Source organism: Lucilia sericata, unplaced genomic scaffold, assembly GCF_015586225.1.
Source record: "Lucilia sericata isolate MDLA Ls3-8-SP2 unplaced genomic scaffold, ASM1558622v1 Contig000565F_arrow, whole genome shotgun sequence".
Lineage (NCBI taxonomy): Eukaryota > Metazoa > Arthropoda > Insecta > Diptera > Calliphoridae > Lucilia > Lucilia sericata.
This window is the reverse complement of record NW_023994575.1, coordinates 46,371-190,549: the sequence shown is the minus strand read 5'-3', so window position 1 is coordinate 190,549 and position 144,179 is coordinate 46,371. Positions and strand designations below refer to the sequence as shown.

The following is a 144,179-nucleotide window of genomic DNA, read 5'->3' as shown; positions in this document are numbered from 1 at the left end:
TGACTTTTCAATTTTTAATCGTTTATATTGTTTTAAAGTAATTTATTTTCTTATTGTGTTATCTCATGTCTAAGATTATAATCATTATTTATATCCTAAGGGATTTTTAAAATAATAAAAAAAAATATATATATTACTATTTAGATGATGATATGCTTTAAGCTTTGCATAAATTTTATGCTAAATGCTTTTTGATTTTTTTCCCCTTAAAACTCCCAAATACTATCACTTTCTTACACCAGTATAAACATTTTATAGTATAAACATGATATTGTATTCTAATTTATTTTCTTGTAAAAAGATGTTTAACATTTCTATTCTAAACTTTTATTTTAAACATTTGGCAAATTTTTACCCTAATCACATAGCAAAATTTTTCCTTTTTAAACTGCTTTAAAAAGTAGCAACCATATAATGGTTTTATTCCTTTTAAAAGCTTAGTCAATAACATTTTCTCTTCTACTTTTGGTTTTTGGAGTAAAATTTTATGTAATTTTAATCACCGTTTTGTTAAGTCACTTGTGGTTTGGAATTTTTTCTCCTTCCCTCTATTGTTTTGTTCATTTTCCAAATTACTATGCGTCCATAGTTACTTTTGACTTTAGCTAACTCTACTGTTGAGTGCTGCCCGAGCCACTAGGGATGTATAAATTTCAAAACTTACTAAAGGCTAAGCCCTTTTTACACATGAACACATAGACATTTACATTACAAAATATACATTTACACCTACAAACATACCTACATATACATATTTTAGTTTATGTTGGAGCCATTTGTATGTAATTTTTTTTGTAGGCAATTTTCCATTGTTTTAAAATAATTTTGCAAAAATGTTTTTAATTACCTTAACTGACATCATCAACAGCATTACCTACACAGCTGACTAATGATTTTGAAATTGTAAAATTTTAGCAACAATGTGGGTAATTAAATATTTAATAATGATTTTAAGAGGAGTAAAATAATTGGAAATAAATGCACAATAGAATGAACGCAGGAAATTGGCTCAGACAGTTGGTTAATAGAATTGAAAAGTAAAAATATTTTATTTTTTGTTATTAAGGTGGACACGTGGAAGTTTATTGTGTTATTAAAAGGGTAAGGGTGTGTAGTTTTTAATCAAAAGAAATAAACTTATCAGAATCTGTATATACTAAAACTGGAATGGTTTTCTTCTTTTTATTAAAAAATCTAAGAGTGCAATATAAAAAAGTCCTCTTTATAAATATTCATACAGTTTTCTATGTTTAATATTGAAAATCTATGAAAGTCCCCTTTCAATATGGACTCTATAAGTTTGATTTTATGATTCTAGTCTCAACATAGCAGAACATTAGAAAAAAAGTAGTTGAAGTACGAAAAAGTACCAAACGGTGTCTTTTTATAGATTTTCATTAAATCAGAATGATGCATGTTTAATTTTCAACCAGAAATTCCTTTCATTAAGATTTTTATACAATCAGAAAACTGCTTGTCCAATTTTATGCTTTTTTTAGGTTTTATATTATAGAAAATTCGAAAAATATTAGTAAAAGAAGAAAAAAGTATCAGAGAGTCTTCTCTTTTTACAAAATTTCTGGTCAATCAGAACTTTGCGTATTTAATTTTATGTTTATATATTCATTATTATAGAAAATTCACAAAGTATCTGCTAAAGAACGAAAAAATACTAAAAGACCTCTTTTATTTAAATTCATGTTCCTAAGTTCAATACTACCGACAAATTCAAAAAGTACCAGAAAACAGTACATTTTTAATGTTCATTTACTCAAGTCCTTGATTGATGTTTCTAGGTTCAATATTATAGAAAACTCAAAAAGTACATTTTAAAGAACGAAAAAAGTACCGAAAATTCCCCTTGAGTGTTTCTAAGATCAATATTATAAAAGTACCAGCTAAAAACCGAAAAAGTACCAAGAAATAGTACTTTGTGCCGGAGTACCTCCCTATTAGCATATTAAACGTTTTGTATATTTTCTAGTTTAGGAGATATGAGGTTACTGTATTTTCCCGTGTTTACCCCTTTTTACCCCTGAAACATCCGGTCTGAGTGGATCTACTTGGTGGGAGAACAATCTCCTGTCCAAATTTTAGCTCTTTAGCTTTAACCGTTTAGGCAGTGTGATGATGAATATGGAATTGACCATTTGCGAAGTAAGTTTACAAGACTTTAATATGGATTTAAAGGAACTATTTGAAAAACATTTTCTATAAAAATTCAAAATTGCCTCAAATTAAGTATTAGTCTTATTTTACCAATTAAATGTAATAATTTTATTAAATCCCTTTTCCCAAAATTAAAACATACATAAGTATGTACATACATACATTATAAATAAACAAAAACCAAAAGCAATTATTCCTAACAAAAAACAATAACAACACTCAAACAATGACGTCATAACAAGATTGAAGCTTCTATAGAAATAAATTTCCTATTAGTACAAACAACAATCAGAAACAACAAAAACAACATCAAACATCAAATGTAGCAACAGATGGACAAATACAAAAAACGATAATGAAGTTCGCTGAAAAAAAAACTTAAAAACAACAACAAACTAGAACTAAAAAACTCATCACACGATGACATGACGATGACAACAAAAGATGCACTTGCCAACAAAAACAACAATAATATAAAGTTTAGAAAAATTACTCTCCAGAAACTAACAACAACATTATATGATGACGTAAAAACCAAAGAGACACATTTGATCATAACAAACATACATACACACAAACATACATGTTTGCACAAGAAGTATACATATCAGGGATGGAAAATGAGATTTTGTTTCAGTATCAAAAAATATTTCAGAGGGTACTTTTTTGGATCTTAGATTACTAAAATATTTTTTTTTGCTGAAAGTTGTTAATTTTTTAAATACACCTTCACATATTTAGACATTTTTAAATAATTAACAACAGAAGTAGAAAAGGGTGATCGATTATTCGACATTTTCCAAAAACCGGTTTTCGAGTAGTTCGAATAGTTGACATTTGAAAAAAACCGGTTGATATTTTTCAAATTCAGAGAAAACTGTTTTTTATTATACATAAAAACTTCTAGTTTAGTTTGAAAAAAAATTATGAGCCGAACTGATTTTTTAAAATAAACATTATTTCTTTAATGTAAAAAATTGGGAAGAATCATAATCCTAGTTTATTCTAAAGTCCCTGTTTTGTAAATTTTCATAGGCATTCCAACACTGCTATAATATTTCAGCGACAAATTAATTATTGTAATTGGAATATAATCTTAAGATTGATAAAATTTTATCCAACAGTTATTCCAATCAATTTTACAAATAAATTTTTTTAATTAATTAGGAAAATAAAAAAAGTTTAACCAAAGGTGCTTTAGAAAAATATACTCTAGTTTCTTGACTCGAATATTTTAAAATTTAGACAGGCTCTATTATTATTTATTTCAAAATTTAATTGAAGGAATCTTTGAATACAAAGCAAATAAAAGTATTCGAAACCGGTTTTTAAAAAGTTAAAAAACCGGGTTATTCGATATTCGAAAAAATCAACATTTAGAAAAAACCGACACTGGTAAATAGTTAAACTGAAAAATTTGATTTATAATAGAATGAAACCATAAAGTGTTATACACCATTGTAAAGCTAATGAAATTACGCGTATGCTGATGTACATATTAAGTATGTTAGATAAATATAGCTAACAGAATACCTGGGACAAAATAGAGTTTAAAATATTAAGATAAAATACAAAACATAAAGAATTTCGAAAAACAGAAAAAACCATTTCGGTGAAATTTAGGTGAGGTTTATAATATAATAATTTCAATTAATTACATTATATATTTCTATGTAAAAGTATGAAAAACTTAAAATTTTTCCGAAAAATTACGACATTTGTAATCATTTTGGTGTTGTATACAAATTTGTGTATGTCATTGAAATCGTCTCTTAAGGACCTTTCATATGATACTAAATTTGGATATGGTTTATTTGTCAAAAATGTGAAAAAATAACATAAAAACCCTAAAAAGGACCTTTTTATCCTTTGATCCAGCTCACCAAATATTGACGTCAGGACAAAAATTTTGAGAAATGGAATCTTAGAATGAACTAAATTTTCATTTTCGGTGGGAACATCAGCAATTTCCATTTTGGGGCCACCCTAATATACATATGTGTTATTAAATTAAAATTCGATGTACATAGGTGTTCATTTGTTAAAAAATCAATAGTCATATCAAATTCTACACATGAGACCATACATAAGACCATCCATGACCAAATAATTTTCACCAAAAATTTCTCTTATTATCTATGGTTGAATTCTTAATTTCAAAACATATCGTTTTATATTAGATAGAAATTGAGTCTTTCGAGCTTCTATCATTTGGAAATAATTAGTTTTAAAGTCAAATATTTTTTCAAAATTGACATTTTTGGTAATTTTTTCATATAATATTAACAATGGAATTTAATTAGATTAATATTCATATAATGTCAATCAAGATAAAAATTCGAAATGATCTGCATTGGTTATTTGCAAAACATACTTCTAAAAAGTGGCTTTTGAAACTAGATTTCAAAACATTCTTAGAATTTCAAATTTGAACTTTTAAAGATACTTTGACCCCCATTTTCTCATCGTCTGATTATGTTTTATCATAACGATAAATTGACATTTTACATACAAAAATTATTTTAACCGGCAGTATATCCACCTGTTAAACGATAACCGGAGGTTGAGATATTGGCCTGAGAGTATCAAATAAGACTCGGGAGTATCACGGTACTTTTGAACATCAAATAGTATCAAAAAAAGTACCATCGTACCAAATTTGCCATCCCTGATACATATGTAATGGAGTAACATGCAAAATCACCCAACATTTATGAAATAAAAAAAAAAAAAATCGCAACAACAAAATTAAGGAAGAAATTTTGTATGTATAACAAAATTGCAGAAAAAAGCAACAACCACATGAAAATTATTATAAAATGTTTTAGAAGTTAAAATGTGAAAAGGCTATTAGAAACAACAACGATAATCATAAATAATATTCTTTTCTATTTTAAATTTACTAATAATTTTAATAATATAATATTAAAACTTACTTTTGCAGCACCCTTTATCCAATTGTTGTTGTTGCTTTTGTTACAAGGGACAAGCAATTTCTTTTCTTTTTTCTGTTAAACTTAAAAACTAACACAAATTAACCCTTTTCTTTAATATTATGGAACTTTTACATTAATTTAATATTAAAACACTTATTAACTTAATAAAAAACTAATTTTAATCAATTATTGCACTAAAAACTAAAATATACACTCGCGGCCGCAATTTTTATTCACGCTTTACTTCTGCTCGGTTCGATTGTTAAAATAAAACTGAAATCTAGAAAGAAGTTAATTACAATGGAAAGGGAAATATTTAAAAAGCAACAATGCAAATTTTAATATGATCATCCTTAAGACATGCTGTAGATTTAATCTAATTGTACTATGGTAACTACATAAAATATTAATTGCAATTATGATGCTAATAGATCGTCAGTGTTAGTCTATTTTAAGGCAAATACTATATAAGTTGCATTTAAAAGCTTTTCCTGTTCCTCTTTGGAAACTTCTTTCTTAGACTAAATCTATAGCATAGCTTAAGGATGATCACATTAAAATTTGGATTTTTGCTCTTTTAATATTTCCCTATCCTTCTTATTAACATTTCAGTTTTATTTTAACAATCGAACCGAGTAGAAGTAAAGCGTGAATAAAAATTACGGCCGTGAGTGAAAATTTTAGTTTTTGTTGCAATAATTAATTAAAATTTGTGTTTTATTAAGCTAATAAGTGTTTTAATATTAAATTAATGTAAAAGTTCCATAATATTAAAGAAAAGTGTTAATTTGTGTTAGTTTTTAAGTTTAATAGAAAAAAAAGAAAATAAGTTGCTTGTCCCTTATAACAAAAGCAACAACAACAATTAGATGAAGGGTGCTGAAAAAGTAAGTTTTAATAATATTTTATTAAATTTATTAATAAATTCAAGATTACAAAAGAAATAATATTTATGATTATCTTCGTTGTTTAAAAAATACTTTGCATTTCCAATACATTTTAATAAAATGTTCATGTTGTTGTTGCATTTTTTTTATTTTTTCTGCAATTTTGTTATACATACAAAATTTGTTCCTTAGTTTTGTTGTTGCGATTTCTTTTTGTAAGTTGTATAAATATAGCGTGATTTTTCATGTTTTGCAAATATCTGCATATGAATGTGTGTTTGTATATTTGTTATGAGCAAATGTGTCTCTCTAATTTTTACGTCATCATATCATGTTGTTGTTTGTTACCGGTTTCTTATTTTTTATTATTGTTGTTTTTGTTAGCAAGTGCATCTCTTGTTGTTTCTATTTCATTGTATGAGGATTTTTTTGAAGTTCTTTTTCAGTTCTTGTTTGCTGTTGCTTTTAAGATATTTTCGGCGAACATTTTTTGTGTTTGTCCATCTGTTGCTACATTTGATGTATGTTCGTTATTGTTATTGTTGTTTCTGGTTGTTGTTTGTATAAATAGGGAATTTATTTCAATAAAAGCTTTAATCTTTTTATGACGTCGTTGTTAGAGTGTTGTTATTGCGTTTTGTTAGGAATTATTGCTTTTGTTTTTTTTGTTTGTGTACATACATACATTTATACTATGTATGTATTCTGATTGATAAATACATATTTATAAAAAGTGCATAAATTAATTATGGAAGAATTTTAATGAATTATTTATTTGGTTTGAACATTTTTTGTTATTTAAAAAAATTATAAATTTCTCTAAGCAAATTATTGATAATTTCTACAAGCTTATTTTCGATAATTTTTTAAAGAAGACAAATAAAACAGTTGCCTTTTATAGTCTTTTTACAGAAATATTTTGTAAATTTTTTATTGTTACAGAAAATATTCTTTAGAAACAAAATTTTTGATAAGTTTCGTTTCATAAACATACATATTTTAGAAAATTTACTTTTATAATTAAATAAATTTTTGTTTAATTTAGTTTGGTATGAAAAAATTTCCATAAGTTTTCCTTGTATAGAAAGTTTTTGATGAATTTTAATGAATTTATTTGATTAGCAATATGAAATCATTAACGAATTACATGAAATTGAAAATTTGAACAGAAACCCTAATTTAGGTGTTGATTAACTTCTTTTAAAATAATTTCTTAGAAAACTTTACTTCTGTTGGGTTTTTTTTAAATACAGAAGGAAAAACGGAAAAAGTTATCAAAGAGGAACAGGAAAAGCTTTCAAGTGCAATTTTAATATTATCACCCTTAAAATAGACTGTTAACTGTGATCTGTTAGTATCATAATTACAATCGACATTATATTGTGTTAATATAATGCAATTCAATTTAATCTACAGCATATCTTAAGGATGATCATATTAAAATTTGGATTTTTGTTCTTTTAATATTTCGTATCCTTCTTTATTAACTTTTTTCTAGATTTCAGTTTTATTTTAACAATCGAACCGAGTGGAAGTAAAGCGTGAATAAAAATTACGGGCGCGAGTGAAAATTTTACTTTTATTAATACAAATTTGTGTTTTATTAAGTTAATAAGTGTTTTAATATTAAATTAGTGTAAAAATTCCATTATATTAAAGAAAAGAAGTTGCTTGTCCCTTATTACAAAAGCAACAACAACAAGTAGATGAAGGGTGCTGCAAAAGTAAGTTTTAATAATATTTTATTAAATTTATTAATAAATTCAGGATTACAAAAGAAATAATAATTATGATTATCTTCGTTGTTTAAAAAATACTTAGCATTTCTAATACATTTTAATTAAATTTTCATATTGTTGTTGCATTTTTTTCTTTTTTCTGCAATTTTGTTATACATACAAAATTTGTTCCTTAGTTTTGTTGTTGTGATTTTTTTCTAAGTTTTATAACTGTTGCGTGATTTTACATGTTTTGCAAATATGTGCATATGAATGTGTGTTTGTATATTTGTTATGAGCAAATGTGTCTCTTTGGTTTTTACGTCATCATATAATGTTGTTGTTTGTTACCGGAGAGTCAGTTTATTATTTTTCATTATTGTTGTTTTTGTTAGCAAGTGGATCTCTTGTTGTTTGAGGATTTTTTTGAAGTTCTTTTTTAGTTTTTGTTTGTTGTTGCTTTTTAAGTGTTTGTCCATCTGTTGCTACATTTGATGTGTTTGTTGTTATCGTTTTTGTTGGTTCTGGTTGTTTGTGCTAATAGCAAATTTATTTCTGTATAAGCTTTAATCTTGTTATGACGTCATTGTTAGAGTGTTGTTAGGAATGATTGCTTTTGGTTTTTTTTATTTACATATGTACATGCATTTATACTATGTATGTACATATGTTTTTGTTCGATAATATTCCTTTTTTAGAAAATGTTCAATAAATTTTCTTTTATTTTTATTTCATAAAATTCTGATTGATAAATACATATAAAAAATGCATAAATAAAGTATGGAAGAATTTCAATGAATTTTTTATTGAACTTGAACAATTTTTGTTCATTTCTACAAGCTAATTTTTTCATAATGTTTTTTTAAGACAAGGAAACAAATATTTTGCAAAGCTAACTTTATTGAGACTTTTTTTTCATTAACAATTTGGTTTTACAAACATTAAATATATGCAAACTTAAAACTATTTCGTATTATTTCAATTTCTGTAGGATTAATTAGGTTATGCGACTTGCTTATCATTTAGAAAACTTAATTATAATTTAAATTAATATTAAATAGTTATTAAAGAAACAATGCTTGCTCCCGGCATTTAGCTATACTAGTAGAGTATATATCTACTTTTAGTGAACTTAATACTAAAAATCTTACAAACTAAGACTTAAAACTAATTAAACTAAAAACAAAATAATTAAATTAAACAAAATTAAAATAATAAAAAATTATCCCCTATGTATTCCGGGAGTGATATGTGAGTAGAAGTTAAGACCAGAAACTCCATTGTTCTGTTCATGTAAAATTCCAATTGAGGAAAGATAATTAGTGTTTGACCAACTAAATTCCTGTTCGCTTAACAATAAATCTTGCATTATACTGCCTTCAAAATAGGACAGTCTTTTAACAAAACGTGTTGTTAAATCAAGAGCGTAAGAAGAAATCGGAATTATGTCAGCATTATCATAAATAAATTTATTCGAGAATCTTTTATTATAAGCTTTATAATTCTTTTCTATGCATTTTCGTAATATGTGACGTTCAAAAATTTCCATTTTCCTCATCATAGTTTTCGAAATAGTAAACCATATAGGAAATGCATAAAGAAGAATTGGTCTCATGCTTACCTTGTATAGAAGTAATTTAGTCCTAACTGGCAAAGATTTACTATTAAATAATTTCGAAAAAGCGCCTTTGACACGATTAGCCTTTTCCAAATTGCAAGCAACATGATTATTAAATTTTGAGAGTTTATTAAAATTCACTCCGAGGTATTTTACGCTGTCTTTAAAAATAATTTCTGAACCGTTTAATGATAATTCTAAATTTTTGCTCTCTGGGACGACTGTATATTTACACTTTCCAGAAGCATTTCTCAAGCAAATTGCATTACTTTTTGCTGTATTTATTTTTATTCCCCAGTGGGAATAAAATTCGTCAACATATTCAAGGTGCGATTTTACATGTTGGAGTGCAATTTGAGGTGATTCATCATGTGCATAAAGTAAAGAGTCGTCGGCATAAAGTATACCCCTAGAAACACCAAAGTCATGGGGAAAATCATATATGAATATACTATACAAGTGAGGTGCCAATACAGAGCCCTGTGGAACACCACAAGAAATATCACCCTGAGAAGATGTCACGTTATCAACCTGCACACAGAATTTTCTATCATCAAAAAAGCTCCGAAGAAGTTTAACAATAGTGGCATCAAAACCTATTTTTGTCATTTTGTATAATATTCCGTCATGATATGCCTTATCGAACGCTTTTTCAATGTCCAGTGACACTGCGACAGTGCATTGACCTTTCCTCAAATTTTGCACTACATCAGTGTGGAATTTCAAAAGAGCATGTACCGTTGAATTTCCTCTCTTAAATCCAAACTGACCTTGAGGTATATACTCCTCACTTAAACCTATATCCATTTTGTCCCTAATAACCCTCTCAAATAGCTTTCCAAGATTAGAAAGGAGTGAAATTGGCCTAAAACTGTTAATGTCATTATTACCCTTCTGTTTATGGATCGGAATAATCTTAGCAATTTTCCAAGTACTGGGAAAATAAGAATTATTCAAGCAATTATTATAAATGATTGTGAGGTATTCAAAAGCTTTTCTAGGAAATTTTCTAATTAAATAATTTGATATATTATCCAAACCGCTAGATTTCTTATTATTTATCAATTTAGAAATATCCAAAATATGTTCCAAACTCGATAATTTTACATTGCCATGATTATTTAATGCTGTTGTGTCATTATCAAACGTTGAAATATTAGATACATGAGAAATTTTGTCATTAATAGTTTCATTTACTTCCGAAAGATTCCTGTTTGGTGGAGAACTTTTATAAACTGAAATAAAATGTTCCTTCAATACGTCCAATTTCTGATTTACTTCTGCAATTTCAATACCATTAACTGAAACTGTTTTAACACAAGAATTTTTCCTGTTTCCTATTATCTGAAAAATTTGCTTATAAGCCCAGGGCCCTGGCTTTATTTCCTTTAACTTCTCATTAAATATATGTGACTGTTCTATTTCTATCTGTTCCTTTATAATAATTTTGATTAAGTCGATTTGCTTCGAAATAAGTAAATATTCTGGAGTTCGTCTGTTTAACGTTCTATTGAATATTCTTTTTAAATCTTTCTGCCAGTTGTATTTAATTTTCAACAATTTCCTTACTTTATCGGATAAAATATATTTTCTATTATAATTTTCAGTCTTTTTTGAGTGAATTTCAGATATAAAGCAAACAGAAGTATTAAATTCATTTATATAATAATCAATTTCCTCATTCGATAAGTTCCTGTTATCTGGTGGGAAATGGATCAATATGGCATTACTCAGGTCAATTTTAAATGTATTCCAATTTGTGTCTTTAAAAGAAACAAAATGATTCGGAGGGGTAAAAATAAAATTAAAATCTAATAATGAAATTTGAAGTCTTAATGGAACATGGTCCGAAAATGTTGGTAGGGTTGAGGTTTTATAATTTTGGAGAGAACTATCACACATATTGGTGCTAACAATAAAATGATCCAAATGAGAGGATCCTCCTGGATAAGTAGGATATAAGTCACTAATTCTAACAACCGAAATTGATTCGTTTTGAAGCCAAGATAGTAGTACTTCACCATTAAAGTTGTTGTTAATATCCCCCCATGAAATGTGTTTTGCGTTCAAGTCCCCACCTATTATCAACCCATCATAAGAGTTTGAGATATTTAAAATAGAAGAAAGCCCTTCACTAATTATTTGGCGGTTACAGTTAGACTGAAAATAAATTGACCCACAGAGAATTTTACTAATTCTTCCATTCATTAAAACATTTAATTCGACAAATAAATTTGGAAACCTCAAATTAGGAATATTCACCTTTGAAACAGATATAGATTTTCCAACAGCAATACCGACACCTATTAAACTGTCGTCTTTCAAAACCATATAATTATCAAAATATACATTTGTATCCGGAGACACATGTATTTCCTGTAAAAAAGCTATTTCAATGTTAAATTGATTTAATATTGTGTTCAGTTCAATTCTCCTTCCTATATGTATAAGAGAACCTACATTAAATGTTACTAAATTCAGAGAATTACGGACCATAGACATTTTGAATATCTTTAATTAAACTCAAGCATTCTTTCCTGGCTTGATCTCTTGACATTGACTTATAATTTCCCATAAAATTATTAATTCTTTCCTCTAAGGTTAGAGGGTCTGGGGCACATAAAATTTTAGCCAACTCCATAAATTCCCGAATTATGGTCGGTTTTTCTGGTCTGTCCTGTGATGGTATATCATTCGAATTATTGAATAAACTTGAAAAAGGTTTATCTGAAGTAATAGCATTCGATGTATTCAATGCCCTTGCAACATTTTCAGTTGCCGATCGTTTCCTATCGTTTGCCTCCTGATTCGATTTCCTTCTCAAAGATACATATTTCCTATATGCTGGACAACCCCTATAATTCGAAGAGTGACCATTCTCATTGCAGTTCACACAGAATGGTGATTCATTACCCTCAGAGTTAAAAGTGCATTCGCCGGGACCATGCTTATCATTACATTTCACACAAGAAAATGGACGACTACAATTTTGAGAATAATGGCCCCATCGTTGGCACCTCCAACATTGTGGAATTTTTGTACTAGCTTTTGGTCTTTCCCATGACACTACCTGATTAAGGATATACTTCAAGCCAAGCAACTCATTTACCTTACGATTAGGTTTTAGTATTACCAAAAACAAACCTGTGTCAATGCCCTGTTTCCTAGAATATTCGGTAGAAAATTTTGTAACTGAATCCACAGTGTCCGGAATAATTCTATCAATTTCCGATTTTATATCATTAATTTCAGATTTATAATAAAGACCTCTACAAACTACACTTTGTCGTTTATGTTCTTTAGGTGTATATGTGTAAGAAGGAATATCCTTTTCCTTTAACAACTGCATCATTTCCGTATGTGCAGATGAATCTTTAAAATATAATTTGGTTTTATATTTAGATTGATTTTTGATTTTAAATTCCACGTTCTTTGAAATGAGTTGGTCAATAAGCGATTTAACATTTACATTTTCCAGAAATATAGGTGGACAGAACGTGTTTTTGGTCCTAACTTGAGTTTGTGTGTCATTATCAATCTTGGAGTCATAAGGTTTCCGTGTGGTACTACTAACTGGCCTTTCGGCCTCAATATTTAAATCTCCTAACAATGAGTACTTATTTGTACGATTAATATTATCATCTGTCATATTAAAACTCTTAAATTTACATTTTGACAAATCAATTTTTACGTCACCTTGAATTTTTCTTTTTTTGTTTTTGACAGTTTGAAATTCTTCTTCTAATGAAGAAACTGAAAACGTCTCATGATCCATACATGTTTCATTCTGGAATACCGTGGTTGGAATTTGAATGTTTTCCAAAATCTTAATGTTGTTGAAATTTTGGGACTCTTGAGAATTTTCATTAAATTGTGTTAAAGGAGGTTGACTTGAGAAAACAGCTTCAAAAAACTCTTTACCAAGCTGGGAATTCTTGTTTACATTGTTATTGTTTGTTCCATCCTTGGAAGTCAGGGTAATCTGTGCTTCCGATTGGCAGCCGGAAGGCTTTTCATTTGTCTGGTCATTGAGATACGCACATGCCTCACCATTAGCATTACATGAAGGTTTTTCCAAATTGTTGGGAGGTCTACCGCCAGTTTGGGAAAGTAATGGATCCTTTTCCATTTTATTTCCGCAGCCACAAACACAAAAAATTTCCAATTATTTGTTTTGGACAAATAATTCAAATATGATTTTTCTTTTTTTTTTTTTTTTTAAAGAAAAACAATTTTTTTGAAAATTATTTAAAATATTTATCAGAGCTTTCTTAAAAAAACGACCGATACGTTTCACAGTTGACAAGAAACTCAATATTTTGCAAATTTTTATTCTTATAGAAAATTTTCTTCAGAAAAAAATTTCGATAATGTTTAGTTTTATAAACAAATTTAAGAAAATTTACTTTTATAGAACATTTTTGATAAATTTTGTTCTATATGAAAATATTGCAATAAATTTTCCTTTTATAAAAAGTTTTTGATGAATTTGATATTTATAGAAAATTCTATACCTTTATATAGAAAATGCTTCATTTATTTGATTAGCAATATGAAATCATTAACAAATTACATGAAATTGAAAATTTGAACAGAAACCCTAATTTAGATGTTGATTAACTTCTTTTAAAATAATTTCCTGCAAAGCTTTACTTCTATTCGGGTTTTTTCTTTTTATAATACAAAAGGAAAAAACGGAAAAAGTTATCAAAGAGGAACAGGAAAAGCTTTCAAGTGCAATTTTAATATTATCACCCTTAAAATAGACTATTACATGTGATCTATTAGCATCAAAATTGCAGTTAACATTATATTGGATTAATATAATGCAATTCAACTTAATCTACAGCATATCTTAAGGATGATCATATTAAACTTTGAATTTACTCTTTTAATATTTCCCCATCCTTCTTTATTAACTTCTTTCTAGATTTTTAGTTTTATTTTAACTATCGAACCGAGTAGAAGTAAAGCGTGAATAAAAATGACGAGCGCGAGTGAAAATTTTAGTTTTTGTTGCAATATTTAATTAAAATTAGTGTTTTATTAAGTTAATAAGTGTTTTAATATTAAATTAATGTAAAAGTTCCATAATATTAAAGAAAAGGGTTAATTTGTGTTAGTTTTTAAAAAATTAAAGAAGTTGCTTGTCCCTTATAACAAAAGCAACAACAACAATTAGATGAAGGGTGCTGCAAAAGTGAGTTTTAATAATATTTTATTAAATTTATTAATAAATTCAGGATTACAACAGAAATAATATTTATGATTATCTTCGTTGTTTAAAAAATGCTTAACATTTCTAATACATTTTAATAAAATGTTCATGTTGTTGTTGCATTTTTTTATTTTTTCTGCAATTTTGTTATACATACAAAATTTATTCCTTAGTTTTGTTGTTGCGATTTCTTTTTGTAAGTTTTATAAATACAGCGTGATTTTTCATGTTTTGCAAATACATACATATGTATGTATGTGTGTTTGTATATTTGTTATGAGCAAATGTGTCTCTTTGGTTTTTACGTCATCATATATTGTTGTTGTTTGTTACCGGAGTGTCAGTTTCTTATTTTGTATTATTGTTGTTTTTGTTAGCAAGTGCATCTCGTGTTGTTTCTATGTCATTGTATAGGATTTTTTTTAAGTTCTTTTTTAGTTCTTGTTTGTTGTTGCTTTTAAGATATTTTTCGGCGAACATTTTTTTGTGTTTGTCCATCTGTTGCTATATTTGATGTGTTTTTTGTTATCGTTTTTGTTGGTTCTGGTTGTTTGTGCTAATAGTAAACTTATTTCTGTATAAGCTTTAATCTTGTTATGACGTCATTGTTAGAGTGTTGTTATAGTGTTTTGTTAGGAATGATTGCTTTTGGTTTTTTATTTTTGTACATACATATACATATATATACATACATAAACATACATATGTATGTACATATGTTTTTGTTTGATAATGTTCCATTTTGGTAAAAAATGTTCAATAAATTTTCTTTTTTTTTTTTTGATAAAATACTGATTGTTAATATTTATAAAAAATTCAGAAATAAATTTGAAAAATTTTTGGTTATTTAAAAAAATACCAAAATTTCTTATACATTTTTCTAAGCAAATTATTGATCATTTCTACAAGCAAATTTTTTCACAAGTTTTTAAGGAAATTTTTTTAATACAAGGAAATAATTTAATTTTATAGCCTTTTTTAACAAAAATATTTTGCAAATTTTTATTTTTATAGAAAATTTTCTTCAGAAAAAAATTCGATAAAGTTCAGTTTTATAAACATATTTTAAAAAATTTGCTTTCATAGAAAATTTTTGATAAATTTAGGTGTTGATTAACTTCTTTTTTTCTTCTTAAAATACAAAAGGAAAAAGTTATCAAAGAGGAACAGGAAAAGCTTTTAAGTGCAATTTTAATATTATCATCCTTAAAATAGACTACTTTTTGCGATCAACCATTGCAATTATCATTACATTGTTTTAATATAATAAAATTCAATTTAATTTTGTAGCATAACTTAAGGGTGATCATATTAATATCTGCATTGTTGCTTTTTTAATATTTCACTAACCTTATTTATTAACTTCTTTCTAGACTTCAGTTTTATTTTAACAATCGAACAAAGTGAAAGCAAAGCGTGAATGAAAATTAATGACGCGTGTGAAAATTTTAGTTCTTGGTGTAATAATTATTTAAAACTTTTTTATTAAATTAATAAGTGTTTTCATATTAAATTAGTGTAAAAATGCCGTAATATTAAAGAAAAGCGTTAATTTGTTTTATTTTATACAAAAGAATAGAAGTTGCTTGTCCCTTATAACAAAAGCAACAACAACAATTGGATAAAGGGTGCTGCAAAAGTGAGTTTTTTTTTAATATTATTAAAGTTTTTGATAAATTAAAGATTGAAAAGGAAATAATATTTATTAATAATGATCTTCGTTGTTTGAAAAATCCTGTTTTAATTTGAATTTCTAATACATTTTATTAAAATTTTCATGTGGTTGTTGTATTTTTTCATATTTTGTTATACATACAAAATTTGTTGCTTAGTTTTGTTGTTTTTTTTATGATTTTTCAAATATGTATGTGTGTGTATGTTTGTTATGAGCAAATGTGTCTCTTTGGTTTTTACGTCATCATATAATGTTGTTGTTTGTTTATTGCGAGTCGGTTTTCTAAATGTTATATTATTGTTGTTTTTGTTATCATATGGATCTCTTGTTGTTTCTACGTCATCGTGTGATTTTTTTTAAAGTTTTTTTTAGTTTTTGTTTGTTGTTTTTTTTTTCTGGTTTGTCCATCTGTTGCTTCATTTGGTGTTTGCAGTTTTTTTGTGATTTTTCTTTTGTTGTTTTGAGCTGTTGTTTTTGATAGCAAATTTATTTTTTCATAAACTTAAAATTTGTTGGTGTATTGGGATTTTAGTTAATTTTGTATGTTTTCTTAGGAATAGTTGGTTTTGCTTTTTTCTATAGAATGTTTGAATTTTAGGAGAAGTGAGTGGAACATTTCATAAAGTTATTAATTAATCTTAGTAATATTTTATGATAAAGAGAAGCTATTTTAACGATTAAAAACTAAATTATTTTTTTAAAGCGATTTGTTTTATATGTATGTATGTATGTATTAATAAAAATTTCTCAATATTAAAGTGTTGTTAAGCATAGTTCGAAAGATTAGATTGTAAATAGAAGTTTATGAAAGAAAAAGTTTTCTCTTTTAATGTTTTAGTAAGAAAGCGTAAGAATCATGGCTGGTTTAAAAAAAGCCACAATTTCTTAAAAAAATCAAAAGCTAAAATTTACAAAGTTTTGTGGTTTTAAGTTTTAAATGTAATAGAAAGATGTTATTAAGAGGAACAGGAAAAGCTTTTAAGTATAAGATATTATTTACCATCCTTAAAATATACTATAACTTTTTACTTATTAAAATCTTTAAAAAATAATTTAATTAAATCTATAGCATAACTTCGGGAATTCAGTCGATAATTTGATAATATTTTTTTAATTTCCCGTTTCCTTTCTGTGATAATAAAATCAAACTTATTCTACATATAAAAAATCGAAAGAAATTCTTTAAAAGAAAATTTAATAAGCAACAATTTTCCTTAAAAGAAAATGTAATAAATCGAAAATTTTCTCCATAAAAAGAAAATTTATCGAAAATTTTTTACATAAAAAGAAAATTTATCGAAAATTTTCTCCATAAAAAGAAAATTTAACGAACTTTTTCTCCATAAAAAGAAAATTTATCGAAAATTTTCTATAAAAAGAAAATTTATCGAAAAATTTCTATAAAAATAAAATTTATCGAAAAATTTCTATAAAAATAAAATTTATCGAAAAATTTCTATAAAAAGAAAATTTATCGAAAAATTTCTATAAAAAGAAAATTTATCGAAAAATTTCTATAAAAAGAAAATTTATCGAAAAATTTCTATAAAAAGAAAATTTATCGAAAACTTTCTATAAAAAGAAAATTTATCGAAAAATTTCTATAAAAAGAAAATTTATCGAAAAATTTCTATAAAAAGAAAATTTATCGAAAAATTTCTATAAAAATAAAATTTATCAAAAAATTTTTAATAAAAGAAAATTTATCGAAAAATTTTTAATAAAAGAAAATTTATCGAAAAATTTTTAATAAAAGAAAATTTATCGAAAAATTTTTAATAAAAGAAAATTTATCGAAAAATTTTTAATAAAAGAAAATTTATCGAAAATTTTCTATAAAAGAAAATTTATCGAAAATTTTCTATAAAAGAAAATTTATCGAAAATTTTCTATAAAAAGAAATTTATCGAAAATTTTCTATAAAAAGAAAATTTATCGAAAATTTTCTATAAAAGAAAATTTATCGAAAATTTTCTATAAAAGAAAATTTATCGAAAATTTTCTATAAAAGAAAATTTATCGAAAATTTTCTATAAAAAGAAAATTTATCGAAAATTTTCTATAAAAAGAAAATTTATCGAAAATTTTCTATAAAAAGAAAATTTATCGAAAATTTTCTATAAAAAGAAAATTTATCGAAAATTTTCTATAAAAAGAAAATTTATCGAAAATTTTCTATAAAAAGAAAATTTATCGAAAATTTTCTATAAAAAGAAAATTTATCGAAAATTTTCTATAAAAAGAAAATTTATCGAAAATTTTCTATAAAAAGAAAATTTATCGAAAATTTTCTATAAAAAGAAAATTTATCGAAAATTTTCTATAAAAAGAAAATTTATCGAAAATTTCTATAAAAAGAAAATTTATCGAAAACTTTCTATAAAAAGAAAATTTATCGAAAAATTTCTATAAAAAGAAAATTTATCGAAAAATTTCTATAAAAGAAAATTTATCGAAAAATTTTTAATAAAAGAAAATTTATCGAAAAATTTTTAATAAAAGAAAATTTATCGAAAAATTTTTAATAAAAGAAAATTTATCGAAAAATTTTTAATAAAAGAAAATTTATCGAAAAATTTTTAATAAAAGAAAATTTATCGAAAATTTTTAATAAAAAGAAAATTTATCGAAAATTTTCTATAAAAAGAAAATTTATCGAAAATTTTCTATAAAAAGAAAATTTATCGAAAATTTTCTATAAAAAGAAAATTTATCGAAAATTTTCTATAAAAAGAAAATTTATCGAAAATTTTCTATAAAAAGAAAATTTATCGAAAATTTTCTATAAAAAGAAAATTTATCGAAAATTTTCTATAAAAAGAAAATTTATCGAAAATTTTCTATAAAAAGAAAATTTATCGAAAATTTTCTATAAAAAGAAAATTTATCGAAAATTTTCTATAAAAAGAAAATTTATCGAAAATTTTCTATAAAAAGAAAATTTATCGAAAATTTTCTATAAAAAGAAAATTTATCGAAAATTTTCTATAAAAAGAAAATTTATCGAAAATTTTCTATAAAAAGAAAATTTATCGAAAATTTTCTATAAAAAGAAAATTTATCGAAAATTTTCTATAAAAAGAAAATTTATCGAAAATTTTCTATAAAAAGAAAATTTAGCGAAAATTTTCTATAAAAAGAAAATTTATCGAAAATTTTCTATAAAAAGAAAATTTATCGAAAATTTTCTATAAAAAGAAAATTTATCGAAAATTTTCTATAAAAAGAAAATTTATCGAAAATTTTCTCTATAAAATGAAAATTTTACGGAAATTATCTATAAAAAGAAAATTTGAGAAAATTTTTATAGAAAATTTATAGAAAATTTATAAGTTTATGAAACATTTTTATTTTATGTGTTACCCCATTATTATAACTGCTTATTTGAAATGTAAATGTGTGTGTGTATTCGTAAATATTTGTTGTATGTATTTAATTGTTGTATTTTCCCACTATCATTCAAGTTGAAATTTAACGATGCAATCTGTTTTCAATAAACATCTCTTCATTGTCACCATTACTATCAACATGATTGTGTTTATGCATCAATTTCATCTACTGCAACTTGCAACAGCATACTTGTTGTTATTGTTTTCGTTTACATGCATGTTCTCCATCCTTCAACTGATTTCGACAATATGAAAGAGTTGTTAAACTTCCAAGTATTGTAAATTGTAAATTTTTTTACGAGCTCTGTTGTGTGAGTACATAAAATCGAGAGCTTTATACTAAAATAATAAAAGAAAGTAAATTGTTCTTAAACTCAATATTTGCAAGGATTTTTCTACATGAACAGATGCAAGTTGCAACGTATGTATGTGCCTTGTTGTTGCCTTTTGTTTTCTTACACAAATAAAATTGTTTCTTTTTAAGTAAATTAATGTGTTTAAAATATATTTGCTTTATTCAACTGTTTGAGATGAGAAAATGTATGTATTTACATACAACTGTTGCTTTTTATATTATTGAAAATATTTACTTTGTTTAATTGACTTTAAAGGTGTAATTAAATTTTTGACTTTTTTGCAGAGTCCTCACATCTTAGAAATATACAAAGTAATACCGCGTAATTTAAAAGTCCATTAAATTTTCTAACAAACCACATTTATGTAAATATTTTAATGAAAACCACATAAAACATAATGTTATTATGTATTAATGAACTTAATCTTTCTCGTGATGAAGCAACACAACCCGCAACTATTTAAATCTTTAAAACCTTAATCAAAATAATGTTTATGATTGTAATGAAACAGTGGGAGGACGGCTGTGTAAAGATTCTATTACGCCCACAAAATAAAATTAAACAATTGGGCCAAGACACAAACAACATGACTTTACCACATTTTGCTAATTAAGTTAGTTATTGTTTTAAACTAATTGTTATTTGTACATTAAATAGTATGGGCCAACAACCTCAAAAGGCTATTGGGGGAAAACCACAAACGCTGGAAGATTTATTATCGTAATCAGTAAGAAAATATTTTTATAATATGCAGTCATTGATTGAGGGGGCGTTATATTTTAAATGAGCAAAACAAAATGAACACTGTTTATGGTTATTAAGTGCTTTAACATTTTTTTATTTTCAGGGAAATTAACGTTATATTTATTTTACTTGCAGAAATCTTTAAGCGTTTTTATTGTTTAGTTTTACCTGCACTTTGTCCAGACTGCAGTCCAGACTATAGACTACAGTCCAAACTGTAGTCTAGACTATAATCCAGGCTGTAGTCTGTACCAAGCTATAATTTAGACTATAGCCCAGATTGTAGTACAGTCTATAGATGAGATTATAGTCCAGACTGTAGTCAAGTCTATATTCCAGATTTTAATCCAGACTGCAGTCCATACTATAGTCTAGTCTATAGACCAGATGATAGTTCAGACTATAGTCCGGACTGTAATCCAGACTATAGTGCAGTCTATAGATGGGACTATTATCTTGACTGTAGTCAAGACTACAGTCCAGACTATAGTCCAGAATATAGTCCAAGCTATAGACCAGAAGGTAGTTCAGACTATAGTCCAGACTACAGTCCGGACTGTAATCCAGATTATAGTCCAGTCTATAGACGAGACTATTGTTCCGACTATTGTCAAAATTGACTTTACTCATGATTACTGTCCAGACTATAGTCTAGACTATAGTCCTGTAGTTCAGACTGTAGTTCAGACTATAGTCCAGAATATAGTCCATACTATATACCAGACTATAGACCACGTTATATACCACACTATAGATCAGACTATAGACCAGACTATAGACCAGACTATAGACCAGACTATAGACCAGACTATAGACCAGACTATAGACCAGAATATAGACCAGAATATAGACCAGACGGTAGTCTAGACTATTGTCTAGACTGTAGTCAAGACTGTAGTAAAGACTAAAATCCTGACTTTAATCCAGACTGTATTCTAGAATATAGTCCAGACTATATCCTGGACTATAATCCAGACTGTATTTTGGTATAAAGACGAGACTTTAGTCAAGACTATAATCCAGATTGTTCAGACTACAGATCAGACTACTATCCTTACTACAGTGTAAATTACAGTCCAATTTTTAGTTCCGGTTTTTGGCCAGATTAGATTATATTTTATAGTCAAGTATATAATCAAAATATAGGCAGACTATATTTTACATTAAAATTCAGACTATACTCCATAAGAGTTAAGGCTATAGGCTAGACTATTGTCAAAACTATAGATGATATCTTATACTATTGTAAAGGATTCAGATCATTGATTATATGCTATAGCCAGACTACTGTCTAGAATATTGTCTATTTTAGTCTCTAGACCAGATAAAACTTTAGGCTAGGATATAGTCCAGACTAGACCCCAGACTAGGGTCCTCATTATGAAGAATTTTTCAAACAAAACATTTACTCTTAATTAAAAAAAAAAAAGAAATTATAAAATAATTTCAAATATTTATCCTTTTCGTCCTGATTTATTTAATCTTACTTAAACACATCTTCCTTCTCTACATCAATTCGTTGGGTCAATCGTTTTAATCCGTTTAACTCCAACTGCCGGTATGATAGCGTCAAATTGATGTTCTAATCTACTTAAATGTAAATGTGTCCTTTCTCCTGCTGTTGCTACTGTTATGGTCAGTATATTGTAATTTTTCATTGTGAGCCTCAGGCACACTTCATTCACGTTTAACATTTATTCATTTCGAAAGCATTTCACAACTCAACGGATAACATGACAAAAACCATCTCAACTTAGGCAACAACCATACCGCAATAGAAGTGAGAGACTAGACAGGACCTTGTATGTTTTGTGGTTTATCTATGATTACATAAGTATATAAAGTAGGTTTGTATGTGTGTGTGCATTTGAGATTGAGTGAGCTTGAGTTAATGGGCACAAACTTGTCTTGGCATTTCTTTAGGCTATACATATATTCATTTGTACAAATAAAATGAAGAAATATTTTACTTAAATTATCAACTAACTTGATTTGGCCTCAAATTTAAGGAGATAATCCTTAACTTAAGAAGGTGTATTTCTGGCGTATTTTGTGCAGCATTTGTTTTGGACACTCGTCTGTTGTGATAAATTTGTTGTTGCCACAAAAGTGTTAATATTAAATGTTATTAGCAGATTTTATTTATTTATTTTTTTCTTAACGAATTCTGTGTTATGTTTTCTTATATTTTTATTTCTAATAAATTGTGTTATAAATATTTATAGAATTATATTTATATATCTTTGATAATAAATTAATTTAATAAATTTTCTTTCACGTTTATTGCTTCTATTATATTTAATCTTATTAGAGGCAGGTAATTCTTTTATTCCAGCTTTTGTTTGGGTGGAACGACATAAATTATAAAGAGTTATTAAGTTATTAAGCTGTAGAAATATGTAATTGTTTCTTAAGAGATAAATAAGATAATAAATTACAAGGACATAAATTGAATCTATTGAAGTAATACCATTATAAGTAATTTTAGGGATATATAAGGAAAAGGAAATAGATAAAAAGAGAATCCTTTATTATGAACTTTCTTTTATGAGGATAAATAATGCTTTAAATTAATAAATTAATTAATGGTATTTTTATTTCAAGTTTATTAAAAAGTTGTAAAGTTTACAAATTATAACTATTTCAATCCTTTAAAACAAATCTTTAGACCTAAAAGCAACTTAAGATGGTGCCTTAATAGACTTGTTAAAAGTATGCTGGTCCATTAGTCTGGCGGTTTCGGGATCGATTCCCCCCAATTTGTTGTACTACTGTATGTTTCTAGTATTTTTCGAACTAATGGTTAAATAAGATTAGAATATAGTTATACCCTACACCACTATAGTGGGGAGGGTATTATACGTTTGTGCTGATGTTTGTAACGCATAAAAATATTGGTCCTACACCCACCTTAAAGTATACCGATCGACTCAGAATCACTTTCTGACTCGATTAAGACATGTACATTCGTCTGTCCGGCTGGCTGGCTGTCCATGTAAACCTTGTGCGCAAACTACAGGCCACAATTTTCAAGATATTTTAATAAAATACGAGTTTTTTGCCACAAGGACGATACCTATTGAAACTGGTTGAAATCAGTCCATTATTTCACCTAGCCCCCAATACAACCCTTCCTTTCGATTTAGGGTTTTTAACTCATAACTACGTCAAATATACTACTATCTCACCAAAAATTGCCACAAGTAAGTTTTATATAAGCATAAATTTCCGTGCCAATTTTTATAATGATCTGCCTTCGTTTGACCCTAGCCACCATACAAACCCCCTCTTTAAAAAATAACATAAACGTCCAAAAATTTACGTTATTTATGATCATTATGATGAAATTCAGCATAACTAACCTTTATATAAAATTACATTCCTCTTCCCAATTTGTTGATGATCGGCCTATATTTGACCGTAACTCCCATATAAAGCCTCTTTTAGAAATTAAGTTTTTCATCAATAAATTGCTTAAATACATCAGAATTAAAGTAAAATTCAACCTAAATGTTTCTTTCTTTAAAATAAATAATTTTCAAAATATACCCATGGTGTAGGGTATCGAATAGTCGGCCATGTCCGACTATACTTTCCTACTTGTTTTTAATTGTGTTGTAATATAAATAAATTGAATTTTAAACTCCTATAACTTTGTTAATATAAATTTGTCTTTCTTTAAATTACAATTTATTCATTTTTTTCTCTTTGTAATTTTTTACATTTATCCTTTGTTGATATCTTCTTTATTAAGAACCGTTTAATCCCTTATTACAATTGTAATACCAGCTATTTAGCTCTTAAAGGAACAAATTTATTATACAATTTTTTTTAAAAATATCGTTTCATTAACAACTTAATAAGAACTAAAAAAATATATATTACAAAAAGAAAAGTGAAGCATCAATTTAAAATGTTTTCTTTTATCCTTATGCTGTTTCTAAGAGTTTTTAAAATTACTTTTCTTCTTTCCAAAAGGCACTCATCTACATTTGTTTCTTTATTTATTGTTTATTTATACTTGTGTTTTTTTTTCCTACAGAAACACTAATCAAACTTGTAAGAAGAACAATTTATAAAATCAAAATAATATTAAATGTTTAAAACGGAAGGAAAGAATGAAACACGAACAAAATCAAACTTTATTATTTGCCCTCTAAACACACGCGTTTACAAACACAAACAAACTCTTATATAGAATAACAATTGAAGTTCGAAATTAGATTTTGCATGTACACGCACATTTGCACAAAATACTTACAGATTTCTAAGCCCAACAATTCTGAAAGTGACAATGTAGACCCTTTAAGTTTATAGTCATTTAACATGTATCCCTTGCTGTTCGCAAAGAAAAGTCCTTTTTAAATGATTCATATAATCTAGCATGAGGTAATAGTGTCTACAAGTAATCTAGATTGTAATCAGTTAAAACAATAATTTAAATTTCCATTTTTAACGGTAAATGTGTAAGAATAACTCTACTTTGAGAACATTCACCAGAACTACTTGCGAAGGTTAACAAACGGTGGCAATCATATAGAGTTGTGCTAAACAAGATAACGTTTTAGCAAACAACGAAATACTCGTAAAACATTAGACCAAGTATTCTATTCAAACATTTATGTGTGTTTGTTTTTGTTTGTTTCTTGGTTGCTGCTGTTAAATAGTAAATGGTTGTGCCTTTTTTAGTTGCTTTTGTTTTCATTATTTGAATGTCATTAGCATAAAAGCCTAATTTGGTTACACTGTATACTCCCAGTCGTTAATGGCTGACTTTCATTGCACTATGGTGCCAAAAGTAAAAGATTTTAAATATTTTTTTAGTCTGGTTTACATTTAGTCCCGAATGTATTCTGGAGTCTATATTATAGTCTGGTTTATAGTCTCGACTACAGTATGGTATAATTCCTCCACTTTGGTCTGGACTGTAGTCTGCTCTGTAGCCTTGCCTGAAGTCGGATTTATAATTTTGTATATTGTCTGTTATATAGTCTGGTCCATAGCCTCTACTATAGTCTGGGCTAAAGTCTGGTATATGTATGTTATCGACTACAGTAAGGTCGCTACGGTAGCCTATTCTACAATCTGCTCTGTAGTCTCGCCTATAGTCTGGTGTATTGTCTGGACTATAGTCTCGACTATTGCCTTAACTATAGTATTGTCTATAATATATATAGTCAATAGGCTGGTCTGTAGCCTTGACTTTGACTATAGCCTAGATCTATTATATGGTCTATAGTCTCGACTGTAGTCTTGACTATTTTATGTTCTTTAGTCTCCATTATAGTTTAGTCTACAGCCTTGACTATAGTCTACTCAATGGGTTCGACTGCTGTCTGGTCTATAGTCTCGACTGTAGTCTGGTCAATAGGCTGGTCTGTAGCCATGAATATAGTATGGCCTATGACTTTGACTATAGCCTAGATCTATTATATGGTCTATAGTCTCGACTGTAGTCTTGACTATTTTATGTTCTTTAGTCTCTATTATAGTTTAGTCTATAGCCTTGACTATAGTCTGCTCAATGGGTTCGACTGTAGTCTGGTCTGTTGTCTCGAATTTCGATTATAGTCTGGTCTATAGTCTTGACTATAGTCTGGTTCTATAGTCTTGATTATAGTGTAGACAATGACCTTGACTATAGTTTGATCTATAGCCTCGACTGTAGTCCAGCCTATAGCCTGGAATATTGCCTGATTAGCTTTTGCTGTAGTCTTGTCTGTAGTCTTACCATATTCTGGTCTATAGTCATGACTATAGTCTGGTGAATGGTTATGACTATAGTTTAGTCTATGGTCTCGACAGTAGCTTTGCATATAGTATTTTCTATACTTTCGATTATAGTCCGGCCAATAGCTTCGACTGTAGTCTGGTCTATAGTCTTGAATATAGTCTGGTATATATAATCTCGAATATATTCTGGTTTATAAACTTCGACTGGTATATAACATCGACTGTAGTCTATAATCTCAACTCTAGCTTGTTCTATAGTCTCGATTATAGTCTGGTTAATGGCCTCTACTATAGTCTGGCCTATAGTGTCGACTATATTCTCGGTTATATATAGTCTGGTCAATAATCTTAACTATAGTCTGATCTATTGCCTTGACTATAGTCTGGTCTATAGACCTCGATTATATTGTGATCTATTGCCTTGACTATAGTCTCGACTGTAGTCTATAGCCGACATAGAAATTTTTACAATACATATACATATTTTGTTTATTTAAGATATTCATAATAATCCCAATGTGCAGTCTATGTAAATGTGCTACAAAATGTATGTATTGGCTGTAAGGTTGAGTATGATTGTTGTTTAGGTCCTAGATTGAAAAGTTTCTATGTACATACATATGTATGTCTCAAAATTTGAGTGTATTTCAGTGTCTCTATGTTTATGCTTTTTATCACTTTGTTAAGTTGAAAACTTCTTGGTAAAATATAAAAGAATTGAAAATATTGTTGTGGGCTTTTAAAGCAGTGGCGCCACAAGCATAATATTTTGTTGAGCGTTTTTTTTTAATCGAACTAAGTAAAATTATTAATGTAATTGATGATAATATAAGGCTAAAATTCAAAAAGCTAATATTTAACTTTAAAATTATTAGGTAATTTTTCTTAAAATTGTTTTAAATATTGTTTCTAAGATGCCGCTGCATTTACTACAAGCTTATTGGCATACCCACTGTTCTAACAATAAGGTACTCTTAGCTTTTGGCACTCTATTATTAGCAGTTAGTGTTAAAAAGACTATAAGTCTGAGTAAAAAAATTACAATAAAAAAGTTGTGCAAACCCACGCAGTTTTCAAATACATAAATAAATCTAAATCTTTAAGAATAGCAGAAAAACTTAACAATGAGAGCAACGAATACAGAAAAAAATATTAAAATATTTCTTTCTACATCCTTTGTTTAGATACTTTTCTTTTACAACAAACAAAGCACAAAATTGGATAAAAAAAAAAAACAAAATGCAAGAATTTCTAGAAGATCTTCAAACTTTCGTTTGTGCGAATTTTTATGTGTATTGAATACATGATAATACAGAATTGTGTCTTTAATATCCCTTTCTTACATTTACAAATGTATAGATACTCATAAAATCAACATATTCATGGTTACACTTGTTCTAAAACGAAAACATAGAACAATGTATCTGTAGACAACCTACACTAACCCTGAAATTGTCTATAAAAAAAGTGTTTTTTTACAACAATAGTTTTTTTTTCTATGGCTTTGTTATATTTTTGGTGTGTTTGTTTTGTTTTTGATTCCGTGGAACCTTGCTCCTAACCTTGTGTTTTAGTCTTATTATAGTTGTATTGTTTAACACACTTTAAATAGGAATGTCAGAGGAGGCCTACATACAAACATCTTTGACAAGATAAGGAATTGGAATTTAAATTTCACAAAAAGATAAAGTGAATTTTTCGAAAATTTTCGATAGAAAGTGAATTTTTCGAAAATTTTCTATAGAAAATAAATTTCATCGAAAATTTTCTATAGAAAGTAAACTTTTTCCAACATTTTCTATAGAAAGTAAATTTTTTCCAAAGTTTTCAATAGAAAGTAAATTTTTTCCAAAATTTTCTAAAGAAAGTAAATTTGCGAAAATTTTCTATAGAAAGTAAATTTGTCGAAAATTTTCTATAGAAAGTAAATTTGTCGAAAATTTTCTATAGGAAGTAAACTTGTCGAAAATTTTCTATAGAAAGTAAATTTGTCGAAAATTTTCTATAGAAAGTAAATTTGTCGAAAATTTTCTATAGAAAGTAAATTTGTCGAAAATTTTCTATAGAAAGTAAATTTGTCGAAAATTTTCTATAGAAAGTAAATTTGTCGAAAATTTTCTATAGAAAGTAAATTTGTCGAAAATTTTCTATAGAAAGTATATTTGTCGAAAATTTTCTATAGAAAGTAAATTTTTCGAAAATTTTCTATAGAAAGTAAATTTTTCGAAAATTTTCTATAGAAAGTAAATTTTTCGAAAATTTTCTATAGAAAGTAAATTTTTCGAAAATTTTCTATAGAAAGTAAATTTTTCGAAAATTTTCTATAGAAAGTAAATTTTTCGAAAATTTTCTATAGAAAGTAAATTTTTCGAAAATTTTCTATAGAAAGTAAATTTTTCGAAAATTTTCTATAGAAAGTAAATTTTTCAAAAATTTTCTATAGAAAAGGAAATTTTCAAAAATTTTCTAAAAAAAGAGATCTTTTCGAAAATTTTTATAAAAAGAGAGCTTTTCGATAATTTTTTATAAAATATAATTTTTTGCATATTTTCTATAAAAAGAGAACTAACTATTCAAAGAGAATTTTTTGAAAATTGTCTACAGAAAGAGAATTTTTGAATATTTTCCATAGAAAGAGAATTTTTCGAAAATTTCCTATATAAAGAAAATTTATCGAAAATTTTCTATTAAAGAATATTTATCGAAAATTTTCAATATAAAATTAATCGAAAATTTATCAACAATGTATCGAAAATTCATCTAAAATTTTCTATAAAAAGAGAATTCATCTAAAATTTTCTATAAAAAGAGAATTTATCGAAAATTTTCTATAAAAAGAGAATTTATCGAAAATTTTCTATAAAAAGAGAATTTATCGAAAATTTTCTATAAAAAGAGAATTTATTGGAAATTTTCTATAGAAAGAGAATTTATCGATAATTTTCTATAGAAAGGAAATTTATCTGTAATTTTCTATATAAAGAGAATTTATCGATAATTTTCTATAGAAAGAGAATTTATCGATAATTTTCTATATAATGAAAATTTATCGATAATTTTCTATATAAAGAGAATTTATCGAAAATGTTCTATAGAAAGAGAATTTATCAACAATTTAAAAAAAAAAAAAAAAATTATCGAAAATCTTCTATAAAAAGAGAATTTATCGAAAATTTTTTATAGAAAGAGAATTTATCGAAAATTTTCTATAGAAAGAGAATTTACCGAAAATTGTCTATAAAAAGAAAATTTATTTTTCAAATATTTTCTATAAAAAGAGAATTTTTCTAAAAAAAAACTTTTAAAAAGATTGTTAAAAAAGTTATATTTTTTAAAATGTTCCGTGAATTTTTTAAATTTCGAGAAAAAGAGTTTTTTTAAATTTGTGATAAAAAGAAAATTTGTTTGTTATGCGCCCATGGTTGTTCCTTATAGTCCATGTTCAATATTTTCTACATTGTTGTTTACGTTTTATCTTTATCACTGGGGTTTTTCTTGTGTACATGTTTTCTTTCTGTTCAAAGGATTTTTTATTGCAGTTTTTCAATATTTTAGTGCTTTTTATTTTCGGTTTTCCCCACATTAAAGGTATGAGTTAATTTACGCAAGTGTGTATAGTTGTGTGTAAAAATACCCTGCGTAATGTAAAATGTGTAACCATAGACTTTATGTTTGTGTGTGTGTGTTTCGATTATACGAATATTTTGGGCATTTTCTTATTTTTAGTTTACCAATATTAGCTTTTGGCTATTTGTTCTATTTTTTTCTTTCTATTTATCCAAAAACTTACATTTTATTTGAAGGAGGAGGGCACCAGAAAAAAATCGAAATTGTTATTGGGTAATTTCAAACTTTTTCGTTTTCTTGTACAATATTTTGTTGCTGTAATTGTTGTTGCTGTTGGTTTTCTGTTATGGTTAATATAGTAATTGCTTATTTCCAATTTTCAAGCAAACTGCTAACAAATAAGCAAAAATAAAAAAAGAAAACTTTACACAGCAATAAGTATACGAAAATAGTTTTGTTGTAGCCATTTTTACGATTTTTCCTTGAGAAAACAATTAAGGATTTTTGGTTTTTCTACTTTTTTTTTCACTTTCCATATCTATAAGATTAAGGCCTTTTTGTATGCTCTTGACCTTTTTTCTGTGCGTTCGTATGCTTTTTCCCCTAGAAGGATGATGACTTTTTGTCATGATCTTTTTATGTTTCTATAAGATTTCTCGTAACCCTTCTTTAGCAGGCTTTTGTTGTATTATTTAAGGTACTGTGTTGTGCTTTTATTTCGATTGTATTGTAATGTGTATTTAAAAGATTTCTTAAAAAAAATGTGTCTTCTGTCTGTAAAGATTATTTTTTTATAAGGGGGATTTATTGTCAGAAAGTGTGTATGTGTGTGTGTATTGGAATTCTATACAAACTAAAGATAGTTTTTTTTTTCTAACTAGAGAACCTAAACATTTTCAGGGGTATTTATCTATTGTTTGCTATTTTTTTTTCCTTTCTTAAACTTAAGATGTTTATGGGACAACTTTAAATGGCCTTTTTAAGGCACAAGGTTAATTTATGAAATTGAAAATGGTTTATGTCATAGTAAGTAGAGAAATCAAAATAATGTCAAGAAAATTTTAAAATCTAAAAAACGTTTTAAAGCTAAATTATTTACTTAGATGCGAAGTAGATTTTTTAACAAAAGAACTATTTACCAATGTTAAGAGGTTTTTTTCTAAGAACGAATTATGTAAAAATATTTTTAATATGGCGGTTTATTTGATTTTTCTAAGATTAATGAACTATAAAGTCTAGACATAGTGTCCATTTAATACTTTCAACTATAGTAAATATGTATATATATGTAATATATGGTTATGGATCGACTAGTCTGTAGTTTTCACTATAGTCTAGTCAATAGTATCGACTATAATGTAATCGATAGTTTATGTTGTGGACTAGTCTAGCCTATAGTCATCCATTGAAACAGCTATAGTCTAGTCTATAGTCTCGACCATAGCATAATTTATAGTATCGACTATAGTTTGGACTTCAATGTTAAGTTATGTCTGTAGTCTCGAATATAATGTGACTATTGTTCAATCTATAGTCTCTGCTTACTTGCAGTCTTGCCCATAATCTATCCCACAGTTGGTACATAATCTCGACTATAGTTTTGACATCAATTTTTGCTATAGTCTCGACTAAAAGTATGTCTATAGCCTCGTATACAGTCTGACTATTGTGCTTTAAGTTTAATTAGTTAATTAGTTTAATTAGAGTCTAATCTATATTCTTGACTACAGTTTAGTCTATAATCTCGACTATAGACTTTAGTCCAGTCTATTGAATCGACTGTAGTCTAATATATGCACATATAGTTGCGAATACAATATAGTTTATAGTCTTAAAGTTTGGTCTACTAGTTTATAACTTCGCCTACACTTCAGTCTATTTTCAAGACTATTCTCCAGTTTACAGTCTCGACTACAGTTTCGTTTGTAGTCCCGACTATTGTCTAGCCTAAAGTATAGTTTGTTGTCTAGTATATAGTTTGGAATAGTCTGCAAGAGTCCATTCTATCGACTCCTGTCTATTCTATAGTATCGTATACATTCTCTATGGTCTACTCTATAGTTTTGACTATTGTCAAGACTATATTATCGTATACAGCCAACTGTATATACATTCTAGCTAATAGTATCGACTACAGTTTTGTCTATAGTATCGACTACAGCTTATTCCAAAGTATCCACTTTTTGGACAGTTTAGTCAGTATTCTCGACTATAGTACAGTTTAAAGTCTCGGCTATAGTCTAGTTTATAGTCTTGATTATAGTCCAGACTGAAACAGCCTACTCTATAGTATCCACTACAACCTTGGTTATAATTTAGTCTATAGTATCGACAACAGTTTATTATATAGTCTCCACTTTTTAGACAGTTTAGTCAGTCTACTATAGTACAGTTTATAGTCTTAGCTATAGTCTAGTTTATAGTCTTGACTATATGTAGTCCAGACTGTAGTCTCGACTATAGTGCAGTTTCTAGACCTATCTATGGTCAATATAGTTTCTAGTATTGTATAATCACTTTCGATCTGTTATAGTCTGGTCTACAGTCTCTTTTAAAGACTTTTCATTACTTTATTCTATAGTTTTGACGATCTATTCTTTAAACAACATAAACAACATTTATATTCATAGTACTTCCATTTCTCGCTATAATTTACTATTGATTTTACTGCAATTACCTTTAAAAGTATCATGAACGTTTAATGGGTCCTATTAAAAGAAAACAACTCTCAAGTTCATTCACTCTTTAGTTTAAACACTTTTTCAAACTGCAAATATCAACAACTATAATAATAATAATAACGACAACAAAATTACCACAATTGCAGTAAACTACAAGTGCTAGTAGTAAGAGTATAAGCGATGAAAATGTAAAATGGTAGTTAAAATCATAAATAGTACTTAAACATAATTACAAGACCATTTTATTGTTGTTGTACTTTATAGAGGTATAATAGTATGTATATACTAAAAATTTTGAACTGAATATAGATGTGTAGGAAAGTGTATAAGTGCGCTTGGGGTAAATACTAACAATGGGACAACAACCTTAGTAATGCTTCAACTTGCTAGGGTGTAACTATCGACGACAACATTCAACCATTTGTTGCAGTTGTTGTTATGACTAAATAGTATTTAAGATTTTAAGATGCAACTAAGGTCCTTCTTATGTGTAAGAAATTTTACACACAGAACTACTTCTAGTTCTACGATGTGCTTTAAAAGTTAAAATAACTTATGTGTGATTGTTTCAACTTAAGCTTTTATCGCATTTTTTGTAAAACACTATATTTGTGCTACTGCTTTAGAAACAAAAAATCGTTGAATTATCAGTTAAGCTATTTTCTCTGTTACATTTTCCCATGGTCGGTCTTCTTAGTATTATTTTCATTTAATTTTTGTTTTAAAATACAAAAACGTTTAAATGTAATAAGGGTACTTTAAACCACTTTATATACTATAAGAGTTCGTAAAATTCTTTAAATTTTTATCTTCTTTTCGTATTAAAGTAACCTGTAGTTAAATTTTAAATTTTATAGATTTTTTATATAACTTTCAACATTTAAGTGTAAATGTGATGCTGCAATAAAATCTTTTTGTTGCTAATAGAATTTATGTTTGAAATATTCATTACACGTAGTAAATATTTCCATTTTTGAGGGGGTGTTGAAATAATCTGGTATTATGGTTGCAAAATCTATACATTAAATATTGTTTAATATTACTAACTGACTGTAGCATAAATATTTTGGCATAAATATCACCTGGGTTTTAGCTATTTCTATTCTAATGGTGGCAGAATGAATGAATAAAAATAATGCGTAGGGTAATACGATATATGTTAACAAACACCTGACAATGGCACTTAAATTTTGGAGATGACAGTGGTTTAAGGATTATTTAAATTTCTCAGACTATGGATAAAACTATAGACTATTTAAAATATAGTCAAGATTATAATATGAAATATTGTAACAATTCTAATAGAGCTACTGTCGTCTAAATTATAGTCTTGACTAATATTGAGATTATCGACTAGACTATGTAGTAGAACATAATCCATTTTAACGTTTAGGATATAGTGGAAACCATCCATTAGAATATAGAATACAGTTAAAGCTATCGACTAGACTTTTGTAGAGACTACTTAATAGACTATAGTCGAGACTACTGACTTTATTATCGACTAGACTATATTTAAGACTATTGACTCCACTATACTCAAGACCTTTAGGGGGGCTATTGATCAGACTATAGGCAAGAATCTTGAATCTGATAAAGCCACTACTACCGTTGAAACCAAAGGATTGACTGTAGTCCAAACTATCGACTATTCTATAAAAGAGACTATAGCTAATACTATTTTCAGGACTATCGAAAATACTATAGTAGAAACTACCAACTAGACTATAATGGACAAGATAATCGTCTAGACTATCAACTAGACTATAATCAAGATTACCATCAAGAATATCGACAGGACTATAGTCGAGATTACCAACTACACTATAGTTAATACTATCAACTAGAAAAATGTCGAAATTATCAAATAGATTTAAATGTAAAACACTCAAGATAAATCCACTACTACTTACTTTCGAAACCATCGACTTAACTATAGTCAAAACTATCGGCTTTTCTATAGACTAGACTATAGACAAGACTACTTCCTCTACTATAGAAAAGACTATAGTCGAGTTTACTGCCTAGACTATAGTTGGGACTACCAACTAGATTTAAGTCGAAACAATCGACTTTAATCAAGACTATAATCTAGATAACCGACAAGACTATAACAGATATCATCGGCTACATTATAGTCAGTAATATCCACTAGATTATAGTTGAGATTATCAAATAGATGTAAATATGAAATAATAAACCAAATCTCAGGCTATAGTCGAGACTATTAACTAGTTAATAATCAAGGCTATATATTAGATTACTGTTGAGAATATCGACTACACTATGACCTTTACTAAACTGTAGTCGAGATTATAGACTCTAGACTTTAGGCTTTTTTCACCTCTAAACCACTGTTCATTTCTACAATTATTATTATTTTAACAATTTCCGTTCCGTTCTTTTCCATTATTATTTTCTTTAGTTGTTGTTGTTACTGTTGTGGCGAATTACCATGTTTCAGTTATATACTCGTTTATTCGCATGCGATAAAAATTTTATCATACAACAGAAACCCATTTTCAAAAGCAATTTATAGTATTAGCATCCTGCTGGTTCAAAAAAAAAAAAAAAAAATAAAAATAAAAAAAAAATACTTATACAATGGTTAAATGTTGTGAAATGACATTTTTTGGATTTCTGTTTCATTATTTTCGTTTTTGTGGGCAGAGGCAAGGGATTCTCATTCGTTAACATTCTGCCAAAAAAGATGATGATAAAGAATGAAAGTAATGAAAGTGCTACGAACATGTAGTCCTATTTACATTTCATATTTGCTCGTACATACTAAAAGGTGAAATAAAAATCGTAAACAATATGTAGTAAAAAATACACTCACAGATAGACAGACGGACAGAGAGACAGACAGTAGGCATAGCAGAGAGAAAAAAACTGCAGGCTTTAGTAAAATTAAAACGTGACTACCTTAAACATTGTCATGCATGTACGATTTTAAGAGTAAAGTTAAATAGAAAAAATATTTAGTAGAGTTAACAAAAAAAAAAAAAAAAAAAAAATCATTCAATAACACAAATACCAGCAACCAGTAACATATACTAACAGAGGCCAAATAAACGTACAGTAGACAGACAATAGATCATGGTGACTGTGTTAGTATGTTCATTACCTATGGTTACCATAGTAGACATTGGCTTCATTTCTTTCGTTAAGAAATTTATTAATTCTATGATTTTTTAATTTCTTTTATACAATATATACTTTGAAAGATTCAATTTTTTGTCCCACTGTCACAGTTAGACATGTTGTATAAATATCGGCAAGAAGTATGGTCCTTAACGCACATGACTTGTACAAATACACTCATTCGTTCACACCTATATACACATGCTTAGTTACACCTACACATGACTGGAGTTGCTATGAACAGATAATCGTACACCTCTAGAATCCTTAAATAACTTTTACGTTTACATATTTATTTTTTGAGACCCTACACCATAATGTATATTACACTCCGTATTAAAATATAGACTATACTATAGACTAGACCATAGATAAGACTTTTGACTAGACTCTAGCCTATAGCATAGACTAGACTATAACCTATACAATAAAAAAGACTATACTAAAGATTAGACTAAAGTCTGTACTATACACTAGACTATAGCCTATACTATAGACTAGAGTATAGCCTAGACTACAGAATAGATTATAGCCTAGACAAGACTATAGCCAAGACTATAAACAAGACTATAGACAACTATAGACTAGACTATAGACTAGACTATAGACTAGACTATAGGACTAGACTATAGACTAGACTATAGACTAGACTATAGACTAGACTATAGACTAGACTATAGACTAGACTATAGACTAGACTATAGACTAGACTATAGACTAGACTATAGACTAGACTATAGACTAGACTATAGACTAGACTATAGACTAGACTATAGACTAGACTATAGACTAGACTATAGACTAGACTATAGACTAGACTATAGACTAGACTATAGACTAGACTATAGACTAGACTATATACTACTTAGACTAGACTATAGACTAGACTATAGACTAGACTATAGACTAGACTATAGACTAGACTATAGACTAGACTATAGACTAGACTATAGACTAGACTATAGACTAGACTATAGACTAGACTATAGACTAGACTATAGACTAGACTATAGACTAGACTATAGACTAGACTAGACTAGACTATAGACTAGACTATACTAGACTATAGACTAGACTATAGACTAGACTATAGACTAGACTATAGACTAGACTATAGACTAGACTATAGACTATAGACCAGACTATAGACTAGACTATAGACTAGACTATAGACTAGACTATAGAATAGACTATAGACTATACTAGAGACTAGACTATAGACTAGACTATAGACTAGACTATAGACTAGACTATAGACTAGACTATAGACTAGACTATAGACTAGACTATAGACTAGACTATAGACTAGACTATAGACTAGACTATAGACTAGACTATAGACTAGACTATAGACTAGACTATAGACTAGACTATAGACTAGACTATAGACTAGACTATACTAGACTATAGACTAGACTATAGACTAGACTATAGACTAGACTATAGACTAGACTATAGACTAGACTATAGACTAGACTATAGACTAGACTATAGACTAGACTATAGACTAGACTATAGACTAGACTATAGACTAGACTATAGACTAGACTATAGACTAGACTATAGACTAGACTATAGACTAGACTATAGACTAGACTATAGACTAGACTATAGACTAGACTAGACTAGACTATACTAGACTATAGACTAGACTATCAGGACAACATAATGTTCATAATATAAAGCGTTCAGAAAATCGTTGTTATAGAGTATAACATAATCAAGAATGATCAACTGTGTATTCTTACTTCTTCGAATTTTTTTATTCGTTTTAACTGGAAAAAATCTTTAAGAACAATATTGGCCATTACAAAGAAAAAACTGAAAATATGTAAATTTTCCTATAGACCTAAAAACTGTCTGAAAATGTAAAAAAAAAAATTTAACAAAAGAAAATAAAAAGGAAGAGAGATGACTATCAAAACAAATTAAATTGATTTTACTTTTTTCTTTAGTAAAATGTTTATAGGTTTATGTGGAAAAGTGTTAAAAAGTCTACAAAAGCACAAAAAAAAACAATCCTTTAAAAAATCAATTAATTTTTAAATGTTGAGATTTTGTAAACATCTTTCCCCTTTCCCATCTCTTTTTTGTGTAGGTAGGTAAAGTTATTTAGTTTTCCTTATTTGTTTATTTTCAAGCCCTAGATTTTATCTTTTTTTTGTAAGAAACCAAATGACTTTATTGTTGTTTCTGTATTAAATAAGTTTTAGTCTTTAATGTTTTTAATAATAACGATTTTATTTCATTTCTTGGCTAGATGATTTTTTTGTTACCATATCTGTATCAGTTATATTTGGGTTCATCTTCAGTCTATTTTATGTAGCATCACTAATGTTGCTTTATTATTATTGGTAAAGTTTCTGGCTCATTTAAATGGTAATTTATGAAAAAAATTATCTGAAAACAGAAAACATTTTTGTGCCCTCATAAGGAAAGTTTTCTTTTTAGACAAACATATTTTTCCTTGTTTTGATGTCGTTACTTTTCGCAGACTTAGAATGTCGTTTTTGGGGCAACAGCAGCGCAGCAGTAACTAAATACTTTAACGATTTAGCTAATTTTATATTTTAGCAACTAATAAAACTTTAAATAACTAACAAAGTATTAAACTGTGATAACAAAAAAGTGCCAAATAATTTTTTTAAAGAAAAGAAGTATGATGTAAAACAATGTGAAATATGTAGTAGACTAAAAACTCAACTTACTGAACTAAAACTGGACTAGAACTGAACTAGAACTGAACTAGAACTGAACTAGAACTGGACTAGAACTGGACTAGAACTGGACTAGAACTGGACTAGAACTGAACTAGAACTGAGCTAGAACTGGACTAGAACTGGACTAGAACTGGACTAGAACTGGACTAGAACTGAACTAGAGCTAAACTAGAACTGAACTAGAACTGAACTAGAACTGAACTAGAACTAAACTAGAACTGAACTAGAACTGAACTAGAACTGAACTAGAACTGAACAAGAACTGAACAAGAACTGAACTAGAACTGAACTAGAACTGAACTAGAATTGGTCTAGAACTGAACTATAACTAAACTAGAGTAGAACGGATTTAATTAAACAAGTATATTTCACCAGGAATTAATTATTATTATTAGTTCGTGGTCAAAAGGTCAAGTACTTGATTATTAACTAACAATACCTGCAGTTAATCTCTGTTTTCTGAACAAAAAATCTTACCTATTTAAAAATCTCTAAACTTCTTAACAAAATCTCCATTTATCACCTTTAGGCTTTTAGCACAAAAATATTCTTTTTATTTGTTTATTTCATTAAATTAAATAAATCATTGGACATATTTTTAAGAGCGAAAGGCAGTAACAATAAATTTACGTCTAGTCAAATATTTATTTAATAGCAATTTGAAATTATAGCAATTCATAAAAATCAACATCATCACACCTAAATTAACAATACCAATGGCAGTGCAAAGCCACCCACTAAAGCACCCCCAAAAAGCGTTGGTGGCTTACACAATGGACTTAAACAAATAGACTCATTCACGGATTTTCCTTTGGTATACAAAGATTATTTATATTAAATAACAAAAGTAATAACAACGATAACAAAAAAAGAAGAAAAAAAAAAAAAAAACACCAAAAGTTAAGCTTTTAAAGCAAAGTGCGTGAAACATTGTCATAATTCTTGGTTACTTTAGATTTCTGTTTTTTTTTTTTTTTGCTATTGGCCACTGTTTGGCGTTTTTGACGGAACCAAGTTCACAGTTTGAGAGGTTTAATGTAGTAAGTGAGAAGTAATCATAATCATAAAAATATACTATAAACAAAAAAGAATTGCATAAAAAACAAGTTAAAAAGAATGAAATATAAACGCCAACAGTGAAAAAAAAAAACTTGAAAATTACATGACACGCCATGACCAACTCCCACACTTTTAGCATTTTTTTCTTGTTATTATTGCTATTTTTGTCCCCAAAAGAAATATTTAAGAAAAATTTACATAATTTGTTTGATGTTTGTTGGTTGGCAAAACCACTAACACCAGACGCCCAATCCAGCTGTGACTTTTTCCGGGGGCTGAATACAGTTTTTTTCTTGGGTTTTTTCTTAATAGTTATTTTTATTTTTAGCATTAAGTGAACGAGGGTTGTGTTATGCAGCAGTTAATTGGTTTGTTTTCAATTACAATGTTTGTAGATTTGTATGTATAATGAAGTTTGTTTTTAGGAGCTGAAGTGAGGTTAAATTAGATAAAAACTTCAACGATAATGCTACATCGACTCAGGAAGTGATCCTGGGGGCTAGGTGAAATCATCGACCGATTTCAATTATTTTCATTAGGCTGCATCTTCGGGGCAAACATGCCATACATTGCAAAATATTTGTAAAACCACGACCTAATCTTTATTACAAAGTTTAAATAGACAGGCGCACGTCTGCTGCTAAATCTACTCAGAAAGTAATTCCGTTTCTGAGGGTTCGGTAAAACCATGGCTGTTTAAATTAATATCAAATATGGTGTAAATTAAGACCCGATATCAAGCACAGATCATTGATAAATGTTTTCTGTAGCCACATAGAGGGAAAAAAGACGATTAATTATACACGCCTGGTACCAAATTGACACCAAAGTATTCCATCAAAGTATGTACGGATAGTTGTCAAATCAACAACAAAAATATAAGAAATACACAACGTCATCAAATCAACAAAAAATAATAATGTGTTACCAAAGTGACAACGCTATGTTGTCAAAAAGAACGTTGCGTTGTCGAAATGACAACGATTGATTCTCGAAATCACAACGATGCATTGCGGAAATGACACAAAGCGTAATCGAAATGACAACAATGCGTTGTTGCAATGACAACCATGCATTCTCAAAATTACAACGGTGGTTGTCAAAATGAAAACAGGGTGTTATTTAAATTTTATACACATTCGTTGACTAAATGTTAACAAACGTAGTAAGCTCACTTTTGACAACAGATTATATCAATTTCGGTACTTTTCTACCGATTTTCTCCTTCTGGGCAGATGGACGGATTATGTTAAATGGACTAGAAAATGATTCATGGTGAAATAATTGACTGATTTTAGTAATTTTTAATTAATTTTCTCTTGAGTGTAAACATGAGTAAGATATTCCATCGAATTTTACTTTGATCTCTGCTTTGATTACCAGGTAGGACTAGTGGTGGCCAAGATCAAGTCGAATTTGGAAGTGAATCAGAATTGATTTATTTATTTATTTATTTTAGTTGATTTGGGACTAATAAAAAATAAGATTTTTTTTAAAGTTTTCGGCCCTCCTTATAATAATTTATTTAATTTTTTTCACAATTTTTCTTCATACAAACTGGCAACAAAAAAGTCTAATACAAAAAGGTATTTTGTTGAGCGCCTTTGTTTGCTTTTGCTATCGTGTATTAACTTTTTTTGATTGTTATATTTTAGCGTGTTACATAAAAAACTACGTTACCCAATGCCACTTAAATTGTATTTATGTATGTGTGAGATGTATACGTCAAGTCTGACTAAGCATAAGAAATATGTATGAGTGTTATTTACATCCCCTACATGGGGGAATTTCTTTACGGTTTTTTTTTTATGTAACATGCGTGTAAATTAATTTATTTTTCTAGTTATTTAATTTTTGGTTTTGTACGGTTTACGCCATTTAAAATAAGAACCAAACAAAAACAGAAAGAAAAAAACATATATAAGCAGTTGTATAACAGGTTGTAGTGGTAAAGGATACACTGAAAACAATCTAAAGGAATAATTCACTTTAACACTCTTTACTTGGAGTGTAAGAAATAAGGTTTGTTAAACGAGCACTCATTAGAAAGCTTAACACAAGGTCCTGAAAAGTATAGACGTTTTTAAAAAATCCACTTTTTTCTCCCAGTATCATTCGTATAATGGCAAGTAAACATAAATTAGCATTCCACACATTATTCAGACTCACACTCGAGAGTCTTACTTGCAGCTCCAACACTTTTAGTTCCACACAAAAACACACAGTATTTATAAACATCCTGCTTAAGACCAACAAATACAAACAGAAGCCATACACCCATACACATACGCACACGACAATTATAAATGTTTATCCATTAAAACGCCAGGTGCTCCACCAGTGGAGCTAAAGAAAGGGTTTGTCGTGAGTACATAAAGGATTTAATTACGCTGTACTTAATAATCAAACTGCAAACACTCAGACATACATACTACACGAAAAATAGCAACAACATAATGAAACCAACATTACAAGTTGTATAATCTACAGGAAAAAATACATACTACTACAAAAAAAAAAAAAAAACTCAACAACATTAAACAGGACCTAAAAAGATACGTTAGGCAAATGGAATCATAAAACATGTGCCATTAAAATTAAATATACAAGGAGAATGAAAGAAAATACTTTTAACTTAAAATTTAACCCATTATTAATTATGTAAAAAATAATTTTCTTGGAAGTATTGATTTTTTGTAAATTTGAACTTTATAAAGTTTAGTTGTTTTCCAATTTTTTTTTGTCTAAGTAATTTCATAAGTTTAAAAGCATTGTTGAATCACTTTTAACTTCGTTTTTTTTTTCTTCTTCTAATTTTACAAAACAGTTTTTCCACCAATACTTGTTTGCAGAAGTTTGTTATACCCTACACCACTTTAGAGGGGAGGGTATACTGGGTTTGTGCTGATGTTTGTAACGCACAATAATATTTGTCCTATACCCACCTTAAAGTATACCAATCGGCTCAGAATCATTTTCTGAGTTGATTTACCAATGTACGTCTGTCTGTCTGTCTGTCCGTCCAAGTAAACCTTGTAATCAGACTACAGGTCGCAATTTTGAAGATAATTCAATGAAATTTGGTACATGACTTGAAAATGGTTAATATCGGTCCATTATTTCACCTGGCCCCCATACAACAATACCCCCAAATAGGGCTTGTAAACATTGTAATCAAACTACAGGTCTCAATTTTGGAGATAATTCAATGAAATTTGGCACATGATCTTCTATTGTACCGTAGACGAAGCCTATTGAAAATGGTTAACATCGACTTATTATTTCACCTAGCCCCCATACAACTGAACCCCCGAATAGAGCTTGTAATCAAACTACAGGTCGCAATTTTGGAGATAATCTAATGAAATTTGGCACATGATCTTTTATGCTACTGCAGACGAAGCCTATTGAAAATAGTTAACATCGGTCCATTATTTCACCTAGGCCCCATACAACTGAACCCGCCAAATAGGGCTTTTAAGTTCATAATTATGTTTAATATACTCGTATCTCGACAAAAAGCTGCAAAACCAAGTTCTATACTAAACTTGATGAATCTGATGAACTTTATAATTATAGGGCTTCATATGAAGCTAGCCCCTATAAAAAGTCCCCATCAAAATTTTACTTAAATATCCACAGTTTTATTAAACAATAAATGGCTTATGTATATCTGAGGCAAGGTACAATTCAACTTAATTGCTTTATTATGAAAACTGAATTACATTTTATTCGTATACAGGTGTAGGGTATTATATGGTCGGCCTCGCCCGACTATAACTTCTTACTTGTTTTTTTTTGTAAGAATTTATGGTTGCCTTAGTTTGTGTCAAAGATGATATATAAAAGATGTAGAAATTTAAAGTCAAGCGTACCCCACCATATGAGACTCTACTCAAGTCTTATGTAGATCAATTATAGATCATATTGCTATAAACAGTCTTCAGAACCACCACAATGAAGTGAAGTTTCAGCCTTAGAAAGTTGAATATGTTAGGTCATCACGAGCTCCGTTAATACAAGTTTCGTTCGGAAACAGCCCAATCTTTTCGTAATCACTAGGTACCGAGTTTGACTTCCCATTACAGGTAGATGCAAGGATAACATTAAGTGGAATCTGAAAATAATTTTGAGATTATTGTTATAACTACATTATTTGTTGGGTGCTTCAAATATCAGCTCAAAACGCATAATATCCTCTTCACTTTAGAGAGCCAATAATCCTTGGGTAACTGAACTGATGCTGCTGCATTTGCCTTTCTTACAACTTTATTTAAGTAGTTTAGCTGTTTCCACAGATGAGTGCATGAGTGAAGGAATGTTTGCATGTTTAATACTTTAACTTTTACTCTACTATACATTGTCAAACTGCCAAAATTGATTTTTGCTAGTACAAAAAAACTTCTAAACATTTTATTTATGTGTGTTTGCGTAAATAACTGTAAATGACAATTTCAATAACATTTTGATTAAAAATTGTAATTTATACATTTTTACAATTTTTTTATGAAATCGAATTCCGATATACTTGGGAGATTATTATTTACATTGAATATTTTAAATATTTTCGTTTGATTTCACTTTTATTACATTCACGTTAGTTAGTTACTTTGATATATACTCCAAATCCGAAAGAAACACACCTGTCTATTGGGCATGTTGTGCGCTCCTTTACCAGTGCCACAAGTGAGAATCGAACCCACCACCTCGGTCTACCAGACTAAAACACTAATCACTAACCTACTGGAGGCAACATTCATGTTGTTTAGGATACACTTTCGTTTATTGCCTCAAAGTTCCGAACTACTCTATGCAACTTAAAGAAGCTTTTTCCCAAAACTATTCCAATGCTTATAAGTTAGGTGGGGGGATCATTCGCCATAGGGGCACATCTGACAACAGCGCTGAAGGTAAAACTGAATAATCGATTTGGTTGCATTGTTAACTTTTGATTCGATTATATATTCGTTTATTATGGTTCAATGTTCGACAGTTTCATTTTACAAATTATTGGAAATAATTGGCGTGTTGTCCCCTTTTTCACTAAAAATAGTTTTAATGTCATATTCGTTGATAATTGATTTAAGCCTTCAATTCAGTGATCACCAGAAATAAGACGATTTCTAAAAAACTGCCAACATTTTCTATCATCTTAGTCACCCTGAAGTATCTTTCATACGATAAGGTGGCTAAAGTTGTTCGTTCTTATTTCACTAGAAACTTTTTCTCACGGAACGTATTCCCTACGATACCCGCGGAAATGTCTTCTATAAATTACACAGAAGTTTCATTTGAGTAATCTCTATATCCAGTAGTTACACCAACGGCCAGAAGATTAAATTTTTTATGAAATGCCTAGTCTCTTCTTACTATTAGCCAGGTGTGGATGACAAGTATACTTCCAATTGTTAAAGGTTCTTTTGAAATTTTGTAAAATGTGTATAGTCTTGAAGCTATCTTTCAGAAATGACTTAGGCTGATATCAGAGTAGGCGCTACAAGCGATGCGAAGCTTTGCGCTACAAACTTTTGCTTGTGTTTTCTCGCATCAAGCTTCGCTTTCACACTGACAATACAAATAGGAAAACACAAGGAAAGGTTTGTAGCGCAAAGCTTCGCATTGCTTGTAGCGCCCACTCTGACATCAGCCTTAAACGTATACATTTGGATGATCAAAATTAATTCTACGTGTATTTTGATTTTGTTTATAAGACGTGACGTTTTCAAAAAATTTGCAAAATTTTGTCTTGGAAATTTTTATTTTTTTAAAGTTCGTGTTAATTTTTTGTGAAAAATTCTATAAATGGTCACTGTGGTCTAATTATCACCCAGAAGTTATATGACGTGACGTCATTAAAAATCTGCAACAATTATGTCTTCCAAATGCTTAAATGTAAATGTTGTTGTTTATTTTTCAAAAGGTCATGTTTTGTTTGTGTGAAAACACGATAACTTATCGTGGTTTTAAGCAATGTTTGGACTTCTTAGGAGATCGGTCGGGCCGATTATAAAAAGGTCTTCGATCAGTCAGATAAAATGTGAATTGTGTTAATGTCTTCTATGTATAATATCTGTTGAGAGAAACACAGTAGTTTAGAAACTTTTTTTTTTTGAATAATTCGGTATCTCTGGAACTATTGGAGGTATCGTTTCCATTCATAGTCTGAATGAGAAGATGTACAAAAAATTCCTAATATGGAAAATGTAATGTGACGGTATTTAATGTGTGATTATGAAACAACTTGGTATATACATATATATAACTCTTTCACATATACGGGACACCGGTGTCCCAAGATTTTTTTCATTTTTCTCGATTTAGAGCGTAATTTTGAGTTCAGAGCTACAGTAAATGGTTATTTCCAAAGAAAACTAGGTTATTCAGAATTTCATTTGGAGGAGCTCCGTAGGCTCGCCACATCTAAAAAACTATAAAAAGTTGACGAAAATTAAAAAAAAGTTTAAACCTCAATATCTCTTCGAGCAAAAGAGATATCTCATATATTGTAGAACTTCTCAAGAAGTAGTTATTTTTAAATTTTAGCTTATTCGAGTCATAAAGAGATTTTTGGCGATTTTTTAAGAAAAAATAGTACCAGAGGTGAGCAATTTTTTTGTCCATTCAACTTTCAATCAACTCAAAATACTATCTATGTGAAATTTCGTTTTAACATCTCCAATAGTTCCAGAGATACCGATAATAAAAGTTTTTAAACCACTGTGTGAAGCATCTTTTCTCTTTAATACAAACAATATACAAATTTTTATATTTAAATACTCTTTTACTTTAAAGGGTTTTAAAGAATATTTTTATTTAACAATAAGGTTTCTAACTTGGTTTATTTAGAAAAACAAATATTTACCACAATTTTTTTAAGGATTTTTTATTTTTTGTTTGGTTTTTAGAAACAAAAAGTTGAAAAAAACGTGTATAGAATTTAGTTAAGATTTTACTTCAAAACAAAACTGCAGGCAAAAATTAATTTACATGTTAAGTATAGATAAGTTTCTATATAGAATTTCTTTCAATTTGTATTTTACACAAATTAAGTAAATGTTATTTTTCAAGTCAAATACAATATCCAAACACATACATACATATGCACGTATTTAGTTATATGAGACAAAATTTTGCCATTTGATTTATTCATATTCCTTCAAGTGGAATTAATCTTTGTAAATCATTTGTATTATTTTTATTTAGTTTTTTTTTAGCAAGGATGACACATTCTATTTGACAATTTAGTTTATTTATTCAAAGTTTTTTTTTATTATTTTAACTTTTTGTTTTTATAAAATAAAAAGTTCATTGTTCCCCAGATTTTTCTTCTTCTCCTGATGATATGAAATATTTATGTTTAAGTTGCTGTTTTTATTATTTGTCTGATATGAATCATCATAAAGTGAAATGTTTTTATATTTCCTCTGACTCACACATATTTTAATTTATGCCATAAATGATGAAAATTTCATCCTGAAATGAACAGTTTAAGAAAAAATAAATATTCTGGTTAGAGATAATCGTATGGATTTTATTACTAATGAATGTCAGGGAAATCATAAAATGTTGTGTTTATTTTGTTATTCTTTTTAAAAAACTTCCTATTAGGAGGCTTTAGATACTTTTTACATTCGTAAGATATTTCTGGAATAAGGGTGGTTTCTTAGAAACAGTGTTGACAATATAAGAAATTTTTTTGAAATTATGTTGCCTGCAAATTGCACTAATTCATAAATTAATTTCTAGAATGAATGTTTAAATGTTTGAAAGCAATCAAAAAACACAATTATCTATTAGCAAGGGTTTAAAATTATTAAAAATGAAATATTTTTTGTTTTTTTATTTCTAAATTGTTTCCTTTTTATTATTTGGTTAAAATGCTAATAATATTTTTTCTTTGCAAATAAATATTATTATGATAAAAACCATTAAAAATGACAATTTATTTCCTACAATACAATAAAGCCTGCCAGGAATTGATACGATACATAAAGAGAATGGGAGAGGTAGCAGGACATACGTCATTCTATACAAAATTCTCTTAACATTACGACAAACAAAATTAAAAGCACCTTTCGTACTTCCCTAGTAATAGCCAGCCAAAGGGGGCTGTAGACTATAAAAACGAAATAAATTTAGTGAAAAATTTGTCGACAAAAATCTAATAAGTTGATTTCCAAATCGTAAAACTTGTAATATTTTACGTGTTTATTTTTTTCTTTCGTTTTTTCTTCACTTTGTTGGTTGCTTTCTAGCAACGAAATGAAAAACAAATTTTATTTTAAATGCTTAAGCGTGTGATTTTGGAATGGAAATAAAAAAGGTCTGTGTAATAAAATAATTTCATTGTTTTTATTCAAAATAAAGAAGTGGAAAAAAAGGAATATTAAAAAAAAATATTCTGCCGCATCGTAAATATTTTTTGATAAATACTGGCGTATATTTTTTATTAAAATTAAAATTTAATTTATAAATAGGGAATTGTTTGGCAAGATGTCTTCCTTATTTTCCCTAAAAAAAGAGAATTTATAAAAAACATTTTCTATAAAAAGAACATTTTTGGAAATTGTTCTCTAACAAAAAATTAGGGAAAATTTTTTATCCAAAGGGTATTGAGGGAAAATTTTCTATAAAAAGGAAATTTACGGAAAATTTTATATAAAATGGAAATTTAGGGAAAATTTTCTATAAAAAGGAAATTTAGGGGAAATTTTTTATATGAAAGGAAATTTAGGGAAAATTTTTTATAAAAAGAAAATTTAGCGAAGATTTTCTGTAAAAAGAAAATTTAGGGGAAATTTTGTATAAAAAGAAAATTTAGGGAAAATGTTCTATAAAAAGAAAATTTAGGGCAAAATTCTCTATAAAAAGAAAATTTAGGGCAAAATTCTCTATAAAAAGAAAATTTGGGGCAAAATTTTCTATAAAAAGAAATTTTATCGAAAATTTTCTATAAAAAGGAAATTTAGCTAAAATTTTCTATATAAAGAAAATTTACCGGAAATTTTCTATAAAAAGACAATTTACCGAAAATTTTCTATAAAAAGACAATGCAGGGAAAATTTGTGTAAAAAGAAATTTTATAAAAAATGTTCTGTAAAAGGAAAATATATGGAAAATTTTCTGTAAAAAGAAAATTTATGGAAAACTTCCTATGAAAATGAAATTTCCTATTAAATGAAAATTTAGGGATAATTTCCTATAAAATGAAAAATTAGGGAAAATTTTCTATGAAATGAAAAATTAGGAAAATTTTCTATAAAAAGACAATTTAAAGAAAATTTCCTATAAAAGAAAATTTAGAGAAAATTTTCTATAAAAAGAAAATTTAGAGAAAATTTTCTATAAAAAGAAAATTTAGAGAAAATTTTCTATAAAAAGAAAATTTAGAGAAAATTTTCTATAAAAAGAAAATTTAGAAAAAATTTTCTATAAAAAGAAAATTTAGAGAAAATTTTCTATAAAAAGAAAATTTAGAGAAAATTTTCTATAAAAAGAAAATTTAGAGAAAATTTTCTATAAAAAGAAAATTTAGAGAAAATTTTCTATAAAAAGAAAATTTAGAGAAAATTTTCTATAAAAAGAAAATTTAGAGAAAATTTTCTATAAAAAGAAAATTTAGAGAAAATTTCCTATAAAAAGAAAATTTAGAGAAAATTTTCTATAAAAAGAAAATTTAGAGAAATTTTTCTATAAAAAGAAAATTTAGAGAAAATTTTCTATAAAAAGAAAATTTAGAGAAAATTTTCTATAAAAAGAAAATTTAGAGAAAATTTTCTATAAAAAGAAAATTTAGAGAAAATTTCCTATAAAAAGAAAATTTAGAGAATATTTTGTATAAAAAGAAAATTTATGAAGAATTTGTTATAAAAAGAAAATTTTGGGAAAATCTGTGTAAAAAGAAATTTTTCGTAAAAAGAAAATAAATTTAGAGAAAATTTTCCATAAAAATTTCCTATAAAATGAAAATTTATCGAAAATTTTCCATAAAATTAAAATTTATCGAAAATTTTCTATAAAAATAAATTTTAGAGAAAATTTTCTATAAAAATAAAATTTAGAGAAAAGTTCTATAAAAAGAAAATTTAAAGAAAAGTTTCTATAAAAAGAAAATTTATAGAAAATTTTCCATAAAAAGAAAATTTAGAGAAAATTTCCTATAAAAAGAAAATTTAGAGAAAATTTTCTATAAAAAGAAAAAAAAATTTCCATAAAAAGAAAATTTAGGAATGATGTTTAAAAGAAAACTATTGAAGATTATGTATAAATAAATTGATAATTTCGTTCTTATGAAAAAAGGACTAAAATTGATATATTGTAGGTTGATGGGTATATGGAGTTCGGCACAGCCGATTAATAAATTTGTTACTTTTTTATTTGAGTCTAGACAGTTAAAACAAATTATGGAGTACTTCTTTTCATGTACAACATGAGGTTTTAAAAGTGTTATTGTTTATGTTATTTTTATCAAAGTCATAAACAAAAAGTAGAATTTTTAACAAATAAAAAAAGAAAATTAAAATAAAAAGGCATAAAATGAAATATTAAATTGTATAAACGAGATCTAGTCAAATCTTATATGCAATTCAAGTTTTATGTGGACAGTGGAAGAAATGTTTGTTCTGACTATCGAATTTGTTGTCGAATGAATAATTTAGTTAGTTTAAAATAAAATTTTGTTCCTGTAAGTAAATTAATAAATTGATGACGTTAAATCTTTTAATTCAAAGCAGTTTCATTAATGGCAACTTATTGGCAATTTTAACAACCTCACAAAAATCTTTTCATTTTCCTTTTTACCACTGTGCAACATTTTCCTCAATTATACAAATAAAAATCATAAACAATAAAGGATATAAAAATAAAACAGTCTATTTAAAAATAAATACGTTGAAATAAAAAAAAAACTTTCTTAAGTCGCTGTTGGTTTGTTATTTAGCGAATTGTTGTTTTTGTTGTAAGTAATAAAACTTCTTCCTACCAAACATATTTAAAGTGGTTGCTACAAAAAAGCCTTAAGAATTACGTCATACAACAAAATAACATGAAGAGCTAAAAGTAACAATATCAACAACAACGGCAACAAAACCAATGAAACAATAAGAAAAATAACATGTCATAAAAATGTTTTTCTTTTTATTTTCTTTTTGCTTTCTTCTTTTGTAAGTTGTTGTATTTTCTGTTATTCCACCAAACATGATGCTTGTTTATGACGCCTTTTTAACAATGTCTGTTAAATTAGACTTGTTTAGATGAGTTTGTGTGTAACCCAACCGTTTTAGAAGGAATTAATGAATCCTTTTTAAAGAGTATTTTTCCCCAATTGTTGACTCGAAATTATATATTTTTTGATTTATTTGTATTGACAAGAGTAAGGCAACTGTCATCTTCCTAGAAAAAGTTCATAAGTACCGCGGAGAGTATGTTATTTGTCCCTAAAGTGTCCTTAAGTAATCCAGAAAGAATACACTTAAATTTAGAAGTGGTTAAAAGTAATCTAATACAGAAACAATTTCCTATTTGTAAACTATTTGTGAAATTTTTCCTAGGACTAGCACACCTCGAACTGCAGGGTTATGTTGTGTTTTGCAAAAGAATGAGTGTCTGTGTTTTTGCCAGAGAGTATGTAATTATAAAACCAAGTGGTTTAATATTGTATTTAGTTTTTCTTTTGGTTTCGGTTTTTGGTTTATATTTTGCGATAACGATTAATTTCTATTGATAAGTTTTGTAAGCTTGTTTTATTTGCTTTTGGCAGAGAAAAGTTCAAAGTATATTAAACAGTGGGTACAAGAAAGGCATCTTTCCCTTCAATTACTCAAATTACGTAGACTATATTTAGATTTAAAATAATCGAAATACTGATCAATGGATTTATCCAACGTTCAGAGTACTCCAGTCTAGAGTGAATTAAAACGAGATAGTCAAATTAAAAATATTGCTGAAAAGAAGGAAAATAAATACAATTTCATCAACAATCATTTATTCGAATTAATTTCCATATATTTTGAAATTATGGAAGAAGTATAATATGAAGCATATGATCATATTAGAGACCGATGTTTCAAATTTAGTTACATACACATAAAACGAAACCGAACCGCAACGAAAGAGCGGATGTTCTCATTATGAAGGGTGGAGTAAATCTATAAATAATGCAACGAGGATTGAAAGCGATAGATCCAAATGAGAGAGGGACGAAAAGACTCATCAAAATGCATTAGTATTCTATACACGAACAAATTCAGTCGAATCTAGACCATAACAGTGAAACGCTGGAAACACCATCAGTCATTACCAAGCTTCCAAATATCTTGTAATGTTATTCCAGATATTACATACTTGATGAATTCTATATAACTACGTCCATAAATCTAAACATTTTTCCCCACATAAGGTTTTTCTACCAAAATTTTCCAAGCAAAGGAAAGCAAAATCGACCTAAAAGTGGTCTATTAATATTTGTTCTAATCTGATGTAATATAATTTCTTCCTATCCTAATTATCTTATCTAACCTCAAGTCTTATGTTCTTTTCCTATTTGTCTATAAAAGCTTTTATCGAGTTGTAGACAGTTATCAGAACTTATAAAGTTCTGAGAGTTCTATTTCCGTTGGTTCTTTTACTTAGAGCAAGTTCCGAATCGTGTCTTAGTAAATTCTTTCATGATTCCTGTATTCTCGTTTCTTATCTAGAAAATACTTAGTTAGTTAGTTGTAGTTAGTTAGTTAGTTAGTAGTTAGTTAGTTAGTTAGTGTAGTTAGTTAGTAGTTAGTTAGTTAGTTAGTTAGTTAGTTAGTTAGTTAGTTAGTTAGTTAGTTAGTTAGTTCTTAGTTTCGTTCGTTCGTTCGTTCGTTCGTTCGTTTCGTTTTGTTCGTTTTCGTTCGTTCGTTCGTTCGTTCGTTTCGTTCGTTCGTTCGTTCGTTCGTTCGTTCTTTCGTTCGTTCGTTCGTTCGTTCGTTCGTTCGTTCGTTGTCGTTCGTTCGTTTCGTTCGTTTCGTTGTTCGTTCGTTCGTTTCGTTCGTTCGTTTCGTTCGTTCGTTCGTTCGTTCGTTCGTTCGTTCGTTCTTTCGTTCGTTCTCGTTCGTTTTCGTTCGTTCGTTCGTTCGTTCGTTCGTTCGTTCGTTCGTTCGTTCGTTCGTTCGTTCGTTCGTTCGTTCGTTCTTCGTTCGTTCGTTCGTTTTTCGTTCTTCGTTGTCGTTTCGTTCGTTCGTTCGTTCGTTCGTTCGTTCGTTCGTTCGTTCGTTTTCGTTCGTTCGTTCGTTCGTTCGTTCGTTCGTTCGTTTCGTTCGTTCGTTCGTTCGTTTCGTTCGTTCGTTCGTTCGTTCGTTCGTTCGTTCGTTCGTTCGTTCGTTCTTCGTTCGTTTCGTTCGTTCGTTCGTTCGTTCGTTCGTTCGTTTCGTTCGTTCGTTCGTTCGTTCGTTCGTTCGTTCGTTCGTTCGTTCGTTCGTTCGTTCGTTCGTTCGTTTCGTTCGTTCGTTTCGTTCTTCGTTCGTTCGTTCGTTTCGTTCTTCGTTCGTTCGTTTCGTTCGTTCGTTCGTTCGTTGTTCGTTCGTTCGTTCGTTCGTTCGTTCGTTTCGTTCGTTTTCGTTCGTTCGTTCGTTCGTTCGTTCGTTTCGTTCGTTCGTTCGTTCGTTCGTTCGTTCGTTCGTTTTCGTTCGTTCGTTCGTTCGTTCGTTTCGTCTTCGTTTCGTTCGTTCGTTCGTTCGTTCGTTCTTTCGTTCGTTCGTTCGTTCGTTCGTTTCGTTCGTTCGTTCGTTCGTTCGTTCGTTCTTTTCGTTCTTCGTTCGTTCGTTCGTTTCGTTCGTTCGTTCGTTCGTTCGTCGTTCGTTCGTTCGTTCGTTCGTTTCGTTCGTTCGTTCGTTTCGTTCGTTCGTTCGTTCGTTCGTTCGTTTCGTTCGTTCGTTCGTTCGTTCGTTTCGTTTCGTTCGTTCGTTCGTTCGTTCGTTCGTTCGTTCGTTCGTTCGTTTCGTTCGTTTCGTTCTTTCGTTCGTTCGTTTCGTTTTTTTCGTTCGTTCGTTCGTTCGTTCGTTCGTTCGTTCGTTCGTTCGTTCGTTCGTAGTTAGTTAGTTAGTTAGTTAGTTAGTTAGTTAGTTAGTTAGTTAGTTAGTTAGTTATTAGTAGTTGGTTTAAATTCGTTTCATCGATCCTGGTAGTAGTTTTGTAGTAATTTTTCTCTAATTTTGCTCTCTTTGCTTAATAAAAGTTAGAATTTTATTACAAATTTAAACGCATTCTCACCCACTGTTCAACATTTCAACAATCAAACCAGTGTTAGTAGCAATATTTATATGTTTAACAGTAGAAACCTACAATTGGAGTACAGAAAACTACAGTAATAATAGTGAAAAATAATATATTTATGTTTTGTATTTATGTATGTTATCAACTAAACTTTTCGACATGTAAGTCGTCGGAAGAAGTATATATATATTTACTTACGTTTCATCCATCCAACCATTCATTCGAAACATACTCTCCCACGTTGTTTCGTTTAATCTTAATATGAAGCTTTGTTTTTGGTAGTTTTTCTTTTTTATATGGTTGTATCCCTGCAGTACTAGTTACCTATTCCAAACTAAACAATTTGACATCTACAATATTATATGTACTTTACATGTGGTTAGTTAAGTGACTAACTACATTATATGTTCTTGTTTTATAATGAAGTAAATTGATTCTTCACTTCTATTACAAATGCAATTTGGATAATTTTATATTTACTATGGAATAAAAGAACTTGATAATAAATAAAAAGAGTTGATAATAAAGGATTACCTATGAACATTAAAGTGACTAAATCCTTGTTGCATTCAAAGATTCATACATATGTACATAAGTACTAAATGATTCCGTCAAACAGTTCGACCTTTTGGGAAAAGTACTATATAAAAGAGATAATTTGACTCCTTTTTAAAACGCTGGGTTAAGACGTAAAGGATACACGCTTATACACATACGTGCACACGCAGACAAAATATGACAACACGCATTCACGCAATAGTTTGTTTATTAGTTTATTTATTTTGATGTTGTTAGAGGTTTTGAAAATACTAAAAAATCCTTTAATTTTGATACAGTTATTTTTAGCCCTATTGTACGTTTGTTTGTTTTGAGGGGTTTTTCGATTAAAGTTTTTATTTTTTTAAAAAACTTCTTTTTGGTTGATTTTTTTTGTAATTACTATTGTTACTGTCTCTTAACTGCTGTTAAACACGCACAAACTGCTGTATATATGTATGTATGTTTGTGGAAGAGTGTATATGGACTTTAAATAAAAGAAGTTGTAGTTATTGAATTGTTAAATTTAACACTAATACCATCTTACAATAAATATGGTAGAGAGAATCCTCTGTACTTACGGCACTATTGTAAAATTCTCACACGAAAGGACTCATAAGTTAGTTTCATTTATTACTGTTACTTTTTATGTGAATTTATTGTTATTTTTTTAGGGGGTAATTTTTATGTTTTGAGTGTAAAAGTGTGGTGTGTTGAAAAGCTTTTAGATTTTATGAGTTTTAAGTTGAATTTCTATACTGAGATATTTTCTGTGGTAAAAGCTCTTTGAATTGTGATGAGATTTTGAGAGGATTTGAGTTTTATATTGCTTTAAAGGATAGTATGTGTATTTCTTGTAAGGTATAAATATATGTATGATTTTTTTATCATTTTAATGCCCGAGATATAATTCTTACTAACAAGTAATATATTTCGGTTTTATTTTACTTAATGCGAAAAAATTCATATCCCAATTGGAAATTTATTAAAATTAGAACTGAACTAGAACTGAACAAGAACTGAACTAGAACTGGACTAGAACTGAACTAGAACTGAACTAGAACTGAACTCGAACTGAACTAGAACTGAACTAGAACTGAACTAGAACTGAACTAGAACTGAACTAGAACTGAACTAGAACTGAACTAGAACTGAACTAGAACTGAACTAGAACTGAACTAGAACTGAACTAGAACTGAACTAGAACTGAACTAGAACTGAACTAGAACTGAACTAGAACTGAACTAGAACTGAACTAGAACTGAACTAGAACTGAACTAGAACTGAACTAGCAAGAAACTGAACTAGAACTGAAAAACTAGAACTGAACCTAGACTGAACTGAACTGACTAGAACTGAAACTAGAACTGAACTAGAACTGAACTAGAACTGAACTAGAACTGAACTAGAACTGAACTAGAACTGAACTAGAAACTGAACTAGAACTGAACATAAAAGTTTAAAATCACAAATTCCCATTGTCGTATTTTCCATCAAATAAAAAATAAATGCTTGTCTTATTATTTTTCTCTGGGACCATTTTTTTTCAGTTTATCAAATCTGCATATAAAATATATCATAATTTAAATACTACATTTTAATCAATATATAAACACTTGCAAGATAAAGACATTTCATTCAGTAGATTTAAATAAAAACCCAACTCAAGGTCATTCATAAATTTTCAAAACAACGAAAAATAAAACAAAATTCACCTCATTCCTCTTTATTAATGCTTTCATAAACAACGTGTTTAAATTGAGTGTTTTTCTAATACAAATCTACTCAACAATAACAACAACCACAAGGAAACATGGCCGTTAACATAGAATTAAATTCAACACACTTAAATTTATACAACAACCAGAAAAAGAGTGCTAGAGGATACAAAGTAGAAGAATTTGTTGTATTTGTATCGCAATCGTATTGTATGGAATTCATTCGTTGTACCTTATTTTGTACGTTACAATTGAGTGGTGCGTTTACTAAAAATTTGGCCCTGAAGCTTCACATACAATTCAGTCATAATTTTGACCGCCTTTTGGAAACATTAAAATACGGGTGTTTTGTTTTTTTGCAAATCAAAAGCAACTTAAGTAAAAAAAAGAAAAAAATCAAATAATTTATGGAGAATTAATACCAATAAGTGAAAAACATATTTAAAATGAAAAACGCCACGAAACAAAAATAAAAAAGTAATAATTTAAAATTTTTATAAATAAAAAAGTATTAATTAAACTGAAAGAAAAAAAATTTGATACACTTTTAAACTTAAACATTTTTTTTAACTATATCCACACTTGTAAGAAATTAAAAAAAATTAAATAAAAAACGTTTCTTAAGATTTTTGAATTTTGAAATTAAAAAGCAGTTGACCTAAAAAACAAGTGTATAAGTGTGTGTTGGAGTATTATAAAAAAAATTAAAAAAAAACATTTTTTTTTAAAGAAATGTAAGGGGAAAATGTGTCATTCTTTTCACTTACTGCTCACAGTTAACAACAGCCTTAACTGAATCTGTACTAGAAAAAACTACTCATCGTTTGGCTTTAAATTACAACGTGCAAGGATTATGTAAACATAATTTACACCATATTTTTATACCTTTTTTTATTTTTTGGCTGGTGTTTATTTTAACGTTTTCCAAGTGTTGACTTTAAAAAGAAAAAAAAAAAAAAAAAAACATAGCTCCTCCTCATTTATGTTATTTTAAATAAGTACTTATTACAGTGGGTTTATGATATTTCAATACATTCGTCATCGAATGTTTTTAATTTTCGGTTACACTTAATTTGAACATCTTATTAATCTTTCTGAAGAATGTATATTCTTTTAAAGAGTTATTTACAAAAAAATATCAAATTGTGTCGAGCTTGTAAATTTTCTGGACTATTTTTTGTTTTTTTAAATTTTTTGTTCAGAATTTTCTTTGTTCTGTAATATTTTCTTACAATTTTTTTTTAATTTTCGTTAAATTTTCTACATAATGAAATATTTTTGGTTAAATTTCATATTTTATAAAATATTGGTTAATTTTATATTTTGAAAAATTTTTTTAAAACTTTTCTATTTATACAGAATTTTTCATTAAAGAAAGCAAATTTTCTATTTTTTTTTTGGCAAATTTGAACATTTTGAATAATTTCTGTTAATTTTCGTTTCAAAAAATTATTGCACAATGTTTGGATTTTTTTTCCAGTAATTTACAATTTTTATACCCACCATCAAAAAAGATGGGGTATATTGATTTTGTCATTCCGTTTGTAACGCATCGAAATATTGGTCACAGACCCTTATTAAATTCTAAGAATATCTAGCCATGTCCGTCCGTCTTTCTGTTGAAATCACGATAAAGTCCGAACGGAATGAGTTTGAGGGTTGAAATTTTCCAATATTTTCTATAGGTAAGGTTTGTTTGGTATTGAAAATGGGCAATATCGATTGACGTTTTCGGATAGCCCCCATACAGGTGGAACCTCGAAAAAAACCTTTACGGGCATATTTGTTTTAAAAGTAAGAGTATAGTAACTGATAGTTCAGTTCTAGTTCAGTTCTGGTTCAGTTCTAGTTCAGTTCTAGTTCAGTTCTAGTTCAGTTCTAGTTCAGTTCTAGTTCAGTTCTAGTTCAGTCTAGTCAGTCTAGTTCAGTTTCTAGTTCAGTTCTAGTCAGTTCTAGTTCAGTTCTAGTTCAGTTCTAGTTCAGTTCTAGTTCAGTTCTAGTTCAGTTCTAGTTCAGTTCTAGTTCAGTTCTAGTTCAGTTCTAGTCAGTTCAGTTCAGTTCTAGTTCAGTTCTAGTTCAGTTCTAGTTCAGTTCTAGTTCAGTTCTAGTTCAGTTCTAGTTCAGTTCTAGTTCAGTTCTAGTTCAGTTTTAGTTCAGTTTTAGTTCAGTTCTAGTTCAGTTCTAGTTCAGTTCTAGTTCAGTTCTAGTTCAGTTCTAGTTCAGTTCTAGTTCAGTTCTAGTTCAGTTCTAGTTCAGTTCTAGTTCAGTTCTAGTTCAGTTCTAGTTCAGTTCTAGTTCAGTTCTAGTTCAGTTCTAGTTCAGTTCTAGTTCAGTTCTAGTTCAGTTCTAGTTCAGTTCTAGTTCAGTTCTAGTTCAGTTCTAGTTCAGTTCTAGTTCAGTTCTAGTTCAGTTCTAGTTCAGTTCTAGTTCAGTTCTAGTTCAGTTCTAGTTCTAGTTCAGTTCTAGTTCTAGTTCTAGTTCAGTTCTAGTTCAGTTCTAGTTCAGTTCTAGTTCAGTTCTAGTTCAGTTCTAGTTCAGTTCTAGTTCAGTTCTAGTTCAGTTCTAGTTCAGTTCAGTTCTAGTTCAGTTCTAGTTCAGTTCTAGTTCAGTTCTAGTTCAGTTCTAGTTCTAGTTCAGTTCTAGTTCAGTTCTAGTTCAGTTCTAGTTCAGTTCTAGTTCAGTTCTAGTTCAGTTCTAGTTCAGTTCTAGTTCAGTTCTAGTTCAGTTCTAGTTCAGTTCTAGTTCAGTTCTAGTTCAGTTCTAGTTCAGTTCTAGTTCAGTTCTAGTTCAGTTCTAGTTCAGTTCTAGTTCAGTTCTAGTTCAGTTCTAGTTCAGTTCTAGTTCAGTTCTAGTTCAAGTTCTAGTTCAGTTCTAGTTCAGTTCTAGTTCAGTTCTAGTTCAGTTCTAGTTCAGTTTCTAGTTCAGTTCTAGTTCAGTTCTAGTTCAGTTCTAGTTCAGTTCTAGTTCAGTTCTAGTTCAGTTCTAGTTCAGTTCTAGTTCAGTTCTAGTTCAGTTCTAGTTCAGTTCTAGTTCAGTTCTAGTCAGTTCTAGTTCAGTTCTAGTTCAGTTCTAGTTCAGTTCTAGTTCAGTTCTAGTTCAGTTCTAGTTCAGTTCTAGTTCAGTTCTAGTTCAGTTCTAGTTCAGTTCTAGTTCAGTTCTAGTTCAGTTCTAGTTCAGTTCTAGTTCAGTTCTAGTTCAGTTCTAGTTCAGTTCTAGTTCAGTTCTAGTTCAGTTCTAGTTCAGTTCTAGTTCAGTTCTAGTTCAGTTCTAGTTCAGTTCTAGTTCAGTTCTAGTTCAGTTCTAGTTCAGTTCTAGTTCAGTCTAGTTCAGTTCTAGTTCAGTTCTAGTTCAGTTCTAGTTCAGTTCTAGTTCAGTTCTAGTTCAGTTCTAGTTCAGTTCTAGTTCAGTTCTAGTTCAGTTCTAGTTCAGTTCTAGTTCAGTTCTAGTTCAGTTCTAGTTCAGTTCTAGTTCAGTTCTAGTTCAGTTCTAGTTCAGTTCTAGTTCAGTTCTAGTTCAGTTCTAGTTCAGTTCTAGTTCAGTTCTAGTTCAGTTCTAGTTCAGTTCTAGTTCAGTTCTAGTTCAGTTCTAGTTCAGTTCTAGTTCAGTTCTAGTTCAGTTCTAGTTCAGTTCTAGTTCAGTTCTAGTTCAGTTCTAGTTCAGTTCTAGTTCAGTTCTAGTTCAGTTCTAGTTCAGTTCTAGTTCAGTTCTAGTTCAGTTCTAGTTCAGTTCTAGTTCAGTTCTAGTTCAGTTCTAGTTCAGTTCTAGTTCAGTTCTAGTTCAGTTCTAGTTCAGTTCTAGTTCAGTTCTAGTTCAGTTCTAGTTCAGTTCTAGTTCAGTTCTAGTTCAGTTCTAGTTCAGTTCTAGTTCAGTTCTAGTTCAGTTCTAGTTCAGTTTAGTTCAGTTCTAGTTCAGTTCTAGTTCAGTTCTAGTTCAGTTCTAGTTCAGTTCTAGTTCAGTTCTAGTTCAGTTCTAGTTCAGTTCTAGTTCAGTTCTAGTTCAGTTCTAGTTCAGTTCTAGTTCAGTTCTAGTTCAGTTCTAGTTCAGTTCTAGTTCAGTTCTAGTTCAGTTCTAGTTCAGTTCTAGTTCAGTTCTAGTTCAGTTCTAGTTCAGTTCTAGTTCAGTTCTAGTTCAGTTCTAGTTCAGTTCTAGTTAGTTCTAGTTCAGTTCTAGTTCAGTTCTAGTTCAGTTCTAGTTCAGTTTAGTCAGTTCTAGTTCAGTTCTAGTTCAGTTCTAGTTCAGTTCTAGTTCAGTTCTAGTTCAGTTCTAGTTCAGTTCTAGTTCAGTTCTAGTTCAGTTCTAGTAGTTCTGTTCAGTTCTAGTTCAGTTCTAGTTCAGTTCTAGGTCAGTTCTAGTTTCAGTTCTAGTTCAGTTCTAGTTCAGTTCTAGTTCAGTTCTAGTTCAGTTCTAGTTCAGTTCTAGTTCAGTTCTAGTTCAGTTCAGTTCAGTTCTAGTTCAGTTCTAGTTCAGTTCTAGTTCAGTTCTAGTTCCGTTCTAGTTCATTTAGTTCAGTTCTAGTTCAGTTCTAGTTCAGTTCTAGTTCATTTCTAGTTCAGTTCAAGAAAATAGATACTTTGCTAAGGAATGTCACCGATATACACATTAAACTATTGTAAATAGTAAGTAGTTACTTTCCGTCAGCCCACTGTATTATTTACAAATATTCTGTCATTGTTTACAAGTTAAGAAATGTGTAAGTTAAAGTTACAACAATGTTGTAAATTTCATAAATATGAATTTTTATAAAACAAACATTACTTTTATAGGTATTTTTTGTACAGCAAAAAAAGCTACTCTTCTACTTAAATAAATATGTACTTTGACACACACAAATTTGTATATCCTTTGTCTATACTAACTACAACAAGCAAATGTACACACCTCTTTGTCTGTGTACTACTAATAGTCTACATAGACATAGTTCAATGTCTGATGTTTGACATCTATGTATTTCGGATGTGTTTTTTTTGAAAGGTCAACATTTATATACCAATTAATACAAACAAACAATCGAACAACAATAAAAATAAATATTTTTGTATAAATAGAAAAACTTGTTGTTTGTGTAACAACAAATATTGTATGTAAGGATTAAAACCTGTTAAAAATGGATTAAATACAATTTTGAATTGTTTTTTGGTAATTTTTGTTTTTGAGCTTACGAATTTTTTTGAATTGTTGGTGTAGTTACGTGCTTTGCTATACCCGATAGTTCGGAGAGATTTTACATATCATTTAGATTTATCACTGTTTACCAATGGTTGTCTTATTGATTAGTTAGTTTAACTTGAGAATATCTTAGGTGTATATTTCGATTAATCGCTCCTTTATTAAACAAAAATAATAAAATATCTTTGCAATATTGTAGATAACGTTATTTAAAGTGTCTTCTGTCCACTTCTGTGCATTATTTTGCTTAAACGGATTCTCTCTTCTAAAGCTACTGGTAATTTTATGTTTGTATCATTAGAGACTATAACTTTTTCTGTAATTGTATCTGTATATTTAAATTTCGATTTGTGTCACAGTGTGGATATAATAACGCTACTATTAAGCTGTTTACCATGTTTTAGTTAAACAAAGGCTAATCAGCTTTTGTTGTATTACGTTTTTTTTAATACACGTATTAGTGTCTTTTTTATTAAAATTGTATAAATATATTTGTTTAAAAGGATTAGGTGAGTTTGGAGAATTGCGATCTTTTATACATCAACAAAAGTATAGTGAGGAAGGGTATAACGTGTTAGGCTGATGTTTGTAGTTTATAGAAATGTCCATTATTGTATCTAGCTTCTGCAGAATGTCCTAGCGAAAATTAACATTTTTTGTCTGACATTTGCACGTAACATACAAATTATAGAATCGAAACAAAAATATAGAAATATAGAAGAATCCGTCTACATTTAGACATAGCTCCAACCTTCTTCTTACGGAAATCATTCTATATCTTAGTTTTCTCTTTCTATATATATGTAAATCAATACTGTTTATTTCAACTCGTTACTATGAGTAACGTTATTTTTTTCTAACTAACTAATTTCCCTTTTCAATACCCCCAAAATAAAGTTCATTTGTGGAAAAAAAAACAAATCGTTTAAAAAATTCAAAAGTTTTTTTTTTTCAGCTTTGACATTTATGTCTGTGTATTCACTGACCAAAATGTTGATGAAATTGTTGAGAAAGTTTTGTCATTCATCACGAACAGAAAGGACATTATGTAAAAAAAAGGAATAGTTTTTTTTTTTAATTTATACAAAACTTTTTGCATCAACCCAGGGTTTAGTGTAAATGTTTGGTAAAATTTATAAATTATTTAGAGAGTAATTTTAGTTTTGGTCATTAAAACAAAACGTGTTGGTAAATTATTAAATATTAATAGGAGAAGATGATTTAAATAAATTGAAAAATTTAATACTCAAATGTGGGAATAGATTGCAAAAGAGAGATAAGTTATATCCATTTATAATTGTCATAATACTGATCATAATACTGTCTGGACGGACATGACTAGATCTTCCTAGAAACTTTAAACTTTTTGTTGAATTATTTTGAATTCTGAAATCAAGTACGAATAGAGCTTGAATTAAAAAGGAGGATCACTATGTTCTAAAAACCGAAAAATATGCTTTTAAGAATAAAAAAAGATTAAAAAACACTTCTAAACCACTGAGCTATAACCCAGACAGACGGACATTATTAAATCGATTCATATTTCTGAGAAATCAAACGTTACCTCTAGTTAGTTAGTTTGAAAGGAGGATGTATATACATCAAATCCGAAGAAATACAGCTAGGCCTCTATCGGGCCTGTTGTGCGCTCCTTAACCAGTGCCTCAGGTGGGAATCGAACCCACCACATCCGGTCTACCAGACTAGAACACTAACTACTAACCTACCGGAGGCCATGTTATCTCTAGATATAAATATAGATAAAATATTTCTAACTAAACATGAATATTTTCTTTATATGATTAACCACAGTGCGTATGAGTATTTTTTTGCATGCAGCTTTTTAACTCTTAATTTAATAACACTCATACGTCATGCCCTTCTACTTGTATGAGTTTAGATAATAAATTTTATTACTGCATTCTAGTGTTTATTATTGTTTTAGTGCTAGATAAACAACACTTTAAATTGTGCTAAGATAAATATTTTAACACGCCATAAGAGTAAAAATTCCCACTCTGAAATACTTAAACAATTCTAAGAAAAATATTAAAGCTTTTTTTCCCAAAAAAAAGTTTCTTTTTTTTCGTTTTGTTTGAATGAACCACAAACAAAAAAATGCTCTTTTATAAACAAAACATTTCCACAACAACTAAACAAAATTTTTATTTAAGCCATAAAAATCATAAAAATCTTTTTTATAATCAAAATAAAGTATAAACGTTTATCTAAGAAAACTGCAAAAAAGTCTTTATATTTTAGATTTGCCAAGAAACCACATAAGCAAACTTATTTTTACAAAAAAAAAAAGAACGCCCACGTAACAACAAATCCTAAACTATTTTCTTTTGCAATGCTAAAAATAGTTTAGATAGTTTTACTGTTTTTTTTTAGAAAAATGAAAATAAACTGTTTATTTATTTCTTCTTTTTTTTACACAAATAAACAAATTTGTATGTATGAGCAATGGTGAAAAAACGAGTATATTAAAACTAACATTTCTTACATTTATGTAGTGTAGGCTTAAATAAATTTATCTAGATGAAAAGAAAAACAAAAAAAGTTGTTAACGCCAGCCTACACGTTCATGTTGTTGTTGTTTTCATTTATATATGAATGAAGAAAATATAAAAATAATAAAGATGTTTTATGATGGTGAAACGTGTAGGCAACACTATTTTCTGTTCTATGAAAGTTATTTTTATACCTTGTTTTAGTTTTTGTGTACAGTTTGGCTAATAGCCGGAGGCAAAAATTTTTCTATGTTTTTAAAAGTGTGTAAAAATTGCAGTGATGAAGAAAAGGGGTTTGAGTATGAAAATTTTGGTTGATGTTGTGCTCAATATTTGTTTATAAATATTTTAAAGAAATATTGTAATTTAATGTTGTTGTACTTTCTACTCGTTTTTATCAATGAGGAATTCCATTTTAAATTTTTTTGAGTAAAGGAAAGTTCACGAGAGGGAGGAATGATTTTTTACTTTTAAATTTTAAACATTTTATTTAATTTTTTTTTTTTTTTGACATATTCTTTCTAAAAACAAAATATGGATTCATATAAAGGTAAAGACATCTTTATTTTTGGGATTCCATATTTATCAAAATATTGAAAATAGTTACTAAAATATTTAAAATGTTTATAATTAAAATTTTCACGTAAAGGGTACCCTTCACCCTTTACGTGAACACCAACCGTGTTGGTCTGTTTCGCGGTGGTCTTTTTCAACCACTGAGTGAGCTTTTGTGACGACTCACCACCATCCCAGTGTCCTTCTTACAATCAGGTAGCAATTTACTTATATGAAATTTTCGGTCCAGTATACGTGCACTTGAGCTACCTTTTTATGGATTATTTAGTATGATGGCTGAGCTCTTAAGCAAAACGCCAGGGTATCCCACGTTGGTTTAAAGGAAATCCTCCAAGTCGACCTATATATTCATATAGGAAGCTAGAAACCTTTAAACATTTTAGAAAAAATTGAGTTTTTAATGGTACTCCACCAGTAAAGTTCAAGAGTTTCAATGGTACTCCACCAGTAAAGTTGAAGAGTTTTAATGGTCTCCACCAGGGTATAAACGTTTGAATATTCTATGGTCTCCACCAATAATACATAACGTCACTTGAGGTGATAAAAAAATCACGAAGTTAATGTAGACAACATATAACTTTGAACAGTTATATGAAGTAATACAATACACCAGTGCGAGCGAGACGCAAAACTGTCGAAAGCCAGGCAACAAACACAAGTCTGAACGCGTTTAAATAATAATTGCGATGACGCGAGAGTTGTTCCCCACTTCGAGCTAAATTACGACTGGTACCCAAACTCTCTGACTATTGCTGCCCCATTGCTTAACTTCTGAGATGCAAAAACTTTCGTTTACAACCACGGCCTCCGTTGAGTCGGCAACAGCACCTAGAGATGTAACCGAAGTACAAATCCATCACATAAGCCGAGACTTTGTTCTTGCTCACAGTGACACACTGTGGTAAATCTGGTATGAACAGAGTTTACTCTGAACATACCTGGACAAGGAAGGAAAATTCAATGGTATTATTTCTCATTTATCCAACACAGTCATAAGAGAACAACATACAAAAGACTCACTCTAGGTATGACGGATGAGTTCCGTATAATCCTACATTCATCCTGTATCATATACAATTAACACAACTCATTTTCATTTGTTATGAGAAGGGTATATATATGTTTGTCATTCTGTTTGTAATTTCTATAATATAATTTTCCGATCCTATAAAATATGTTTATTCCGAGCCCTTATAGCTAGCGGAGTCGATTAAGCTATGTCCGTCTGACTGTCTGTTAGTTAGAACCTATAGTTAGGTTAGGTTGATAGTAGGATGTATACTACATCAAATCCTTATCATGAAAAAAAAATTTACTGAATGAATTATTTTTTCCAGTGTTCAGAAACTCAGTAACGTAATTCCTAAGAATCCTCCAATCAGTGTCAGTCAGGAATGTTATTTCCGGAATAACATCACTTCCAAGATACTTGGATCCAACTTAGACGAATGCCTGGCAGTGGCAAAGAAAGTGTTCTAGAGTTTCACTGTCATCTCCACAATCTTGCATTGATGTGCTCGTAATCCTGTGTGTCCACTCAGAATACGTACCATCATACTAACTTCAGACTTGCTAATTTTGAGGAGATTTTCCGTCTTGCTCTCATCAGGGTCACCCCATAATATCTTCGTGGTTCTACCCACTGTTTCATTATTCCAAGAGGCCTTATGGGATTCTCCTACCCATATTTTCAGTTTAGATTCCTTCCCTTTAAAGCTATTACATTCGCTCTTTCGTTGCCGACTACTACCGAGTGGGCTGGTACCCATATGTTGTAAACCTTACCTCCGGAAGAGTATTCAGTTAAAGCTTTCCAGAACCTATAAGAGTTGGCTTTTTGGTACTTTTTTGTTCTTCAGAAGGTACTTTTGGAATTTTCTATAATATTGAACCTTGAAACATGATTTTAAGTATGTAGAGCCCGGATTAACTGAGAATCTATAAAAAGCGGCTTTTTGGTACTTTTTCGTTTCAGAAAGTACTTTTCGAATTTTCTATAATATTGAACATAGAAACATGAAGTGTGAGAATATATAAAAAGGGGACTTTTGAGTACTTTTTCCTTCTTCAAAGAGTACGTTTTGAATTTTTTATAATATTGAACCTAGAAACATAAAGTTAAACATTAATCTGCAGAAAATGATTTTTGGTACTATTTCGTTCTTAAAAATGGTATTTTCACCTCTATCGATTGAAAATCTATAAAATGAAACATTCTGGTACTATTTCGTTTACAACTGGTATTTTTTGATTTTTTGTGACAAAACTCGTACTGACAGTTTTCTTTTTATCACATCATGGTGAAGGGTATATAAGATTCGGCACAGCAGAATGTACAACTCATACTTGTTAAATCATAAACTTACACTTTTATGTTACACACTGTTTTTGTTCAGATTTATATATATTTTATTTTACACATACAAATATTTACAAAAAAACACACACTATCTCATACAAACAAACTGCATACAATCAACAGAAATTGTTTTCACTCTTTTTCATTCATTCACTTCTAGTGTCATTCATTCCTTCGTTTAAAATTATAACGATGGTGAAATGTTTACATCACATAACAAACATATTTTTTCAACATTGGATAATAATGCCAACCGTATATTTTCAATGCTAAAGGCAATTATAATCTGCTAATCGAAAAATATATTAGTTAATAGTCGTTCATATTTAACCTTTAACATACAAACATACATATGTATGTTTATTTCTTAAACACGTAACTTCGTTCACTTGAATTTGTTTTTTAAGCCTTTAGTTATTTGTTTTTATTTTACATCTTAAATAGTTTTATATATTTTCTTCATAAAGGTCTTAAGTTTTTCACAATACAACATACTTTTCTATGAAAATATCTTTGAGAACATAAGGATGTATGAATTTTGTAGATACTGTCATTGTTGCTAGTGGTTGTGTGTTTTTGCAATTCATATTTGTTTATATGACCTACATCTATGTTGTGTGGTTTTAGTCAAATAGAAAGAAAGACTTGAAGGTGTTTTTGTGGACTCAAATTCAAACAAACAATAAATTAAGACTTTGATGTTTTTCATTAAATATTTATTTTGTAATTTATTTTTAAATTTAAGCATTTATATTATAGCCTCTAGCTGGTAAAATAATTTTCCAAAGAAATTTTGTTTTTAAAACTTTAATTTAATAATAACACAAAAATTCGCCAAAAAAAAAGAAATAAATTGTTCATTTAAAATTTTCATAAAATTCTGCATTTGTTATTGATAACAATTATTTGGATTGTCAGTTGTGATGAGTTTTCAAAAATATTTATGTATATGCTGAATTTATAAATATTTTTATGTATTCGTATTACACATGAGATTTATTTGTTTTTAATATAATATTCGCTGCAACGGTTTTGTTTGCAGCGCGCTTTTCACAGTCGTTTGTTTTAACAATATGACTTAATGGACAATTAGATTTTGTTTTTACACTAGATTTATTTCAAAAATAACTATTTTCTCATATAGTTTTTGTAAATGTATTACATATTTATGGACTTAATTTAATTTCATGTTTTGCAAAATGAATTTTTATAGAAATTATTTTATATTTATTTTAAATAAATAAGGCTTTAATAAATAAATTAAAAAAATATATAATGTGATATAATAATGAAAATGATTTATAAATAAATTTGAGATAAAGAGGCCAAAACAGAGAGAGCAGAAAAATATGATTATTAGAATAGTCTCTTTTTGTTTAAAAATTTTCATTCTCGCAGCATTTGACTGCAGTCAATGAAATGTTTTAGACAGCATTTTTCCCTAATGTCTAACTTCAAAGGATAGACTTACATTGTAAAGTAATGAGTTAAAAATCTAATAAATCCTTACTTATTGGCATTTTAACTCCTTATTCTAACAGACTAGTCAATAGACTTAACTATAGGTAAACACGTAAGAATGTATTGTCGGACATGACCGACCATATGATACCATACACCAGTGAGTAGTATGTAAAAAAGTATTTTTTTTTAAACAATAAAGCTTTTGAATTGTTTATTGTCTTAATTCCCAAATATTTTAAAAAAATTTTTATAAAAAAAAAAATATTTTCTGAAATAGGAGTTATAAAAGCACAATGACAAATGTACGCCTATACTTATAAGTAAAGGTTCAGAATTTTATAGTGATACTATCCAGCAAAAATAAAGCGAAGTACTTCCAAAAGTAGCACTAAGTAAATTTTTTTGCCTTCAGAGGAAGTAATGTTTAAAGACTTCCGAAGAAGCGAAAATAATTATATTTTTGCAATGCTGAAGATATATTTTTTGTTCTTACATTTTTATAAGATAATAAATGTTATTTTTGGGCTTTTGTATTAAATGTGTCTATTACCCTTTTTAATGTTAATATTATTTAAGCCAAATTAGTTGTATTCTATAATACTACAATTTCACTTCCGAATAACTTCCTAAAAAGGAGAATAAAAATTACTTCAGAAGTAGTGAATTTGGAATCAAATAAAAAGAACACCCCTCCTATGACAAGCCTGTGTTAAAATCATCACTTCTTCAGGTCTTTTTCAGTACTTCCATAGAGTAAATTCTACTTGTTTTTCGCTTCTTTGGATGTTCTTTTTTTTGCTGGGTAGTGGTTATAAGTGAATTATTGAGCTTAATTTTCTTTTTTAGAAACGGTCTTTGTAAATGAGGACCTATCATTACAAAAATAGGCAGTATCATTTAAAATTATATAAAATTATGCTCAAAAGCCTTATTCTAGGGGTCCTGTTGTATAGGGGCTAAGTGAAATAATTGACCGACTTTTTTAAGACGTTTGTGCCAATGAAGTCCTTTTCACAAAAGCAGAATTTTCAAATATTTTTTTGCTTTTTGTTCTACAAATGCCACTTTCTGAATTTTCTATAATATCTGAATATCTAAATTTTCTATCTATCATAAAAAAAGAAGTACTAAAAAGAGTACTTTGTCAGACAATCTATAAGAGGAAACATTTTGGCAATTTTTCTTTCATAACATGGAAAAATTAAATTAAACATACATGATAAAAGGAGAATCTAAACGAAGGAAGTTTTTTATTCTTCATTACGCTGTATAGTTGCAAACTAATATAAATTTTCTATTCTGTTTAGTAGTTAAAAATTTGTATATTAATCTAAATAAACTCTGGCATAGGACACCAACCAAATTTCTCCTATATTATTTTTGGATCATTTCACACGATTTTATTATCTGTAATAAAAACAGAAAGTCATCAGAAGGGATGGCAATCCACAGATCCCAGATTGTTTAAAATTTGACCTTTGACATTAGAGGAGAAAAGGCAAACTTCGACAGAATTCATTAACTCTTTCATGTATATGGAACACCTTGGGACCATTTTCTAATTCAAAATACGTTGAAATAATAAGTTACATAACTTCATTAGGATGCTTTAACTAAATTTACTTTATGAAACATTGAAAGAAGTTTGAAAAAAGAATAGCATCGATGTTTATTGGGTAATATCGTAATAAAATATTGTACACATTTACATATTAAGGAAAGTTGTTTAATTTTTAATAAGATGATAAAATTTTAGTGGAACTCTCATTTTCTTCTTTTCATCTCTTTTATCTACTCATTATACGTACTAGGTATCATTTTTGTAATATTATATTGTAATAATTTTTTCTTAAAAAAAAGAACAAAATAATTTTGTCCTTTTTTTGTTTTTTGTTTTTCGTTTTTTTTTTTTTTATTATTTCCGCCGTTACATTCCAAGTTTAGAGGCCATAAAGATGACATTTTCTGTGAATAATTTACACCTGTGTTTTAATTTCTTCAGCTTTGCTTTGTTTTGAGTTTTTCAGTATTTTTTTTCTTAATGGTTTCACTGAAAAAGAACACAATTTTTTCATTTGTCAACAGATTTTAATATTGCCTGGGTTTTTTTCTTAACTTAAATACTCTCTCTCTCTGTTGGGCATTGTTGCTTTGTGGCTTACATTTTTTTCTAGGGGAAAGAGGGTCTATAACCACTTTTTAAATCTCCCTGGTTTTGTGTTGTTTTTTGTTTGTTTATTTGTTTTTGCTTTATGTATTTAATTGTTTCTTTCTTATTTCTCATAAAAGTTAGTATTTATATTTTAATTAAGGCCAAAATTTTGTTTGTAAGTGATGTAAGGTTGTAAAAGTTTTCTTGGTTAAGATAATGAATGTTGTTTTCCAAGAAGGTTGATTTAATAACGTTTGCTTAAGAATCAACAAAATTTAAAAAAAAAAATCTTTTCTAAATTATGGTACCAAAGAGTGCTCAAAAGTATTCACTTACTGTTTTAGCAAAAGGCTTAAAAAACAATTTCATGCTTTTTAAGAAATATCTTTAATGTTGGCATTTTTCATGAATGGGTCACCCATGATACAACCATTTTAATAATTTAAAACATGAATTTCTGTTTTTTGGTTTGGAGTTGTCACAATTCCATAGAAACAATTAACTCTAATAGCAACATAATGTTTAGTTGACAAATATTGTTTTAGTTCCTGGAATTGTTAAAAATTCACAAATGAATTTTTAAATGAGCAATAAAGAAAAGTGCAAAATCAAGGAATTGTTTGAAGTGGAGAAAAAGTAATTTAATGTGTTTTTAATATGACAAAAATCATTAGACGAAAGTGTAAATGAGACCAACTTAAAATAATTTAAAATAAACATTTCGAAACATTTTTGATAGATTTTTTATAGAATATTTGCATCAATTTTCTTTATTTTTGTAGAAAAATTTTCGATAAATTTTCAATAAATTATCTTTTTGTAAAAGATTTTCCATAAATTTTCTTTTTCTAGAAAATTTTCGATAATTTTTTTTGTAGAGCATTTTCGATAATTTTTTATTGAATAATTTTCGATAAATTCGCTTTTTATAGAATAATTTTCGATAAATTTTCTTCTAATAGAAAATAATCGATATATAATCTTTTAATAGAAAATTTTCGATAAATTTTCTTTTTATAGAAAATTTTCGATAAATTTTCTTTTTATAGAAAATTTTCGATAAATTTTCTTTTTATAGAAAATTTTCGATAAATTTTCTTTTTATAGAAAATTTTCGATAAATTTTCTTTTTATAGAAAATTTTCGATAAATTTTCTTTTTATAGAAAATTTTCGATAAATTTTCTTTTTATAGAAAATTTTCGATAAATTTTCTTTTTATAGAAAATTTTCGATAAATTTTCTTTTTATAGAAAATTTTCGATAAATTTTCTTTTTATAGAAAATTTTCGATAAATTTTCTTTTTATAGAAAATTTTCGATAAATTTTCTTTTTATAGAAAATTTTCGATAAATTTTCTTTTTATAGAAAATTTTCGATAAATTTTCTTTTTATAGAAAATTTTCGATAAATTTTCTTTTTATAGAAAATTTTCGATAAATTTTCTTTTTATAGAAAATTTTCGATAAATTTTCTTTTTATAGAAAATTTTCGATAAATTTTCTTTTTATAGAAAATTTTCGATAAATTTTATTTTTATAGAAAATTTCGGATAAATTTTATTTTTATAGAAAATTTCGGATAAATTTTATTTTTATAGAAAATGTCGGATAAATTTTATTTTTATAGAAAATGTCGGATAAATTTCCTTTTTATAGGAAATGTTGGATAAATGTTCTTTTATCGAAAATTTTCGAATAAATTTCCTTTTTATAAAAATTTTTCGATAACTTTCCTTTTTATAGAAGATTTTCGATAATTTTCCTTTTTATAGAAAATTTTAGACAAATTTTCTTTTTATAGAAAATTTTTGATAAATTTTCTTTTTATAGAAAATATTCGATAAATTACCTTTTTCTAGGAAATGTTCGATAAATTTCCTTTTTATGAGAAATGTTCGATAAATTTCCTTTTTAGTGGAAATGTGCGATAAATTTCGCTTTTATAGAAAATTTTCGATAAATTTTCTTTTTATAGAAAATGTTCGATAAATTTCCTTTTTATAGAAAATTTTCGATAAATTTTCTTTTTATAAAAAAATTTGCGATAAATTTTCTTTTTATAGAAAATGTTCGATAAATTTTCGTTTTATAGAAAAAAATAATAATCTTTAAATTCTGAGTTTGTTTTCTATAAATTATATTAATAGATTTATTTTTATAGAGAAAATTATTCATAAGTTCTCTATTTACTTGTTTTAAACTTTCTCTGGTTTAGCCTTGCCGTTTAAATTCAACAGATTTTAATAATCCTTAGATATGTATGTTTCAAAACTAATTTCCTTTATGTACACGTGCATTTCAGAACATATTCCCTACAATACATTTATTATCTATTTTATTTTATAAAATTACTTGCGAAAGTAAATGATTTTTTCAAGTTTTATGATTATTTTTTCTTTTATTTCGTATAATTTCTTGTACAATACATATTTTACACATTTAATAGCTGAATTACGGTCACATACACACTCACTCCCGTTCATAGGATACACGTACTTAAAGTAAAACATAAATGTTTTCGTGTAAATATTACACTTTAAATTTTGCTAATGTTACAAAGACGCCTAAAGCATTTTTGTGTTTTTGTTATTATTAAATTTTATATGTTCCTCCTCACTCTTTCTTACATTTATGTTTTGTTGTCTTCTCTTTTACACCCACAAAGTTGTTGCTAACTTGTTTGTTTCTTAGTCGGTTTTTTCTACTTATTCGTTCGTGTTGATGGTAAATGAATGTAAGTGAATTTTACATGTGTAAAATACTTATAGCTTTACATCAGCCAGGGGCAGATTACGAAATATTATGAAAGTATTTTAAAAAAGACGCGACATAAAATTTTGCATAATTACTGTTCCTTTCTTTCGAAAGATCTTTTTAAAAATATTATTTATTTTTACATATCTACATTAATGTTTTTGTTAAAGTGTTGCCCATCACTGCTTTACAATACATTATGTGTACGTTTGTTGTTGTTTGTTCTATAAAAGACTAGAGTGTGTTGAAATCCAGAAAAAAGCTTCAGGAAGTCTGCCTTGTTAAATGTTCCAGCAATAAAAAACGGAAAAAATAAGAGTGTAAAGTAAAATTGGAACAAAACGAGCACACGTTAAACATCATAAAGAATATAAAGAAAATGAGAAAAATTAAAGTAAACACTTTATGGGAATCAAGTATATTACTTTAGAGTTCCAGGAAATAACCTGAAATATTAAACCTAACCAACTTTCATATTAGGTTTAATATTTCAGGAAAAACTCAATTTTTAACGAATAGTACTGGTTGGTGTGTTTAAATTGATCGGAATATCAAGTTTCACCTCAAATGAAAAAAATTAATAATCTTGCCATCAATTGCTTCAATTTTTAAAAAGCACCTGAAGCTATGTAGGTCGTATACATACTTTGAAACACATAAACATTTTATTTAATTACACAGGCCAACGATGAAAAGTTTTTTCTTATACTGTAGTTTACTATACTATAGTCCAGACTATAGTCTATATTATAGTCCGGATTATAGTCTATATTATAGTCCAGACTGTAGTTTAGTCCAGATTACATTATATACTATAGTCCAGACTATAATCTATACTGTAGTCCAGACTATAGTATAGACTATAATCCAGACTATAGTCTATACTATAGTCCAGACTATAGTCTATACTATAGTCCAGACTATAGTCTATACTATAGTCCAGACTATAGTCTATACTATAGTCCAGACTATAGTCTATACTATAGTCCAGACTATTGTCTATACTATAGTCCAGACTATAGTCTATACTACAGTCCAGAATATAGTCTATACTATAGTCCAGACTATAGTCTATACTATAGTCCACACTATAGTACAGAATATAGTCCACACTATAGTCCACACTATAGTCAAGATTATAGTCTATACTATAGTTCAGACTATAGTCTAACCATAGTCCAGACAATAGTCTATACTATAGTCCAGTCTATAGTCCAGACTATAGTCCAGGCTATGGTCTATACTATAGTCCAGACTATAGTCTATACTAGTGCAGACTATAGTCCAGCTATTGCTATAGTGCAGACTATAGTCCAGACTATAGTGCAGACTATAGTCCAGACTATAGTGCAGACTATAGTCCAGACTATAGTGCAGACTACAGTCCAGACTATAGTGCAGACTATAGTCCAGACTATAGTGCAGACTATAGTCCAGACTATAGTGCAGACTATAGTCCAGACTATAGTGCAGACTATAGTCCAGACCATAGTGCAGACTATAGTCCAGACCATAGTGCAGACTATAGTCCAGATTATAGTGCAGACTATAGTCCAGACTATAGTGCAGACTATAGTCCAGACTATAGTGCAGACTATAGTCCAGACTATAGTCTATACTATAGTGCAGACTATAGTGCAGACTATAGTCCATACTATAGTCTATACTATAATCCAGACTATAGTCCACACTATAGTCTATACTATATCCAGACTATAGTCTATACTATAGTCCAGTCTATAGTCCAGACTATAGTCTATACTATAGTCCAGTCTATAGTCCAGACTATAGTCTATACTATAGTCCAGACTACAGTCTATACTATAGTCCAGACTATAGTCTATACTATAGTCCAGACTATACTATAATCCACACTATAGTCTATACTATAATCCACACTATAGTCTATACTATAGTCCAGACTATAGTCTGTACTGTAGTCTGACTATACTATATACTATAGTCCAGACTAAGGTCTAGACTACGCTCTATACTATAGTCCAGATTATAGTCTATACTATAGTATACACTGTAGTCCAGACTATATACTGTAGTCCAGACTATAGTCCAGATTATAGTCCAGACTATAGTTCAGACTATAGTCCAAACTATAGTCCAGACTATAGTTTTGAATTATAAAAAAATTTGCTAACTAATGTTGTTGTTTCCAAATAAATTTCAATTAACAATTCTTAAATTTCTACAATTTGTTAAAATTAAAAATTTACAATTTGAAGAAGAATTAAAAAAAATTTTCATTTATTGCTTGTAATACTTTCTTTAAGAGCTAATTTATATGGACAGATACCTTTATTTACACTACAATATACATTATATTTAAAATTGCAATACACTTGTTTACATTCACGCAACCTCAGACATATGTATATCCCTGCAGTTCGAACATTCATACTTCACTTATAATACTAAAAGATAATTAAGTCAGCAATGGATTACTTCTGGAGAGTTAAATAACTTCTTTCTAAAAGAAAAAAGGCTCTAGATTACTGTGGGAACCAATTTGCTTGGGATACTAAAGTGATGATTGGCTTCTTATTATAATTTTAAAGAGAGTTGTCTCAAAAATATATTTCTTACTACGTAACATCCAAGTACATTGTATGAAAGAGAGATTCCTCTTAAAACAGCTGGGTGGCTAACAAACACCCGCACACAATTCAGCGTTAACCAATACTTAAGTATTGTATGTTTACACTTGTGTAAATATACAATAGTCTCTGTACATTCATGCATATTATACAAGTTAATAACTATTTGGTTACATGTACTATGTACGTTCTTACACATCCTTTTTACTTCTCTCCTTTTATACCTCCGTGTTCATTCAAACGTACATACATTGCTGCTTGTTAGATGTTCGTTTGAGAATCAACTACAATAACAAGAAGAAAAAATACTTATAAGAGTAGAAAAACAAAAAATGTATTTTCATAAGTGTTTTACATGACAGCCCGTAAAACACTTGATGATGAGCAGAAAAACCCACAAATAAAATACATATAGAAAAACTAACGTATGCCAATGCAAGCAAACAAGTGCAGCAGATGCATGCTTCTACATAATCATAATAAAATTTTCTATTTTTCTTATTTGTTGCAGTAGTTGTTCTTGCTGCTGTTGTTTTATTCACTTTTTTTGTTGTTCCTGCATCCTCATCATATCAATGAGTTACAATATTAAAATATCTTTGTAATTGTGTAGATGAGTATGAGTGCATGAGACAGTATTTTAATATATGTTTGTATGTGTAAGAAAGTCCTTGTAAAATGTAAAATAGTGATTGTTTTTTGTACGTTTCATTCATTCTAAGAGTATTATTTAGTAGATTTGCGTACAAAGATGTTTTTGACCTAGAAATTTGTTCGTATGTAAACAAAATTGTTTTTTGTGTATGTTTAAAGGGTGATGAGGAGAATCTGTATGTACAAATTAATAGCTGGGTATGGATGTTTGCATTTTTTTGTTTGTTTGCGTGCACAAGTGTAGTTAGAAAATGCAGTTTTGTAACTCTTTATGGCACGCATAGGAAAACACATACACACTCATCTAAATCAGATACAAATGAATTAATGAAAGCAATGAAAAAACAGGAGCGTGAAGAATTCAAGCAGATATAGTATTTGACACGTATGTACTAATACAGTATGGAAGTTCCTAGACTATTAGTCCAAACTATAATCTATTTTAAATTTATACTAGGGTCTGTCTATAGTTTCTCTACAGTCCAAACTTTTAACTTCTTTTACTATATATTCTATAGTCCAGACAATAGTCTATTAAATAGACCTTTCTATAGTATATTCTACAGCTGCAGCTGTAGTCTATTATTCTGTTCAGAATCATATCTTCTATAGTCTAGACCATAGTCCATAGTTTTTACTATAGTAGAGACTATAGTGTTTATTATAGTAGATATTATAGTCCAGACTATACTAGATATTATAGCAGATACTATGGTCCAGACTATAGTAGAGACTATAGTCCAGACTATAGTACAGACTATAGTAGAGACTATGGTTCAGACAATAGTAGAGACTATAGTCCAGACAATAGTAGAGACTATGGTCCAGGCTATAGTAGAGACTATAGTAGAGACTATAGTATTGAATATAGTAGAGACTATAATCCATACTATAGTACAGACTATAGTAGAGACTATAGTCCAGATTATAGTAGAGATTATGTTCCAGGCTATAGTAGAGAATATAGTCCAGACTATAGCAGAGGCTATAGTCCAGACTATAGTAGAGGCTATAGTCCAGACTATAGTAGAGGCTATAGTCCGGACTATAGTAGAGGCTATAGTCCAGACTATAGTAGAGGCTATAGTCCAGACTATAGTAGAGGCTATAGTCCAGACTATAGTAGAGGCTATAGTCCAGACTATAGTAGAGGCTATAGTCCAGACTATAGTAGAGGCTATAGTCCAGACTATAGTAGAGGCTATAGTCCAGACTATAGTAGAGGCTATAGTCCAGACTATAGTAGAGGCTATAGTCCAGACTATAATAGAGGTTATAGTCCAGACTATAGTAGAGCTTATAGTTCAGACTATAGTAGAGTCTATAGTCCAGACTATAGTAGAGTCTATATTCCAGGCTATAGTACAGACTATATCAGAGGCTGTAGTCCAGACTATAGTAGAGGCTATTGTCCAGACTATAGTAGAGGCTATAGTCCAGACTTTAGTAGAGACTATAGTCCAGAATATACTAGAACTATAGTCCAGACTATAGTAGAGATATTTTATATTATAGCCAATTCTATAGTCCAGAGTATAGTTATACTATAATTCAAACCGGATTATAGTATATATACTATATTCTTACATATATACTACTTTTTATACAGAAAACTTCTCAATGCAACAGCAGCAGCAGCAGAACTAGTGTCAACAATAAGCAATTCACTTTCATAAACAAAGATGCTGCAGTAACTGCTGCAACGTTGTAGCGACGTAGTTGGAAAATTGTAAGGATTGACTCATCATAAATACAGAAGAAAATTGTTTTACATTTTCCTGCCTTTCATTTTGCAAATAAATTTTAATTGAGATATTTTTTTTCAAACCTGTTTTTAATTTTTGTTCTCAGCAACAGTATTTTTCTGAGTTTTTTTTTTCTAGTGAAATGTAGACGACAGGCTAATGCAACAACATTTTGTTCGCAAATGAGGTCATGTTAAGTGTGTTAAGAAAATGTATTTAAAAGTGAATGGGGTTGTAGAGGTAATTGTAAATAGTTTTTTAGAAACTTGTTACTGCCCTGGTTAAATTAATACAAATATTTAGGGGGAAAGCTTAAACAGATTTTTGAACAAAAGCTTTACTAAATATTAGATCTATTATCTGAATTTTTTTAGAATGAAAATCTTATTATTAGCTAAGAGAACATGCTATTGTTTAAAATTTCCTACGAAAATTCCTTTACCTTTAACCTTTAATTGGCTATTAATTGCTTTGTTCATTTAAGTATTTTGTTATTAAGTTTTCTAGACTTCATTAACATAAATTTTGATTTTCTAATTAAAACAACTTTGTAATGTGTAAAATAATTTTAATTAAATGGAAACATTAATATTTATTTGTTTTTAATATTAGACATTATAAAATGTATTCATTTGAAATATTTTCATTTAATATTATTTTATAGCAAATTGGTTTAATTAATGAAATGATTGTGTACTAAATATAATGATTATATTTAATTTAATAGTATGATTATTGTAATGAGTATTTTAAATAAACAATTTTGTGGCAAAATTTTAATTAATTGTATAGATTAGAGAATTTTTCGAATGTTTATAAAGGATTAAGATAATTTCTCAGAAATACGAAGAATTATAAGTTAATTGTAATTAAAATTTATAATTATTAAGGAGTAAGATTAAGTAAAGCGGAATAATTTTACTTTATGGTAGTGCTAAAAGCTCTTTTAATGGAAACACTTTATCATAATAAATTCTCATAATATACTTGTTCTTAGAATTTTTGATTTGCGTATGTAGTTATTTGTTGATTTCTGGAATGGTATATATGAGGAATGGTATACAAAATTTGGCACAAGCCTTACTTCTTGAAATATTCCCCCTGTCGGACATGTTTCCTTGATGATATATCCCATCTTGGTGTATTGCAATCCCCGGGTATAGAGGTGCTACCAGTACTTCTAGTCTGCCGATACTATAAACTTTTGATGATCAAATGTATCCTCGGCCTTTCCATGGAATGATTTGATATGGGGTAGAATCAGAGCACCAGATAACCTGGTACTAAGGGTGGCCAGTTGCCCACTGGACTTTGTACTGGCTGGTTGAGGTTCCTTCCTGATCCACGTAGTGGCTGTGGTTTAAACCCAATTTTCGGGGAGAGAGAATGTTGGTTTAAAGACTTATGTATCCTAATGCCATATATGGGTGATGTTGCCATCTCAACTGATGTCACTGGGTGATGTGACAGAGCAACTTATGCTGGATTCCTGAGCCCGTTGAGTATCTCTTACTTTTCGTGTAGTAGGGTGCCAGTATAGCTTGGGGAATTTTCAGGTTGATACTCGGTAGTTGCCTGTCATTCCGTAGATCGTTCTTTCTGGTCTGAGAATGGAACTGATGTATGTATGGTTGTGAACGATTGGGAAAGACTCCCTTGTATTAATTTAGTATACCTTTTACTTCAGGGAAGTTCTCGGTAGAAAGCTCGAGTTGCAAAGTGATTGTACATGGACCGGCAAAAATGGCCATCTGAGTGTTCTTCATCGAAGTAACACGGGGCACGTGATAGACCGTTCTCAATTCTACCCAGTGGGTGAGAGACCACCGTGAAATAAGGCCGTCAAGACAGGAGTTCACGTTAAGCACTTAGGCATTCTTGTTGAAATATATGTTCAATGTTCATAGAATGTTCTATGAATATTGAAAAAATATATATTTTTTTTATGGATTTTTATTATATCACATAAGAAGACACATTAAATTCTCAGCAATTATTATAAGGGTGTCTTAACAACACCTGTTTCGTTCTGAAATAATTAAACACGGTAATATTAAAAAAATATACAATTTAATTGCTTCGATGAAACAATTAATAGGACTTTCAACTCATAAAATTACTCTAGCCCCAAGCTACTTTGAAATTTTATCCAGTCATGGGAATTGCAACAGCATTTAATAATTTAGTTTAAAGCAACAATGTTTTTCTATTATTTATAAGAAAAAAAAAAAACAGAATATTTAATAATAAAAATTTAACAATAAACAAAGGTGTAAGTTAATATTCGATCATAAATTCATATATAGCTCATTTAATATAAGACTGATATAAGTGTAAAAACAGCTTTTTGAGAAAAATGTCTTTCAATGTTAAATTTTCTTAAGTAACTTTGAACTAAATCCTAAGAATTGAAAAATGTAATAATAATTTGTAAAGATTATTATGTTTCTTAACTGAATTTACTTAAACTTAATTTACAAAAATCACTCTAATTCCCAAAATAATAGAGAATTCTGGAAATAGTTAAAACTATATGAAAGATTTACGAACTTTTCATATTTTATAGTACTCAGTGCCAAAAAAATCGAAATTTTAGTTATGCCAGTCTTATAGTAAATAAGCGATTTACATTTAAACAGGTGGTGAATATGTGACAGAAACAAATAATATAACAAATACACTAGCTATTAATTACACGCCATTATAACCGCAATTAATCAATCAGTAGGGACAAATACAAATAATGGTTAACCAGGAATCTGCCCACACAAAATTGTTAAATAAATTAAATTTCTATATATCATCGAATAAAACCACTTTTGCATAATAAATTATAATAAAATTGATTGAAATTAAAATAAAATTAATTTTCCATTTGTTGTTTTTTTTCTCTTGTTTTTTATAGGCTGTCAATAAACAAATTAAATATCAATGTAATCAATTATGACATCAAATGTTAACAGACGCTATCTTGGCCTCTATTTGTCCCTAAATATTGTTGGTAAAACTACGAAAACCATAGAAAACAATGAAAATTTTTAGCATATAAGAAGCAAGGAAAAACTGGACAACACAAAGATAAAAAACAAATTTCAATATAAAACAAGAAAACAACAAACTATTTACTTACTGCTATAACAAAGAAAATTAAATAAAAGAAGCTACAAAACAAAAACAAAAAAATCAATATATAGTACATATAATAATACAATTACAACTGAATTGTATTAAGGAATAACAACAACAGCAATAATAAAAAAACAAAGTAACTAAACCAATCAGTCAATCAGTCAGAGCGGCGCAAAAAGACAGCCTAAACGTCAAAACAGCCCCTTCATCAGTTTAAATGTCCTGCCATCATTATCAGCAACACCGCCAATACCTATAACACTCCTACTACTAACAACAACAACAATATTGGACAAAAGACCCTTAAGTCTGCAACTGGCCACGAGTATTTTTTTAAACATAAAATAAGCCAAAGCAAAAAGTAATAAGAATTACTAACAGGACAACAACCATTGCCATAAAAATAACAGACAGTTAGAAGAAGAAAAAAAAAGGACACCACTTAAAGTAAAGTGAGTGTGTCTGCGCGTGCAAGTGGTTGAGTGAGAGTGTTTAGTGCCGCAAATATGGGGAAGAAAAGCTCCAAATTGAAACAGGACACCATTGATCGTTTAACAACGGATACCTATTGTAAGTTAATTATATAATTATTTCATAATAATAAGAATAGGACAATCATTTACTATTAAACTTACTTATTTATTTATTTATGCCCAACAATAAAGTGAATATAATTAAATATTAATGTAGACAATTAGAAAATGTGGTTTTTCAAAAAATTGCAAAAATGGGGAAGTTGTTTAGTTCCTATAATAAATCTCTCATTTACATAATTCAAGAAAAGTAATTTTTTAAAGGCAAATCTGTTTCTCTTAAAGAAAAAAAAAAATAAAAAATATTTTCGAAGGATACTATAGTTGTGAACGCTCTAACTCGAGAAAATTTCAAAAAGTAACCTCGGGACACCAGTGTTCACATATATCACTACGCGGTAGCCATTGATGTTCTAATAACGAAAATCTTATTATCGGGTCATTTTGGTGCAAAAACCTTTTAAAACCATTCACAAACCTTCTTAAACCATAACATCCGTTGTCAAAGTATATACATACGTACGACAACACTATTTATGTAATGTTAACAACGCAACGTTGTCAACATTGCATCAATTCGAAATCTAAATTTTATACACATCCGTTGTCTAAATGTTAACAAACGTGGTAAGCTCACTATTAGCAACGAATTGTTTGTTAACATTTAGACAACGGATGTGTATAAAATTTAGATTTAGACAACGAATTGTTGTAATGTTGTCAAATTACATAGTGTTGTCATACTTTTACCACGGTTGGTATTGAAAAATCATAAACAGTTTGGTGTCAATTTGGTACCAGGCGTGTATATTTCTTTATCCCTCTGTGTATAATATATATGTTTTGGAACTAAGTTTTGAAGAGTGACAAACCGCAGCCCCTATTCTTTGCCGTGGAAACTGATATACTTTTTCGACGTACTTTTTATACCATGTGTGGAATGGATAGGCCCGAATAGTTAGTTAATTAGTTAGTTATTTAGTTAGTTAGTTAGTTAGTTAGTTAGTTAGTTAGTTAGTTAGTTAGTTAGTAAGTTAGTTAGTTAGTTAGTTAGTTAGTTAGTTAGTTAGTTAGTTAGTTAGTTAGTTAGTTAGTTAGTTAGTTAGTTAGTTAGTTAGTTAGTTAGTTAGTTAGTTAGTTAGTTAGTTAGTAGTTAGTTAGTAGTAGTTAGTTAGTTAGTTAGTTAGTTAGTTAGTTAGTTAGTAGTTAGTTAGTTAGTTAGTTAGTTAGTTAGTTAGTTAGTTAGTTAGTTAGTTAGTTAGTTAGTTAGTTAGTTAGTTAGTTAGTTAGTTAGTTAGTTAGTTAGTTAGTTAGTAGTTAGTTAGTTAGTTAGTTAGTAGTAGTTAGTTAGTTAGTTAGTTAGTTAGTTAGTTAGTTAGTTAGTTAGTTAGTTAGTTAGTTAGTTAGTTAGTTAGTTAGTTAGTTAGTTAGTAGTTAGTTAGTTAGTTTAGTTAGTTAGTTAGTTAGTTAGTTAGTTAGTTAGTTAGTTAGTTAGTTAGTTAGTAGTAGTTAGTTAGTTAGTTAGTTAGTTAGTTAGTGTAGTTAGTTAGTTAGTTAGTAGTTAGTTAGTTAGTTAGTTAGTAGTTAGTTAGTTAGTTAGTTAGTTAGTTAGTAGTAGTTAGTTAGTTAGTTAGTTAGTTAGTTAGTTAGTTAGTTAGTTAGTTAGTTAGTTAGTTAGTTAGTTAGTTAGTTAGTTAGTTAGTTAGTTAGTTAGTTAGTTAGTTAGTTAGTTAGTTAGTTAGTTAGTTAGTTAGTTAGTTAGTTAGTTAGTAGTTAGTTAGTTAGTAGTTAGTTAGTTAGTTAGTTAGTTAGTTAGTTAGTTAGTTAGTTAGTTAGTTAGTTAGTTAGTAGTTAGTTAGTTAGTTAGTTAGTTAGTTAGTTAGTTAGTTAGTTAGTTAGTTAGTTAGTTAGTTAGTTAGTTAGTTAGTTAGTTAGTTAGTTAGTTAGTTAGTTAGTTAGTTAGTTAGTAGTTAGTTAGTTAGTTAGTAGTTAGTTAGTTAGTTAGTTAGTTAGTTAGTTAGTTAGTTAGTAGTTAGTTAGTTAGTTAGTTAGTTAGTTAGTTAGTTAGTTAGTTAGTTAGTAGTTAGTAGTTAGTTAGTTAGTAGTTAGTTAGTAGTTAGTTAGTTAGTTAGTTAGTTAGTTAGTTAGTTAGTTAGTTAGTTAGTTAGTTAGTTAGTTAGTTAGTTAGTAGTTAGTTAGTTAGTTAGTTAGTAGTAGTTAGTTAGTTAGTAGTTAGTAGTTAGTTAGTTAGTTAGTTAGTTAGTAGTTAGTTAGTTAGTTAGTTAGTTAGTTAGTTAGTTAGTAGTTAGTTAGTTAGTTAGTTAGTTAGTAGTTAGTTAGTTAGTTAGTTAGTTAGTTAGTTAGTTAGTTAGTTAGTTAGTTAGTTAGTTAGTTAGTTAGTTAGTAGTTAGTTAGTTAGTTAGTTAGTTAGTTAGTTAGTTAGTTAGTTAGTAGTTAGTTAGTTAGTTAGTTAGTTAGTTAGTTAGTTAGTTAGTTAGTTAGTTAGTTAGTTAGTTAGTTAGTTAGTTAGTTAGTAGTTAGTTAGTTAGTTAGTTAGTAGTTAGTTAGTTAGTTAGTTAGTTAGTTAGTTAGTTAGTTAGTTAGTTAGTTAGTTAGTTAGTTAGTTAGTTAGTTAGTTAGTTAGTTAGTTAGTTAGTTAGTTAGTTAGTTAGTTAGTTAGTTAGTTAGTTAGTTAGTTAGTTAGTTAGTTAGTTAGTTAGTTAGTAGACCAGTGTCATCAATAACTTTCATGGTTTAATTTAAAATAAAACTTTCTAAATGTTTTACTTTCTCTACATTACAAATCTTAAATACCAAAAAATTTACCATACATATTTTCCCAAAAATTCTCAACATTATATGTAGCATTGCTTAATTTACACCTTTAACAGAAAAAAATATATTCATTTAATTGCCACAAAAAAACTTGTGTTTTAGCATGTGTTGCCATTAAATAACCTTCTACTTAAATCCATTATAAATCAACTACTACCTCTCAAGATGTCTTAATTATATGAAAAATATACCACAATCATAAAATATTGAATAAGAAAAAAATAAAGTAAAAAACATGGGGAAAATCCATATGATACCATTAAAAACGCATAAATACACATATTTACTAAACATATGTATGTAACATTTCATCCTAACAATTTCACTAGTAGGCACTGCATCGTTTTTAGAAAGTAGTTTATCTCAAATACTTGGCTAAATAAATGCTATATATTTTTGGTATAGTTTACATATTTTTAATCTTTATAATCGACGCTTTAGGATCTTCTAGTAATCTAACAGGTAATCAGTCCCTAAGTAATCTATATAGGATTTTCTTTAAATATTCCTGTTTTTTACTTCTGTAGGACAGGCATGTTAAAGAAAATAATTCATCCTATGACCAAGACTAAAATAAAATCTTAGAAAACATTATGGGACTTCCACCCTGAACTGTAGGGATATATCTTATAGTTTTCCACATAAACCAACTACACATTAAGTTTTTTATGATTTTTCTCCATTTAACACAAACACAGGTGTATGTTTTCTAATATTTGCATCTGCTGTAGTCAATTTTTCAAGTAGTGTATCTTTCAGTTAAATGTGTGTTGAATGTTTTATGTACATATACGATATACATATGTATATACTTTAATGGTTGGAATACTTACTACCTACTTTACCTATAAAAATCTATAGTATATTTTTCGAAATAAAAAATTAACCAACCTAACCATACCACATATCCTTATTTAAGGTCCATACATACATTTGTACATATGTCTGTTATACCTTAGAGAAACGACAAAAAAAGTTTGTAAATTCCATTTGAATTAAATTCAACATTAATTTGGTTTTAGCATTACACATGTCGTTATACATATGTATGTAAGTATTTAATACATATTTACATACTTTTACTCTCACATAGACATACTTACAACATACTTAAGTATAAAAATAATACAAGTAACTTTTACGAGTAGGTTGGAGGGGAGGAATTTGCCTAACAAGTTGTAATGTTTCAGATATTTGTTTAAGGCAACTCGTAAATACCTTACAGTATCTAGAAAGAAACAAGCCAGTTTCGGATACCCAGTTTTGCAGTGAAGTGTGCCCCAGAGAGAGCATTCTGTATCGATCGAAAATAGTAGAAGGAGGGCAAGGTCTGGTCTTCTACATAGTTTTGCAACATATAACCGATCATGTCAGTACGCATATTTTGCACGTTTTAGGGTCAACAAATCAGTTACTTCGGAACGTGTTCCCTGTGATAGACTGGTTAGATTTTAACTCCTCATAATAGCTATAAACCTTCTGGTCCCAACCAATACAGAATTTTACCTTAGCATCAGGGATCTTTGACTTTGGAATAGATTCGTCTGGTTGGCTATGGAAAATATTTTAATCGCTTAAGTCACCCAGAAGTATCTTACTCGCGATAAGGTGATCATATTGCTTAAGCATATAATCGCCAAAGTATGATTATTGTGGTCTTCCCTCATCCTATATGAGACACGATGGGGTCTTATACAGACATACAGAAGCTTTTTAAATGACCTATCATCTAGAAGTGACGGAAGTGCACACTATAACAAGATTACAATTAAAATGCTTACATTAACTTTCTAACAATATAATTCTCATTTGGTTAAGAAAATTTTTGAAATAAGTTTTTTTTTTTTTTTTTTTTTTTTTTGGCTCCATTTCAATACAAAAGAAAAATATATTTGCAGTAAAAGAAAATAATGACTTAATCCCTTAACATTTTCATGAGTTATGAAGGTCTTTCTTTTTGAAAATATTAAAAACTTAATTTTTTTATATTAAAAAAGATCAATAATATTTTATTTCTATACATTTTACATTTAGACCCTCATGAGTATTCAAAATGTGTTACAAACTTCATTGCCAACTCATACAGACAAGACCGACCCTTATCATTTAAATGTGTATAAATATATGATGGATGTGTTGGTATGAAAACTTAATAAACCGGAAACTAAATAAAATAACCGAAATTCATTAAATAGATTGTTTAAATAAATAAACAAATATACAACAAAAAAAATTTACTTTTGTCGACTCCTCTTTATCATGGTATTTGTAGAAAACAGTCAAGTGTAATACACATGTGTATGTGTGGATGGATGGATGACTTTTTTGAAAAAAGGGAAATCTGATTTGTAAAATAAATACTTAAACGGTAAAATTTCACAGAAATCCGTTTAGACAACCACAGTAAATGAGGAAAAATAAAGTTGTGTGTTTGGAAAGAGGTTGTTAGAGGTTGAAATGAACAAAAAAAATTTTATTTTTCAAAAATTGATTTGTTTATGATTTATTGCTTTAGAAAGGAAAAAATATCATACCCTATAATACAGCCAATTAATTTTTATACATATGCCTTTAACATATGTAAGTAATTCCCTAACAAACTGCCAAAATTTAAAAAGGTTTTCCATAATAATAAGAACTCTATTCTAGTTTCTCATTCATATTTTTATAATATTTTATTAAAATTTCTAAAAAGACATAAATCATTTTATAACCATTTAACAGTTTTTAACAAATAATTTGCAAACAAATAATTTGCAAAAAAGTTTTACTCAACCAAAAATTTCCCAAAACAAAATATTTAAAATTAATTGTTTAACAAATTTTCCTCTCATAACTTTTACATTACAATTTGGTTGTGTTAATGTTTATGTTTCGTTTTTAGCTATTTATTTGTTTGTTATTTTTAGGGTTTGTTTTGTTTAACTAATTAAAATTCCATACATGTCATTGAGTGGGATGTTTCATGTTGTTTTGTTGTTACAAACTTTTGTTTGCTATTGTTTTCAATGTTTGTGTATATATTTGAGTAAATATTCCACAAATGTATCCCTTTAGGAAGCATTTTCCCCATAATTATTTAATTACTTGATTGGCTCGTATTTCATAAATTATTGACTCATTTGACAAATTCTGTATTACAAAGAGAAGTAATGTGGTTATTTTAGATGACCCAGGTAATCTAGAATGTAGCCACTAAAAATCTGTTACTTCCATATTTCATTTTAAAAAGTAAATAGTCGTTTAAGCCGATAAAAGGTAATGCTTTTGCAAATTTAATTGTTCTAATAAAATGTCATACTGTCCTCAAGACTGTGTCCCCAAACTGCAGGGTTTATTTCTTTATGCCTTTGTACACGTGCGTGTGTGCTAGTATAGATGTTTGGAGGGCTTGAAATTAGCCTTGTCATTGTATATTTATATTTTGTTAACAAATTTTTACCATAAATTAATTACAACTAATGCATAGAATGATATTAAATTTTGATTAATTGTTAAAAAAAGGACCTTTAATTGGGCTTTTGGTTTTAGAAGCAATTATTTTAAATTAATTTTTTCTTGTAAAATAAATATAACAAAGATACATTAAAATTTATTAAGTTTCAAATATTCAAAAAAAAAAAAAAAAAAAAAAAAAATATTTTATTTTGCACAGTGGGAAAAACTACCAATTCTAGCAATTTCTGTTTCAAAATATTGAGATTAAGATAAATTTTGTGAAACAGTTGATGAAGTTGGTTCAACGCCATTTGAGAGTTGTAAAAAGCAATCTCTATTTAATTCATGACTTTTTCTATAAACTTTGGATCCAAATTTCTGCTAAACTACTGTATAAATTTGTTTCAAACTTTCTCTATATCTTCTTCAAGTTATATTCTACTATGTTGGAAGGTAAAGTAAAATATTAATATTTTTAGAAATATAGAGGCCTGTCACAGAATTCCATTCCGATCGAAAGTGGAATTATAACTTGTAAATAAATCGATGAAAACTTAAAAAAAATAATATCTTTAAACTATTGTCAATCCCACGTTGAAGAAGTGAAGTGGTTTCAACCTGAAAAAGTTGTCATTTTCCTTTTTTGAAGAAGAAAATTAGGAAAGATAATTCCACTTTCGATCGGAATGGAATACTGTGACAGGCCTGATAGTTTTTTTTCTTATGCAAATCGAAAAATGCAAAAAATGGAGATAGCTGCCTTTGTTTCTACACCGCTCATTTAAATTCAATAACTTTCCATAAATTCGTGATATTGGATGTTGGCTGATGTTTATAACTAAAGAATTAATACGCCCAATCGGCTTAGAATCATTTTCTGGGTCTATTGAATCATGTTCGTCCATCTGTCTGTATGTCCATGTTAACCTTGTAATCAACCTACAGGTCGCAATTTTGAATTTTAATTAGTATTGCTTTTGACCCAAGGATGAATCCTATTGAATTTGGTTGATATCAGTTCATTATTTCACCTAGCAGTCATACAACCGGACCCCCTAAATTGGGCTTTAAAGCCATTGATTATACCCCCTAAAAAATCCCCCTCTGAAAATCGTGAGCCAATATTATCCCTTTTTAATATCAAAAATTGTAGCTAGCTCTAGCGTCTTGTTTGATTCCTATTGTAATTTCAACAGATGGACTGACCGATGGACTTACGGTTAGACACGAGTAGATCGCCTTGTAATCTTCCCAGAATATACATATACTTTTGTGGGACTAAAATGTCTATTTCACTTAAAAAATTTCATAGTAAGTTAGCATTTCATAAAGTTATAAGTCCAAAATTTCTATAGATAAAGATTTAAATAAAAGTATAAAAATCAGGAGATACATATATTAGATTAGAGAGAGCCCAAAGCACTACGACCCTGTTTTGGATCTTTTGTGCAGCCCATGGTTTCACCATAAAAGGTTTAATTCACGTATAAAAATAACAGGTTTGTTTGGCGAGAGGTTGAATATATCCTTCGGGACTTAATGTTGGATATTTGCACAATATGTGTTTTTAGGTTTTCTCCTGACAGCCATAAAATCAGCATAGCTTCGATAAGGCGTTTCCTAGGATGAATTGATGATATCTGAGACCACAGCGTCCCGTGAGTAGTCCCGTTAGTGTATTCTGAGATCACTTTTGTTAAGCGATAACAACTTTTGGGATTCTTCTCTTGATAATTAAGCGCTTTGTCTGTCTAAGCCCAGTGGCACCTCAGTGGCGAGCAAATTCCGATTCGACTCACGATACGCATCTTTGTCTGACATAACCTTGTTGGATGCCAAAGAATGGTTCAGGGCCGATAAGTGGGTGATAAGCTAAGTAGTCTGCCCGTTCGTTTCGGAATGACCTTCATGGCCTGGTACCCAACATATTGTTTACACTGTTCATTCAAAGAGGACACGAAGTCCATTACAGCAGTAAGGCCTTGAGTGCTGCTTGGTTGTCTGACCTTCTTCTCAAGCACTCGCGGGATATTTTCCCGTGGAGATTGCCTTCTAGAAGTTAGGATCACAAATGCCTGCTCCAGTATCACCATCTGTGTGTTTGGACCCGTTAGTAAACCATACGTATATGACATATATGACTCTATTATTGGAAAAAATACAGACTAAAGTGCTTCAGTTCCCTATGGTCTTATGAAGTCAAAATTCGAATTTTTAAATTTAACAATTTTATTAAACGTTAATTAAATGTTTAATAATTACAGAAGATTCTTAAATATATGTTTCATACAATGATTGAAGACTCGGATCCAAGTCAAACATACCTTTTATTAAAAAATATTTATTATTTATTACTTAAATTAAGCAATTTATAACCTTGATTTTAAATTGCTTTTTTATATATCTTTTTGCTTAAATGTTCTTATTACTGCAATGCTTTCTAAACCAATGAAATCATAAAATTCCATCATTTAAATAAATCAAAGAAAAATAAAATATATAAAATTATAAAAAAGAGCACTTTTCCTGCTTTATTCTTTTTGGAGACAAAAATGCATATGAATGTGTGTATAATATATTATTCCAATTTTGATGTGTGTGTCTGTGTGTGAGTGTTTTTTTGCAGTGATTTGTTATTTTTGTTTTCGTTTCATTTCTTTTACTGCAACATTTTACGATAAATAGAAAATTTGTTTGTTCACTGGAGAGTTTTTATGTCTTTTTTATATTCAAAGATCAGATGTTTTTGTAGCAGTTGAACTGATGACATTTCCATCCATATTGAAAATTACTTTTTTGTGCGCTTTTAGTTTTATTTTGAAATGTTTTTTTTCCTAACTTTCTATCTGTGTGTGTGTGTGTCGATTTCTAGCATTTTGTATGACTATTTAGTTTAAATGGCACACAGACGCATATTTGCAAGAAAAAAAAAATGTAAATTCTTTTAAATAGTTCCAGTAGTTTTAGAAGTGGTCAATGAATCCATTTTATAAAGATTTTTCTGAAATGTTTATTTTTAAATCTTTTGACAGTATGTTGGTTATTTTACATTAGAGGGTGGAGAGAGAAGCGGATTATCCATTTATAACTTATTTTAAAGTGTGTTGTAATCCGTGTGACATTACTAGTTGTAGAGTCATTTTTTGAGTATTGAAACCCCAAACTAAAGGGTTTAATATGCAACCAATAGTTGCCTGATGATTGTATGATTTTTAGCAAATACTCACACATATGAGAAAATTCTTTTTATTTTTTTCCATTTCCATTTATTGATGGAATTTCTCAAAACTTAAAGACAATCTTCATGAGTGACATTCCCATTATACATTTTAGATTTTGTTAGATTTTCTTCCTGTATCTTTTGACAACTTAATGATGCCTTAAACTACACATACACCCAAAAAGGAAAATTCTTATGCTTTTAGTTATTTGTTTAAACATATTATTTTTTTCATTTTCGATATTTTTGTATATGACTTCAATTTTGTTCGGCTGCAGTATTTGAAACAGTTGAAGAAATCATATAAAAAGCACTTTAGCTTTTTATTCAAGTTGTTGATTGCAGTTGAATTTCTGAATACAAAATGCTAAAAGTAAAGGTATAAAAATACTTAAATCAGTTTTCTAGTGGATATATTCATTCATTCTTTGTATGTTAATGTGGAATTTTTATTATAATATTTTTTTGCCTTTTATTTGTGTGTAGGGGGTGCTAGAAAAATAATAAAAAAAAGTTTGCAAAGTATTTGAAAATAGTTTTTCATTCATTTTGAAGAAATGCTTGAATATTTTTTGCTTTGTGTGTGCAAATTTATGCTTCATTAGCTTTATTAAAATGTTAATGAGTTTGAGGCATATTTACATATGAATTGCAGTAATTTATATGAAATCATCTTCAAATCAATTTGTAATTAAATAAACAAGAATTTAAACAAATTGCAAAGTCCGTTTCTTAAGTTATCTTCAAGACTGCATCCTTTAATATGACCACAAGACGGAAGGACATTTTAAATCGTGTTTCACATGTAATGTCTTATATGACAGCTGCACTGTCTTCTTGAGAGTTGATGATTTCCTTTACGCTTTTATGATTTGATTCCTCCACGTTATCTGTAGTGGTCAGTGACGATCTGGACACCGTTTTAGGTATCTCGATCGACACCTTCTCAATTTTGAAGATGACAGCTTTAAAGGAAATAAGCCCTACCTTTGTTGTTGGCAAGTCTATCCACGGATTAGATTGATATTGGATTCCCAGATTCATCCTTAAATATAAACAGTTGAATTTGTGCAGACAGTTGACTCTTGACCAGACCCTGCCAAGCACAGTTCTAAGGAGTAGGAATATTTATTCAGGATGCCAGTACTTTCGTCAGATGCCAACTTCATCAACATTACACCCATGCTGAGCTCTCAGCTGATGCTTTCTATTGGTCACTTGCCCTCAGAAGTGGTTGTATGGTCCACTATCTTCTACCATGTCTTTCAAATTATTGTACTAGTATCTTGGGATTTTGCCTTTCATTATGCTGTGTTCGTCCCGATGTCGTTTTTTGGCAACTTTGGCGTAAGGTGGTGGCTCTTTTTCTTTTTCCCTGCCTATCTTATTCAGAATACGGCGAGCTCTTTTTCTTCTTATGTTTGTCCTCCTCTTCGTTGCAGATATTGAGCGATAATTCGACATATCGTTGCACTCGGAAGAATAACTCGCAAGATAAACTTCTACGTGTGACTTAGATCTGGAGTTTTAGAAGGTCAGTTATTGGTGGATACAATATTAGGACATTTCTTAAAAACATTGTGGTTATTTTTGCCTTTCTCTAACATAAAACCAAATATAGACTTTAAGTGGTTATCGTCAAGTAGAGTCGAAGGGACTCCGGCAATTAAAATTTTCACATTGATAGAAAAATAACTTTTGAAAGCACCAATTATAATTTCATTTCTTATACGACAACACCTTTTCAAATATTGACATTTAATTCCTAATTGAATTTTCTTTAATTTTCTACTTTTAAGACAAATATAATCTTTTCTCCTAAATAATTTATTATCTTAAGCAAACCAATCTATTTTGAAAACTTTATTAGCAAATCCTTTTAACAAACAAATATTTGTTTAATTATACCAACTAAAGAGAAATTCTTGTTAATTTTCATTTTATTTTTAAACACTTTGCCCATAAATTAAATTCATTAGTAAAATCAACAAATTAAACTGTTCATATTCAGAACAAACAGACAAAAAATAAATCATTGCATAAACCAACAGTAACATGAAAATGTAATTAAAAACAATTAAATAAATATAGACAATATAATAATAAAGAAATAATTCAAGATATTTTTAACAAAAAAAACCAAAATGACTTTTAAACAAGATGAAAAGACGGAGTGAGAGTAAATAAATAAATAGTAAATAATTGAAATATTTGATAAGCAAGCCTCAACTGGAAAGGAGATGCTGTTAAAACAGTGGGCGGCTTGTGAAGCCGCCAGGAAACGAAAGGAATCTATGTAGTTGTGTAGTACAAAGAGAAACACTTAAAGTGGATAATGTATGTATTTGCTGAGTGCCCCCCCTCTAGTCTGCCGGGAATATAAACTGGTGATGATCAAATGTATCTTCGGACCTTCCTTGGAATGAATTGACATGGGATCAAAGCAGAGAACCGCATAATCAGGTACCACGGGAATGGGTACCTGAAACGGACTTTGTCATTTCACGGTTATTGGAGAGGTCACTGAGGTCACAGAATATGATGGTCAAAAGTCTGATGTACGATAAAGTCTAAAATTCGGGATAAGTTCGGTGCTATTGCCAAGACAACAGATACCCCACAGAGGAGTGACTGTAGAACTAAGCATTGGAATTAGTTTGTGTTAAGTGTATATGATACGGGATAAATGGATGAAAGGTACATTTGAATTTTCCTTCCTTGGTCAGGTATGCTAAGGGCTTAGTCTATTCATACCAGATTTACCACATGGTGTTCTCTTTGAGTAAGAACAAGTCCTCGGCTTATTTGATGGGTTCGCGTTTCGGTCTAACGAATACGTCTCTAGGCCATCCCTTAGGCGTGGTTGTAAACGGAAATGATGTTATTGCATTTGGAAGTTAAGAAACGTGGCAGCAATGGTGAGAGATTAGATAGCTCGTGTACTTGAGCTAAATGCTTGTAAGTGGACCGGCAGAAACTGGTAAACAAATTTCCACCGCCGTGTAACAAGCACAATGGGTCGGTAACGAGTCGTGTAGTCAGCTCATCCAGTGATTGAGAAAGTACCTCTGTGAAATAAGGTCAACACTGCAGGAGTTCGCGTAAAGCATTTCGACTAATTGCTGGGTGTTTGGATGAAAAGCAGATTCATGTTCGTCCCTGAGGAAATGTTTGTTTTTCATTGATTTAAATCTTAATGTATTAGTGAGGACTAAGACCAAATTCACCTACCATTACGAAAATTGGTGGGGCCGTCAATAACATAGTTGTGACGATTTGTCGAGATATTAGTCATTTAACATAAAAGCCCATATTCGGGAAGTTCGGGTTTATGTTATAAGGTGAAATAATGGACCGATTTCAATCAAATCAAACAGACTTTGTCCCGGTTCCTTTGATAAAAACGGCCATCGTAACACCGACTTATATACATAGATATCCTGAATCGATGGGTGTACTTTAAGGAGGGTGTAGTCCATTACAAACATCTGAATGATAATCTCCTAACTAGAGGCTATAATTAAGCAAATTAGCTAATTCTCTTTGTACCTACCGCTGCTATTGATGCTTTCATTTTTTTAAAATAATATTTAACAATTATAAATTTGTGACTACACTAAACAACAAAATATTGTATGAGGAATGGGACTTAAAGAAAAGAGGTAGCAGGATTTTAAAACATAATTTTTATGCTGAACATAAAGGTGATTAAATAGGCATCCCGAATTTTGTAGAGAATCTAAGAAATCTTTTACATCAACAATAAATATAAAATCAGTTGCCCAGTATTATCGATTAACTGTCTATACATTTGTAATTGCAAAGAGTATTATAAAGTACATATGTATATTCAAAATAACATACTTATCTATTCAGATACACTTAGATAAATATACTTATGTGGGTAAATACTTCGTAAACATATGTATGTGTGTTAATTGGTAACATACACATACTCATACAAACACAATCCTTTTGTGACATAAATAAATATATATTGAACTAAATAGCATAACATTCACATCCGGCGTGTCTCTCAGTCCGTCTGTTTGTATTTATTAAAATTGACATTTTGTTGCTTCATTCATACAGTTTTATTTTAACCCGAATAAAATTAAAAAAAAAAAATTTAAACGTCACACAAATATTACTAGTTAAAGCATGACAAAGAATCAATATAATGGTAATATTATTGAAACATACAGCAACCAGTAGCTGCCATCATGTCTGCCGAGTGTATTTAGTAATAAAACACTCGAAGAATTTTCATAAATAACTAAAATTTTTTTGGTACATTTCAATACCTTTTTTTAGTCCTAAGAAAGTTTGATACTTTCTGAAAAATTTTAATCTTTGATGCCTAAAACAGCATTTACTTCCAACTCGCACCAGAGATACTTAAACAAACGACTTTTTACAACTTAATTTGTTCAAGAAGAGATTATTATGCCTTAATTCTGAAATATGTTTAAGTGCAGAAATTGCTACTTTTCCTCTATTTTCTGATACAGGGAGAATAAATGTGCTTACATTTATAATAGTATTAACCAAAAAATAACTATTTTAATATTTGAGTGTAATGCAAAAAACACAAATATGAATATAATTATTTTAATGGCTGCGGGAGGTTGATGGTGGTAGCTTCGTTATTGTTTACTTACTAGTATAACAGTAAATTTTGTTGTTCGTTTCTACATTCATATCATGCCATCAGTGGAAACAGTCATGCCGTCAGTTAGTCCGTCATTCAGGCAAACAAGACAAATAAACAAACATGCTACTGTTAAAGCAATGGTTACGTCTGTCACTTGTCAATCATGTTGTTTAAGTTTTAAATGTTTTTTTTTTTCGTTTGCCTCTTCATTTTCCTTACAATGGCATTCATACATACATACGTACATTCAAATGTACGTCATTGACATTCGATATATGAAAACATACATAACTACTTTTACAAACACACGAATACTAATAAAATAGTACCCCGTAGTTCAGGATCACAAAAGGAGGTCAACTATTGTCGATTGTTGATTGTTTACCTTCTTGTCTACTTGGAGTTACAAAGGAGACAAAATGAAAAGTGTCAGCAAGAAATCAAAATTTAAAAAATCTTTTAAAATTGTTACTCCTTGACTCCTTGTAAAAAAAAACTACTGGTAACATTTTGTAAGTTTTGTGTGAACACACATACATATACATTACATGTTAAACAGACATGGTAATGAATATTCATAGTAAAGACATGAAAGTAAAATTTTATATAATAAATATTTATACATAAATGTATATACAAACATACATGAGTATATAACTAATAGTCATTCCTGCGATCAACCATCAAGCCATCTCGTTTACACCAGCAGGTGGCTGGCTAAGTGGATAGATGGATGGCTTTGGTTTTACTGTTGCGTTATTGTGTATGTGTGTGTTTAAATGATTTTTATTAAATTTATTTTCATAAAAATAATATTATAGAGCTATAAAGAAATCTTTTTAATACCTAATATTCATGCATATATATTTTTTTAACGGAATGAATTATTGCACATAAGGATTTATTTAACAAAAAAAATCATAAAAATTTTATTTATAATTGACGTTTTCAATCCACTGTGCTGCGTTGTTGTTTATATTTGGATTGATACAGGATATTTTGTTAATTTCATTTCATCAGCAATAAAAATCGTACCAAAAAGACAGAACCAAAAAAGATTAAATTATTCAGATTTTTAGTGGAATGCGGATTTTAAGTGAAAAATTTGAATTTTAGAAAACAATTGGATATTTTGTGTAAAATTTTGAATTTTCTGATTTTAGGGAAAATATGATTTTAAGAGAAAATTTATTTTTTTAGAAAAAATTCAAATTTTGAGTGAAAATTTCGATTTTTAGTGTCTGTGAAAAATATGAGATATTTAATAAAAAATATTATTTTATAGAAAAATCTGATTATTAGTGAAAAATCTGACTCTAGAGGAAAACAATTTTGATGAAAAAGAAAATTTTAAATGAATACCAACAAGTAAGAGCTCTATATTCGGCTGCTAGAAATCTTCACTAAGTGCCCACAAAGCTCTTAAAGGAAATTGCCTAAGCTTTCTTTTGAGTAAAAAAATACAACATTCTGAAAAAAGGGCGAAAATTAAGTGACAAATATTGAAATCACTTTTATTCTTGAGTTCAAAAATATTTTTTTTGATAGATATCGATATCACTCGCATCCCATTATAGGACTACAAAGCCCTTCAAGGAAATTGTACAAGCTTTCTTTTAAGCAAAAAAAAGTCCATTTTGAAAAAAATATTAATTTTTTTTTAATTTTAAAACAAAAAAAAAAAAAAATTTGAAAAGAATGAAGAAATAGCTATCTAAACTGAATTTTTGCTAGGACCAATAGGTGAAATGTTACACTCATTTGAATAAAGCCCTGTATGACTAAAATGTTCTATTTTTACCCCCTTTTAAGTCCGGAAGTTCTTGACCGATAGAGCTGAAATTGTGTCTGACCTACTATCCAATAATACTAACCTTGGTGCAAAATTTCGTCAAAATCGGAAGACATCGATTTTAAAAGTTGGGGTTACTTGACACTTATTAAATTCTAAGACGATTTAGCCATGTCCGTATGTCTGTTGGAAAAACGATAGAGTCCAATCGGAACGAGCTAGAGAGCTGGCATTTTGCAGAAATATTTTTAGTTGCTGCAGTTTATTTGGTATTGAAAATGGGTAATATCGGTCTACTACAGTCCCCATACAAGTGGCCCCCCGGAAAACAATTTTAGCAGTAATAACTGCTTTAAAATTCCAGTATAGCTACGAAATTAGACATAAACAAGTTCTGTAGGAACCAAAATCTTTCTACCAAATTTTATGAGGATCGGTCCATAATTGACCCTACCCTCCCATGTAAGGTCCCCTTCAGAAAATGACCTACACCCCCATATAAAGTCCCCATCAAAAAATGTTTGGGTCTTCAGAAAATAAATTTCAACAGACAGAATGACAGATACTCGATTTCGCTATTAATTAAGATCGGGAATATATACTTTGAAGGATCGAAAAATACTCTTGGGTTCTTAAAGTTTTTCGTTTAATGTTCTCTGGAGCAACATTATTAAATTTAAATAATTTTTTAATCCTATTCAGTTTTATTCAACAAAATTTTCTTTAAATTTACATAGCTTTATAAACCTTTGATAAATTTAAAAATTAGTTTAAAATAAGGAGAAACATTTTAATAATCTTCTTCTATAAGTAAATTTAAATTATGTTAAAAAGTTTCCAAAAGTTTATTAATAATTTTCATTTTTCACTTTCAAACAAAACACGCACATGAAATGCAAAATGAAAATTGTTATTCACTTTCCATTAAGAAACAGAAAATTACTTAAATAATTTTCAATTTAAAGTTGTGAAGGGTGAAGAAATGAATTGTTTTGTTAAATATGGGAATTTTGAGATTAATGCTATAAACTACCCTGCAGTTCGAAAATTTCTTCAACAGATTATTGTGGTATTTAAAAAACTACTACTGTAGTACACATAAAAAGTTAAAGCAAAGTGTTAGATATCTTAGAGAATAGTTGTCTGTACAACCTTCCTCGTAAAACTACAGGGTACTATTACACATGTGATTTTTTTTTTGGCATCAAAACTTTCACACACATCACGTTAAGGACTTTGTTTTGGCTTTAAGCATTTTTACGTAAAAATATTAAATGCACATTTTATATGAATCCATTTCGGATGTGTGTGAATGGTTAAGGGTTCATTTTAAAAATGTATAAGTTTGTTTATGCTAGTGTCTGTAATTTCTAGAATGCGTGGGATTTTGATTGCATACATTTTAAGTACGTGAGTAGAAAATTTATTTTTTCACTCATTTTATTCACATTCCAAATGGTTTTTTGTTTCGTTTACATTTTAACTATCCTTGGCTTAAATCCAATTTTTGGCCAAAAATTTGTGAGGAAAAAATCAGGGTGAGAAAAACATATTTCATTTAAAATGCGTCTTGGCCAAGAAATAATAAATATGAAGAAAACATATTTATTTGTTTTTATCAAAATTTTACTAATAAATGGTTTCAGGGACTATGCATTAAAATATTTATAAGCAATAAATAAAGATACAAAATCGATATTAAAGTAATATTTTATGATATTAAAGTAAGTATTCAGTTTGAAAGTCTTTAAAACAAATTGAGTAAAAAGCTGAAATTTTATTAATTTAATCAAAAATTTATCTTTAACTTAAAATCTTTTTAACATTGCTTTCCAAAAAAAATCCAATTTATTTCTTAACATTCACGCAAAAAAACTAAAATTGAATTTATGATATTGACCTGTTTCCTACACTTTTGCGTATGTACTTGTATATAAAGGTCAACAATTATTGCAATATTTAACTTGTATTATCTACAGATTTTAGCAAAATATTCCTTCCTTCTTTATGTTGAAAACATTTACAAAAACATTCTTTATTAAAGAAAACACCTTCTTCTTTTCAAAATCCTGAAATTGAAAACATAAATTGTTCGTATTCGAAGTTGTTTGCAAATAAATTCTTAACGTATTTTCAAGGTTTTACAGCAGTGGTCGGCGGAAGGAGAAAATTCATTACTTTCTTTGTATGTTTGGGCTGCCTTCGTTATGTTCGGAGGTCGCAAGTTCGATTGTCCGCAGAGACAATCGAACTTGCGACAGAGCGCACAACAGGCATGATAGTGTCCTACATGTTGAAAGAAAAATATATTACATTTGGTCCTTATGGATTAAGAATGCCGATCACTGTTATGAATTGGGTGTTCTTTTGTATTCTGTATTTATTATTAAGTGTGTGTGTGTGTATCCACATTAAATTTTTGTTACATTTCTGTTTCTTTCTTAGGTTTTCTATTCTTGGTAGTTTATTTAACAAATGGTCACATAAATTGTTGACCAAGTTTTATTTCAAAAAGTTGCTATTTTCTTCCATTGCTGGTTCTTTTATTAGAGCAGCAAGAAAAAAAAGAGCAAAATTTTTAATGGTTTTATGATGTTATTTTTTTCAGTTTGCGCCATAATTGCTTATAAATAAAAAGGTTTCTTTTTACATTTATTTCAATAGCAGACAGAATATTTGAGTTCTTTTTTTTTATAGAAAATTTATTAGTCCTTTTTTTTAATGGCACACAAGTATTTTAAACATATTTTGTAAATTGTTTTGGATGCATTCAATAGAAAAAGTTTTACAAGTATTTGCTATAATATATGGTCCTTGAACTTAAATATTATTTGCATTTTTTTATAGATATTGTGAGTACATGCCGTGAGTTAGGTGGTTCATTTCGCATATTTATATCATTTAAAGCAACATTCTCTATAGCTATAGTCTGTAATCTGGACCTTATTATAGTTTATAGTCTAGACTATAGTTTCGACTTTAGTCAAGTTTACAGTTTGGACTTAAGTCTAGTCTATAGTTTCAAACATATTCTAGACTAAAGTCTGGACAGTACTCTTGTATAAAATCTAGCCTGTACTCTGAACAAAATCCAATCTATAGTTTTGACTATAGTTTTGAAACATTTGGCTATTCCAAAGTCTGCAATATGGACCAGTCTAGACTATAGAATAATCTATAGTCTGGACTATAGACTATTCTATAGTCTGGACTATAGACTAATCTATAGTCTGGACTATAGACTAATCTATAGTCTGGACTATAGACTAATCTATAGTCTGTACTATAGACTAATCTATAGTCTGGACTATAGACTAGTCTTTAATCTGGACTATAGACTAGTCTATAATCTGGACTATAAACTAATCTATAGTGTGGACTATAGACTAATCTATAGTCTGGACTGTAGACTAATCTATAGTCTGGACTGTAGACTAATCTATAGCCTGGACTATAGACTAATCTATAGTCTGGACTATAGACTAATCTATAGTCTGGACTATAGACTAATCTATAGTCTGGACTATAGACTAATCTATAGTCTGGACTATAGACTAGTCTATAATCTGGACTATAGACTAATCTATAGTGTGGACTATAGACTAATCTATAGTCTGGACTATAGACTAATCTATAGTCTGGACTATAGACTAGTCTATAGTCTGGACTATAGACTAATCTATAGTGTGGACTATAGACTAATCTATAGTCTGGACTATAGACTAATCTATAGTCTGGACTATAGACTAATCTATAGTCTGAACTATAGACTAATCTATAGTCTGGACTATCGACTAATTTATAGTCTGGATTATAGACTAATCTATAGTCTGGATTATAGACTAATCTATAGTCTGGACTATAGATTAATCTATAGTCTGGGATATAGCCTAATCTATAGTCTGGACTATAGCCTAATCTATAGTCTGGACTATAGACTAATCTATAGTCTGGACTATAGACTAATCTATAGTCTGGACTATAGACTAATCTATAGTCTGGACAATAGACTAATCTATAGTCTGGACTATAGACTAATCTACAGTCTGGACAATAGACTAATCTATAGTCTGGACTATAGACTAATCTACAGTCTGGACAATAGACTAATCTATAGTCTGGACTATAGACTAATCTATAGTCTGGACTATAGACTAATCTATAGTCTGGACTATAGACTAATCTATAGTCTGGACAATAGACTAATCTATAGTCTGGACTATAGACTAATCTACAGTCTGGACAATAGACTAATCTATAGTCTGGACTATAGACTAATCTATAGTCTGGACTATAGACTAATCTATAGTCTGGACTATAGACTAATCTATAGTCAGGACTATAGACTAATCTATAGTCTGGACTATAGACTAATCTATAGTCTGGACAATAGACAAATCTATAGTCTGGACTATAGACTAATCTACAGTCTGGACTAAAGACTAATTTATAGTCTGGATTATAGGCTAATCTATAGTCTGGATTATAGACTAATCAATAGTCTGGACTATAGATTAATCTATAGTCTGGGATATAGACGAATCTATAGTCTGGACTATAGAATAATCTATAGTCTGGCCTATAGACTAATCTATAGTTTCGAATATTGACTAATCTATAGTCTGGTCTATAGACCAATCTATAGTCTGGACTATAGACCAGACTATAGACCAATCTATAGTCTGGACTATAGACTAATCTATAGTCTGAACTATAGACCAATCTATAGTCTGGACTATAGACCAATCTATAGTCTGGACTATAGACCAATCTATAGTCTGGAGACAAGATCAAGACTCTTGTTTATAGTCTGAACTATGGAACTATCTATAGTCTCATCTGTAGTCTATCATATAGTCTTGTTTATAGAGTGGACTACTATTTAATCTATAGTCTTTATTATAGTCTATAATCTGAACTATATTCTGGACTTAAATCTAGTCTATAGTCTGAACTACAGTACCGTATATATTCCGTATAGGCTATAGGGTAGATTTTAGGCCAGACTATAGACGAAATTTTAGTCCAGACTATAGACTAGATATTAGTCCAGAATATAGTCTATAGTCTGGGATTCTAGTTTATAATCTAGACTGTAGTCTTGTCAATGAACTGGATTATTGTAAATTTTATACATATTCTCAATTATAATTTAGTCTATACATTGGATCTTGGCTTATTTTGCAGTCCAGCATATAGCCTACTCTATAGTGTGGACAGTAGCGGCAGGAAGGGACAGTAGTGAGTGTAAGTCTATGGTCTGAAATATAGACTTGTCTGTCATCTGTCTGTCGTAGCAACTGCATAGGCCGTTAAAAATATAATATTGAAAAACTGTCAATTTGCTACAAACATTCTTAAGGTGTTTAAAAAAACACTTCTCAGTGTCAAAATTTCATCTCAACTTTTGTCATGTACAACACACAAGGTCAATAGACTTTAACTTTTAACAAACTTAATCCTTCAAGAAGTTGTGGAAGTAAAAAAAAATCAACAACTACCTTTTAAAGACATCCTTCAATTGCAAAATGTTTGTAAAACTTTTCAAGTTTTCCTGTTTGTAAAAAAATACAACTTTTTCTTAATTCCTTGTTATCCGCATACATAACAGATTTATGTAGACATATTTTCCTACATTATTTGATTAAGATGCTGTAATACAAGAAAGTTACAATAAAGTTGAAAAGAAAATAAAAAATATGTTAATTTTATATGCAAATTTTTTTTCGGTTCTTCTTTTTTTGTTTGCAATTTCCTAAATACACATGTTGTATTTGGGACCTGCACTATACAGCCTTGTTCTATAGTGTTTGATAGTGTTTTAAGAGTGTTTGCTTGGGTGTTTAAGAAAAACAAGAATTGCATTTGACATTATTCAAAAAGTTCAGACGACAGTGTCAAATGGAAATGGGTAGAAAAAAAAAAATGAATTAAAATTAAGTCTTTATTTTGCATATGCCATTTTTTCTTTATTCTCTTTTGTAGGTTTTTTAATGTCTGTGACTAAAGCCTATTTTGTTTGGGAGGGTTTTAGATCCAAACATAAATATATACTTGAACTATACTCTAACTATAGATACATAGATTTAAGTATTACATACTTAAATTCATAAATAAATAACTGCATACATATACAAATGTACTACATCTTTAATTTAATTTTGTTCGTGGTTGTATTAATTTTCTGTTTGTATCAAAATATTTCCATAGAATGTCCTTTTTTGTTTATTTTTGTTGTGTCCCAGCTAGCATTTTTTGAAATTTTTGATCACATTCGAGTCACGATTAAAATGATCGTATATGCGCTCATTTTCTGATCATAAATGATACATTTATCGGGAGAAAATGGTACCCTACCCGCGACTCTTCTAAACGAGTCTTTTATAAGCCCCACTTCTGATCAGTTCTGACTCATTTTTTAATCTTTTTTGAGTCATTAATGAGCCGACTTACTGGTAGTTTTAGAATTATTTTCGAATTATATTATAGTAGTTTTTGAGTCTTTTCTGAGTAATTTTTATGTTTGTTACAAACAAATACAATACAACAGAAAACACTTTTTGATCTGCCGTCTGCTCGAAATGTAACAACAAAATAAATTTATAAACAATCATATTTCGAACATCTGGAAAACCTATTTGTGATTGCTGTACATTTTGTTATTGTTTTTCAAACAAATAGGGTTTTAAACATAAATGGGAATTATTTAGACTTAGTTTAGTGATTAGTCACCCAACTATCTTCCGTAGAAGATCATTAAACATATAAAATTATTATAAATAAAGCATAATATAATTTCAATTTCCTTGACAGAAAATCGACTTTATAAATATCACACAAATTGAAATACTTATATTTTATTAACAAAATGAGAATTATACCAACTTATTTTAGGCCACACAAAATTTTTTGCCAACTCTTCTAAAAGAGTCTTTTCTGAGCCCATTTTCTAATCAGTTTCGACTCATTTTTGAATCGTTTTTGAGCCATTTTTAAGTGTAAGTGTTGCTATTCCATTGCAAACAAAAACAATTACATAAGAAACAATTTTTGATCTTCCAATTGCTCGAAATATGATCACAAAATAAGTTTTTAAAACCATCATATTTTAAACACAAGGATGATCAATTTATGATTGCTATACATTTTGTTATTGTTTATCAAATAATCAGTTTTCAATCATATATCGGGAACATTTTCGAATCATTTTTTAAGCGCTCAACTTATTAATCACTTTTAGGTCATCAAAAGGACTCAAAAATGAGTCAGTTTACTGATTAATCAACCAACAATCTTCTAAATGCTAGCTGGGGTATTTGTTATTTCAATTGTTGTAATCATCACGTAACTCTTATTGTTTGGCTTAAATATGTTACAAATACTTTGTGCTGAAATATTCTATTATACCAATGGTATTTATTTGGTAAATGTTTTGTAAAATATTTGTTATCAATATGCACGTATTTGTTTAATGGCAGTTTTCTTATTCGAAACAATTATTAGTTTTTATGTTCATTATAAAATTTGTACAAAAATTGTTGAAAAAAAATTATATTTTCATAATTATCACATTAGGTCCAAAAGAACTAATCATGTTTTGGCATTAAGAGGTAAAAAATATTTGCTAAAAAAACAAGCCTCTGAAAGTGTGGTCTCTTAAAATGTTTTTATTATTTATATTTTATTCAGAAACTACTTATTTTACCGACAATTACGAACAAAATTCTTGAAATAAATCATTAATAATATCTTTTCTTTATGATTTTGTCACGTTTAAATTTAAAAGAACAATAATTTTCATGTTATGCCTTAAGCTGCTTCATTACTAACTGCAAGTGAAAATGTCTTAAAAATGATATTTTCTGCATTTAAAACTGTCATTGTTTTTCATGACAATGAAATGATGTAGAAAAACCGCTGCCATAAGTTTAAGTTTCATGAATGGTTTTATTTATATTATCTAGCTGCCACTATTAAGTATAGAAAATAACTAAAATAACAGTGAGTGCCATTTGATGAGATACAAAAACTTTAAGCAAACCCAGTCTTGTATTAACTATATGTGAAAAGATCAGCCGTAGTGAAGATATCCCCTTGGGTTTACTTCAGATTGTCATCTATAATTAACGAACTGATTTTATCGGGTTTAATATGATTTCTGAAGTAGGTAATGGATTATATTTCATGTTAATCTAAGCTTAAACGATTGGGAATTTGACCCCCTTATATACAATTTTATCTGCATTTAAGATCGTTTCTCTCTATTTTATCTGCAATCAACACCTTTTAGTTAAACTATTATGACTTGCACAGTTTTAAGTTTATGTCACATTTTATTTACTCTCACAATCTGTAGTATATTTTTTTGTTATTATTATTAAATGTTGCTTATTTTTAGTTCATTATAAACATTATTATTGTATTGTAACTATATTAGAAAGCTTCAAAATTCTATGGTTAAAAAATACTGTGCATATATACATAAGTTCGTTGCGACTTTCAACAACCTCACCAACATACAAATAAATTTTTTTTTGTTCTAATTCAGTTCTAGTTCAGTTCTAGTTCAGTTCTGATACATTTTTTGGAAATCGGCCCATGATTGACCCTACCCCCCATATAAGCTCCCCTTCTGAAAATGACTTTAACTCTTATAACTTGCTCAAAATGATAGTTAAGCAACGAAATTCAACGTAAACAAGTTTTTGGGGTACTAAAATATCTCCCCCATATTTTATGAAGAACAGCCCATATTTGACCCTGCGCCCTATATAAGGTCCCATTCAAAAAATGGCTATAACTTTCATTGCTGGCTAAAAAATTAGAATATAGAGATGAAATATGACACATTTTGGTTTCATGCGAGTGAAAATGTCTCTACCAAGTGGAAGGGTCCACTCCCAATATAAGGTCCCCTTCAAAAAACGACTTTAACGATCAATACTGGCTGAAAAATACAAGTACTGCACTGAAATTTGACATAAGTAAATCTCTTACGAGCAAAATACTCTCTCCCAAATTTTATGTGGATCGGTCTATAATTGACATTACCTCCCATATAAGGTCCCCTTAAGATAATTACTTTAACGCCAAAACCTAAGAAACTTTTATAGGAACGTAAATCATCCTACCGAATGTCATGCGGAAAGTGTCGGGAATTGATATTCGATGTAAACATGTTTTATGTTTTAGAATATAAGTGATCACAAAATAAGCTTATTTTTCAATTTAAACGTGTTTTAACGAAGTTATAAGCGATTTTAGTTTTATCAGGGTTTTCGACCAAAATATCGATTTTTGAAGGGAAATATGAATGATCACGAAATAAGTTTACTTTTCAATTTAAACGTGTTTTAACGAAGATATAAGCGATTTTAGTTTCTTTAAGGTTTGCGGTCAAAATATCGATTTTTGAAGGGAAATATGAGTGATCACAAAATAAGCTTATTTTTTAATTTAAACGTGTTTTAACGAAGTTATAAGCGATTTTAGTTTCTTTAAGGTTTCCTACCAAAATATCGATTTTTGAAGGGAAATATGAGTGATCACAAGATAAGCTTATTTTTCAATTTAAACGTGTTTTAACGAAGTTATGAGCGATTTTAGTTTTATCAGGGTTTTCGACCAAAATATCGATTTTTTGATGGAGAATATAAGTGATCACAAAATAAGCTTATTTTTCAATTTAAACGTGTTTTAACGAAGTTATAAGCGATTTTAGTTTCTTCAAGGTTTTCGACCAAAATATAGATTTTTGAAGGGAAATATGAGTGATCACAAAATAGACTTATTTTTCAATTTAAACGTGTTTTAACGAAGTTATAAGCGATTTTAATATTATCAGAGTTTTTGACCAAAATATCGATTTTTGATGGAGAATATAAGTGATCACAAAATAGACTTATTTTTCAATTTAAATGTGTTTTAACGAAGTTATAAGCGATTTTAGTTTCTTCAAGGTTTCCGACCAAAATATCGATTTTGAATGGAAATATGAGTGATCACAAAATAAGCTTATTTTTCAATTTAAACGTGTTTTAACGAAGTTATAAGCGATTTTATTATTATCAGAGTTTTTGACCAAAATATCGATTTTTGATGGAGAATATAAGTGATCACAAAATAAGCTTATTTTTCAATTTAAACGTGTTTTAACGAAGTTATAAGCGATTGTAGTTTCTTCAAGGTTTCCGACCAAAAATCGATTTTTGAATGGAAATATGAGTGATCACAAAATAAGCTTATTTTTCAATTTAAACGTGTTTTAACGAAGTTATAAGCGATTTTAATATTATCAGAGTTTTTGACCAAAATATCGATTTTTGATGGAGAATATAAGTGATCACAAAATAAGCTTATTTTTCAATTTAAACGTGTTTTCACGAAGCTATAAGCGATTTTAGTTTTATCAGGGTTTTCGACCAAAATATCCATTTTTTGAAGGGATATATGAGTAATCACAAAATAAGCTTATTTTTCAATTTAAACGTGTTTTAACGAAGTTATAAGCGATTTTAGTTTCTTCAAGGTATGCGACCAAAATATCGATTTTTGAAGGGAAATATGAGTGATCACAAAATAAGCTTATTTTTTAATTTTGAATAAGCTTATTTTTTGTTTTAACGAAGTTATAAGCGATTTTAGTTTTATCAGGGTTTTCGACCAAAATATCGATTTTTTGAAGGGAGATATGAGTGATCACAAAATATGCTTATTTTTCAATTTAAACGTGTTTTAACGAAGTTATAAGCAATTTTAGTTTCTTCAGGGTTTTCGACAAAAATAACGATTTTTTGAAGGGAAATATGAGTGATCACAAAATAAGCTTATTTTTCAATTTAAACGTGTTTTAACGAAGTTATAAGCGATTTTAGTTTCTTCAAGGTTTTCGACCAAAATATCGATTTTTGAAGGGAAATATGAGTGATCACAAAATAAGCTTATTTTTCAATTTAAACGTGTTTTAACGAAGTTATAAGCGATTTTAGTTTCTTCAAGGTTTTCGACCAAAATATAGATTTTTGAAGGGAAATATGAGTGATCACAAAATAAGCTTATTTTTCAATTTAAACGTGTTTTAACGAAGTTATAGCGATTTTAGTTTTATCAGGGTTTTCGACCAAAATATCGATTTTTTTGAAGGGAAATATGAGTGATCACAAAATAAGCTTATTTTTCAATTTAAACGTGTTTTAACGAAGTTATAAGCGATTTTAGTTTTATCAGGGTTTTAGACCAAAATATCGCTTTTTTGAAGGGAAATATGAGTGATCACAAAATAAGCTTATTTTTCAATTTAAACGTGTTTTAACGAAGTTATAAGCGATTTTAGTTTCTTCAAGGTTTTCGACCAAAATATAGATTTTTGAAGGGAAATATGAGTGATCACAAAAAAATCTTTTTTTTCAATTTAAACGTGTTTTAACGAAGTTATAAGCGATTTTAGTTTTATCAGAGTTTTCGACCAAAATATCGATTTTTTGATGAAGAATATAAGTGATCACAAAATAAGCTTATTTTTCAATTTAAACGTGTTTTAACGAAGTTATAAGCGATTTTAGTTTCTTCAAGGTTTTCGACCAAAATATCTATTTTTGAAGGGAAATATGAGTGATCACAAAATAGGCTTATTTTGTCGATTTTTTGAAGGGAAATATGAGTGATCACAAAATAAGCTTATTTTTCAATTTAAACGTGTTTTAACGAAGTTATAAGCGATTTTAGTTTTATCAGAGTTTTCGACCAAAAAATCGATTTTTTGATGGAGAATATAAGTGATCACAAAATAAGCTTATTTTTCAATTTAAACGTGTTTTAACGAAGTTATAAGCGATTTTAGTTTTATCAGAGTTTTCGACCAAAATATCGATTTTTTGATGAAGAATATAAGTGATCACAAAATAAGCTTATTTTTCAATTTAAACGTGTTTTAACGAAGTTATAAGCGATTTTAGTTTCTTCAAGGTTTTCGACCAAAATATAGATTTTTGAAGGGAAATATGAGTGATCACAAAAAAATCTTTTTTTTCAATTTAAACGTGTTTTAACGAAGTTATAAGCGATTTTAGTTTTATCAGAGTTTTCGACCAAAATATCGATTTTTTGATGAAGAATATAAGTGATCACAAAATAAGCTTATTTTTCAATTTAAACGTGTTTTAACGAAGTTATAAGCGATTTTAGTTTCTTCAAGGTTTTCGACCAAAATATCTATTTTTGAAGGGAAATATGAGTGATCACAAAATAGGCTTATTTTGTCGATTTTTTGAAGGGAAATATGAGTGATCACAAAATAAGCTTATTTTTCAATTTAAACGTGTTTTAAAGAAGTTATAAGCGATTTTAGTTTCTTCAAGGTTTTCGACCAAAATATAGATTTTTGAAGGGAAATATGAGTGATCACAAAATAAGCTTATTTTTCAATTTAAACGTGTTTTAACGAAGTTATAAGCGATTTTAGTTTCTTCAAGGTTTGCGACCAAAATATCGATTTTTGAAGGGAAATATGAGTGATAACAAAATAAGCTTATTTTTCAATTTAAACGTGTTTTAACGAAGTTATAAGCGATTTTAGTTTCTTCAAGGTTTGCGACCAAAATATCGATTTTTGAAGGGAAATATGAGTGGTAACAAAATAAGCTTATTTTTTAATTTAAACGTGTTTTAACGAAGTTATAAGCGATTTTAGTTTCTTCAAGGTTTCCTACCAAAATATCGTTTTTTGAAGGGAAATATGAGTGATAACAAAATAAGCTTATTTTTCAATTTAAACGTGTTTTAACGAAGTTATAAGCGATTTTAATTTCTTCAAGGTTATTAAATACCAAAATATCGATTTTTGAAGGGAAATATGAGTGATCACAAAATAAGCTTATTTTTCAATTTAAACGTGTTTTAACGAAGTTATAAGCGATTTTAGTTTCTTCAAGGTTTTCGACCAAAATATCGATTTTTGAGGCGAAATATGGGTGATCACAAAATAAGCTTATTTTTCAATTTAAACGTGTTTTAACGATGTTATAAGCGATTTTAGTTTCTTCAAGGTTTTCAACAAAAATATCGATTTTTTGAAGGGAAATATGAGTGATCACAAAATAAGCTTATTTTTCAATTTAAACGTGTTTTAACGAAGTTATGAGCGATTTTAGTTTTATCAGGGTTTTCGACCAAAATATCGATTTTTTGAAGGGAAATATTTAAACGTGTTTTAACGAAGTTATAAGCGATTTTAGTTTTATCAGAGTTTTCGACCAAAATATCGATTTTTTGATGGAGAATATAAGTGATCTCAAAATAAGCTTATTTTTCAATTTAAACGTGTTTTAACGAAGTTATAAGCGATTTTAGTTTCTTCAAGGTTTTCGACCAAAATATCTATTTTTGACGGGAAATATGAGTGATCACAAAATAGGCTTATTTTTCAATTTAAACGTGTTTTAACGAAGTTATAAGCGATTTTAGTTTTATCAGGGTTTTCGACTAAAATATCGATTTTTTGAAGGGAAATATGAGTGATCACAAAATAAGCTTATTTTTCAATTTAAACGTGTTTTAACGAAGTTATAAGCGATTTTAGTTTTATCAGAGTTTTCGACCAAAATATCGATTTTTTGATGGAGAATATAAGTGATCTCAAAATAAGCTTATTTTTCAATTTAAACGTGTTTTAACGAAGTTATAAGCGATTTTAGTTTCTTCAAGGTTTCCGACCAGAATATGGATTTTTAAAGGGAAATATGAGTGATCACAAATTAATCTTATTTTTCAATTTAAACGTGTTTCAACGAAGTTATAAGCGATTTTAGTTTCTTCAAGGTTTTCAACCAAAATATCGATTTTTTGAAGGGAAATATGAGTGATCACAAAATGAGCTTATTTTTTAATTTAAACGTGTTTTAACGAAGTTATAAGCGATTTTAGTTTCTTCAAGGTTTTCGACCAAAATATTGATTTTTGAAGGGAAGCATGAGTGATCACAAAATAAGCTTATTTTTCAATTAAAGCGTGTTTTAACGAAGTTATAAGCGATTTTAGTTTCTTCAAGGTTTTCGACCAAAATATTAATTTTTGAAGGGAAGCATGAGTGATCACAAAATAAGCTTATTTTTCAATTTAAACGTGTTTTAACGAAGTTATAAGCGATTTTAGTTTCTTCAAGGTTTCCGACCAAAATATCTTTTTGAAGGGAAATATGAGCGATCACAAAATAATCTTATTTTTCAATTTAAACGTGTTTTAACGAAGTTATAAGCGATTTTAGTTTTATCAGGGTTTTCAACCAAAATATCGATTTTTTGAAGGGAAATTGAGTGATCACAAAATAAGCTTATTTTTCAATTTAAACGTGTTTTAACGAAGTTATAAGCGATTTTAGTTTCTTCAAGGTTTCCGACCAAAATATCGATTATTGAAACGTGTTTTAACGAACTTATAAGCGATTTTAGTTTCTTCAAGGTTTCCACCAAAATATTGGTTTTTAAAGGGAAATATGAGTGATCACAAATTAAGCTTATTTTTCAATTTAAACGTGTTTTAACGAAGTTATAAGCGATTTTAGTTTTATCAGGGTTTTCGACCAAAATATCGATTTTTTGAAGGGAAATATGAGTAATCACAAAATAAGCTTATTTTTCAATTTAAACGTGTTTTAACGAAGTTATAAGCGATTTTAGTTTCTTCAAGGTTTCCTACCAAAATATCGATTTTTGAAGGGAAATATGAGTGGTCACAAATTAAGCTTATTTTTCAATTTAAACGTGTTTTAACGAAGTTATAAGCAATTTTAGTTCTATCAGGGTTTTCAACCAAAATATCGATTTTTTGAAGGGAAATATGAGTGATCACAAAATAAGCTTATTTTTCAATTTAAACGTGTTTTAACGAAGTTATAAGCGATTTTAGTTTTATCAGGGTTTTCGACCAAAATATCGATTTTTTGAAGGGAGATATGAGTGATCACAAAATAAGCTTATTTTTCAAATTAAACGTGTTTTAACGAAGTTAGAAGCGATTTTAGTTTTATCAGGGTATTCGACCAAAATATCGATTTTTTGAAGGGAAATATGAGTGATCACAAATTAAGCTTATTTTTCAATTTAAACGTGTTTTAACGAAGTTTTAAGCGATTTTAGTTTCTTCAAGGTTTCCGACCAAAATATCGATTCTTGAAGGGAAATATGAGTGATCACAAAATAAGCTTATTTTTCAATTTAAACGTGTTTTAACGAAGTTATAGGCGATTTTAGTTTCTTCAAGGTTTCCGACCAAAATATCGATTTTTGAAGGGAAATATGAGTGATCACAAAATAAGCTTATTTTTCAATTCAAACGTGTTTTAACGAAGTTATAAGCGATTTTAGTTTCTTCAAGGTTTTCGACCAAAATATCTATTTTTGAAGGGAAATATGAGTTATCACAAAATAAGCTTATTTTTCAATTTAAACGTGTTTTAACGAAGTTATAAGCGATTTTAGTTTTATCAGGGTTTTCGACCAAGATATCGATTTTTTGAAGGGAAATATGAGTGATCACAAAATAAGCTTATTTTTCAATTTAAACGTATTTTAACGAAGTTATAAGCGATTTTAGTTTCTTCAAGGTTTTCGACCAAAATATCTATTTTTGAAGGGAAATATGAGTGATAACAAAATAAGCTTATTTTTCAATTTAAACGTGTTTTAACGAAGTTATAAGCGATTTTAGTTTTATCAGGGTTTTCGACCAAAATATCGATTTTTTGAAGGGAAATATGAGTGATCACAAAATAAGCTTATTTTTCAATTTAAACGTGTTTTAACGAAGTTATAAGCGATTTTAGTTTTATCAGAGTTTTCGACCAAAATATCGATTTTTTGATGGAGAATATAAGTGATCACAAAATAAGCTTATTTTTCAATTTAAACGTGTTTTAACGAAGTTATAAGCGATTTTAGTTTCTTCAAGGTTTCCGACCAAAATATGGATTTTTAAAGGGAAATATGAGTGATCACAAATTAACCTTATTTTTCAATTTAAACGTGTTTCAACGAAGTTATAAGCGATTTTAGTTTCTTCAAGGTTTTCAACCAAAATATTGATTTTTTGAAGGGAAATATGAGTGATCACAAAATGAGCTTATTTTTTAATTTAAACGTGTTTTAACGAAGTTATAAGCGATTTTAGTTTCTTCAAGGTTTTCGACCAAAATATTGATTTTTGAAGGGAAGCATGAGTGATCACAAAATAAGCTTATTTTTCAATTAAAACGTGTTTTAACGAAGTTATAAGCGATTTTAGTTTCTTCAAGGTTTTCGACCAAAATATTGATTTTTGAAGGGAAGCATGAGTGATCACAAAATAAGCTTATTTTTCAATTTAAACGTGTTTTAACGAAGTTATAAGCGATTTTAGTTTCTTCAAGGTTTCCGACCAAAATATCTTTTTGAAGGGAAATATGAGCGATCACAAAATAAGCTTATTTTTCAATTTAAACGTGTTTTAACGAAGTTATAAGCGATTTTAGTTTTATCAGGGTTTTCAACCAAAATATCGATTTTTTGAAGGGAAATTGAGTGATCACAAAATAAGCTTATTTTTCAATTTAAACGTGTTTTAACGAAGTTATAAGCGATTTTAGTTTCTTCAAGGTTTCCGACCAAAATATCGATTCTTGAAACGTGTTTTAACGAACTTATAAGCGATTTTAGTTTCTTCAAGGTTTCCGACCAAAATATTGGTTTTTAAAGGGAAATATGAGTGATCACAAATTAAGCTTATTTTTCAATTTAAACGTGTTTTAACGAAGTTATAAGCGATTTTAGTTTTATCAGGGTTTTCGACCAAAATATCGATTTTTTGAAGGGAAGTATGAGTAATCACAAAATAAGCTTATTTTTCAATTCAAACGTGTTTTAACGAAGTTATAAGCGATTTTAGTTTCTTCAAGGTTTTCGACCAAAATATCTATTTTTGAAGGGAAATATGAGTTATCACAAAATAAGCTTATTTTTCAATTTAAACGTGTTTTAACGAAGTTATAAGCGATTTTAGTTTTATCAGGGTTTTCGACCAAGATATCGATTTTTTGAAGGGAAATATGAGTGATCACAAAATAAGCTTATTTTTCAATTTAAACGTGTTTTAACGAAGTTATAAGCGATTTTAGTTTCTTCAAGGTTTTCGACCAAAATATCTATTTTTGAAGGGAAATATGAGTGATCACAAAATAAGCTTATTTTTCAATTTAAAAGTGTTTTAACGAAGGTATAAGCGATTTTAGTTTTATCAGGGTTTTCGACCAAAATATCGATTTTTTGAAGGGAAATATGAGTGATCACAAAATAAGCTTATTTTTCAATTTAAACGTGTTTTAACGAAGTTATAAGCGATTTTAGTTTTATCAGGGTTTTCGACCAAAATATCGATTTTTGAAGGGAGAATATAAGTGATCACAAAATAAGCTTATTTTTCAATTTAAACGTGTTTTAACGAAGTTATAAGCGATTTTAGTTTTATCAGCGTATTTTTCAGTTTAAATGTGTTTTAACGAGGTTATAAGCGATTTTAGTTTCTTCGAGGTTTTCGACCAAAATATCGATTTTTTATGGAGAATATATGTTACAAGCGATTTTTGTTTTAACAGGGTTTCCGACCAAAATATAGATTTTTGAACGGAAATATGAGTGATCGCAATTTAAACGTGTTTTAACTAAGTTATCAGCGATTTTAGTTTCTTAAAGGCTTTCGACAAAAATATAGATTTTTGAAGGGAAATATGAGTGATCGCAAAATAAGCTGATTTTTATACCCACCATCATGGATGGTATATTGATTTTGGATGAATGGTATATTGATTTTGTCATTCCGTGTGTAACACATCGAAATATTGTTCACAGACCCCATAAAGTATATATATTCTGGGACCTCGTAAGATTCTAAGACGATCTAGCTATATCCGTCCGTCCGTCTGTCTGTTGTTGGCACGATAGCGTCCACAAAAAAGAGATATTGAGATGAAATTTATTTCTTATTGATCAGAAATGTTTGGTATTGAAATTGGACAAAATCGGTCAACGATTTCACATAGCCCCCATACAAATGTACCCCCCGGAATATTGTATAAAGTGCTTCAAGCATTCACAAATTCGTTGTTTATGAAGCAAGTACCACAAAAAAAGCTGATTACTGGCTTAAAAATACGAATATATCGATGAAATTCGACACACATTAGTTTAATGTGAGCTAATAATATATTCGCCATGTTAAAATGTTCATATTTACACTAATTCAGAAATGCAATAATTTTTAGCAGTTTTTCGATGCAGCCTAATACGAATATTTATTTAAACAATTTTTCTGTTTGTGGGTGTATTATAAAAAACAACTGCAGTTATATTTATGTCATTGTTTTGCCATTCCTACCACTGCTAGTGATGATCATTCTTAATAGTTTTCAATGGATGATTTGTTGTCTTGTTTATTTTATGGATTTGTCATTTTGTACCTTCACTTTTTCTAAACATAGCAAACTCTTACTAGTTTCGTTTTTCATTTATATACGTTCTTATGTTTATGACAGTAGCTGAAATAAAAAACTGTGTTCTAAGATACTTTTTTTTATATACAATCGCGAGCTTTTCTAATGCATAATTGTTTACAAACTTTCTATTAAAAGAAATAAGTACAAGGCGTATGATTGATATATTTATGAAAATATTACTTATACTTGTTGATGTACATACTGCAAGGAATAAAAATTTACAAAGAAATATGTCTTATTTATACAAATATTCTAAAATTTTTTAATTTACTAGAAGCGTATGAAAAATATAAATTACAATCCCATTACTCATACGTTCTGATGCATTACAGATAACAATTAGGAAATATAAATATTATTATGTACTATAAGTAGTGATGTCATATATAAGGTATGCTAAATACGATTTTTTAATCACATTATTCATACGTATAGATTTACTTTTATTATTGAATTTCTTAAGAGATAAAAATTTCTTGTAATTCAATTTAGTGCTTTGACTACATTTGTATGAAATCTCAATTTTATTTTCATTTTTACGATGCATAGTTTGGAAGAAACTTTTTGAAACATAATTCTGCATATATTTATAATACAATTTTTCTATTTTTGTTTCATTTCAGTTACAGAAAAAGAAATCAGACAATGGTAAGTTTTAAGTTTTTTTACGATTATTTTTTTGTGTTTCTTTGTTATTCTACCAAATGCAGCAAACTTATTTCATATTCCTTATGCGAAAACAGTTTCATTTTAATAACACGATTCTTTTTTCGTTTTGATTCAATACTGTAATAAAACTACAAAAAAAAAACTTTTTTTATTCATATTAAAAATTCATAAAAACGCAGGCATAAAGGATTCTTAAAAGACTGTCCCAATGGTTTACTCACAGAGCAAGTAAGTAACAGAGAGGAAATACTATGACTTTTATGAATGATAGTTTTGTCGATGTTGTTGTGGTTGTTGATGAAACTCATCATTGTCATCAGATTAACACTATAAAGGTTTTGTGGTAAATTGGAAAGTGAAATTTTTGTAAACGCATAAAATTAGAATAGTTTTGGAAATATTCGATACAAAAAATTTAAGAATAATAATGCTATGATAATAGGGTTGCCAGCCTGGCTGGACTTGGCTGGATTGTCCAGCTTTTTTGATGCTTGTCCAGTTTCAAGCTAAAATTTAATTTGTCCAGCCAAATAGAATTTTTTTAGTACACTAAAATAACTTGGGAAATAATTTTTATGTTATCTTTGTCAAATCATGTTAGCCAACACTGTTTGTACATTTGTTATACAACTAAGTTATGATTTCCCTCTTCTATCATCACTGACAACATGTCTCAACACTTGAAAAGCTAATGTCGTAATAAATATGTATTATTGCGAGCGATAGTCAATTTCTTTACGTACAGCTTACGTACTTACGATTTTTAAAATTTAAAACTTCAAAAGTGGCGCTTTTTAATTTAATTTATTTTCAAATAAACCTAGCCTATTGGCCATAATCGGTTACAAATTTCTACTTAAAAAATAATTTTTCACATATTTTGCTCTTAAAAACTAAGTTATCGAAGTGATCGGGGAAAACTAAAAATATGTTCGTACTCTATGGACTATAACAAAACGGAATTGGTATATGAGAACCCCTGCATTAATATGTTTAGCTTCTTTTGTTTTGTCCAGCTTTTTAAAACCCAATGTCCAGCTTTTTGCGAATCGGAATCTGGCAACCCTATATGATATAGAGATATGTCTTAAAACTGTTTAATGAAATCACACTTTTTTCTTCATTTTAGTTCTAGTTCAATTCAGTCTAGTTCAGTTCTAGTTCAGTTCTAGTTCAGTTCTAGTTCAGTTCTAGTTCAGTTCTAGTTCAGTTCTAGTTCAGTTCTAGTTCTGTTCTAGTTCAGTTCTAGTTCAGTTCTAGTTTATCAGTTCTAGTTCAGTTCTAGTTCAGTTCTAGTTCAGTTCTAGTTCAGTTCTAGTTCAGTTCTAGTTCAGTTCTAGTTCAGTTCTAGTTCAGTTCTAGTTCAGTTCTAGTTCAGTTCTAGTTCAGTTCTAGTTCAGTTCTAGTTCAGTTCTAGTTCAGTTCTAGTTCAGTTCTAGTTCAGTTCTAGTTCAGTTCTAGTTCAGTTCTAGTTCAGTTCTAGTTCAGTTCTAGTTCAGTTCTAGTTCAGTTCTAGTTCAGTTCTAGTTCAGTTCTAGTTCAGTTCTAGTTCAGTTCTAGTTCAGTTCTAGTTCAGTTCTAGTTCAGTTCTAGTTCAGTTCTAGTTCAGTTCTAGTTCAGTTCTAGTTCAGTTCTAGTTCAGTTCTAGTTCAGTTCTAGTTCTAGTTCAGTTCTAGTTCAGTTCTAGTTCAGTTTAGTTCAGTTCTAGTTCAGTTCTAGTTCAGTTCTAGTTCAGTTCTAGTTCAGTTCTAGTTCAGTTCTAGTTTCAGTTCTAGTTCAGTTCTAGTTCAGTTCTAGTTCAGTTCTAGTTCAGTTCTCGTTCCAGTTCTAGTTCAGTTCTAGTTCAGTTCTAGTTCAGTTCTAGTTCAGTTCTAGTTCAGTTTCATTCTAGTCAGTTCTAGTTCAAGTTCTAGTTCAGTTCTAGTTCAGTTCTAGTTCAGTTCTAGTTCAGTTCTAGTTCAGTTCTAGTTCAGTTCTAGTTCAGTTCTAGTTCAGTTCTAGTTCAGTTCTAGTTCAGTTCTAGTTCAGTTCTAGTTCAGTTCTAGTTCAGTTCTAGTTCAGTTCTAGTTCAGTTCTAGTTCAGTTCTAGTCTAGTTCAGTTCTAGTTCAGTTCTAGTTCAGTTCTAGTCAGTTCTAGTTCAGTTCTAGTTCAGTTCTAGTTCAGTTCTAGTTCAGTTCTAGTTCAGTTCTAGTTCAGTTCTAGTTCAGTTCTAGTTCAGTTCTAGTTCAGTTCTAGTTCAGTTCTAGTTCAGTTCTAGTTCAGTTCTAGTTCAGTTCTAGTTCAGTTCTAGTTCAGTTCTAGTTCAGTTCTAGTTCAGTTCTAGTTTTCAGTTCTAGTTCAGTTCTAGTTCAGTTCTAGTTCAGTTCTAGTTCAGTTCTAGTTCAGTTCTAGTTCAGTTCTAGTTCAGTTCTAGTTCAGTTCTAGTTCAGTTCTAGTTCAGTTCTAGTTCAGTTCTAGTTCAGTTCTAGTTCAGTTCTAGTTCAGTTCTAGTTCAGTTCTAGTTCAGTTCTAGTTCAGTTCTAGTTCAGTTATAGTTCAGTTCTAGTTCAGTTCTAGTTCAGTTCTAGTTCAGTTCTAGTTCAGTTCTAGTTCAGTTCTAGTTCAGTTCTAGTTCAGTTCTAGTTCAGTTCTAGTTCAGTTCTAGTTCAGTTCTAGTTCAGTTCTAGTTCAGTTCTAGTTCAGTTCTAGTTCAGTTCTAGTTCAGTTCTAGTTCAGTTCTAGTTCAGTTCTAGTTCAGTTCTAGTTCAGTTCTAGTTCAGTTCTAGTTCAGTTCTAGTTCAGTTCTAGTTCAGTTCTAGTTCAGTTCTAGTTCAGTCTAGTTCAGTTCTAGTTCAGTTCTAGTTCAGTTCTAGTTCAGTTTCTAGTTCAGTTCTAGTTCAGTTCTAGTTCAGTTCTAGTTCAGTTCTAGTTCAGTTCTAGTTCAGTTCTAGTTCAGTTCTAGTTCAGTTCTAGTTCAGTTCTAGTTCAGTTCTAGTTCAGTTCTAGTTCAGTTCTAGTTCTAGTTCAGTTCTAGTTCAGTTCTAGTTCAGTTCTAGTTCAGTTCTAGTTCAGTTCTAGTTCAGTTCTAGTTCAGTTCTAGTTCAGTTCTAGTTCAGTTCTAGTTCAGTTCTAGTTCAGTTCTAGTTCAGTTCAAGTTCAGTTCTAGTTCAGTTCTAGTTCAGTTCTAGTTCAGTTTTAATAGCTTAAAATTTCAATATTTTTACCACGGCCTGGCTAGTGTTAATTACAACTACTCACTAATACAATTTTTGTTTCAAAACTAACAACATAAAAAATTTAATCGTAAAATAGTTTCTTTTTTACGATAAATAAATATTAATAAATTTATATTCCCTTGCTATATTCTGATACAAATTCTTTTTTCTTTCCTTTTCTTTATTTTTCCACATTTGTTTTAAAAAACTTTAAAATTTTTATGATTTTTAAACAAAAATGGATCAAATTTATAATAATGCCTTTTGACTACTGCTGCTGTTGGGAAAAATATAATTTTTAAATTGAAAACTAAAAATAACCGTTTGTATACGCAACATTTTATTACACACAACTAACTTTTCCTTTTCAACTGCATTAAAATTTTATGTATCTCTACACATATTATGTTGAAAACTTTTTCTGTTGATTTTTATTATATTTTTTGTTGTTATATTATTATCCTTATATCCTTAATATTGTTATTTGTTTGGGGACAACAACGTGTATGTATGTTTGTTACTTAAAAAATATACAAATTCTAATAATGTCATTTGATATTGTATGCGACATATTTGATTAAATGAAATGTTGCCGCTGATGTCTCGTATTGTGGATTTGTTTAATGTTTCAACAACTACTACTGCTACTGCTATTACCAACATCATTGAATGGATACTGCTGTTTCTGCTATATGTTACAACATTTCATGATGATGATGTTTTTTTTTTTCTAATGTATTATTTTCTATATGGATTATGTTTCTCAACGGCGTCATTGCCTGTCATTTGGGGCGCCACTAAATGTTTTGTTGTGTTGTGTTATGTTCATTTTACATATGAATATGATTTTGTACATGTTTCAACTTTTTTTTCATTTTTTTTTTCAACACTCCTCATATGAACACACACAAACTCTGACATTTTTCTACCCCATTATGTGTTGTTCGTTACATGTTGTTGCTGCTGCTGTTTAACATGGTTGTCGTTTTTATTTTTTCGTTATAAATCATTTGTTTAATGTTTGTGTATTTTGTGTTGTTGGCGCTGTAATTGTGCCTTTAGGGCTTTATAAAAATCTACAAACAATTTTTCCCTCAAGGAGATCCTAGTAAATTTGCCTCGTTAGTTTTCCGGGTATTTGATGAAAATAATGTAAGTTTTTCAATCATAATGTTTTAATTTCTGTTCATTTTTCTATTTTCGCTTTAAATATGTATATTTAAATATTGATTTTATTAATTCTTTATATTTAATATACTTTTCTGTATATATTTTGCTTTTAATTAATTCATTTACTTGTTTGTTATTAATATTTTTTCCTTACTTACTTTCTGTTATTTGCATTTACATTTCCATAGATATTTACATACAGAATTAATTTTGTATTCAATAAATACATTTTTGTTACCAGATTGTGGTGTAATTTACCATATTTTATGCTTAATTTAACATTTGACCACTGTAGAGCCATTACAATTATGATTGTTTGTTATTGAAAAAGTATGTTAACGAATGTTTGTGGATAGAATTTTAAGATAATTTTATAATTTATATATGGATTCTTTAGTAGTTCATGTTTGAGTATGAGTATTATTTAATACCAAATATTTAAATATTCCACATACGCCAGTATGTTCAGTGGTGAACAGTGATTTAGAAATGACCCTTATCTAAAGAACTGTTAAAGATATTTTAAATAAATTTCACATTGAGTTAAATTACTTCGTGTACCCACTTTAGTCACACATACGTATACATACATATATGTATATCTATGTATGTAAATGTTTGACTAAAACATAGGTTTGGAGAAACTTTGAAAACAAAATTTAAATATTTCGGTTTAAAATTTTCATTATTTTTATCTACATACTTTTAACCATATATAAATAAATCGATGCAAGTTTCTCTTAACACTTCTTCCTATACATAAAACATTAGACTAAACTTTGATATTTAAATTTAATATTTAATGAATTTCTACCATAAATGGTTAAATGTACAAACATGTAATAGTTAAAGCTGTCCTTTAAGTAACATATGAAAGGTAAGAAGTGGGAAGGGAAGAGGTTATTGTAAAAAGTTTGGTATTGAAAAACGATTAGGGGAATTAATGATAAATATTAGAGAATAAATGGAAATTTGGTTTTGTTTCTATAGTGGAGAGGGTATTATGCGTTTGAGCTGATGTTTGTAACACCCAAAAATATTGGACCTACACTCACCTTATTGTTTACCAATCGGCTCAGAATCACTTTTTGAGACGATCTATCCGTCCGTCCGTCTGTCTGTGTGTCCATGTTGATTATTATTAAAACAAATAATCAACATTTTAAAATTAGTTAGTGGTGTAGTGTATCTTATCGGTCATGCCCCATATGGAAACTATAACTAGACTATGACTAGACTATGCCTAGACTATGACTATGACTAGACTATGACTAGACTATGACTAGACTATGACTAGACTATGACTAGACTATGACTAGACTATGACTAGACTATGACTAGACTATGACTAGACTATGACTAGACTATGACTAGACTATGACTAGACTATGACTAGACTATGACTAGACTATGACTAGACTATGACTAGACTATGACTAGACTATGACTAGACTATGACTAGACTATGACTAGACTATGACTAGACTATGACTAGACTATGACTAGACTATGACTAGACTATGACTAGACTATGATTAGACTATGACTAGACTATGACTAGACTATGACTAGACTATGACTAGACTATGACTAGACTATGACTAGACTATGACTAGACTATGACTAGACTATGACTAGACTATGACTAGACTATGACTAGACTATGACTAGACTATGACTAGACTATGACTAGACTATGACTAGACTATGACTAGACTATGACTAGACTATGACTAGACTATGACTAGACTATGACTAGACTATGACTAGACTATGACTAGACTATGACTAGACTGACTAGACTATGACTAGACTATGACTAGACTATGACTAGACTATGACTAGACTATGACTAGACTATGACTAGACTATGACTAGACTATGACTAGACTATGACTAGACTATGACTAGACTATGACTAGACTATGACTAGACTATGACTAGACTATGACTAGACTATGACTAGACTATGACTAGACTATGACTAGACTATGACTAGACTATGACTAGACTATGACTAGACTATGACTAGACTATGACTAGACTATGACTAGACTATGACTAGATTATGGCTAGACTATGACTAGATGATATCTTACAGTTTAGAAGATTCGTTTCTACACATTTTTTGGTTATTATATCGTTTATCTTACAACATTTGAAAATTAGCTACTGATTCAGATAATTTCTTATAGAAAAGTTTCAGTTGTTAATAAATTATTCACAACTTTGTCATAAATTCTTAGTTATTATTTACTTTTCACAACTTTTAATCTTTAACAAGTTCATCTTACTAAATTCCTTACCAATTACTGCTTTAGTTGTTCACTACTCTATACATAGTTTGTTTTATACAAAAACATCTCTTGGGCATTTTGGTCATCAGTTATTGGTTTTTCGCTTTTGTTTTTACAAAAAACAAAAAAAAAAAAAATCTAATGAAAATTCCCCTTACTGAAATCAAAAAGGATAGATTTCTGGTTCATATTATTGCACTTCCGTTTTACGCTTGATTTCCTTTCTCTGCTTTATTATTTTCTTTATGACTTTTTCCCTAAGGCGTATACATGATTTATAGTTTTTATTTCTTAACCAATTCGCCAACTAATTAAATACAAGCTTTGTTGTTTTAGTTCTGCTTTTTGGTTTGGTTTTAAGATATGGTTTTGGTAGTTCTTTTTTTTTTTGTATAAATATTACTTTTTACTTAGTTTCTCATTTGTTAGCATGAATTGCATTAAATAAAATAGGGAGTAATTGGTAAACATAAATGGGGAAAAATAATTTTAAGGACAAATTGTGCAATTAGGGAGAAAAATGAAAAGAAAGGATGAAGGAATTTAACAAACAATTTTTAGAAATTTTTAAGCAGTTTGCATAGATTTAATATGATATTTATTTTGTTTTGTTTTTCTTTCTGTGTGTTAATTAACTATCTTAACTATTTTGTTTTGTATTTATAAATATAACCATTATTTTTGTACTTTTTTGACCAACTTAGTTTTTGTATAACCTTTAATTTTTTCTCATAAATTTCCTTCAATAATGCTGCTTGTACTCCTCCATCCACCCACACACATACACACAGGATGGTTCAATAGAATTTGAAGAATTTATACGAGCTTTGTCGGTAACATCGAAAGGCAATTTAGATGAAAAATTACAATGTAAGTAAACCAAATAAAACGCAACTTTTACAAAATTCTAACTAATGAATGAAGTGTGAGTGTTTGTTAGGCAATAACAACAACAAACATAATAAATAAATGTTTGCTTTTATTGTTGTTGTTTATTTGTTTTTCTAAAAATCGTTTTTCTTTTTTTTTTTTTTTTACTGTTATTTAGCGTTTATTTATATTTTTTCCTTCAGTTTCATTTATTTGTTTATTTTTCTTTATGCTTTTTTAGTTTTTTTCTTTCTTTGCTATTATTGTTGTTATTGTTTATTTATTAAAGATTTATTGCAATTGTTACATATTTTGTTGTTATGTTGTTTGTTTTTATTTTTGTAATTGTATATGTTATGCTGTGGTTGGTTTTGTTAAGGTCAAATGATTTATTATTAAATGGGCAGGCCATAAATTATATTACTTTGAATTATGTGCGTTGAAAAGTAGGAAAAAAAAAACATAAAGAAATAAATAGCAAATAAATTAACAAACAAGCATTTGCTTGTCATTAAGCAAATACAGAGGTATTAATAAAAAATCTAGGTGGTTTTTGCGGTAACACCTTTAATTTGGGGTAAATTTTGATGGTTCCAAAAGAAAAAGGCAACGATTTTGAATATCGTCTTGTTATGCAGGAATAGGAGATTTTACCCATTTGTATTGATGTTTAAAAATCAAAAAAATATAGTTTTATTTTCAACTTTAACAAAAAAATATCTCTTAACTCAGTATAAATTTTTGAGTCGATGTAACGATGTCCATCCTTCGATGTTCGTCTTTGATGTAGCCTTTGTTATGAAGATATTATTTCTGTAAATTTTCTTTCCGGCATTTTTACATTGACTGAAGTTTAGGTTACTACTTTTTATTCGCGGCAACATAGGAATCTTTGTCGATAGTCAAGCGGCACTTCTCTCACTAAACTCTTATACTACCACTTCCCTATTAGTTAGACAATGCAAGAAGGATCTGTTAAAGCCGGGTCGCTTTTCTGACATTACCTTTGTTCTGGTCTACTAAGGTAATGACCCGGCAGAACGGGGTCTGCTCTTGATATTTCTAACGCCATTTCAGTAGCAACTCTGTTAGGTTTTATCAAGAGCAGTATCCTCAGATTATTTCTTTAAAAGGCTGAAAATAGGTGGAATAACCTAGACACATGTAAAGGGGCCAAGTTATTGTGGCGCTCCTTCGATGAGAAACGAACAAGACACCTTATAAACCGAAGTAGGCGGGACATTATCGAGGTTGATAGCAGTAATAACAGGACACTGGGTGATAGGCAGACATACAAGTCGGCTTGGGCTTCCCTTCAACGAACTCTGACGCATTTGCAAAAACAGGGAAAAGGAAGAAACGGTCTTCCATCTTCCCTTCAATGAACGCTGTCGGATTTGCAAAGACAGGGAAAAGGAAGAAACGGTCTTCCATCTTCTCTGTGAATGCCCTGCTATGGCCGTAAAGAGAAACTGCTTTCTTGGCCTAATGGCGCAAGGTCCCCCATCTACACTGAACTAGATCTATTGTAAAAACAAACAAAAAAATCTAAAATTTTGCTAATATACTGGAACAAAATCGATTACTTGATTACAAAGTTAATTGGTATGGGTATATTCACTCCTATGGCTAATGGTCCCCCTTCTAACAACTCAGAAGATGATAATGTAACACAATATATCATTCGTTTGATGAGTTAATTGGCGTTGATATGATGCTAGGAGCAAGAGTGCTCTTTTATTTCTTAAAAGAAGTAAAAATTGGCCACTTTTGCTCCCGAAATAGTACAAAGTACAGCATAACTTTATTCATATTTTCATTAATTTCAAATGCAAAAACAATTTGTAATTGCAATTTTGCGTTTCCCTTGATTTATTTTTAATTTAATTTTTGTTTAATAAATTGTTTTTTTTTGCTGTTAAATTTTTTAACACTTTAAATGTCATTATTTTAGTTAAGACCTGAAAAAAACATTTTTTATGTTCCGTTTTTTTTTTTTTTTTCGGAAAATATTTTTTGTGTTAATGTTTGTAAACAAATCTGTGTGTGAGCTTGTAACCAAATTTGCTACAGAAAAAAAGTTAAAAAAAGGAAATAAAACTTTAGCACATGTAAATGTTATTTCCGCCATTATTTTAATACCAACTTCATTTTTTTTGTTGAGATGACACAATTTAAATTGTTTTATTTTTGTAAATTCTATTAAAATTGCCAACTCTGCTATATGGATAAAAAAAAAACATTAAAAAAACAGGGGCTTTTCGTTTATACGATGTGGACAATGATGGTTATATAACGCGAGAGGAAATGTACAACATAGTTGATGCCATTTATCAAATGGTGGTAAGTATGAGTTTTAGTTTTTTTTTTTTAATAAAACAAATGCCATTAATTAATTTGAGTTTTATATAAAAATGTTATTTTAAATAAAATTTTTTATTTGGTTTTTATATTTTTCTTAATACTTAACCTGCTAACCGAAAAAAAAATAATATAGGGCCAACAACCCCAGGCGGAGGATGAAAATACACCTCAGAAACGAGTGGATAAAATATTTGATCAAATGGATAAAAATCATGATGGCAAATTAACATTAGAAGAATTTCGTGAGGGTAGTAAAGCTGATCCACGTATAGTTCAGGCGTTAAGTTTAGGTGGTGGTTAAATCCTTTTCCTATTAGTTAAAAAGGGTTTACCATTTAAATTCGTTTCCTTCTATTTATACTCAAAACTAATAACAAACTTTAAAGCTTTAAAGCTGTCTCTCTAACATACCAAAGATATCTAAGTTTTTCTTTTTTAAAATATTTTTTTCAAACTTAAAAACAAAACAGTTATTTTACTGAAATATAATTAAAATATTTTCTTTAAATCTAAAAAAATTAATTTACTTCTTTAAAATTTAAATCCCTCTTAAACTTTTAAGAGCTTTTATAAAAAAAGCTCTTTTGTACTTAAACTATATTTATTGGTTTTTTGTAAATTTAATACAAATGAAAACATTTTTAGCCATTAATATTTAAAAAAAACTAATGTTTAACAATGTCAATACACCAATTAAGAACAAAAAAACAAATAAATTATTAATTAATTTAATTCAATAATAATAAATTATTAATAATATAACAACAACAAAAAATATTAATTAAATAAAACAGCCTTTGATATTTGAATGAGTTGGAAAAATCTGAAAAAACTCAAAAAATAATTCATAAAAACAAATCATATTTAATATTTATTAAAGTAAATTTAATTATAAAGAAGTAAAGAAAAACCAAAATATAAATAAAACGTTTTTTATATTAGCTTTTAGCCTTATTGTTATTAGCATTAGCCAGACATTTTAACAAAAGAAAAAAAACTCCTCCCCCCCAAAATATTAAGAAAAAAATTTAGTAAAAAAAATTGTTAGGATTTCCAAAAGAAATTTCTCTTTTATTGGCATTATAGAGTAAAAATTTAAGCTCCAATTTTTTAACTATTTTCTTCCTTAAGATTAGAACTACTCCTCCGATTAATCATAACATTGGGTTTCTACTGCATCGTCTTTTTAAGCCAAAAAACATAAATCCATCATACTGATTTAATTTCTATTCTATATGCGGTTCAGCTTTATTAATTTTTTTAAATAGTTATATAAGTATGTTTAACAGTTTTTTTCAAAATTGAATTATTATTATTATTATTAATTTTTTAAATAAAGGTTTGTAATAAATGAATAAAAAATCATAGTTTTTAAGATTTTTATTTAATACTTTTACAGGGTGTTAACCAACTTTTTCGACTTTTTATTGTTTTTTAATAATCGTGTGACCCATATACATATGTATTTTATTTATACGGACGGACGGGTGCAAAGTATTAACGTTTATTAGAAATGATCTCCTTTAATTGTTAGTGTTTTATCAAGAACGTTCTATAGAAATACTCACAAGGAAAACGTCACTCTTGATCCATGATCTATTACAGAATAGTCTATAACCTCTGTGTTCTAGGTTAAAAAAAGTTTAAAAAAAGGTTAAGAAAGTGTCACAGAGTGTATGATCATTATGACACAACGTACATTGTCGTAATGTTCATGAGATGGAGCCCACCTACAACAGAGTGAATAGTAATTTTATTTTACTCTTATAGATCATTCGTATTCTAGGAAACTTTTCAGTTCATGTAAACAGATATTGTCATAAATTTTATGGACTTGTCATTAGTTTTGGGCAAATTAATATCATTAAACCTACAAAATATTATAACATTTCCAACTGAGATGAATGCGACTAAAGTCATCATGTACCTGTCATAACACCTAATGTTATAATGTCCACAGATTATGTGACGTATAAAAAGTGTCGTAATATCCAAGGGCTGTGTGACAAACTTGAAAAACTGATTAAAGTTAAAGCGATCCCATGCATTCTTTATGCCATTAGAGAAAGCTGATTGAATTGATTTGCTAAACGATCGTGTACTATTAGTAATCAAATAAAAACTTGTCATATGTCAAAAGACAAAATGACACATTTTTGGAGTTCATGACATGACAAACTGTCACTTCATGGTTTTCGCTTTGTCTTAAAAAGCTTTAAGGATAAACTTAAAAGGTTTTGAGCTTTAATAAACAAAATTTAACTTTCACAACCTCTAATGTCATAATGTCCACAGATTATGTGACATATAGAAACTGTCACAAGGGCTTAGTGACACACTTGAAAAGCTGATTAAATTTGATGGCATTCCAATGCATTCTTTTTACAATTGGAGAAAGCAGATTGAATTGATATGCTAAACGGTCGTGTACTATTAGTAATCAAATGAAAATTTGTCACATGTCAAAGGGCAAAATGACACATTTTAGAAGTTCATTACATGACAAACTATCACTTCATAGGATAAACTTAAAAGGCTTTAAGCTCTAATAAACAAAATTTTTTTTAATGATTGTCAGTTATCAGATTTCTGGTCATTAGTTCTTAGCAAAAATGTGACAAACTAATAAGATATATTGTTTAAGAAAACCTTTTGCTTTTTTGAAAGTACTTATTTAGAAAATAGATATGAAGGAAAATTCATTTGACTAAGTCCACATGATTCCCTAATGACTCGGATTAATTCCCAGGGGAATTTGTTAATAACTTCAATTGCAATTAAACAGCAAAGGAAAAGTGACAAGGACAAATTAAACATGTTTGTAAATACGTGTGTGTTTACAAAGGTTTTAGCAAAAAAAACAAAGAAAATTATTGTACAGACATTGTTTAACTTTTCAGTAAATATTCTACACTCTTTAAACAAATGTGTTGAAAATGTGTATATTGTATATGACTTTTCACGCATTCCTTTTATAATTGCAACACCCTGTAAGTTTGTTTATTTTTATTTAATTTATTTAATATTTTTAACAATTTTCTAACACTTTTACTTATACAACATAATTGGCACGCTTTTAGGGGTAATTGTAACTTCACCATGTAGTTTACTCTCTGTCTCTTTTACATTGTAAGTATATGCATTGTAAATTTCTTTTAAAACATCATATTAGTAACAACTTCTAAGCCGAAGGACCATTAAACCTAAAAGTATGCTAATAAATTTGTAATTTTTTTAAACCACCAAAGTATAAAAGTAACACCTCACTGAAATTCTTCAACAAATTAACAAATATTTTTTTAACTAACAAATAACAAACATTTTTGCAAACTAAACTCTTGTTTAACGAACAAAATTTGTATAAAAAAATTAAGCTTAATAAAGTCTAAATTGAACAAAAAAATAGCTGTTTAAAACAATATTTATTTAGTTTAACATAATAAATAAAACAACATTAGCTGAAAATATACAAAAGTGGAAAAAAAAATCAATTAAAAACTGCTATACAATTGTATAAAAAAACAACAACACACAAAATTATAAACAAATTTGGGCAAAAAATTTAAACAACAAATTGCAGACAAAATAAAATCCCATAAACAATTAACAAAAAAAAAAAAATAATAATAATAAACTATATAAGAGAAATAAAAAACACAATACTAGCACAAATTTTTATTGTATAACAAAAAACAACAAAATATGAAAAAATAGCTTGTAAATAACACCAAAAACAAACTAAATTAATCTTCTAAACTTACTCTATATTTATTGTATTTATACTAAAAAAATATTTATATATAAATAACAGCAACAATAATAATAAATATTTACAAATTTAAATATTTATTTCCATACTTTTCAACATTTGAACAAAATATCACTATTTTTCACACATATTTCAATCATTCACACCACAACAACTTTCATACATACATAGATACCAGCTCACAGATACATTACACAACTACCTAAATAATGCAAACAAAAAAAAAAAACATACAAATATTTATGGTTAAATAAATTTTGAAACAAAAAAAAAAAAAAGTAAAATCGAAATATAAATAATTTAAGAGAAAAAATCTTAATAAACTTTTAAACAAGTCAATTTAATTTTATTGAAAAATTGTATATTTCAAATTAAAATAATATAATAAAAATTAATTTAATAAATAACAAACCAAAATTTAAGTATTACAATTAAATTTAAATTCATTTTAATTAAATATTAATTGAGAACATATGACATTTTGAGATATATTAAATATAAATAAAAGAATAAAGCAATATTTTATAAATTAAAGTGAATAAAGTATTAAATTGTTATTAAAATGAAATGAACAATCTTTTTTTTTTTGGCGAGTGTTTTTGTGTTGTGGTGGTGGTCAGAGAAATGAGATGTTTATATGGGTTTGGAGTAAAAGCTTTTGGAATACGATATGACATATTCTATGGAAAAATTGGTGACTTGTCATGTTATGTACAAACAAATGTAGTCAAGACTGTTCTTAGTTAGTTAGTCTACGCTATAATCCAGTCTATATTGTAGGCTGTGTTGTAGTCTATGTAGGCTATAGTGTAGTCTATAGTCTAGGCTATAGTCTATATATTATATAGTCCATAGTCTAGTCTATAGTCTAGGCTATATTCTAGTCTAAAGTCTAGGCTATAGTCTTCTCTAAACTCTAGGCTGTAGTCTAGGCTATAGTCTACTCTATAGTCTAGGCTATAGTCTAGTTTATAGTCTTGGTTATAGTGCATTCTTTAATCTAGTCTATAGTCTAGGCTAAAGTCCAGTCTATATTCTAGGCTATAGTCTAGCCTATAGTTTAAGCCATAGTCTAGTCACAGTCTAGTCACAGTCTAGTCTATAGTCTAGTCTATAGTCTAGGCTATAGTCTAGGCTATAGTCTAGGCTATATCATAGGCTAAAGTCTAGTCTATAGTCTAGGCTAAAGTTTAGTCTATAGTCTAGCCTATAGTCTATTCTATAATCTAGTTATAGTCTAGTCTATAGTCTGGGCTATAGTCTAGTCTAAAGTCTAGTCTATAGTCTAGGCTATAGTCTAGCCTATAGTCTAAGCTATAGCCTAGTTATAGTCTAGTCTATAGTCTGGGCTATAGTCTAGTCTAAAGTCTAGTCTAAAGTCTAGTCTAAAGTCTAGTCCATAGTCTAGGATATAGTCTAGTCTATAGTCTAGGCTAAAGTCTAGTCCGTAGTCTAGGCTATAGTATAGTCTATAGTCAAGGCTGTAGTCTAGTCTAGGCTATAGTCTAGTCACAGTCTATGGTCTATTTTATATAGACTATTCACAGTCGAGTCTATAGTCTACATTATAGCCTATAGTCTAGCCTATAGACTTATCTACAGTCTAGTCTATAGCCAAGTCTATGGTCTAATCTATACTATAGTCTAATGTCTAGTCTGTAGTCTAGTGTATAGAAGTGCCTATAGTCTCGTCTATTGTATTGTCTATAATTAAGTTTATTGTCTAGTCTGTAGTCTAGTCTATAGTCTAGTTACAGTCTAGTCTATAGTCTAGTCTATAGTCTAGGCTATAGTCTAGGCTATAGTCTAGTCTATAGTCTAGTCTATAGTCTAGGCTATAGTCTAGGCTATAGTCTAGGCTTTAGTCTAGTCTATAGTCTAGTCTATATCATAGGCTAAAATCTAGTCTAGTCTATAGTCTATGCTAAAGTCTATTCTATAATCTAGGCTATAGTCTAAGCTATAGTCCAGTTACCGTCTAGGCTATAGTCTAGTCTAAGTCTAGTCCATAGTCTAGTCTATAGTCTAGTCTAGTCCATAGTCTAGTCTATGGTCTAGTCTAAAGTCTAAGCTATAGTCTAGACTATAGTCTAGTCTATAGTCAAGGCTAAAGTCTAGTCTATAGTCTAGTCTATAGAATAGGCTATAGTCTAAGCTAAAGTCTAGTCTATAGTCTAGGCTATAGTCTAGGCTAAAGTCTGGTCTATAGTCTAGGCTATAGTCTAGTCACAGTCTATAGTATATTTTATATAGACTATTCACAGTCGAGTATATAGTCTATTCTATAGACTAGTCACATTATAGCCTATATTCTAGCCTATAGCCTTATCTACATTCTAGTCTATAGTCTAAAGTCTAGTCTGTAGTGTAGTGTATAGACGTGCCTATAGTCTAGTCTACTGTATAGTCTATAATCTAGTTTATTGTCTAGTCTATAGTCTAGTCTATTGTGTAGTCAAGTCAAGTCTATAATCTAGTCTATGGTCTAGTCTATAATCTAGTCTATAGTCCAGTCTGTAATCTTGTCTGTAGTCGTGCCTATAGTCTATAGCATAATCAATACTCTAGCATAATCTAATCTATAGTCTAGTTTATACTCTTTCCTAATTAGTAGTCTGGTATAGTGAATCATAGTTAAACATTTCAGAGTCATTTGATGTTTCACTTTTTTTTGCGGATGCATTTTCGAACGTACTGCATATCAGATGCAGACTATTGATGCAATATCATAAAACCCTTATTTTTTTAACCACCACCTTTAACACAATTGTTTTTCATTACAAACATCGGTTTTCTTCGAACAAAAAAGTGAAAAAAATAACAAATTTTTTATAAAGTTTAATTTTTTTTTACATAAAATAATAACACAATAAAAACATTTTTCCAATTACCAGTATAAATATCTTTATTTAATACTATATTTTTTCTCTCTCTTAATTTTCTTGTTAAATAAACATTTAAAATAAAATTTAAAGAAAAAACTGAAAATAAAATACCATTAATTATAAATTGATAAAAAAAAACAACAAAAAAATTATATAATAAAATGTAATTGTAAAAGATGGAAAAAATAACAAAAAGAGAATAAAATGAAAACAAAAAACTTTAAGCAATAAATAAAATTTATTAAAAAATAAAATAAAAATTATGAAAAAAACGATTTTAGTAGTTTTTTATTTCTTTTAACCGTTTTTAAGAAATTCATAGATAAAGGTAAAAATGTAAATGTGTAAGTACTTACTCTAGCTTTTAGGTGCAGGAATATATAAATTTGTATATAACCCAGTGGTTCTTAGAGTTACAAATGAGAACTTTGTTGAAGGCTCTCTAATGTAGAGTTGTCCTGTAACGTTTGGCATTTACCTTGATTGTATACTTTTCGCCAATTAAATCGCTAGTACACTCTTTTTATTAAGTTTAGGTTTTAATGTATTTATACTACATTTCAAAGTTCAGTAGTTGAAGACTAATCTGCTTGCATTAAAATTTTCGTTTTGTTAGTCTAAAGATATTCAAGTATTAATTTTTTGTTTGTAACAAATGCTTTGTTTTTCCCTAATCTAGCAACAATATGAACTACAGGTTAAATTCGACATACGATAAACAAAGAAAACATGAACAAGGAAGAGTGTTACAAATGATAACGAAGATACGTGCATTTGTATGTGTGTGTAATTATAAGAGCTGACAAAAGACGTGACCAACTAAAACCTTGCAACGGAGAACTTACAATGATTTATTTGGTCTTAAATGAATAACGATATGATGAAGCTTTCAAGGATAGTTTATATCAGTGTAACTTGGAGTATCATTGAGTCTTATACAAAACAAAGTTGGATGATTTTTTTAATGATACAGGATCATTTAACAGAATTATGTGCTCAAAAGATCTATTTGGGTTTGGTATGGTTCAACCATTTATGATATTTTTTAAAAGGTTAAAGTTGATTTTTGAACTAAAAGAATTCGAGAAATTTTGTCGAAGAATTTCTCGATGAAATGCTCCTATTAACCTTAAGGTCAAAGGTCACACAAGGTCGAATTTTAATATTTTTTTATGAAACTTTTTAATTTCAAATTATTTACTATCTTTAGAACCTAAACATTAATTATTTAATCTTTTATCTGGTATTATTAAGTTGTATTGTTCCTCCTATTTCTGTGACTCACAGCATAACATATACTTAAATTCAGAAACGTTTATCTTTAGGCTAACTATGTTGAATTCTCTTTTTGGCGGGATTTTGTATATAGTTCTCTTCCGATATAACTGGATTTTAAAAAAGAGTTTTCAACAGTCGAAATTTTCAACACAGTGGTGAGTCTGTCAAAGTAAATTTCATAATGTCAATGTAATCGTTCTTCTAAGACCGATTTTGTGAATTTGGTCGTCAAATGTATTTTAACTGGTTCGCAACACCAAGGTCTGCTCCAGCAGTGTGTGAAAGTAAACCATATATTTATTTGTTCATTACAGACCAGAGTCTCTGGTGTGAATCGAACCCATAACCCCCAGATTGACAACCTATCACACTACCAACTAGCCTACCGGGGCACCCATTAATATATTTATATTCTGCTGGAAATACGATTGTTGTGAATAGGTCGCGGTATCCAGAGATGTTAATTAACAGTTTTACTGAATTCTGAAATCAAGTTTAAATCGAGCTCAAATCAAGACCATTTTGGGATAAATTCAATATTTTACATTCTTAAATCAATGTTATTTTTTTCTCAAAACGAGTTTGCATTTGAACTTAAATCAAACCAAAACTTTCCAAGAGAAGTACATTGCAAAATCATTCTGACCCAAAAGTGGCTTAAAGTATTGTTTTCGTTCATAATGAATGTGTATTTCATCAAGTATTTCGTACTTGGTTTAAGAAAAGCCGTACTTACCGTACTTCTGAAACCGTTTCGAATCGAATTTATTTTTTTAAGTGCACATTTAGATGACTACAGATAATGATCTTTTTGAAAACCATAATAATGTCGTAACATTAACGAGACCCGAGCAACATCTTTCTTGAGAATCTCATGTAGGAATAACTCTCAATCGATGCGTTTTAATGTACTGACTACAAGATAAATAAAAAAAATTGGCCTCAGTTCTCTACCAGCGACTGAAAATCTTAATTCTTAAAAAAACATCTGCAATCTCTGAGAAAAGTCTCAAAAATTCCAACATTTTGAACTGATTAGGTTAGGTTAGGTTAGGTTAGGTTAGGTTGATAGGAGGATGTATACTACATCAAATCCGAAGAAATACACCTAGGCCACTATCGGGCCTGTTGTGCGCTCCAATTCAAGAAAGAAAAAAAAAAAAAAAAAAATTGTTCACTGAATGCATTATTTTTCCATGTTCAGAAACTCAGTTTCCTGGACGTAATTCCTAAGAATCTTCCAATCGGTGTTGGTTAAGAATGTTATTTCCGGAATAACATCACTTCCAAGATACTTGGATCTAACTTCGACGAATGCCTGACAATGGCAAAGAAAGTGCTCCAGAGTTTCACTGTCCTCTCCACATGCTCTACATTCGTCTGAATCCGCACGTCCAATTTTGTATAGGTGTGCTCGTAATCCTGTGTGTCCACTCAGAATACGTACCATCATACTAACCTCAGACTTGAACTGATTACAGTTAAAATTATTTAACATTTTTTTGTGTATTTTTGGTCGGTTTGAGATGCAAATTATTTTTTGTATAGGTACTTATCACCAAAGATAGTTGGTTACATTATTAGAAATAGTAATTTAAGATGCACATACTGCTACAACCACTAACTTTTATGTCGTTACGATTGTATGCAAATTTGTTGCAAGAACAACAGCAACAAAAACTTAAGGAAGGTGTGTACAAAAAGAATCAACGCGCAGGGTTTTTTTTCACTAAAACTGTTATAAAAACAAGGAAGTGCACTACAAACTAAATATGTATATGAGAAAATATATATATATTTACAAATTTCTTTCACATACATATTCACATGTATAGCTGTACATACATAAGTCTGCATTTAAATTAACCCATTTACCAAGTTTAATAAATTAATTAATTAAATAAATTTCACAAAAAAGTTTACATACATACATTATTTTCTCTAAGCATCCTTTTACTAGGGAATCCGTCCATCAGGGGGAATATAACTGATGATTTGGCTACAGTCACTACAGCTGACACTGGCTTCTCTACTGTTGCTCGCTTCATGAATGTTTCATATTACCAACATCATTTGTATATTCATGGTAACTTTACAAAGTCGTTTATTTTCACAGTGAGTGTGTTTACATTGCTGGGGTTATAAAACCAAAGACATAGACCAAAACTACTACTGCTACGACTAGCACGAGAACATGCATACATATGCATAGATGAGAGAAGAACAAAAGGGATACAAAAAAACAACCAAAAAGTCCTAGAAGAAAAATGTAAAAGTCATTTGTTTCTTTTTTGTTTGTTGTTACTTTTTTATCCTTTTCGTTTGTTGCTATTTGCCACATAGCAAAGTCTGCTGTAGTACAGTGATTTAATGCGGGTGTACTTAGATTAGGTGACAAATGTAATTAACAACAAAAATTTGACAAATAAATTCATATAAATTCATGTTTTGCGAAAAAAAACTAAAATAAATCTGGATCAAAAGAAGAAGATAAATAATTGGGTTTATATCAACACTTCTAAGAATACTTACTTATACAACTTGAGAATTGAGAATTGTTCTATGTTTTGCTGTTTTAAAGTTATGCTATGCTATTCCATATCTCGACCACTGTATCTAATACAGTTTATTTGCATAACAAATACAGTTACCTGCTCAAGCTTAACTTCAGTTCTTTTTGTGTCATGTTTGCATTTTTTATTCAATTGCATACCGAGAAAAAATATGTATATTACACTATTTGTTATGCTGAAAATACAGAAAAAAAATCTATACAAAGGGAAGAGTACTAGATCTTTTTACTCATCTTTCGTTCTAGATTTTTATGCTGCTGTTGTTTGGGTTATGGGAAAATTAACATGCTCGTTTTTTGTTATTGTCTACTGCCACCAACATCTAACGTTTGTGATATTGTATTAGTTATCGGTCACCTATTTTGCATTTGTCGCTTTTTGTGTTCATAAAATGGAACGAGCGAGCGAACGAACTACTTCTACTTTTCCTACTATGAAGTTACTACTAGAACTCATACATCCTGTTTAACTTAATGCAACATACATAGATTTTTGCATACGTGAATTTTTAAAAACTTAGTTTTGCAATAAAAATTTGTGTTTGTGAGGTAGTTGCTAAAAATATGGAATTTACTCACGACACTTTATTTAAATTTATGTTTTTGCAATTACTTTTTTCGTTGTACATACCTTGCAAACATTTTCTATCGCGGAAGTCACCCAGAAGTATCTTGAAAACAACTCTTTGATGTGTCCCTTAAAAGACACCTAACTTACAACAAGAAAGATTTAAACTTAAACATATGGGATATTTTGAAGTCAAATTTCAAGATTTTTGAAACCGATGTCTTTCGATCGCGATCAAACTTAGCCCCATACAACCGGACCCCTCCGAATAGGGCTTTTGAGCTCATAATTATGTTATATGTTATAGTATCTCTACAAAAATCGGCATAACGTGGTTTTATATACGTCTAAGTTATACTCCAGATTTTCGGCCATATTTGACCCTAGTCCCCATACAAGGCCCCCTTCAGAAAATTACTTGAAGGTCAAAATCTATATAAAAATGAATGGTGTTTAATTGTGGGTTTGTTTGTTTATTTGTTTGAAGTCTATAGACGGCTTAACTGCTGGACCGATTTTCTTTAAATTTTCACCGCGTCTTTGTGTATGCCTGGAAGAAACTATAGGCTTATTTTTATTTTGATATTTTAAGCAGGTAAAGTGCCACGCCCACAAACGAAGTATGTATAAAAGTAGTCTATTTCAGAAACTGCTACAGCTAGACTCCTCAACTTTTGTATGGACAATTTTGACATAGATATGAACAACTGTGGTCAAAAGTGGGCGGACTGGGTATAGTGGGCATGGCACTTTCTATATACAGAAAAAATTGAATTAGTATTTCTGAGATAATATATGTATAAGTTATAGTCCTCAAATTTTATGAGAGCCACTTTAGTAATATGAATATTTTAGGATTAGCAATAGGGGGGTGATGACACCCCCCATATGAATTAAGTGCAAAAATTCGTATATCTGAGAATCTATTAGAGATAGAATCCTCAAATTTTGCAAGAACAACTTGGACATCTATTTGAACATTAGTGTAATAAATTGGCGGGTAAGCATTAGGGGGCATGACATCCCGACATGAATAAAATACAAAATTTGGTATATCTTAACCAACTTGACACCTATGTGAACTACAACAGGGAGGAGACCTGAACTGTTGTACAAGTAGCTTTAGCATCAATATGAATATTTGAAATATTGGGCGTGGCTCCTTCCATATAAATTAAATACTGAAAGTCGTATATCTGGGAATATATAACAACCAGAAAAAATTTATATGGAAATAGGGTTTATAGTGTAGCAAAGCTAGTTCACTTATAAACTCCAGTATCAGGATGAAATTCTGCATAAATAACTTTTATATAAACATTAATCTCTCGACCATATAACCCCTCTTTTGGAAAATCTCTTTTTATACCATTCACCTTCGTGAGAAGGGTATATAAATATAACTTTGCCATTCCGTTTGTAATTTTTACAATATTATTTTCCGACGCTATAAAGTATGTATGTACATATATTCTACATCCTTATAGAAAGCGTCAATTAAAACATGTCCGTCTGTCTGATAAATGCTTCATTATTAAAAAATAATCCACATTTTTAAAATACGCTGTGTAGGGTATCATACTGTCGATCATACCCCTCTGTACATCTTTATACCCTACACCACTTTAGTGGGGAGGGTATATTGGATTTGTGCTGATGTTTGTAACATACAAAAATATTCGTCCAAGACCTACCTTAAAGTATACCAATCGGCTTAGAATCGTTTTCTGAGTCGATTAAGCTATGTCCGTCCGTCCGTCCGTCCGTCCGTCCGTCCGTCTGGCTGGGTGTCCATGTAAACCTTGTGCGCAAGGTCCAGGTCGCAATTTTCAAGATAATTGGATGAAATTTGGCACGCACGTTTTAGGACGAAGCCTATTGAAAATGGTTAAAATCGGTCCATTATTTCACCTAGCCCCCATAGAACAGAACCCCCCGAAAAGGGCTTTTGAGCTCATAATTATGTTAAATATACAGATATAACGATAAAATGTGGCACAACTAAGTTTTATAGAAGTCTTGATGACCCTGCCAAATTTCATAAAGATCGGGCCCCATTTGACCCTAGCTCCCATACAAAGTCCCCTTCAGAAAATTACTTGAATGTCCCAAATTAACTTATAAACACAAATATCGCGATGAAATTTAGCAGAATAAAATATTATGTAAATATAGATATATTCACAAAATTTTATCGGGCTTGGTCCATATTTGCCCCTAGCCCCCATATAAAGCCTCTTTCAGAAAATTAGTTTTTCATCCATAAATTGCTTAAATGTATCGGAACAAGGGAATATTGAAGATAAATGCTTTATTATGAAAAATAAATCACATTTAATATTCATAACTGGTGTAGGGTATCATATGGTCGGCCACGCCCGACTATACTTTCTTACTTGTTTTTTTTAAATTTATATTTGGTGTTATTTAAGTAAGACTTATTACATACAAAATATGTTTATTTGAAGAATATTTTTTTGACAAAATACGTATAATTTAAAATTTTTTATTTAATATCGATTAAATTTTTAGATATTATTAAAGTTTAAAAATTAGAAAAAAATTTTAAATTTATTATCACACAAGGTCAACAAAATTCACACATAAACATTTAACTGTCACATTTTTTAAAATATCCCATAAATTATCATCAAAACATATACAAAAACTTGGATCACCCTAAAAGTATGCATGGAATTAAAGTTTAAAATGCATTTTGTAAATTATTGCTGCTTTTAGAAACGTACTCACACACACGTACACATATTTTTATTTATTTAGTTTTATTTTATTTGTAGCATCTAGTACATATTTAGTGTATGCATACGATTAGGTGTGAATATTCACACAAGTTTTTATTCTTTTAAATAAATTTCATGTTCGCACTTGTGTTGTTACATGGGTGCTAGGGTTGGGGTATGTATGGTTTGGGTTTTTTTTGTCTGCTTGCTAAAAGTATGTACATTGGGCTGACATTAATACCACAAGGCCGATGTTGCTTATTTATTCACGGTTAAATTAAGACTAGTTTTGTTTCCAGTGTTTACAGTTTTAAAAGATAAATTCCATAAATTTAAAATGGATTATAAAAGAATCATATATATTGTGATGCTATGTTATCGTTCATGGTCAGAATTAATATACAAATTTTTGTTAGGGATTTTTATTTTTTTCTGTAACAAATAAAAAAATGATTTTTTAAATGTTATCCTTTTCCCCAATAACAAATTGTTTTGCTATAGCCAGATCTATGAAATATAAAATATTTGTTTAATATAAAAGCTTGGCATACATTTTAAAATTGTCAATAAATATTTCATTCTTTGCTCACTATTTACTTAAGTGTCCCCTTTTTAATAGTCTCCTAAAATATAACAATAACTTATTTGATAGTTATGTAAATATTTTCGCTTTAAAAGTATTAACTTTCATTTTTACATATAAAAATTTCATATTTATTTGCCACGCGTTTTTTATTTCCTTCACTATTAATTCAGAAAAAAGGAAATCCACAAGTAAACTTGCTAAAATATTGAAAATTTCATATAGCAAGGGTGAAAAAAAATACTAAAAACTGCCAAACATTGGAAGTTATTGACTCATATTTCTTTAGCTATAGATAGTTATTGTTCACTTTTAATGCTACCATTATCATGGCATCTTTCTCCTAACACAACTTCACTGTTTCAGAGCTATTTGATGGATACAAGTGTATTGACAGCAGAACATTTACAAGGAATTGTGTAAATTCTGGAAGAGCAATTTACCAAATGTAACAAAATTTATACCTTATGGTAAGGAGATTAGGGTGACACCGATTACATGAAGAAATTTTAGCTAAAAATGTTAAGAAAGAGATTCCAATGACATTTATTTTCTTTCAAAAATATATTTCTTATACCATAATTAGCTATACCCAGTATGCTTTGCTACTCTAAAAACAATATAAATAAATACAAACCCTACTTTACGATTTTGAGGATTCTAGCACCAAGAGATTTCCAGATATGTATATGATTACTAGTATTTTTCAAATGTTTCCAAATGTCCTCGTGGATGTCAAAGTAGTTTGTGTAAAATTTGAGTTCTAATGGAAATGTAAAATTGTCTTCTAGAAGTTACTCAACTTACACCCAGAAGGATATAAACTTAAATATATGGGGGATTTCATATCAAGTTTCCCATCATTTGGATACCGATGTCTTCAATCGCAATAAAACTTGTATAAAACAGTTCTATGATTGGTAGTTTAAACTCGATTTTCCAACAAGAGCAGTCAAGCACTCTTTGAGTTACAGTAGGTCAAATTTTAACGGTTTTTCCAACGGATCTTGTTGACCTATCTTATTGAAAACTTGTGTCTAAAGTACTTTCCAATAGGAATAACCTTGGATCGGAAAACATCGGTTGCCAAATTGATATGAAATCCTCCATATGGAAGATCAAAATATAAATTGTTTTTGTTAAATGTGTACTCTCGTCTTACTATCATCCAGAAGTCCATCTCATAGATGGTATCTGCAATAGTTATGTCTTCTAAATATTTGGTGGGTAAGTTAGAAATGAGAGCTCCGCAGCTCTTTTATAATCCATTATTAGGAAAGGATTTTAAAAGTATTTTTTTTGGTAAAATTGAGGTAAATCTGTCACAAAAGAGCAGCTTCTAAAATTTAATGAAAATTAATTTCTTGTAGGGCCAACTGAACCTTAATAAATCGATAATGTGTCTTGCATTGGTCAGAATGATTTCAAGCCTATGTTTTGTTATCTATGGCTTCTGAAATCCTTTAGAAAACTTAGTTTGTATAGATGTTTGTAACACCCAAAAATATTGGTTCATAAGAGCATACCAATTGGCTCAATATCACTTTCTGAGTCGATTAAGCTATGTCCGTCTGTCTGTCTGTCCGTCTTATTTCGCCTAGCCCCCATACAACCGTACAGTATATGATTAATGGTATTTAATACATATGAGAGATGTCACGCTCTATTGAAAGTCCGATCATTTTTTTCCAAATGTCCTCGTTTATATCAAAGTAGTTTGTTTAAAATTTGAGAATTCCAGCTATAATAGATTCTCAGTCATAATATCGTATGTAGTTGGCTTGAGAGATACTACTCTCCCCACAGCTAGTTCTTTCATTTTTCCCCAAATGTTCACATGGTTTTCAAAGTTGTTTGGGCAAAATTTGAGGATTCTAACTCTCTCTTCTCAGATATAAAATTTTTTGTATTTACTTCACATCATAGGGGCACGCACCAAATTGATGCATAAAAGGAGCTTATTATGAACTCGTCATGTCCGTCTATCCGTTTGTCAGTCCATCTATCACACAGACGAACTGACAAACGTTATGACTATGTGCCACTAATAGCACGGGTGCGAAAGATTCAAGCTTCAAGTTTATAGTTTTACCATGTGAAATTACACTGCTTTTATTAATGACACCAGTACGTATACGTGTCAATGATTTATTGATATTACAAATATTAAGTATACGTCCAATTCTAAGAAGAACTTGAAAGAAAATAAAATCGAATTTTTTAAAGTTTTTTTCAGATTTTGATCTTGAGGATGAAGTTGTTTGTATGTTCACAAGTTTTGAACTATTTATAAAGACCTAAGTCTGTGTAAAGAGCGAAGATCATGATATATCATAAAGATTCTTACTTTTCCCTAAATATGATTTCATTCGAAAGTGTAAATCCTGAACCCTACATATTTACTAATACATATTTCTATACAATTCTTCTTTGTCAACATTACTGTTGTTATGCTTCACTGAAGTCTATTTAAAATGTGGTATTAAAAGTATTTGAGAGAATATTGCTTTGAATCGACACTACTACGATAGCTTTTGGATAATAAGTATGTAAATGTTTATAAAAATATTATGTAGATACATTTTACATCTATTCACATACATTACTATGAATATAAAAGTATTTGTTTATTTTGTTTATGGTTTAACTCTAGTGTATATCACTATTCATACAGTATAAGGTGACTGTCCAACTATTGATTTTGCGTCTGTAATTAGGGTTACAGAATAAGCAATAGATTACTTTTAATGGGTTAAATAACGATTTAAAAAATCTGAAAAATTTAAAAATTCAAGATATTTATTTAGAAAAAATTGTTGTCTAAAAGGGATACATTGACTGCTTATAAAACTGCCGGAATGTAACAAACTTACATAAACATAAATTCGTATATGTATACACATTTAGTCTATTAGTTTTTTTTGGACACATTCCCATAGGAATAGCCATAAATCTTATATAATGGTTAGAGGTTATAGTTTGAGTGCTCAATA

General features: G+C 29.0%; 1 protein-coding gene across 3 annotated transcripts; it reads left to right on the top strand.

Moving 5' to 3' along the window:
- Window positions 1-56,381: 56,381 nt before the first annotated feature.
- On the top strand, window positions 56,382-130,837 carry LOC119606263 (frequenin-1). 3 transcript variants are annotated; one of them, XM_037959698.1, is made up of 8 exons: window positions 56,382-56,590; window positions 81,013-81,806; window positions 116,849-116,873; window positions 117,074-117,122; window positions 121,152-121,241; window positions 124,348-124,426; window positions 126,681-126,769; window positions 126,924-130,837. In XM_037959698.1, exons 2-8 carry the CDS (start codon window positions 81,743-81,745, stop codon window positions 127,089-127,091), a joined length of 564 nt encoding a protein of 187 aa, XP_037815626.1. In that variant the 5' UTR covers window positions 56,382-56,590; window positions 81,013-81,742; the 3' UTR covers window positions 127,092-130,837. The 3 variants fall into 3 exon arrangements, with proteins under 3 accessions (XP_037815626.1, XP_037815628.1, XP_037815627.1); XM_037959700.1 differs by lacking the exon at window positions 56,382-56,590 and adding an exon at window positions 56,640-56,847; XM_037959699.1 differs by lacking the exon at window positions 56,382-56,590 and adding an exon at window positions 56,640-56,968.
- The last annotated feature ends 13,342 nt before the right edge of the window (window positions 130,838-144,179 follow it).

Excerpts from the sequence above, each read along its gene's own strand:
- LOC119606263 (XM_037959698.1), top strand. The coding sequence starts at position 81,743 with ATGGGGAAGAAAAGCTCCAAATTGAAACAGGACACCATTGATCGTTTA. Across the intron at positions 81,807-116,848 it reads TTTAACAACGGATACCTATT|TTACAGAAAAAGAAATCAGA; the intron begins GTAAGTTAATTA and ends GTTTCATTTCAG. Across the intron at positions 124,427-126,680 it reads TTTAGATGAAAAATTACAAT|GGGCTTTTCGTTTATACGAT; the intron begins GTAAGTAAACCA and ends TTAAAAAAACAG.